General features: G+C 38.0%; 1 protein-coding gene and 1 long non-coding RNA gene across 5 annotated transcripts; one reads left to right on the top strand and one right to left on the bottom strand.

The window, feature by feature from the left end:
- Positions 1-68,970: 68,970 nt before the first annotated feature.
- LOC130459857 (uncharacterized) lies at positions 68,971-73,071 on the top strand. Its single transcript, XR_008919560.1, has 4 exons — positions 68,971-70,101; positions 70,237-70,293; positions 70,388-70,485; positions 72,874-73,071. It is a non-coding gene; the product is annotated as an uncharacterized lncRNA (long non-coding RNA).
- A 3,180-nt stretch (positions 73,072-76,251) lies between these two features.
- LOC110797112 (anaphase-promoting complex subunit 6) lies at positions 76,252-114,054 on the bottom strand. Of its 4 annotated transcripts, XM_056843609.1 has the most exons (18): positions 113,676-113,814; positions 110,935-111,153; positions 110,689-110,836; positions 109,758-109,892; positions 105,912-105,985; positions 105,030-105,069; positions 104,655-104,700; positions 100,320-100,399; positions 99,833-100,014; positions 99,597-99,722; positions 95,321-95,395; positions 93,565-93,690; positions 88,123-88,216; positions 85,244-85,326; positions 81,916-82,029; positions 77,366-77,465; positions 76,844-76,879; positions 76,252-76,601 (listed from the first exon to the last, which is right to left on the bottom strand). In XM_056843609.1, exons 4-18 carry the CDS (start codon positions 109,857-109,859, stop codon positions 76,494-76,496), a joined length of 1,386 nt encoding a protein of 461 aa, XP_056699587.1. In that variant the 5' UTR covers positions 109,860-109,892; positions 110,689-110,836; positions 110,935-111,153; positions 113,676-113,814; the 3' UTR covers positions 76,252-76,493. The 4 variants fall into 4 exon arrangements, with proteins under 4 accessions (XP_056699587.1, XP_021857896.1, XP_021857897.1 ...); XM_022002204.2 differs by lacking the exons at positions 110,689-110,836; positions 110,935-111,153 and having other exon boundaries at positions 113,676-114,054; XM_022002205.2 differs by lacking the exons at positions 110,689-110,836; positions 110,935-111,153 and having other exon boundaries at positions 88,123-88,192; positions 113,676-114,052.
- Positions 114,055-144,179: the final 30,125 nt, after the last annotated feature.

Here is a 144,179-nt window from a genome sequence, read left to right as displayed (position 1 = left end):
TCTGCAGAAAACGTTCATCAACTCAGATGCTTTTACAATCATCAGTGAGTTGAAGAACATGTTCCAAGATCTGGCTCGAGTCGAAAGATTCGAGACTCATAGGCAAATTCTTGAGACCAAGCTTAAGAAAGGCGAGCCCGTAAGTCCACATGTTCTCAAAATGATTGGACTCATTGAGAATATGAGTCGGCTTGATCAGCAATTTTCTCAGGAAATGGCTATAGACACCATCCTCCATTCTCTTCATAGCGGGTATGATCAGTTCAAACTGAACTACAGTATGAATAGTCTGGACAAAACGCTCACTGAGCTTCACGGTATGCTGAAGACCGCTGAAAAGACGCTCAAAAGTGATAAGCAGGATGTGCTTATGGTGCATGGGGGCAAGTTCAAGAAATCTGGAAAGAAGAGGAATGCTAAGAAAGGTGGCAACAAGGCCAGCCCAACTAAGCAAACTGGCGCCAAATCTGTAAAGAGGAAGGTCAGTCAACCAACTTCTGAATCCGAATGCTTCTACTGCAAGAAGAAGGGGTATTGGAAGAGAGATTGCTTGAAGCTAAAGGAAGATCAGAAGAACGGAACAGTCGTTCCATCTTCAGGTATTTTCGTTATAGACTGTATACTTGCTAATTCAACTTCTTGGGTATTAGATACAGGTTGTGGCTCACACTTATGTTCCAATCCACAGGGACTAAGAAGAAGTAGAAAGTTAAGCAAGGGTGAAGTCGACCTACGAGTGGGAAATGGAGCACGGATTGCTGCATTAGCTGTAGGAACTTATTATTTGTCGTTGCCCTCCGGGCTAGTTTTGGAACTGGAAGAGTGTTTCCATGTTCCAAGTCTTACTAAAAACATAATTTCAGTTTCTTGCTTAGATGCTAAGGGATTTTCCTTTTTAATAAAAGACAATAGTTGTTTGTTTTATTTTAAAGAGATGTTTTATGGATCTGCTAGATTAGTCAATGGACTTTATTTATTAGATCACGACAAACAAGTATATAACATAAATACCAAAAAGGCCAAAAAGGATGATTCAGATCTCACCTATCTGTGGCATTGTCGATTAGGCCATATAAACTTGAAACGCTTAGAAAGACTTCAAAAGGAAGGAATTCTAGAACCATTTGACTTTGAGGATTATGGTAAATGCGAATCATGTTTACTTGGCAAAATGACAAAGAAACCTTTCTCTAAAGTTGGAGAAAGAGCAAATGAACTATTGGGTTTAATCCATACAGATGTATGTGGACCAATGAGTACAAATGTTAGAGGTGGTTTCAGCTACTTTATCACTTTCACTGATGACTTCAGTAGATATGGTTATGTCTACCTAATGAAGCATAAGTTTGAATCCTTTGACAAATTCAAGGAATTTCATAGTGAAGTAGAGAATCAATTAGGCAAGAAGATTAAGGCACTGCGATCTGATAGAGGCGGTGAATATCTGAGCTATGAATTTGATGACCATCTGAAAGAATGTGGAATTCTATCAGAATTGACTCCTCCTGGAACACCACAATGGAACGGTGTGTCGGAACGGAGGAACAGAACCTTGCTAGACATGGTCCGGTCAATGATGGGTCAGGCCAAACTTCCATTAGAATTTTGGGGACATGCACTAAATGCAGCTGCACTCACTATAAATAGAGCTCCGTCTAAAGCTGTCGAAAAGACTCCATACGAATTATGGTTTGGAAAGCCTCCAAATGTATCTTTTCTTAAGATTTGGGTATGTGAAGTATACGTCAAACGATTAATTTCAGACAAACTTCATCCAAAATCTGACAAATGTATCCTTGTGGGCTATCCAAAGGAAACAAAGGGGTATTACTTCTACAATACATCTGAGAACAAGGTGTTTGTTGCTCGAGATGGTGTCTTTTTGGAGAAAGATCACATTTCCAAAATGACAAGTGGGAGAAAAGTAGACCTCGAAGAAATTCGAGTCGAACAACAAACTCTAGAGAATGCTCAAGATGACATTCAGGATGAAACTCATAGATCTTTAGAAGAATCTGGTGAGAATCATGGTCAATCTAGAAATGTTACCCCGCGTAGATCGCAAAGATATAGATCTCAACCGGAAAGGTACTTAGGTAGTTTGACGAACGAGAGCTATGACGTTCTATTACTTGAAAGTGATGAACCTGCGACTTACAAACAAGCTTTGACGAGCCCTAGCTCCAAGCAATGGCAAGAAGCCATGCAATCTGAATTAGACTCCATGTCTGAAAACCAAGTATGGGATTTGGTCGATTTGCCAGATGGCTACCAAGCCATTGGAAGCAAATGGGTTTTCAAACTGAAAAAGGACAAGGATGGGAAACTTGAAGTTTTCAAAGCTAGATTGGTTGCAAAAGGTTACAGGCAAGTCCACGGTGTGGATTACGATGAAACCTTTTCACCAGTTGCAATGCTAAAGTCTATTCGGATAATGTTAGCAATCGCTGCATATTACGATTACGAAATATGGCAGATGGATGTCAAAACTGCTTTCTTAAACGGTGTTTTAACAGAAACTGTGTTTATGACACAGCCTGAAGGTTTTGAGGATCCAAAGAATGCTAAAAAGGTATGCAAGCTAAAGAAGTCAATCTACGGATTGAAGCAGGCATCCAGGAGCTGGAATATACGTTTTGATGAAGCAGTCAGTGACTTTGGTTTCATCAAGAACGCAGACGAATCTTGTGTATACAAGAAGGTCAGTGGGAGCAAAATTGCTTTCCTAGTATTATATGTCGACGACATATTACTTATCGGAAATGACATTCCTATGTTGAACTCTGTCAAGATTTGGCTTGGGAAATGTTTTTCGATGAAAGATCTAGGAGAAGCACAGTACATATTGGGCATCAAGATTTACAGAGATAGATCTAAAAGGATGATTGGACTTAGTCAAAGCACTTATATCAATAAAGTGCTTGATAGGTTCAAGATGGCAGACTCCAAGCGAGGCTACCTACCCATGTCTCATGGAATAACTCTAAGCAAGACTCAGTGCCCAAAAACACTTGATGAGCGTAGACGAATAAATGGGATTCCATATGCATCATTGATTGGTTCAATAATGTATGCTATGATATGTACACGCCCGGATGTTGCGTACGCACTCAGTGCTACGAGCAGATACCAGTCAGACCCAGGAGAGGCGCATTGGACTGCTGCCAAGAATATTCTGAAGTACCTGAAAAGGCACAAAGATGACTTACTGGTCTATGGTGGAGATGATGAATTAATTGTTAAAGGCTATACGGACGCAAGTTTCCAAACCGACAAAGATGATTTCAGATCACAGTCTGGGTTTGTCTTCTGCCTCAACGGGGGTGCAGTAAGCTGGAAAAGTGCTAAGCAAAGCACCATTGCGGATTCTACAACTGAAGCGGAGTACATTGCTGCACATGAAGCAGCAAAGGAAGCTATATGGCTAAGGAAGTTCATAGGTGAACTTGGTGTAGTCCCCTCCATTAAAGGACCAATAGCCCTGTATTGTGATAATAACGGAGCTATTGCACAGGCAAAGGAGCCTAGACACCACCAGAGAGTCAAGGATGTACTTCGTAGATTTCACCTTCTATGAGAGTTCGTTGAAAGAAAAGAAGTCGAGATAAACAAGATTGGAACTAATGACAACATATCAGATCCATTGACTAAACCTCTGCCGCAGGCGAAGCACAACTTGCACACTGCAGCTATGGGAATCAAGCATATTGGAGAATGGCTTTGATATCCCTGTTTAATGTTTTAAAGTTTTAGAGTTTAAATCTTTGTAAAACATTGTTGGTTAATCATTCACAATAAATGAAAAGAATTCATTTTTCCATTTAATTTGTGGTTTATTAAATGATGAGTCCCTTCAATTTGACGATATATTCAAGATAGACTGTCAGGACCAGTCCTGTGACTAAGAAATGTCTATCAAGTGAACTTGAATGTCAAAGGTTGAAAATGGTCCCTAGTCGGAGTTTCCTTTAAATTGGACGCATAGAAAACGTTAGACGATTAGAATGCAAGATGACTAGTAGTTCTGTTTCTTGAACTATGTGGACATGGCAATGTCATAATCATTTGCATAGATACTTACTTTGGGAAGACTAGTATCGGAAAAGACCTATGAAACTTTACTATAAGAGATGAAAATCTGTCATAAGTAAATTTCATTAAAATTATTAGACACTAAATCCTCAATACCTGAGTGATTTGAGATTACTTGTTTGAGAACTGGTTGCTTTGACGTTGACCAACCGTCGCACCGTAAAAGGAGGCTATAAAGGCAACGCTCAGGTAATCACCTATCAAACGAAGTCTAATCTCAAGATTGCAAGATTGGGATTGTCCTCCCATAAATCGGGATGAGATGCTTAAAAGTTGTACAAGACCACTCGGAGAGCTAGAAACTGTGAAATGCATGGCCGTGCTCGGATGAATCATAGGCTATGATTATCTGTTTATTTGATCAGTTGAACTCTGAAACCGAGGAACACCTCTGGACATAATAAGGATGACAACTCTTACCTTATGTTCAAGAGCAAGCATCGAGCGACAAAGGAATTAGGAAATGCACACTTGTCCCTAAGGACAAGTGGGAGACTGAAGGAAATAATGCCCTTGGTCCAAGTATGCATTCTATGTTAAAGTCTAATAAATGCGGTTCAGTATTAATTAACAAGTTAATAATTCAGTGAGATCAAGTGAGCTGAATGCCTAGCTAGAGGCCGCTTCAGTTCAAGTGGAATTAATGATATTAATCCACAGCTTACTCTTGACTGAACCCGTAGGGACACACAAACAGTACGTAAACGGATCAAGTATTTAATGGCATTAAATACTCCATCTATGGATATTCGGAATCGACGGATCTTGGTTTCAGTGGGAGCTGAGATCGTCACAGGCAAGAAATGAATGCTCCGGAAACGATGATATTGCCGGAAACGGAAATATGGATCGTATCGGAAATATAAATATTATCCAAGTCGTAGATGTTGCCGGAAACGGAAACATGGTACGTATCGGAAAATATTATCGGAAATGGAAATATTGCCGGAATCGGAAATATTGCCGGAAACGGAAATATTGTCAGAATCGGAAATATTATCGGAATCGGAAAATAAATTCCGGAAACGGAAATATTAAATATTTGTTCGAAACGGAAATTAATTCCGGAATCGGAAATATTAAATATTGTTCGTATCGGAAATAAATTCCGGAATCAGGAATTTAATCGGAAGCGCGTCGTACGAATTAGCATCGGACGAGACTTGCTAGACGAAGGCCTAGCACGAAGCCAGGCCTACGCTCAGCAAGCCCAAGCGCCCAAAAACACGCTGCCAAGCCACGCCCGGTCCAGCGCAAGGCCAGGCCCAGCAATGGCCTTGGCGCACGCGCGGGGCTGCGACGAGTGGGCTGGCGCTGTGCGTGGGCCGCAAGGCCTGCGTGCGGTGCTAGCGTATCACTCGAAGTGTGTTACTCGAGTCCTAAGGCTACCGGGATTTGTCATATGATTAAATCTAATCCTAAAAGATTTAGTTTATTTAATTAGAGTCCTAGTAGGATTATAATTAAATAAATTAGTATCCTAATAGGATTCCAAATCCTTTTCCATAACTCTATAAATAGGTGCCTAGGGTCACATATTTACATCGAGTATTCAAGTATTCAAAGTGATTTTTGAGAGCAAAAATTCAGTCACCCAATTGCCTATAAGTGCCGAAAATTCTAAGTACCTTAAGGGCGATCCTAGTTGGTCAAGCTTAAGGCGGATCCGGACGTGCTGTGGACTATCTACGGAGGGACGACACTTGGAGTCCTAAAGACTTGTTCTTGTTCGGTTCGGGCGCAGCTAGGGAAGGCACGCAACAAAGAGTATGCATCTAAACTATGCTAAATGATTATGTGTAAATAATATGCTTTCCTGGCTTTATGGTTTTTCCGCATGATTTATGAATTGTCATATGTATCATAACATAACAGAGACTTTGTACAGCGTAGTCTGGGAATATTGTTTTAACTTTGCATACTTTTTTTTAAGATATATTTTTTTTCTTTTGAGCCACCAAGCATTCGTGCTTGACGGTCATTTCTTGTCAAAGAGGTTCCTACGCATTTTGTAACGTCTTTGATCGTGTTTGGGATCGTGCTCGTAAGTGCGAGCGATCTTTGTAGTGGTGTGCTACTCTTAACAAAGCCGTGAGGTGTGACTTTCAGTAAAGAAATCGGAAATTCTCGAGTCGAGTGGATACGGCAGGGCCCTATAGAAGTCAGAGCTGTTTTTTGGGCCTGGGCTCATTTTCGGCGCCCAGGCCAGGGCGTCAGAAAAAATTAACGCCCAGGTGGGGCGTTGAAAATGTTGTTTGGGTCGGTCTTTTGATGACAAAGTTGGCCTCTTTTTTTTTCGTTTATTTCACTTGGAAGTTCTATGTATTCTCTTTTCTTTTGTTTTTTTCTTTATTTTAGAACGTGATGATTTTCTCGAGAAGCCGTAGCCGATTGGTGGACTACGGTGCCTGTCTCTTTCGGGCGATTATTTTAAGGAACTGTTACTCTTAAGGCGTACAGTTATTGCGATAGTTGGGCGAGTCTATATGGCCCGAGGAACATACCTTGAGGCGTAAGACTTTGACCGCTCTTGTTGTTGTATATTTTTCCTTCTGAACGCGTTCGTGAATGTTCGATACTTAGAATGATGATATGTATGTGCGAACGAGCGTTCATAGAATGGTCGTTGTGTGCGGTCCATTAATCAGTTTGCTTGAATCATTTTTTTTGAGCAATGACTGATTTTGAATAGTTTGCTTAGAAGCTCGATTGGGTTCAGGCCCATTCATGAAGTGGGCTCAAGCATCGTGCCCTTCTTGATCGTTCAAACATTTGCTTCGAGTTTATTTATTTTGCTATGGTCGTTTCGTAGCTTGGAGCCCCCAAGTATGCATGTTGGGATGCTTCCTTTTGGCGTACGAGTTTTGAAGGTTCTTTCGAAAAAGATGCCTTGGGGTTCCTGCTCGTGTGGGTACGAGCTATCCCTTCTGTGGTAGGTAATGTTTTGCTACCTTTAATCCTTAATGTAGAAGTCGTGTGGCTTGCATTTTGAATTTGGGCGATAAGTAGTCTTTGCCTCTTTTACACATGCTCTTTGGTCGTGCCCGCATTAGTGCAATATGCCTTACTCTCCTTTTTTAAACTTGTACCGTGGGATGGTTGAACTTATGATGCGACGTAGGCTTGTGTGGCCTAACCGCATGTATTAGAACATTTCTCCAGGTGTTGGGATATCATTATTATTTTTTGCATTGGAGTACTTCATCACGCCTCGTTCAGGTGCTCGAACAAGTGTAGCACCTCTTGCGTGGGTTTGCACGGCTTATTACTTCGTTCGATGCGAGGATTCATAGGTGTTTCTTTCTTATTTTTATATCTGGGCAAAATATGGCTAGCAGAAAGATTCAGCGCCCAGGCTGGGGCGTTAAAGATATAGGCGCCCAGCTCTGGGCGTTTGAAAATGATTTCTGGGCAGAATTTTGACAGTTTTTTTTTTATTTTGTTTTCTTTCGCTTTTGCTTTGGAACGATGTAGACTGTGTAACGGGCGCTTTATAGGGCGAGCGTTATGTGCAGTGGTTTGATCGGAGTTTTGGTGACTCGCGATTTTCAGTTACCCTTGTTAGTGGGGCGACTTTATATACTCTAAGTAGTGCTTAGAATTTGGGAGGGGTTATACCCATTCTAAGGTTCGTTTTACACGATTAAAGCTTAGGATTGAGCCCCTATGACATATGTATAGCATTAGCGTCGAGAATTTGCGATGAAATCGTCATTTCGAGCATTTTTAGAGTGTTTTTCTCAAGCCCCCAATTGTAGCTACGGGATTGGCTTGGTGCTATGATGCTTGGCATACGTTTTCATGCATTCATGGTGACACGGATCATGAATAGTTTGAACCAGACTCGTTTCGTGCAAGGTATGTTCGAGCAGTGATCTGCTACTTCTCTTGTAAATGTCGTATTGTGCGACATTGCCATGGTCAAGGTAGCCACATGTTGAAGTGTGCCTTGACCAAAAGCTAGGTGCCTTTCTTTACCCATAATCATATTTAGAAATGTTTTGACTCACTTGCAATATCGAGACAAACTCATACTTAGCTTAAACCAACGACACTTTATTATGTTTGAAGAAGTCTTTGAAAATTATTTGAAATCCGAGTCCTACTGTGTACAATCCGAGGTGTCCTAAGTAAGTTGACTTATAGAAGGGTTCGTACAGGATTATATGAGTGAATCAAAATACTGTTACGATTTTGGAATGCTGTCTAAGGATTTGCTGGAAGCCAGGGTGCAGGTGTCAAGATATTACTTGTGCCCGTTTGGCATATGCTTTTAGGCTTTTAGGGCCATCTTTTCCAGAATTGCGGGAATATAAACCGTTTTCAAATTGACTTAGATTTACTTGGTGTATGTCTACACAAAAGGTCAAGGTATACTTAGTTCTTTCCCTAGCTCTTTCATTTCAATTTTTAGCCCCCAGTTGCTGTTATGTCTTCCTATTAATAATGCTTTCAGATTTCGATTTTAGATGCCCGTGTCACATGTCTGAGTAGGGTGAGCCTCGGTTAAGTGCCAAGTCCTATTGACAATGTCTTATTTTTTCCAAAGGGGATTATCAAGCATTTGAATTACCATGAACGGGTGCTCTGAGTTCGAAGGAACGATGGGGTGATGCCGTAGAATAATCCTCTTTATTGCAAGCTTACTGCCTTTACTACTTGTCGGCGACTATGACTGTGTCTAGGGGTGAAAGAAGGTCTTTAAGCGAACGACTATGTCTACTGGTGAAAGAAGGTCTTTAAGTGAGTTAGTTCGCTTCAGGGAGGGTCAAGTCGGGTATTTTAGAGGTCATGGACACTTGCGCTAGCCCCCATTCAATTGAGGCAAAGCGGTCTTTTGAGTCTTGGCTAAGTGCCTAGGAGTGTGAGTGCTCCTTCTGGCAAGGGTACGTGCCCTTTATTTTTTTTCGATGTGTGCTCATTTTGGCATCTTGACGACTTGGATTCTTTCTTTGACTTAAATTTTTCTTTCGACTTGGATTGCAAGTAATTAAATTTCAATAAGGGACTCTATTTCTTATTCTTGTTATTCTATAGGCTCTAACATTTTTGCAAATTGGTTGGACCGAATCATGGATTGCCTACGTATCCGCCTTAAATAGTTTTAATTTGGAATCAGGTCTTGCGTAGCTCTTAGCCTAAAAAATGGTTTCTTAGAATGCCGATTTTAAACAAGTATGTTCTGAGGTGGAAACATATTATTTGAAACGGTAGAATAAGTGAAGTTTATTATTATTTTAATCTACTGCTTTGCCGTAAGCCAAAAATTTGTTTTATTATTTTTTTTTGAGTACATGTATTTTTTTGGTGATACGTATATCTGAATACGTGTTGTACCCCTCCAAGTGTTCGTTATTTTTCCGTGTATGTGCGGATAAAATGACGTGCACTTCTGGACAAAATTTCGCGAGCAGAGAGATTCGGCGCCCAGACTGGGGCGTTAAAGATTTCGGCGCCCAGCTGTGGGAGCTGAAAATTATTTCTGGGCGGATCTTTTTTTGGTGCGCTAAATGCTTCTTTCTTTTTAGACTAACTTTAGAGGCGCTTTGCAAAGTTTCCCTCTTTTTTTTATTATTCACATTTTATTTATTAATTTTTTTTTTTACGTTGAGCGTAGAATGTACTTTTCATTTGTCTCTTTTTTATTTGTGACTCAAGACGGCTTGAAAGATGGGTTGAATGAGATAGGATAAGTTGTATAGGTATTAGTCGAGCATGAGGATTACATCAACCAAGGCCAATGAATAGCATGGGGACGGCTCAAGTGTGTATAAACAGGATGTATCCACACAAGTTATATGGTCATTATGCTAATGGTGATGCAAGAGCAGGTTTGGGCTTTGGAAATAATGGGTACGACGCACGTGTCAATGGCCGTGCGTGGTTTGCGGTTGACAACAAGTTCAAGAACAAGAGTCGAGGTAATGGTTTCTTGGGTTATGGCGATGAGAACATGGATGGGTTAAATGAGCTGAACAGGGGCCCCAGAGCGAAGGCGTCTAAGAACATAAGGACTGGAAAGGGTAGACATCGTAGAACTTTATGTAGCTTTTGTGGCATGATTTGGATTGGTTGACTCAGTTCTTTTCCTTCGTTCACCTTGGTAAATTCCGCACCTTGGAAGGTACGGGCTAAGTATTTCATGGCTCGCTCTTTTCGCTCTCCCTTTTCTCTTTCTTTTTAAGTATTTCATGGCTTGCTCTTTTCGCTCTCTCTTTTCTCTTTCTATTTTTTTCTTTTTGCTTGGGATTTCTCCCCAACATGAATCCTTCAAAAAAAATTTATTTGGGCTAAGAGGTAGATGGTTGTGGTCTTTGAGTCACGAGGCGAGACTGAGTGAGCCTCGTTTGGTAGGCCTATAGTGGACCTTTAACTTTAGCAGGCCTAGGGTGGAACTTTAGCTTTAGTAGGCCTAGGGTGGACTTTTAAATTGTCTTACTTTGCAAGCGTATTTAGTCGTGTGCAAATAGCGTAGATTCAAAATGTTGTTTTTACCTTATTGAAATTTAACGAAAGAATTACATCGAAAATAATTTTTTACAGTTTTCGGGATTTAATTGGAAGTTGTGATTTAGACTCAAACTTTCATTAATCTTTCTGATTATAACCCGTGCATGAATATAAGGAGGTGGCCTAGACTCAAAATAATGACGTGGCGTAAGCCTATAATACTTGACTAAGCGATTCTCAGACATAGGCTAATTGGACCATAACTTTCGTTGGTTGACACTTTAGATTTTAACCCTTGGGTGTTCATTTGTCATGCGCCATTTTTCTTAATGTTGGCAAAGTAGTTAGTTGGGGAGATCGAATTTTTATTTTTGCAAGACTAGAATCATTAGTGCGGCTTCTCTCTTAGTGTGTATTGCTTTACCCCAATGGTAGCCTTATGGTATGCCGATTTGGGTATTTTCATGGTTGGTCATGTTGCATTCATGGAAAATCTTTTAGTCCATACTTAGTAGTATTTCAAGGAGCGAGTGACTCGAGAGGACTATGATAGTCGTGACCCAATGTGATTATAAGCCTTGAGGCCATTAATTCTTTCTTTGCCAATGGTATTGACACCTTAGGTTCACTTTGGGGGTTGTGCGACTATGGGGGAATGATTTTCAGAATGTGACCGTTTCCATTTTGCGAATACATAACATATTATTTTTATGGGTGAGAGAGAGTATTGAGGCCGTAGACTCTTAGCAAGGGATGACAATTACATATGGGTGCTTATTGATTTAAATGTTAGGAAGGGAGACTCAATATGGTTTAACCTTTTAACTTGCAGAACGACACCAAGCATTAGGACCGATTCTATGGATAAGACAACCAAGACTTAGGATTTAGATTGTACTTTGGCATAGCCTAGTCTAGACTCGGATTTACTTTTTATTCGAACATTATTTTTCCTTAAAGACTTCATTTGAACATTATTCTTGAATACTTTGCCCATGTGACATTCATAATTATTAGCATGTTCGGTTTTGATGCCGAGCATTGTCGTCGTAGCAGGCCTAACAACGACGCAAAGAGTTATGCTTTTTTATGAGTCGCTTTTAGAACCGAGTGCTTTTCTTACGCCCTCGCAGCAATTTTTTTTACGGACGGTTTTTTTGCTACGTGTTTTCTTTTTCGCGGGCACCGAGGCTGCTACGCCTGACCAGAAGGCCAAACAGCAACTTCAGCGCCCAGCGTCGGGCGTGAGAAATTCTGGCGCCCAGCCAGGGGCGTTGAAAATGCGTCCCTGGCTGGTTCTCGTTTTCTGTTTGCTTCTACTTTTGTTTATGCGACTTCGATTTTCCGTGCTTGCCTAATAACGTACTTTACGCGTTGAGCAGCGTTTGTGGGATTCGTTACAGGCCATCCCGAGCGTCGCTTATTTTTGTGAAGATCGTTCGGGCTTGCGGAACACGTATTTCGGTATAATTCTTTGGCAAATTGGTTTATGAATGTTTGGGCAATTTTTAAGGTTGTTGGTTTTTCTAGGATAGTTTGTCACACACAATCATATATTTCGCTACACATAACTAACATTCCATCATGAGGCCATAATAATATGTCATGTAGTTTATGATAGGCTTTTATGGGTAGTTATTTGCGCCTGGCTTGGTACCGCTTCTATCGCAGATCCACCACATGCCCCGGTCGGGGCAGTGCTTTCAACAGACGAATTTCGTCCCAGAAGGCCAACCCGCAAGTGCAAGCCAAGGGGGCGTGCAGGCGAGAGGGACCTAGTGGGCGAGCGATTAGGTTTGGGACGGGTGTACTACTAGCGAAAGTGCCGAGTGGACAACATTCAAAGCGTATGCACCCCCCGGTTGGCGATGGGTATCCTTAGTCCCAACTCCCGAGATGAAACACCAAGGGAGCCAAGATTCGTTATGCGGTTCTGTCCGTTCACATTAATATGCTGATTTTCAGGTCGTCCCAACTTGATGGGGAAATAAACGCGGGGTAGGATCGTTTCACCCTTCGGCTATTTTGATTACCTACAAGCACGAGTATTTCCTTCACTATCCCTAGTGGAGTCGCCACTGTGAGGGGGTCGAAAAAGCACGAGGCTAATGCGTGACCTCGTCCCTCGTGGGTGTGACGCTTCTTTTTGTCAAATCAAGTGTAATTGGATTTCCTAGTAATATAGGAGTCGCCATTCAGTTTTTAACGACAATGAGAAAAACTGACAAAACCCGGTTATCGTGACATAAAGGGAGTGCAATTATGTTTGACCACGACGGCCGTAGGTTCCCTTGTGATCCCTGGTGGTGGGGATCGCTCAACGTACACCCGCAAGGTAGAGATTGAGGGTTCGGGGGACTGTAACTACCGAGAGGAGTACTCGCTCTTCGATAACTCCAGAGGCAGGATATCCTTACTAGCTCAGCATAAACAATTGAAGGGACATGCGTTAACTATTAAACTAATCTGAGTTGATTTTAACAATATGCAACATATAGTACTAGATCGAGCGCGATTATCTGATTTAGATTGTTTTAAGGGACCTAGCATGATAATCCAATTTCCCTAAAATATCATATTTATTAAGCGTGATCGAACAATCGGATTTTAGTTAGTTTAACAGTTCATAAAAGGGCGAGGAAAGCAATTAAACCATGGAAAAGGGACACATTACGACGCACCCTTGAGAGGTGCGTCACGGTTCTCAGAAAACTAACCACTTTGACTTTGCTATTTCTCCTTTTATTTAACGAATCTCAAATTATTGGACGGGATACGTTCTGTTCGATTTATGGATCGATTGCGACAGAACGCGTGATCGGTTTTGCAGCGTGAGGCTTAGGCTTAGGGGTTTAGAGTCAATACTCAGAATAATAATTGTGTTGTGTTATTGTTGTGTGTTTCACGTCGAACTTAGGCTATATTTATAGAAAAGAGTTCGTGGAAAGATAGAATTGTAGAACTCTAATCCACGAGGAATTAGGAAAGAATACGTCCCAGGTAATTTCAGCGCCCAGGGCTGGGCGTCAAAGATTTCGGCGCCCAGCTCTGGGCGTTGTAAATAGGATCCATGCAATTTCAGCGCCCAGGGCTGGGCGTTGAAAGTGATGTTTGGGCCGTTTCTTTGTCAGATTCGGACTCTTAGAATCCGGAGTGTATGAGATTTTAATCGAGTCTTTTAGTGCGTATTAATTTTATGATGGAATGCATATGGGCCCGTTACGAACTCTAGGCTCGTTAGGATTTTAATTAATACGTAACTCTTATTTTCAAATCGTATTAGGAATAGGATTCTCTCGCAAGTTTTATCTCATTTAGGATTTATGTTGGAGTGCAACACCTAATTCTGACAGGTTTCTATCTTTTATGACTTGCCACTTTTAACAACTACCCGTTACGGCAGTTACTATTTTAGCGGGTTTCCATAAATAGCAGGTTTCTATAAATAGCAGTTTTCGGGTGAAATGAAAAGGGGAATTGAGATTCGTTATTTTATAGGAGATGCGTTGTCAAGTGGAGATTTATGTTCTCATCATCGAACCTTCCCTTTCGGGAATGGGGACAAAAGTAGGTGTCTACAGAATGCACACTTGTCTGAATGACAAGTGGGAGACTGAAGGAAATATGTCCTTCACCCAAGGTGCATTAGTCTAATACCAAGGTTCAAATTAATTAGGAACAAGTGATTCAGTGAGATCAAGTGATCGGAACAGCCAGCTGGAGCAATGCTTCCGATCAGTGAGTTCTAATATATATTAGGCTCACAGCTTACTTTTGACTGAACCAATAAGGTCACACCAATGGCATGTAACAGATCACCGGATTAAATGAATCGGAAATTCATTTAATATCTTTTCGGGAATTAGTTCGGAAAAACATAATATACGATACGACCTTGCATCGGATTCGTATATCGTATCGGGAATATTCGTAAGCTGGGGAAAACGAATAATCATATCGCATGATGGTGATTCGTCGTGTACGATATGATGAATAATAGCCGTAAGTCATTAGTCGCGAATACGAGCCGCAACGGAGTTGTCGGCCCATCGAGCCAAGCGTGCATGCGTGTAAGGCCCAACGAGCCAGCGAGCTCGCGTGCAAGCAAGTAAGCCCGTGGCACAAGCTAAGAGTGTGCGCGCACAAAGGGAAGCAGCGCAGCGAGTATAGCAAGCAAAGGCCCGCGGCCCATTGCTGCTGCTCGGCTGCTGTGGGCTTCGGCCTGCGGTGGGCTTGCGTGTGAGTGTGTGCATGCGTGTGGCCGGTCAAGGCCTTGTTTCTTGGCCGGTTACACAAATATAACCTTAGGGTTATATTCCACACTTACTAATAAAATTTTTCAACCCTTAACCTAATTCTGAAATTATGTTGTTTCAGTTTTGCTCTCTACACAAAACTGTTCTTCCCAAAAACCAAACACTCTTGAATAGTGTCTAAGCTAAGATTGTCAAAACGGATCTGAACGTGTCTGTGAACCAAAAAGGGGAACGAAAATTGGAGTTCTTTGTTCGTGTTCGTTGATACTAAACTCGGGAAAACACGCTTCGAATGTAAGTTTGCTTAATTTGTGCTTTATACATGTTTCCTGGCTTTGGGGATGTTCCGCACATGTTATATGTTTTTAACTATATTCCCCTACACTATTGGGACTCCCCCTCCTATTGATACCAGTATACCACCAGACAGACTATAACACCCCAAGCTCTAAATCACTTATTAAGGAATACTTAGCAGCGGAATTAACCTAATTCGGTCGGGACATTACCTGCCGTAACTCCCTCTTGGGAATTACAAGGCAACCATCAATCATAAGCTATTAAACTCCAAAATTAACACAATAAATCCTTTATAACTCCTTAACAAAAGTACGTAACTTAATCAAGAATCTTCACTTAAACTTTACAACTTAACATTAACTAAGGTGAACGTTGTAATAGTGAAATCCTCGCCACTACTCGTTCCCGTGGTCCCCAGCAGTACCTAAAACGGGGAAAAAAAAACGGTGAGCCGAAGACTCAGTAACGAGTTACCCTAGCATCGTAACATCATTTCAATTCATTTTATTTAATAACACAGGGAGAATAGAATATAGTAAAACATTTAATAAATCATCATTTCAAAAGCATCATATCGAAAACATCATTTCAGGAACATCATTTCAGGAACATCATTCTTTAACCTTTTTCCTTTTTAATAGTATTATTCTGGTCGTCAGGACTTTACAGGAAAACATGGTAGGACGTCTCCTACGAATAAGGGAAGCCAGTGCTTCATAACAGGGGGAGTCAGTACTCCATAACAGGGGAAGCCAGTGCTTCTTATCAGGGGGAACCTTGGTTCCATATCAGGGGAAGCCAGTGCTTCATATCAGGGGGAACCTTGGTTCCATATCGGGGGAAGCCAGTGCTTCTTATCAGGGGGAGCCTGGGCTCCATATCGGGGAACTTGACCAGTTCTTACACTTTCATTTATCATGTTTACATTTCTTTTAGTTGAACATTAATCAGGAAAATCTCATTCAATCAGGATAGTTCAATAAAACCATTAAATCTCGTTATTTCATAAATTCATTATTTCAAGAATAATAACTCGTTAAATCGATACTTTGCATAAAGCTGCATTATCATAAAACAATTCAATCAAATCATCTTGTAATCCCGCAAATCATAAAACATCATTATAAAACATCAATCATTCATAACATCATTCATAAATACATTTCGAAGGGAATGCGGGTACTAGCAATAACCGTTACCTCACTTTCGCGATTTGCTAAGCCTTTTTCCTTGGTTCGTTCTTCCTGAGCTCCGAGTCTGATTTCTTTCAAAGTATTAAATTATTAAATTAGTATTAAAACGATAACTACTTTAAAACTAATTATTTTTATAATTATTTTTTTTTTTTTTTAGTTTATAAATTCATAAAATAACTTAAATAAAGTATTATTAAATTCCATTAAATCAATACATGAAATATTTTCATAAATCGATAAAATACTTAAAAATCAATAATATTTTTCATAAATCAACACATGAAATATTTATCAAATTTTAAGTCAAAGTAGTTTCTAAATCATTTATTTAAATTATAACAATGCTAAAAGAAGTAGTAATTTATTTAGGGCTTAAATTGCATGGCAAAACTTACTTAGAGGTGTTTGGGCCTAAGAGTTTTGGGCTTAGCTTGAGCAACAAAAAGGAACATAGTTCCAATACTGAAAATTGTTCTCTCTTTTTTTTTTTTGAAACTGATACGAAGAAAAGGGGAGGCAAAGGAACAGGGGAGGCACGAGGAAGCACGAAGGGGAGGAAAGAGAGAAGGGAGGAGGGTGGCTCGGTGGCTCCGTGCTGCCGACTGGAGGCTTCGCAGCGCAGCAGCACAGTGGTGCTGTACGTGCGGCGGTGATTTGCGGGTGGGGGAAAGGAGTTGGGCACGGTTGAGAGAGGAAGGCAAGGGAGATGCGAGGAGGAAAGAGGGGAGGTAGTGATCGGGATATGGGAGGCGATTCGCAGCGCGGAACCATGCCAGAGAGAGGCGACGGTGGCGGTGATTCACGGCGGCAGAATTAACGAAGGGGAGGGGAAAGGCGGGAGCAGAGGAGAGGAAACAGGGTAGTATGAGGGGCGGGTTTTCGGGTCGGTTCTGGTAGGAGATGGAGGCGGTGATGGGTTTTGGAGTTGGTGCAGGTGGCTGGGAATGATGGTGGCAGTAGGTGGTGGTGGAAGATGGTGGTTGCAGTGGTTGTTGATGGTGGTGATGGTTCGAAACAGAGAGGAGAATTAGAATTGAAAATTGGTTTTGATTTTCTGATGTTGAATTCCAATTGGTACTATGACTGATTTGTATAGTCAAGAAGAGTGAATGGGAAGGAAAAGTCCTTGGTCTCCAAGGCATGAATGTAGACAGAATTCAAGGAAAGGAGTGGGAACATACGTGGAGAGGAGGAAGAAGAAGAGAAATGGAATTTTTCTCTTTCAAGGACATTTTTGTAATTTCACAAGATTAGGCCAAAATTCTGAAAATTGGTTTCTGTTTTTAGGAAATTAATTAGAATAGAAATGTTTAATTAAAACTAAGTTTCGAGATAATCTTTTATAAAAATATCGTTAACGAAAAATAAATTTAGTTTTCGAATAGAATAAGAACGTTTCGAAATTATTAAAAATCCGAAATAATTAACGAAATAACTAAAATAAATAGCTTAAGCTCGTAACTTTGAAATTAAATCATGGAATCTGAAAAATTATAATTCGTGTAATAATATTAAAAATTCAAGTGAAGTTAACTTCGTTAATTAAAATAAAGTTCAAAATTAGGATTAAAAACGATTTTAAGCTAAGTACAAATCATTAAGCATAATTAATCGAGTTTTAAAAATTCGGGGTATTACACAGACCCCTTACCTACACAAGATTACACCATGAACACCCCCTTCCTCCCGAAAACCTTGGATGTACGTATTCCCTTGGAGTACACAACATTCCTGGATTATCAATCCGAGGGCCCGACAATGGTGATAGCACATCCTCTGCTGCACAAACTAGAACTCAATTTGAGTTCTCTCCTGCCTCCAGTGCACACCGCCAAAGTTCTAACATCCAACATCCCATGGAACTGGTGCATCCAATGAGAGCATTGTGCGAAGCCTTTCTGAGCATCAAGCCCAACGTCCCTCTGAACGTTTATGATCGATACCCAACCTTTAGTATGTTTAATATGTCAATAAAAATCATGTTGTGGAACGTACAAGGAGCAAGCAAGCCTACATTCCTGACTACTCCCAGGGAAATTGTTAGAATCAATACACCTATGGTACTAGGACTTGTTGAGACTCACATAAGTGGTGAGAAAGCACCGAAATTTTGTGATCACATTGGATTCTCAGGGCAAACTAGAGTTGAGGAGCAGGGGTTTAGTGGTGGTATTTGGCTATTTTGGAAACAAGAGGAAGTTTCTGTGGATGTAATTGAAGCTCCTGGCCAACATATTACAGTGACAATTTCTAAACATGGAGACACTCCTTGGTTATTTTCGGCCATTTACGCCAGTCCTGACTCGACTATTCGTAGGGAGTTGTGGAGGGAGTTGGAACATATAAAGAGAAAATTTCTGGCCCATGGCTTTTGGCTGGTGACTTTAATGAAACATCAAACATGAGTGAGAGACAAGGGGTGGGTGGTTCTGAGATTCAACGACGGTGCTTGAGCTTCAATAATTGGATTAACAATAACAATCTCATTGACTTGGGAGTTTCTAGACCTAGTCATACGTGGAGTAGAGGAGACACAGAGGCCACTTTTAAATCAGCTCGGTTGGACCGTTTTCTAGCCACTGATGATTGGAGGCTTAAATTCACAGAGGGAGCAGTTAAACATTTACCTAAAGCAAGTTCTGACAACTAACCTATTTTGCTTAGTACTTGTAGCATTGCCCCTATCCCAGCTGTTTTAAAACCTTTCAGGTTTCAAGAATCTTGGTTAACTCATGAAAAATTCAAATAGTTTATGTATGATAATTGGAATAACACTGCCTGTCCTGTGACTAAGAAATGTCTATCAAGTGAACTTGAATGTCAAAGGATGAAAATGGTCCCTAGTCGGAGTTTTCTATAAAATTGGACGCATAGAAAACGTTAGACGATTAGAATGCAAGATGACTAGTAGTTCTGTTTCTTGAACTATGTGGACATGGCAATTTCATAATCATTTGCATAGATACTTACTTTGGGAAGACTAGTATCGGACAAGACCTATGAAACTTTACTGTAAGAGATGAAAATCTGTCATAAGTAAATTTCATTAAAATTATTAGACACTAAATCCTCAATACCTGAGTGATTTGAGATTACTTGTTTGAGAACTGGTTGCTTTGACGTTGACCAACCGTCGCACCGTAAAAGGAGGCTATAAAGGCAACGCTCAGGTAATCACCTATCAAACGAAGTCTAATCTCAAGATTGCAAGATTGGGATTGTCCTCCCATAAATCGGGATGAGATGCTTAAAAGTTGTACAAAGCCACTCGGAGAGCTAGCTTATGTTCAAGAGCAAGCATCGAGCGACAAAGGAATTAGGAAATGCACACTTGTCCCTAAGGACAAGTGGGAGACTGAAGGAAATAATGCCCTTGGTCCAAGTATGCATTCTATGTTAAAGTCTAATAAATGCGGTTCAGTATTAATTAACAAGTTAATAATTCAGTGAGATCAAGTGAGCTGAATGCCTAGCTAGAGGCCGCTTCAGTTCAAGTGGAATTAATGATATTAATCCATAGCTTACTCTTAACTGAACCCGTAGGGTCACACAAATAGTACGTAAACGGATCAAGTATTTAATGGCATTAAATACTCCATCTATGGATATTCGGAATCGACGGATCTTGGTTTCAGTGGGAGCTGAGATCGTCACAGGCAAGAAATGAATGCTCCGGAAACGATGATATTGCCGGAAGCGGAAATATGGATCGTATCGGAAATATAAATATTATCCAAGTCATAGATGTTGCCGGAAACGGAAACATGGTACGTATCGGAAAATATTATCGGAAATGGAAATATTGCCGGAATCGGAAATATTGCCGGAAACGGAAATATTGTCAGAATCGGAAATATTATCGGAATCGGAAAATAAATTCCGGAAACGGAAATATTAAATATTTGTTCGAAACGGAAATTAATTCCGGAATCGGAAATATTAAATATTGTTCGTATCGGAAATAAATTCCGGAATCGGGAATTTAATCGGAAGCGCGTCGTACGAATTAGCATCGGACGAGACTTGCTAGACGAAGGCCCAGCACGAAGCCAGGCCTACGCTCAGCAAGCCCAAGCGCCCAAAAACACGCTGCCAAGCCACGCCCGGTCCAGCGCAAGGCCAGGCCCAGCAATGGCCTTGGCGCGCGCGCGGGGCTGCGACGAGTGGGCTGGCGCTGTGCGTGGGCCGCAAGGCCTGCGTGCGGTGCTAGCGTATCACTCGAAGTGTGTTACTCGAATCCTAAGGCTACCGAGATTTGTCATATGATTAAATCTAATCCTAAAAGATTTAGTTTATTTAATTAGAGTCCTAGTAGGATTATAATTAAATAAATTAGTATCCTAATTGGATTCCAAATCCTTTTCCATAACTCTATAAATAGGTGCCTAGGGTCACATATTTACATCGAGTATTCAAGTATTCAAAGTGATTTTTGAGAGCAAAAATTCAGTCACACAATTGCCTATAAGTGCCGAAATTTCTAAGTACCTTAAGGGCGATCCTAGTTGGTCAAGCTTAAGGCGGATCCGGACGTGCTGTGGACTATCTACGGGGGGACGACACTTGGAGTCCTAAAGACTTGTTCTTGTTCTTGTTCTTGTTCGGTTCGGGCGCAGCTAGGGAAGGCACGCAACAAAGAGTATGCATCTAAACTATGCTAAATGATTATGTGTAAATAATATGCTTTCCTGGCTTTATGGTTTTTCCGCATGATTTATGAATTGTCATATGTATCATAACTTAACAGTGGTATCACGAGCCTCTTATTATTTTCATAATCTAAATTGCATGAACATGGTTAAATATTACAAATTTGCAAGAATTAAAAGGGGTGATTAATTTTCGTAATTGTTAATTAATTGCAAATTGCGTTTATTTAATTATACGTACGCAGTTTTTCGGCAGTTTCTTCGTTACTCATCCAAATCGAGTGATTTTTGTGTCAATTCCGCATGTAAAAGGCATTCTAAAATTTTGACAAAATTAATATTTTTCGGCCGAACGCAGAATTCTAAAATTCGAAGCCTAACTATGACTTTTCATAGGTTTTAGTTTTTCGAATGCAAAATTTCGTAAATTTAAGATGTTAAATTAAATATTTGCGATTCTTGTTGATAAATCTTGAATTTTTTATTGACCTACTGTATATGTTTAACAAGTTTGAATGCCTAGCCTTGTTAATTATGCAATCTAATTTGTAATTATGATTAATTTGTTGAAAATTGGAATAATTTAGAATTAATTTGATTTTCATAATTAGTTATAATTTAATTAGATACCTATGATTAAAAACCACCATAAAAATTGTAAATTTATGTTAAATTTTAAATTTTTATGACCTAGACTTGAATCCATGTTAATCGGAAATCAATTGAATAATAAATTTTCGATTTTTCGCCCTAAAATTATGAAATTAATAGTATTTATTAATTTGTCATTAATTTTGAATATAAATTTTAAATTTTTATGCGATTCGCTCATATAACTTGCACGCACAAAGCAATGGACGCTACGTGTTACCTTTTAAGGGGTGTTGTATAGTGCGGGCATGTGACGACGAGCAAGGGAGCTCGTCGCCCATGCGGTACGAATGCAATGAGCAAGGCCATGCTGCACGAGCACAAGGCAGCAGCCCTGCCTTGTGTCGTGGGCTGTGTGCAATGGGCGAATGGGCGAGGGCGAGAGCAAGGCACGAGCAGTCGCGTGTGGGCAGCAAGCGAGCTGCGCCACAGCGCGCACTGCCTAGCGCAAGCGTGCGGAGCCTCGCGCGCAGCGAGCGTAAGCTCGCGTGCCACGAGTGCTGCGCCAAGCATCGATCGCTCGCGCGCAGCGAGCGCTGTTGTGCATGCGACGAGCGCTGCGCCCACCGATGGCGTGCGAGTGCTTGTTGTGCGTGCGACGAGCACTGCGCCCAGCGATGGCGTGCGGGTGCGTGTTGCGACGTGCGACGAGCGATGCGCCCAGCGATGGGTTGCGGCAGCATGCTCGTGCGTCGAGCGCTGGCGCGCGCAGCGAGCACCATGCGTGATGCCTTGCGATGGGGAGCAGCAGCGATGCGACGCAGCGCATGGGCTGCGCGCACATGGCCAGCGATGGCTGTGTGCGTGTGGCCCATGGGCATGCATTGCGTGGGGTTGTTGCGTTGCGATTAGATCGTTTTGAAATTTTAATTTGAGATTTTCAGTTTACGTAATTTTAATTAATTCTAAAATTAATAATTTAAATTATTTTCTTGGATTTTAATTTTGAATATTGTAATTATAATAAATTTTATTTATTCTAATTATTTTACTAAAATTAAAATCATGAATTAATTTAAATACGACTGAAATTAAATTAAATTTTGGATTCAATTATAAATTTATATGAGCATTAAATTTTAATTAAATTTGTATGTTTCCGGTTAGACTAGAAATACATTTTTATGTTTAAAATTAGTAAAGCATATGAATTTATTGGTTTAAGTGGGAGCCCTTTTTATTCATAAACTCTTGATTAGGTCTACAAATCCTTAAGGTTAAAACAACTTGATTAGAATTAATAAGGACTGAATAATTTGTAGATTATTGGTGCCCTTGATTAATTGCTGCAAATGTTTATATGATGCATAATGTGTTTTACTAACCAGCTATGTGGGCCATTCATGATAATGAATGGGTGAATGGTATATATTGTATATGTACTGTTTTGCAGGTTATGAAGTGACTAGTATGGCCCAAATAGGATAGAAAATATGGTCTGCGTACCATTAATTTGAATGTAATTGGTCCAAAGTACCAAAGTTGTTTTTTTTTAATTCAAATATGGTCTGCGTACCATCAAATAGTTGTAATTAGTTTTAATTATAACTTATCCTATTTGAAGAAAATGGTGCCTCCCACGGAAATTTTCAAGACGGACTTTGAAGTTAAAGCTTCAAGATGAAGTCGGGCCATACTAGATCACATTTATCTTATGCATGTTTTAAGTTATTTATTGCTTTTAAATATGTCTTAAAATGCATGAGATCAAAGCTTGATTATGTTGCATGATTAAGGATTTTAGTTCACATAAAACCTAACCAACATAGTAAGAGCCTTAAGTTCCAAACTTAAAAATTGAGTTAAAAGGTGCCATGCCAAAATATACACTTGCTTGGATATCCTTTACATCAATCTAGTAATAGTTTTCGCTCAGCGAGGTGTTACTTATTGGTGCTAAAGGGGCAAGGTACACAAATAATTGTGAGTACATGTTAGTTTTGGTGAAACTCAACGATATAAGTAAGGAGTCCTTTTATGTCGTGGCAAAATCGATAGGTTTACCTAATAGGTTCTTAGACGTGCCTATCAACCAAAAATAGTTTCTAGACTATTAGCAAAAGGCTTTTGCTTACCTAAGATGTTTTAGAATTAAGTCGACAAACTGTGCTTAATTCTTCAATGGTTTTAGGGTCTTGGAATCATTTTATTCACACCTGCCGGAACACATAATTCGAATAAAATGCTAATAACTTGTTTAAATTGCATGATTGCTTTTCTAGTTATTACTCATGATAAATGTTTAGACTTTGCATGCTTCAATGTATGTTTTAATTATTGTTTATAATTAAATATCTTGCACTGTAGTAAATCCTTTTAGAAAGGTAACAGTAAATTTCCTCGATTGGTAGTGAATCCAAGAACGATTCACGGAAATGAGAGAAAATGAGCAATTTAAATGTACGTTTCTTTTAGCGACTTTTATGGTTGTTTTCGAATATCAAAATCGAATGGCAAACCAATTGGTGCTTGTGAATTCAAAATACACTGTAGTTTTGAGATCATAAAGCATTGAGCTTAAACACTCTGCTTTACCAATGGTTAACAACCTAAAATCTTTTTTCCATTTAATTCTCGAATGAGTCTAGTCCCTAGATATTCAAATAGATCGATGCTTATAGAACTTTAGAAGCTTCTGGTAAGATCATCTAGTTGAAACAAAATATTCAACATAAATTAAAATGGTAAAGAACCTTGTTAGTGACATTGGACATGTCTAACAAAGTATAAAAGTCAACACTAAAGAATTCAATTCTTAAGACTATAAGAAAGGGTACAAGAAAAAGGAAAACGAGGAACAAATGAAAGGAATTTACGATTCCGTTTCTACCTATAAGTTTATGTTTAAAGAGAAGTGACCTAGCAATCAAACTTCCTTGGTATCATATACCGCTTGAGGTTCTTACTTCGGTAATAACTCAAACAATGGAAGCTAGGATACACTAATGGCCTACAAGTTGGAAATGAAGCATGGCAATGCTACATTAGTTGTAGGGTCATCTAGTTTGTTTTAAGTCCTTTCAAAGGCTGGAACTTAATGGCTATTTTGTTCCATAATCAGCATACCTAAATTTCTGTTTTCAAACACAGGAAGACTCACATTCAAGAAAAACAAAAACAATGTTTGTTTGTTTATTTGAATGAAATGGTCAATTACGGGTTGAGTCAATATGCTTGATTAAAACAAACAACTCTTTAACAATAAAAACTTTACTATGTTCAAATCAACCCCTTGATTTGAGTTCCACTAATCTTTGGCATTGTTGCTTAGACCATATCAACAAGTTAACATTCAAAAGCTCTATTTTGATGGACTTTTGAAAGTTCATTGATTTCTAGATCAATTTAAGACGACTAGTCTTACTTGTTGAAAGTAACAAAAGATATGAACTATTGTTAGAACGCCTAGACAATAGAGTTCAAAGCTAAAGAAAGGTTTTATGACTTTATTATTTCACATGGATTTGAGTGAATATAGGTTTATTTACTCAATGTGATATAAGTTTGAATCTGTTTGGCTAGTTCAAAGATTCAAAAGTATAAATCCCACTTGGTAAGAAATCATAAAGATCTAGGTTAGATCATGTTAATGATTACTTAAATCAAGAATGATCATCAACGATTGTGTAGTAAAATTCACAATCTAGCTCCATAAGATATGGCATATCTAAGTTGGAATGATCGAAGTCGATTAGTACTTGATTCGATCAATGATGGATCATAAAGACTTTTCCTTTAATTTCTAAAACAAAATGCTCAACTACCACCAAACTAAACTAAATTCGTCAAAGCTATAGAAAAGTAATTTCAGAATATCTTTTCGATAATATATATCTAGAGAGTTGCTAAACTCAGTGGGAGCTTAGTGTTTGTTATTCAACAAACTAAGGCCCAAGTATAGATATATGTTTCATTGTGATTTATTCAAATGAGACACAAGGGTATTGTTTCTACCACGAATTTTTGAGAACATAATGTTTGTTTGCTCGAAATAATGTCCTTTTGGGATTCGTTTCCAAAATGACAAGTGGGAGAAAATAGACCTCGAAAGTCTTCGAGGCAAACAACAAACATAAAATGGAGATTCCGGAGGCTTTTCGAAGTTCTTTAGAAAATCCGAACACTTATTCTTTGAGGACTTTAGAAGTGGCTTTAAAGAATAGACATCTCTTAGAAGACTTTACAAGTGCTTCAAGGAGAACAAAATATTCAAAGGACTTTCAAGTGGCTATTGATATTCTATTGTTTGATGTTCTATACCCAAGTAGGCATAGAGTTCAAGTCACTGGAACTATGAGATTCTTCTATTAGATAGTAAAGAAACATAGAGTTCTGGTCAAAGAAACTGTGAGATTCTTCTATTAGATAGTGAAGAAACCTACAACTTGCAGTCAAACTATTATCATGTAGATTAATGAGTTTGTGACTTGTAAGAAAGCTATGACGAAACCTAGATTCCCTAAAATGGTTAGAGGCCATATATAGACTCAAATGTTTTAAATGGCTAGAGGCCATAAAACATACTCAATGTTTTGATGACAAAATTAAAATTTTGTTGATTTGCAAGAATATTTTCACACCTATTGGTTGCAAGTTTTTTTTAAGTATAAAAACTATCAAACATGGAATTGTGTTCACACACAAAGCTAGATTAGTTGCTAAAGGTTACAAGCAAATTCACGATGTGGATTGTGTTGAAACCTCATGCAAAATCGTAATGCTTAAGTCTATAATTCAAGCAATGATTGCATATTGGTACATATGGCAATTGGATGACAAAACATCTTCCTCAGTCAAATGTTGGAAGAAACTATGTACATGGTATGTCATAGGATTTGTGGATCCAAATAAATGCTTGAAAAGAAAAGCTAGTTTATAAAATCTAAGTATAGATTTAAGTAAGCAATTGGGAATTAGAAATGTATTTTAGTGAAGCTAATAAGTATTTTAGTTTCATAAAATGTACATGATTCTTATAGATATATAAGAAGTTTAGTGGGAGTACATAAAACTTAATTGGTCCTATGTGTATCACACACATATCTCTCTATTGTAAAATAACATTCAAATGCTAATGACTTAGATTTGAGATTATTCATCAATGATGGACCATGGCGAAACTTAGTACATACTGGGTATTAAGATCTATTTACAAAGATCTTATGATATTGTTTTGGATTAAGTAATGGCATTTACTAAATCAAACACGAAAGTCTCCATTGGAGATATTCGACCCATGTGAATAAATCTAAGTAAAGGATGTTTGAACTATGTATAAGCATTTACTAAGTTAAACATCAAAGAGTCTAAATGAGATGCTTAACCTATATTATATATGTCAAAGAATTTAGCTGAATTTAGTATCTACTGAAACTAGATAAGCTAAAGTTACATGAATAGAATTCAATTGGGAATTATTCTGCAAAAGAATTTATCATGTATATAATATAATATGAGGATCGCCAAAAACGTATCGTATGACTTTAGGCATGACGAACATATACCAATCTCTATTGATCTAAGTGAAGATCAACTAGATTGAGATCAAGAATACTTATGGTACTTGAAAAGGTACATAGGAATAGTTCTTGATTCAAGGAAATAAAGATATGCTAAATATTGATGCTACACGCATAAACACTGGCAAAGGACCAAGCAAGACCCTTTGGAGTTAACCATTGACAAGGACGACCTAAAGAGCATCGTGTTTTGAAATGGCAACATGGATTGGAGACCATGAGTTGTTGCGTGGGAAATTAAAATAATAATTTCTATGTTCTAAGATATAGTTGGAGAGTCTTCCACATATCTATGAACTGCTTGGATAGGTAAATCCAAACAAAGCATCACTAGCAACCTATACAGTTGAAGTAAAAGTAATTATTGCCTAAGAAGCAATAAAATAGGGTTGTTTAAAGTTCTTCACTGAACTTGGGTAGATCACCTATCTGCTGGCTTGATGGTTCTTCATTGAAAAATGCGTAGAACCACTCTTGAAGCAAGAAAAACCTCTGCTAACTTGATGGTTCTTCATTGCAAAATGAGTAAAACCACCATCAAAGTAAGAAAGACTAGATCACATAATAAACAAACTCGAAAAGATCTTATCATCATATCTCGAAGAACATCCGATGAAAAGGATATTAAGATTGGAAAAGCATGATAATTAAACCTATGCAACAAGTGAGAAGCAACACTCACGTTGTAGCACTGGAAATCAAGCATAGCTTTGAATTCCATGAACTGTTTTAAAGATGGGTTTGAGGCCAATGGTTGTAAAACAATGGGGTTAAACATTTATCATATATGAAATGTATTTTCATATTCCATTTAATCTTGGTTTAGTATTAAATGATGAGTCCCTTCAATTTGACGATATATTCAAGATAGACTGTCAGGACCAGTCCTGTGACTAAGAAATGTCTATCAAGTGAACTTGAATGTCAAAGGATGAAAATGGTCCCTAGTCGGAGTTTTCTATAAAATTGGACGCATAGAAAACGTTAGACGATTAGAATGCAAGATGACTAGTAGTTCTGTTTCTTGAACTATGTGGACATGGCAATGTCATAATCATTTGCATAGATACTTACTTTGGGAAGACTAGTATCGGACAAGACCTATGAAACTTTACTGTAAGAGATGAAAATCTGTCATAAGTAAATTTCATTAAAATTATTAGACACTAAATCCTCAATACCTGAGTGATTTGAGATTACTTGTTTGAGAACTGGTTGCTTTGACGTTGACCAACCGTCCCACCGTAAAAGGAGGCCATAAAGGCAACGCTCAGGTAATCACCTATCAAACGAAGTCTAATCTCAAGATTGCAAGATTGGGATTGTCCTCCCATAAATCGGGATGAGATGCTTAAAAGTTGTACAAAGCCACTCGGAGAGCTAGCTTATGTTCAAGAGAAAGCATCGAGCGACAAAGGAATTAGGAAATGCACACTTGTCCCTAAGGACAAGTGGGAGACTGAAGGAAATAATGCCCTTGGTCCAAGTATGCATTCTATGTTAAAGTCTAATAAATGCGGTTCAGTATTAATTAACAAGTTAATAATTCAGTGAGATCAAGTGAGCTGAATGCCTAGCTAGAGGCCGCTTCAGTTCAAGTGGAATTAATGATATTAATCCACAGCTTACTCTTGACTGAACCCGTAGGGTCACACAAATAGTACGTAAACGGATCAAGTATTTAATGGCATTAAATACTCCATCTATGGATATTCGAAATCGACGGATCTTGGTTTCAGTGGGAGCTGAGATCGTCACAGGCAAGAAATGAATGCTCCGGAAACGATGATATTGCCGGAAGCGGAAATATGGATCGTATCGGAAATATAAATATTATCCAAGTCATAGATGTTGCCGGAAACGGAAACATGGTACGTATCGGAAAATATTATCGGAAATGGAAATATTGCCGGAATCGGAAATATTGCCGGAAACGGAAATATTGTCAGAATCGGAAATATTATCGGAATCGGAAAATAAATTCCGGAAACGGAAATATTAAATATTTGTTCGAAACGGAAATTAATTCCGGAATCGGAAATATTAAATATTGTTCGTATCGGAAATAAATTCCGGAATCGGGAATTTAATCGGAAGCGCGTCGTACGAATTAGCATCGGACGAGACTTGCTAGACGAAGGCCCAGCACGAAGCCAGGCCTACGCTCAGCAAGCCCAAGCGCCCAAAAACACGCTGCCAAGCCACGCCCGGTCCAGCGCAAGGCCAGGCCCAGCAATGGCCTTGGCGCGCGCGCGGGGCTGCGACGAGTGGGCTGGCGCTGTCCGTGGGCCGCAAGGCCTGCGTGCGGTGCTAGCGTATCAATCGAAGTGTGTTACTCGAATCCTAAGGCTACCGGGATTTGTCATATGATTAAATCTAATCCTAAAAGATTTAGTTTATTTAATTAGAGTCCTAGTAGGATTATAATTAAATAAATTAGTATCCTAATAGGATTCCAAATCCTTTTCCATAACTCTATAAATAGGTGCCTAGGGTCACATATTTACATCGAGTATTCAAGTATTCAAAGTAATTTTTGAGAGCTCGGTCACACAATTGCCTATAAGTGCCGAAAATTCTAAGTACCTTAAGGGCGATCCTAGTTGGTCAAGCTTAAGGCGGATCCGGACGTGCTGTGGACTATCTACGGAGGGACGACACTTGGAGTCCTAAAGACTTGTTCTTGTTCGGTTCGGGCGCAGCTAGGGAAGGCACGCAACAAAGAGTATGCATCTAAACTATGCTAAATGATTATGTGTAAATAATATGCTTTCCTGGCTTTATGGTTTTTCCGCATGATTTATGAATTGTCATATGTATCATAACCCAACAGATAGTACTATAACAAGAGGAGATTCTCTGGTTCCAAAAGTCAAGACTTGAAGATGAAGTCGGGCCATACTAGATCACATTTATCTTATGCATGCTTTAAGTTATTTATTGCTTTAAATATGTCTTAAATATGCATGAGATCAAAGCTTGATTATGTTGCATGATTAAGGATTTTAGTTCACTTAAAATCTAACCAACATAGTAAGAGCCTTAAGTTCCAAACTTAAAAATTGAGTTAAAAGGTGCCATGCCAAAATATACACTTGCTTGGATATCCTTTACATCAATCTAGTAATAGTTTTCGCTCAACGAGGTGTTACTTATTGGTCCTAAAGGGGCAGGGTACACAAATAATTGTGAGTACATGTTAGTTTTGGTGAAACTCAACGATATAAGTAAGGAGTCCTTTTATGTCGTGGCAAAATCGATAGGTTTACCTAATAAGTTCTTAGACGTACCTATCAACCAAGAATAGTTTCTAGACTATTAGCAAAAGGCTTTTGCTTACCTAAGATGTTTTAGGATTAAGTCGACAAACTGTGCTTAATTCTTCAATGATTTTAGGATCTTGGAATCATTTTATTCACACCTGCCGGAACAATAAATTCAAATAAAATGCTAATAACTTGTTGAAATTGCATGATTGCTTTAATTTTCAAGTTATTATTCATGATAAATGTTTAGACTTTGCATGCTTCAATGTATGTTTTAATTATTGTTTATAATTGAATATCTTGCACTGCAATAAATCCTTTTAGAAAGGTAACAGTAAATTTCCTCGATTGGTAGTGAATCCAAGAACGATTCACGGAAATGAGAGAAAGTGAGCAATTTAAAATGTACGTTTCTTATATCGACTTTATGGTTGTTTTCGAGTATCAAAGTCGAATGGCAAACCGATTGGTGCTTGTGAATTCAAAATACAATGTAGTTTTGAGATCATAAAGCATTGAGTTTAAACGCTCAGCTTTACCAATGGTTAACAACCTAAAATCCTTTTTCCATTTAATTCTCGAATGAGTCTAGTTCCTAGACATTCGAATAGATCGATGCTTAGAGAAATTTAGAAGCTTCTGGTAAGATCATCTAGTTGAAACAGAATATTCAACATAAATGGTAAGAACTTTGATAAAATAACATTGGACATGTCTAACAAAGTATAAAAGTCAACACTAGAGAATTCAATTCTTAAGACTATAAGAAAGGGTACAAGAAATAGGAAAACAAAGGAACATATGAAAGGAATTTACAATTCCGTTTCTACCTATAAGTTTATGTTTAAAAGAGCAGTGACCTAGCAATCAAACTTCCTTGGTATCATATACCACTTGAGGTTCTTACTTCGGTAATAACTCAAATAATGGAAGCTAGGATACACTAATGACCTACAAGTGGGAAATGAAGCATGACAATGCTACATTAATTGTAGGGTCATCTAGTTTGTTTTAAGTCCTTTCAAAGGCTAGAACTTAATGGTTATTTTGTTCCATAATCAGCATACCTAAATTTCTGCTTCAAACACAGAAAGACTCACATTCAGAAGAACGAAAACAATTCTTGTTTGTTTGTTTATTTGAATGAAATGGTCATTTACGGGTTGAGTCAATATGCTTGATTAAAACAAACAACTCTTTAACAATAAAACTTTACTAGGTTCAAATCAACCCCTTGATTTGAGTTCCACTAATCTTTGGCATTGTTGCTTAGACCATATCAACAAGTTAACATTCAAAAGCTCTATTTTAATGGACTTTTGAAAATTGATTGATTTCTAGATCAATTCAAGACAAGCTAATCTTTCTTGTTGAAAGTAACAAAAGATATGAACTATTGTTAGAACGCCTAGACAATAGAGTTCAAAGCTAAAGAAATATTTTATGACTTTATTATTTCACATGGATTTGATTGAATATAGGTTTATTTACTCAATGTGATATAAGTTAAATCTGTTTGGCTAGTTCAAAGATTCAGAAGTATAAAATCCACTTGGCAAGAAATCATAAAGATCTAGGTTAGATCATGTTGATGATTACTTGAGACCAAATATGATCATCAATGATTGTGTGTTGTAATTTCACAATCTAGGTCCATAAGATATGGCATATCTTAGTTGGAATAATCGAAGTCAATTAGTACTTGATTCGATTAATGATGAATCATAAAGACTTTTCCTATAATTTCTAAAACAAAATGCTCAACTACCACCAAACTAAACCAAATTCGTCAAAGCTATTGAAAAGTAATTTCAGAATAACTTTTCATAAAATATATCTAGAGAGTTGCAAAACTCAGTGGGAGCTTAGTGTTTGTCATTCGACAAACTAAGGCCCAAGTATAGATATATGTTTCATTGTGATTTATTCAAATGAGACACAAGGGTATTGTTTCTACCACGAATCTTTGAGAACATAATGTTTGTTTGCTCGAAATGATGTCCTTTTGGAGATTCGTTTCCAAAATGACAAGTGGGAGAAAATAGACCTCGAAAGTCTTCGAGGCGAACAACAAACATAAACGGACAATCTGGAGGCTTTTCGAAGTTCTTTAGAAAATCCGAACACGTATTCTTTAAGGACTTTAGAAGTGGCTTTTAAAGAATAGACATCTCTTAGAAGACTTTACAAGTGCTTCAAGGAGAATAGAATATTCAAAGGACTCTCAAAGTGCCTGTTGATATTCTATTGTTTGATGTTCTATACCCAAGTAGGCATAGAGTTCAAGTCACTGGAACTATGAGATTCTTCTATTAGATAGTAAAGAAACATAGAGTTCTGGTCAATGAAACTATGAGATTCTTCTATTAGATAGTGAAAAAACCTACACCTTGCAGTCAAACTATTATCATGTAGATTAATGAGTTTGTGACTTGTAAGAAAGCTATGACGAAACCTAGATTCCCTAAAACGGTTAGAGGCCATATATAGACTCAAATGTTTTAAATGGTTAGAGGCCATAAAACATACTCAATGTTTTGATGACAAAATTGAAATTTTGTTGATTTGCAAGAATAGGTTCACACCTATTAGTTGCAAGTTTGTTTTAAGGATAAAAACCATCAAACATGAAATTGTGTTCACACACAAAGCGAGATTAGTTGCTAAAGGTTACAAGCAAATTCATGGTGTGAATTGTGTTGAAACCTCATGCATAATCGTAATGCTCAAGTCTATAATTCAAGCAATGATTGCATATTGGTACATATAGCAATTGGATGACAAAACGTATTCCTCAATCAAATGTTGGAATAAACTATGTACATGGTATGTCATAGGATTTGTGGATCCAAATAAATGCTTGAAAGAGAAAGCTAGCTTATAAAATCTAAGTACAGATTTAAGCAAGCAATTGGGAATTGGAATTATATTTTAATGAAGCTAATAAGTATTTTAGTTTCATAAAATATACATGATTCTTATAGATATATAAGAAGTTTAGTGGGAGTACAAAAAAACTTAATTGGTCCTATGTGTATCACACACATATCTCTCCATTGTAAAATAACATTCAAATGCTAATGACTTAGATTTGAGATTATTCATCAATGATGGACCATGGCGAAACTTAGTACATACTGGGTATTAAGATCTATTTACAAAGATCTTATGATATTGTTTTGGATTAAGTAATGGCATTTACTAAATCAAACACGAAAGTCTCCATTGGAGATATTCGACCCATGTGAATAAATCTAAGTAAAGGATATTTGAACTATGTATAAGCATTTACTAAGTTAAACATCAAAGAGTCTAAATGAGATTCTTAACCTATATTATATGTCAAAGAATTTAGCTGAATTTAGTATCTACTGAAACTAGATAAGCTAAAGTTACATGAATAGAATTCAATTGGGAATTATTCTGCAAAAGAATTTATCATGTATATAATATAATATGAGGATCGCCAAAAACGTATCGTATGACTTTAGGCATGACGAACATATACCAATCTCTATTGATCTAAGTGAAGATCAACTAGATTGAGATCAAGAATACTTATGGTACTTGAAAAGGTACATAGGAATAGTTCTTGATTCAAGGAAATAAAGATATGCTAAATATTGATGCTACACGCATAAACACTGGCAAAGGATCAAGGTAGACCCTTTGGAGTTAACCATTGATAAGGACGAGCTATAGAGCATCGTGTTTTGAAATGGCAACATGGATTGGAGACCATGAGTTGTTGCGTGGGATATTAAAATATTAATTTCTATGTTCTAAGATACAGCTGGAAAGTATTCCACATATCTGTGAACTGCTTGGATAAGTAATTCCAAACAAAGCATCACTAGCAACCTATAAAGTTGAAGTAAAAGTACTTATTGCCTAAGAAGCAATAAAACAGGGTTGTTTATGTTAAAGAGTTCTTCACTGAACTTGGGTAGATCACATGTTTGCTGGCTTGATGGTTCTTCATTGAAAAAATGCGTAGAACCACTCTTGAAGCAAGAAAAGACTAGATCACAAAATAAACATACTCAAAAGATCTTATCATCTATCTCGAAGAACATTCGATGAAAAGGATATTAAGATTGGCAAAGCATGATAACTAAACCTATGCAACAAGTGAGAAGCAACACTCACATTGTAGCACAAGAAATCAAGCATAGCTTTGAATTCCATGAACTGTTTTAAAGATGGGTTTGAGGCCCATGGTTGTAAAACAATGGGTTTGAACATTTATCATATATGAAATGTATTTTCATATTCCATTTAATCTTGGTTTAGTATTAAATGATGAGTCCCTTCAATTTGACGATATATTCAAGATAGACTGTCAGGACCAGTCCTGTGACTAAGAAATGTCTATCAAGTGAACTTGAATGTCAAAGGTTGAAAATGGTCCCTAGTCGGAGTTTTCTATAAAATTGGACGCATAGAAAACGTTAGACGATTAGAATGCAAGATGACTAGTAGTTTTGTTTCTTGAACTATGTGGACATGGCAATGTCATAATCATTTGCATAGATACTTACTTTGGGAAGACTAGTATCGGATAAGACCTATGAAACTTTACTGTAAGAGATGAAAATCTGTCATAAGTAAATTTCATTAAAATTATTAGACACTAAATCCTCAATACCTGAGTGATTTGAGATTACTTGTTTGAGAACTGGTTGCTTTGACGTTGACCAACCGTCGCACCGTAAAAGGAGGCTATAAAGGCAACGCTTAGGTAATCACCTATCAAACGAAGTCTAATCTCAAGATCGCAAGATTGGGATTGTCCTCCCATAAATCGGGATGAGATGCTTAAAAGTTGTACAAGGCCACTCGGAGAGCTAGAAACTGTGAAATGCATGGCCGTGCTCGGATGAATCATAGGCTATGATTATCTGTTTATTTGATCAGTTGAACTCTGAAACCGAGAAACACCTCTGGACATAATAAGGATGACAACTCTTACCTTATGTTCAAGAGCAAGCATCGAGCGACAAAGGAATTAGGAAATGCACACTTGTCCCTAAGGACAAGTGGGAGACTGAAGGAAATAATGCCCTTGGTCCAAGTATGCATTCTATGTAAAGTCTAATAAGTGCGGTTCAGTATTAATTAACAAGTTAATAATTCAGTGAGATCAAGTGAGCTGAATGCCTAGCTAGAGGCCGCTTCAGTTCAAGTGGAATTAATGATATTAATCCACAGCTTACTCTTGACTGAACCCGTAGGGTCACACCAATAGTACGTAAACGGATCAAGTATTTAATGGCATTAAATACTCTATCTATGGATATTCGGAATCGACGGATCTTGGTTTCAGTGGGAGCTGAGATCGTCACAGGCAAGAAATGAATACTCCGGAAACGATGATATTGCCGGAAACGGAAATATGGATCGTATCGGAAATATAAATATTAACCAAGTCGTAGATGTTGCCGGAAACGGAAACATGGTACGTATCGGAAAATATTATCGGAAATGGAAATATTGCCGGAATCAGAAATATTGCCGGAAACGGAAATATTGTCAGAATCGGAAATATTATGGGAATCGGAAAATAATTCCGGAAACGGAAATATTAAATATTTGTTCGAAACGGAAATTAATTCCGGAATCGGAAATATTAAATATGGTTCGTATCGGAAATGAATTCCGGAACCGGGAATTTAATCGGAAGCGTATCGTACGAATAAGCATCGGACGAGGCCTGCCGAACGAGGGCCCAGCACGAAGCCAGGCCATCGCCCAGCAAGCCAAGCGCGCCACACGAACAGCCAAGGCCACGCCAGGCCCAGCGCAAGGCCAGGCCCAGCAGGCCATGGCAGCGCGCGCAGCGCGCGCAGCAATGGGCTGCGAGCATTGCTGCAGCTCGCGTGGGCTTGTAGCTTGCGTGGGCCGAGCGGCCGTGTGGGCTATGCGCGGGCATGGCCTACACGCTTGCGGGTCATGCTCGTGTAGAGTTTGTGTTCACATACGAAACCTAAAGAGTATAGGATTTGTTTAATGATTAAAGTTCCTAAACCTAAAAGATAAATTAATTAAATAAGAATTCTACTAGGATTCTAATTTTATTAATTCGTATCCTAGTAGGATTCGATTTCTTATTCCATGGTCTATAAATATGAGTTAAGGGCTCATAATTTATATCGAGTATTCAAGTATTCAAAGTGATTTTTGAGAGCAAAAATTCAGTCATATAATTGCCTACAATAGCCGAAAATTCTAAGTACCTTAAGGGCGATCCTAGTTGGTCAAGCTTAAGGCGGATCCGGACGTGCTGTGGACTATCTACGGAGGGACGACACTTGGAGTCCTAAAGACTTGTTCTTGTTCAGTTCGGGCGCAGCTAGGGAGGGCACGCAACAAAGTGTATGCATCTAAACTATGCTAAATGATTATGTGTAAATAATATGCTTTCCTGGCTTTATGGTTTTTCCGCATGATTTATGTTTTGTCATATGAATCATAACCTAACACCTTCGACCCAATATTTGCTTTTGACAGGAGGGTCACGGGTGGGGCCTATAGGTCTCAACTTTCCTTGATTGGTTAGTCTTTCGAAGGCTTGTACCAAAGTCGACCCGAGTGGGGCAAACTTTCGGTCTCGGACCCATCTTCCAAGGCTTCTTCGGGCGGGAGTCTCTTCTACAGCATGGACTTCTTGGGCTTGGGATGTGTTACCCCAATTATAGGTGTTGTTTTTATATGTGGGTTTGCTTTGTATGGTTTTGGCGAGGTCGTCCTCGATCTTTATTCCCACATCATAAACTCTTTTGAAAGTATCAAGTCCCAGGTACCTAAGGTGTTGTCTGTAAGCCGGGTCCAGGTTGTCAATGAATTTTTGGACCAATTCTGTTTCGGGAGGCCTATTGATTAGCTGGGCCGCCTGGTCCCTCCATCTAGCAAAGTAGGTCGTGAAACCCTCATTTTTCTTTTGGAAGAGAACTTCCAGCTCGCGTATGGTGACTTGGAAATCCATGTTCGACGAGTATTGCTTGATGAAGACATTGACAAAGTCTTCCCAAGTGGGGAAGAGCTTAGAGTCCTGGTGATAGTACCATTTGAGCGGCACAGGTTCCAAGGACAAAGGAAAGGCAGGTAAGTACATGGACTTATCCACGCCTTTCACGTTCATGGCATTCACAAAGCTCAGTAGATGATCACGGGGGTTGTCCGTGGCCTTGAACTTTGGTAAGTCAGATGAACTTAACTTTTCTGGTAGTTTGCCAGGAAAAGGTTCAGGATCGAGGGAGAAGTATTTGCTCCCCATGGTTTGCTGTAGGACCATTTTTTCAATCCTCTTCTCGTTATCGAGGTCATTTTTGGCTTGCGCAGCCGCTAAAGCTTCATTTTCCATTTTCAATTGGCCCATAAGTTGGGTCATTTGGACCATCTGGTCTCGCAAATCTTCCATGGACATGTTTGAAGGTGCGAATCGAGGTTGGGGAAGCGGAGATCCTTGAAATGAGGGACGACGGACGGAGCTTGGAGTCACTAAACCTGATGTTGGTGATGTATCTTCGAGACGCACTAACCGTTGATTCCCTAATCGGCACCAAGTGGCAGGACCAGTCCTAGGCATAAGATAAGCTAAAGTTTAGGTTCCCAAAGTTTCAAGCATTACTTAGTCTAGACTTCGACTCTCTCTATTGGTTTTTCACTCTTTCTTTTGTTGGTAAACTTTTTGGTTTTTTTTTTTTTTGGTCATTCTTTAGATTTTCGAAACACTTGCCCGTGTGACATTCATAGTTGTTAGCATGTTCGGTTTTTTGTGCCGAGCATTGTCGTCGTAGGAGGCCTAACAACGACGCAAAGAGTTATTAATTTTTTATTTTATTTTTTTTACGAGTCGCTTTTTAAATCGAGTGCTTTTCTTACGCCCTCGTAGCAATTCTTTTTACGAACATTTTTTGTCCTACGTATTTTTCTTTCGCGCGGGCACCGAGGCAGCTGCGCCTGACCAGAAGGCTAAGCAGCAACTTCAGCGCCCAGGGTCGGGCGTGAGAAATTCTGGCGCCCAGCCAGGGGCGCTGAAAATGCGTCCCTGACTGGTGCTCAATTTCTGTTTGCGTATATTTTTGTTTATGCGACTTCGATTTGTGTGCTTTCCTAATAACGTCCTTTACGTGTTGTGCAGCGTTTGTGGGATTCGTTACAGGCCATCCCGAGCGTCGCTTATTTGTGTGGCGATCATTCGGGCTTGCGGAACACGTATTTCGGTATAACTCTTTGGAAAATTAGTCTATGAATGTTTGGGCAATTTTTAAGTTCGTTGGTTTTCTAGGATAGTTTGTCACACACAATCACATATTTCGCTACACATAACTAACATTCATCATGAGGCGATAATAACATGTCATGTAGTTTATGATAGGCTTCTATGGGTAGTTATTTGCGCCTGGCTTGGTACCGCTTCTATCGTAGATCCAACACATGCCCCGGTCGAGGTAGTGTCTTCAACAGACGAATTTCGCTCAAGAGGCCAACCCGCAAGTGCAAGCCAAGGGGGCATGCAGGTAAGAGGGACCTAATGAGCGAGCGATTGGGTTCGGGATAGGTGTACTACCTGCACAAGTACTAAGTGGGCAACATGCGTGGCGTATGCATCCCCCTATTGGCGGAAAAAGGTATCCTTAGTCCCAACTCCCGAGGGAGTCGAGATTCGTTATGCGGTTCTGCCCGTTCACATTAATATGCTGATTTTCAGGTAGTCCCAACTTGATGGGGAAATAAACGCGGGGTAGGATCGTTTCACCCTTAGGCTATTTTGATTACCTACAAGCACGAGTATTTACTTCACTATCCCCAGTGGAGTCGCCACTGTGAGGGGGTCGAAAAAGCACGAGGCTAATGCGTGACCTCGTCCCTCGTGGGTGTGACGATTCTTTTATTCAATCAAGTGTAATTGGATTTCCTGTGAGTATACACCCAATTGACTAGTAATATAGGAGTCGCCATTCAGTTTTCAACAACAATGAGAAAAACTGACAAAACCCGATTATCGTGACATAAAGGGAGTGCAATTATGTTTGACCACGACGGCCGTAGGTTCCCTTGTGATCCCTGGTGTGGGGATCTCTCAACATACACCCGCAAGGTAGAGATTGAGGGTTCGGGGGACTGTAACTACCGAGAGGAGTACTTCGCTCGTCGATAACTCCAGAGGCAGGATATCCTTACTAGCTCAGCATAAATAATTGAAGGGACATGCGTTAACTATTAAACTAATCTGAGTTGATTTTAGCAATATGCAACATATAATACTAGATCGATCGTGATTATCTGATTTAAATAGTATTAAGGGACCTAGCATGATAATCCAATTTCCCAAAAATATTATATTTGTTAGGCGTGATAGAACAATCAGATTTAGTTAGTTTAACAGTTCATAAAAAGGGCGAGGAAAGCAATTAAATCATCGAAAAGGGACACATTACGACGCACCCTTGAGAGGTGCGTCACGGTTCTCAGAAAACTAACCACTTTGACTTTGCTATTTCTCCTTTTTATTTAACGAATCTCAAATTATGGGACAGGATACGTTCTGTTCGATTTATGGATCGATTGCGACAGAACGCGTGAACAATTTCGCAGCGTGAGGTTTAGGCTAAGGGTTGGAGTCAATACTCAGAATATGAATTGTGTGTTGTGTGTCATTTTCACGTCGAATTTAGGGCTGTATTTATAGGGAAGAGTTCGTGGAAAGATAGAATTGCAGAGTTCTAATCCACAAAGAATTAGGAAAAAACACGTACCCAGGTATTTTCAGCGCCCAGAGTCAGGCGTTGAAAATAGGGTCTGGGCTGTTTTCTTAGTCAGATTCGGATTCCTGAAATCCGTAGTGTTTGAGACTTAATCGAGTCTTTTAGTGCGTATCAATTTCATGACGGAATGCGTCTGGGCCCGTTACGAACTCTAGGCTCGTTAGGATTTTAATTAATACGTAACTCTTATTTCTGAATCATATTAGGAATAGGATTCTTGCAGTTTTCTATATCATTTAGGATTTACGTTGGAGTGCAACACCTAATTCTGACAGGTTTCTATCTTTTATGACTTGCCACTTTTAGAAGCTACCCTTTACGGCAGTTACTATTTTTAGCAGGTTTCCATAAATAGCAGGTATCGGGTGAAATGAAAAGGGGAATTGAGATTCGTTTACTTTATAGGAGATGCGTTGTCAAGTGGAGATTTATGTCTTCATCATCGAACCTTTCCCTTTCGGGAATGGGGACAAAAGTAAGTGTCTACACCCACCCTTATGCAGCATGAGTTTCACTCCGAGTAGGGGTATTCAACAAGGAGACCCCTTGTCCCCGTACTTGTACATGATTTGTTTGCAACGTCTAGCACACCTCATTGATAATTCTATCCATATTGGGGCTTGGAACCCTGTGAGATCTAGCCGTAATGGGCCTGCTATTTCGAACCTTGCTTTTGCCTATGACCTCATTCTCTTTGCTGAGGCGACAGTAGATCAAGCTCACATTGTCTCTGCTTGCCTTGAACAGTTTTGTGATGCCTCTAGTAGTAAGGTGGGTTGCTTTAAATCAAGGGGTTTTTTCTCTAAAAATACCCATGAGGAAATTGGAGAATTTATTTGTAATACTCTGAAAATTGAGGCTACTGATGACCTTGGATCCTATTTAGGAGTACAGCCTATTAATGGTTGATCTTCTAAAAAAGAGTATCAATTCTTAGTTGACCGTATTAACTGAAAATTAGCGGGATGGAAAGCCAAAATGATCTCTATAGCTGGTAGAGTTACGTTGGTCCAATCATGCCTTAGCTCAAGGCCATATTATGCAATGCAAACCACCAAATTACCTCGGTTGACTTGTGATGAAATTGACCGTATTTCAAGACGGTTTTTGTGGGGTGGCTCAGAGGAGAAACGTAAGGTTCACCTTGTAGCATGGGAAACAGTCACAAAACCAAAGAACAGTGGAGGGTTGGGCTTACGATCGATGAGGCAAGCCAACGCAGCCTTCCTCACTAAGCTTGGATGCGGGTGTTGGAAGAACCAGAAGCTTTATGGTCGAGGGTGCTACGGAGTAAATATTGTGAGGGCAGATGCGATGTAGAGATGTTTAAACCAATGTATGACTCGTCTAATGCCTGGAGAGGTATCACAAACAACTTTGATGTGTTAAAAAAAGGTATTGGGATGGTTGTAGGTAACGGGTGTGCAACTAACTTTTGGAAGCACCCATGGGCTACGTCCAAGCCACTTATTTCTCTTGTTAATTCACCTCCCCCAACTGGTAGTGTTCACCTGCTTGTAAAAGATGTGTGGGACAGCAACACGGGATGGAAGAGCGAACTATTCGCGGACTATCTACCCCCAAATATACTCCAGGTTATTGCTTCCTTTGAACTCCAGGATGATCCCGAAGCTATAGACAAGATTTTATGGAATGGTGAAGCTGCAGGGGGCTTCTCTATAAAGTCATATTTGTAATTGATTAAAGGATATGAATTAGATAATAATCACCCAATATGGAAACGAACATGGAAACTTCCTGTTCCACAGCGTATCAGATTTTTCCTATGGATTGTCATACGAAACAGATTGATGACAAACTCGAATAGGTATCTTCGCTCACTCACTGATGATCCGCGGTGCTATACGTGTGGAGCTACTGAAGAGAGCCTGGAACATGTTTTTCGTAGATGTCCTGCAACAGCTCTAATATGGAAGAAATTCCCGTGGCTTACAGAACATGAGTTGTTTATTAAGCCATTTGATTCATGGCTTGAATTTAATCTGAGAGAATGTAATCAGACTTGGATGGAGGACTGGGCTTTGTTTTTCCACCATGATATGGTGGATTTGGAGGTGGCGAGACAATAGATGTTTTGGTAGAGCGGAGGAGACTCCAGTTGATTAAATGAGCTTCATTTTAGCTCAAGTTGGTTTAATTAAGAGGGCAATGATGCGGGAAGATTTCTTACTAGGGAAGAGGAAGCGGAATACGGAGGAGATTTTTGTGCGTTGGGCCTTCCCTAGAGAAGGTTGGGTGATGCTAAACACGGATGGAGCCTCGAAAGGCAATCTAGGAAAAGCAGGTTGTGGTGGTGTGATTAGGGGACATAGAGGAGAGTTGTTTGAAGTATTTGCTGCTGATTGTGGGATTTGTTCGAATGCTGAGGCAGAATTGTTGGGCGTGCTTCGAGGGCTAGCCATTGCTTAGAATGGTGGCCATAAGTTTATTCAGCTCACGGTGGATTCAGAGATAGTGGTGAAGCTCTTAACATGGGCTACTATTTCTAATTCTCCTTTTTATCATTTGGTTCGGAAATGCAGGAGCATGGTTACTAGACATGGCTGGGTTGTGACTGTTCGACATAGCTACCGTGAAGCTAATTGTGCAGCGGATTGGCTAGCAAATCATTTTTGAGGCGATCATATTGGTCTTCGTGCTATTTTATTGGAGGACTTGGGAGGAGTTATAATAGCAAGAATGGTGCCTACCCCTGCGGCATAAGATCAGTTGCTCTTGCCTTTGTAGTTTTTTTACTGGTTTTTAGTTCTTTATTTGTTTCCTGCTGTAGCTTTTCGTATTTTCTAGTTTACTAGTTTATTACTTTCTTCAAGGGATTTTTCCCTCCTTCACACCAAAAAAAATAAAAATTGGTTATACAATGTCTCTTCCTTCTCACACCAATACACCATTGCTCCCACCACATTCTCCCTCCCTCTTCCGGAGCTTCCAACAGTCTCCTTCCTCCTCCCCACATCCATCGTCGCCGCCCCTCTCCCCGCAACCATCGTTGCCGCCCCTCTCCCCGCAACCATCATCGCCGCCCTCTTCCCACATCCACTGTAACCGCTCTTACCTCTCCCTTCCTTTGCTTTTTGTTTCACCATATTCATAGAAGGTAGAATTTAATGTTCATAGAAGGTCGAATTTGATGTTTTTAAGGTCAAATTCACCTGGGATTTTCATGGTCAAATTAACCTTTTAAAGACATAATTTCATGGTAGGGAAAAGTTTTGACGTGGTAGTAGTCGTAGTATGGGTGGATTTCGGTCGTAGTAGATCGCTTGGGGAAGGTTTCAAGTGTTTTGGTGGAGATTTTGAGTAAAAGCAGTGTAGTTTTGAGATGATTTCAGATGGTTTGTGAATGTTTAGGGTTGTGTGGGGGGGGGGGGGGGGGCTGCGTTGACTTCTGTGGGAGGTTGACGGTCGGGTTATTTAACGGTGGTGTGTCGACGGTGGCTAAAGTGGTGGGGACATCAGTGGGATATCAGTGGGGGTGGTTCAGATGTTGTTAGGGTGGTGTAGACGGGTGGGTGGTGTTATAAGCTTGGTCAATGGTGGTCAACATTTTTGGGATATTGGAAGAAGAGAATGGAAATACCTAGGGGGGTGGGATCAACTTAGAGGGCTTTTGGGTAAAGTAAAAAGAAAAGAGGGTAAATGAAATGACAAATGATGCTCAACAAACAACAACAAAATGGGATCATGTCAGTTCATCCCCTTACCCTTATGAATATCCCCAAAAAAATGCCCCTAAGCATGGGAGAGATTTTTTAATATACAAAAAAAATCAATTAATCTACTCACATGTGAGTTATCATATATTGGAGAAAGAGGAGAAAAAGTACTAACTTATAAAATTGAGGAGATATTTCTACTGTTGCAAAATAGTTTTAGTGTGAAACTTTAGTTGGGCTTATAAGAGTGTGTTCTCTTTGCTGAATGAAACCTGAACTTGGACTAACTAAACCGTTTGTATGTTTTTCAATCAAACTCTACATATATATACTCACCAAATCTTTTTTGTGGACTTACACTACAAGAAATTGTACCATTAACGACGGAAAATCCCGCCACGAAAGGCCAATAATCGTTGATTAACGACAGGATTTCCTGTCGCGAATCCGTCATAAAAGGGGACCGTCGTTAATGGAAAATCCCGTCGATAACCCGTCATAAAAAACATTTGCGACGACGGTTGTTCCCGTCTTTACTTGATTCTTATCCCCGTCGCAAAAGGCTTTTAGGATGAGATTTTTAACCCGTCGTTATTAGGTTGTCATTAATAATACAAATTCTTGTAGTGTTAAGTTGTCCTTCCCACCTTTTAAACTAACCAGGCTCACCTGGAAGTTAACAAGCCTAAAAATATTGTGTTTTGTTTACTGACATTAGTTAATTTATTTTAATGTTTATGGTTTTAAAAAAATCATTTTGCTTAAACTATATCTAAAGTTTTGAGCCCATCAGATAAAATAAAGTGAAAAGTAACATCGTGAGATTTTTTTTTTTGTATTAATGTGAGAAAGAAACAAATTATTTTGTCTTGAATAGAAAAGTTAACGTTGAAAGTTAAAAGTTTTATCCAATAAAAATCAAGAACATAATGTTTCTCCATTGCTTACGAGTATTTTTTAAAAAAAACACAAACATAATTGACTAACCCAAAAAAATTGAAAATAAATATTCCTTTCTTAATAAATGGGTTGGTCAGGCTTGCTCGCAACACATATTATCTCGTCCATGTTCGTTCGTTAATATAACGGGTCGAGTTTAGCCCGTCTATAATTTTATTTTTTTATTTTCCAAAATCGTTGTCCAAACCCGCTATTTATACCGGTTGAAAGGACCGGGCTTAGCGGGTCGTCCTGAGCATGAACAACCCTAAGTTTCTAATACATTCTTCTTTCACCACATTTTGTAAATTATACATGAGAAAAAATATAATAACATGAGATCTTATTAGAATAGTCTCGTTATAAATGTTAAAATATATCAACTTTTTTTAATTTTCTAAAACACAATTTAAGATTATGTATACTAATATATTAAAAGGCGTTTATGAAAATGTATATGTGTCACGTATATCTCCTTCTTATTACGCCACGTCACCACTAATAAGCACAAAGGCATGTTATTGACAACCAAAAAAACATGTAGTAAAGATCGAACATCAAACCTCATGGATTAAAGTTTCACTTCCTACCATCTTAACTAGCTACAACATATGTTATATTTTTCCATATAAATGTACAATACAATATTTTTAAACTAGGCACATTTTTACAAAAAATAAACCTCACTAAAACTAAAATCCGGAGCAACGCCCGGGCCACACACTAGTTAAATATCAAACTACGTACATATTGGCAAATTAAACGTAAAATAGCAAATGATGCAAAAAATAAAGAACAAATGTATAATTTTATTCTAACATGATCCAATTGTTGTAAGTTGTTGTTTATTTAACAAGTTTTTTTTTTTTTTTTGACATTTATTTAACAAGTTATGTAATACGTTATTTTATTTGATAATGGAGAAAAGTCTAAAAAGATACTGCGAGTACTTGTTTTGATGTTAAATCTTATTTTTCTTGTTCTTATCTTATTTTAAGTGAAATTTTAAGCATACTTTTACTAAAATAGGAGATTTTAGGTGAAAAGAACATGACTTTATTTTCAGCCTCCACTAGTCTGTTGAAGCCTTACGTATCTCTAGTATTTTATAAAATGACTTTTTGTTGAGAAAAGTAGCAATTAAAAAGAAAAGGGGTGTAAGACAAATAGATAAGAAGTTACCATTGACAAAAAGCTTGAAGTAGTGAGGGCTAATAGTTTTAAAGTCCTGTAAGCGTGTTTTATGAGAAAGCTCCATCTCCCATGACTTGATTGCATTTTGAACAGTCTCTTCCAGTGATCCTTTTGGCCAATCCTGAATTCACAACTAAATAAATAAACTGTATATATCTAAATATATTCTTTTAACATTCATTATTTAAAGCCTCTGATTTCCTTTACCTTAGTTTTTCCTTGTTCAAAGAGCTTGTTAACCTTGTCAAATATCGGTGGACCGCCATGTCTCCAATGGATGTCCTTATTTTCTAGTTAACTAATTGGATCATAGAATGTATATGCTACAACTGATTCTTATCGCTGCCTCAAATGTCCAAATAATAGCCATCATGTCATATGTCTTAATATTAATGGCGATTGTCCTTACGTTTAACCGTTAACTTGCAACAAACAATGAAACAAAGATAGCCGCTATGCTTTGCCCATTTATAGACTTTCGTCCATTTTACGTTCTATAAATTACAGCTGTCTCATTTTAAGTTCCTCAGCCTTACGTTTTAGTTGTCACAACCTAATTTGCAATTTCGCCCTCACTTAAATCACAATTTATCTATACCTAGTCTATAAAAACATAAACCAATAATACCACGTGTCATTCTCTACTTTCATCTTGAAAACAAAGCTCTTGTTTCTCAAGAGTTATATGTTCATTTCCCCGTTAATTATTGCTCAATACATTTGAGGTAGGCTAATTATACCCCCTAATTTATCTTCCTCAACGCAACAATTAATTAATAGTATTGTTCATCTTCCTCAACGCAACAGTTAGTATTGTTCATCTTCCTCAACAATTAAGTCTCATGATTCTCTCCCTTTCGTAATTGCTCAGTTTCAATTAATAAATATGTAACTCCGATATCATTACTCCTTAATTATGATATCTATAATATTATTAAAACTCCAAGACAAGACATGCCATACCGCTATGTGTCGCATTTACTTAACATGATATGGCACCACATACGTGAATACGTGGCGGTGTGCTTTGAGCCTTTTAGTTGAATTCCAATTATACACATTCACTTAAAAAAATGTCTCTAACAAGATTCAAACCCATGATCTCTCATTATTAATGTGAAAGAATTACCATCTAAGCTACATATTTATTATGTTGATTTTATCATCTTTATCTTTAATATATTGCATTTCAAAGTTACAAAACAAAGACTAAAATGAATCTAAACATTTGGTAAACTATATACAAACCAAACAATAAAATTAATTTTTATTTATAACAAAACTATTATATCTCCATTATATCTAAATTGTTAATAATTCAATAATTATGTATGTTCCAAATATTAATATCATATTACCAACAATGACCAATGATCCCGGGCATCGCCTGCGCCAATAACACTAGTTAAGTTTAAATATCATCACCTCTGAGTAAAATTTGTAATTGGCAGAAGAAAGTAGCTATTCCTTTATATACCACCAAGATTTTCATTGCATTAAAAAAGAGAAATAGGATAATCTCCTTCATTAGTTGTATGTATGTTTATTTGTTTTGTTTATAGCTCTAAATTTACAAGGTGATCTATATCTTTAATTTTATTTTTTAGGGGTTATTGTTTCCCCACTTTGTTTTTGTATATAAAAAACGTACAACTTTGGCTTTAGACCTTTTCGGGATTAAGGGTTCGGGTCTTGATATATCATTTTGTTGAATGACTTCTTTGTGACTCTGTGTTCCATCATTTTACTGGTTTTATTATTATCTATAATCTACATAACTTTTGTTATAGGCACAACTACAGTCAGGTCCATTGTTGTGGCAAATCTCTGAGGAATAGTTAAGTTTTATGTACTTTGTATGTTGTACATTTGTGCACATGTATTCAAAAGATTGTTCTAAAATCATCTACAAGTACTTCAACTAGGAATTGAAGCGCAATAGAAGTCCCAAAGCTTGCGGCTTGCCTTGGCTTTCACATCAATACCTAGTCAATACCTAACATAACCATCACCATTTCATTGACACATAAGCAATACTATTTTGATGACACATGTTTCAATCTTTATTAATCTTTATATTTACTTTTTGTTATAAAAAAATAATGGCCATTCATTATTCTACTTTATTGTCATTAGTTATTACGTAGTATACTACTAATCTTCGTCTCTTTAATTTACTAGAATTGTCCTGCATCCACCCCATATTTATAGTATTGTTTGACTAAAAACACGGCTTTTAAGAAAAGTGTAATATAGTACACGAAAATTTAGAATATAGTACATTGATAATTGATTTGTATGAGAATGTGAAATATAATACATGGAAAAAGGAATATAATATATGGAGAAGTTGTGCTGGATTTTCAGTGCATTTTTAATTAATATAGTATATGGGAAAGTGGAAAACTTAATGGCCATAAATAGAAACATGATTATAATTTTAGGACGCTTAAAATAGAATCAGAACTACAAAAACGAGCGGATGGATTACCCAAAAGTAGGATCGATACTCAACTTGATTATGTTTGAACTACCGTCCCCTACTTCATCTTCCCCATTCTTCACCTTCCCATTAACTCTCCAAGCTTAATTATTTTCAATGTCATTCTAATTCAATCCTCAAATCTTCTCCCCTTCTCATGTAGCATTAATTCAAAATTTAACCTCACTAATAGACTTTTTGACTGATCCATTTTGAAACGGTAGGAGATTATAGGTTGCTTTAATTCAACATTTCTATTGTTTATTTTCATGCATGCAATTCAAGATGTAATACCCCGCCCCCCCCCCCCCCCCCCCCCATCTCTCTCTAAGCACGTTGTTCTTGATTTTTCTTAAGCACATTGGAAGTATGTTGTTTATTTTTCTTGCTTAATTAGTTGCAATTCATTTTGCAAAAAAGGATAATCTTATAATGTATGGTTTCCATGCAAATGATTAAAGGTGGGTAAATCGTCATCGACATTTTGAGACTTTTAGGTGGGTTTAATTTGTATATTTTTGTTGTTAGGGGAACTTACTGAAGGAAATATGTCCTTCACCCAAGGTGCATTAAGTCTAATACCAAGGTTCAGATTAATTGCGAACAATTAATTCAGTGAGATCAAGTGATCGGAACAGCTAGCTGGAGCAATGCTTCCGATCAGTGAGTTCTAATGAATATTAAACTCACAGCTTACTCTTGACTGAACCTACAAGGTCACACCAATGACACGTAACAGATCACCGGATTAAATGAATTGAAAATTCATTTAATAGCTTTTCGGGAATTAGTTGGAAAACGTATTATACGATACGACCTTGCATCGGAATCGTATATCGTATCGCGAATATTCGTAAGCTAGGCGAAACGAATAAATCGTATCGTACGACGGTGATTCGTCGTATACGAAACGATAAATAATATATCGGAAATATATTTAATCGCGGATACAAAGAGCGGCCCACGAGCCGAGTGCACGAAGCACTCAAGGTCCATGGGCGCGCCGGGCAAGCAAGCAGGCCACGACACAGTAGCAGCAGCGCTGGCCCATGGCCGAGCAGCTGTGTGTGTGTGCGTGCGGGCCAAGGCCACGACACAGCAGCAGCAGCGCTGGCCCATGGCCGAGCAGCTGCGTGCGTGTGCGCGCGGGCCAACGCCACGACACAGCAGCAGCAGCGCGGCCCACGGCCCAGCTCGCTGTGCGTGCTCGTGTGTTCTTGCGCGGGCTTGCTGGCCGGCCTTGCCTTATGGCTTGGTCGGTTAGTAAGGTTATGTTAATAACCTTCTAACCCCTTTTCCAACATAACACAATTCAGACACACAACCCTATGAGAAAACAGAGAACCCTAATTCTCTTTGTGCCTCCAAAGTGTGTTCATCCGAAAAAGCAAATCTCTTGATCGATTGTCTAAGCTACGATAATCAAGACGGATCTGATCGTGTCGGTGAACCAAGTAGAGGAACGACAAGTGGAGTTCTAAGTTCGTGTTCGTTGAAAATTTGTGGAAAACACGCTTCAAACGTAAGTCTGCTTAATCTGTGCTTTATACATGTTTCCTGGCTTTGGGGATTGTTTCCGCACATGTTATTATGTTTAACTGTATTCCCCAACAGTGGTATCAGAGCCTTGTGTATTCAAAGCATGTTTTAGCATGATTTATTTGTTTTTTCATCTGTCGAAATTTTGGAATTTTTTGTTGAATTTTCGGAATTTTAACGAATTATTGGATGAATTGCGTAATAATCTCTTCCGAAATCAAAAATATTCGTTTTTTAGAATTTTAAAACCCTAATCTGATTGAAAACGAATTTCTAAGATCAACTCATGAGAACGGAATTGCAAAAACAGGCCTCGAAGTGTCGTTTTTTGGGAGTTTTTGTTAATTCTTTAATAAAAATTAAAAGTGTCGAACAGTAATTCAATTAAAAGGTCAACCTAAACTACTTGGAATTGCTTAAAATTTTGACAGAATGTTGCTGAGTATATTTTTTATCTATGGTAAAAGTTTCAGATTTTTCCAATAAGTATAAACCCTAATTTTGCCTTTCCCCAATTCGTAAAATTTGGAACCCTAATTGAATTTTAATTAATTTTGGTTTAATAATTCGGTTAATTGGGAAAGGGGATATAATTTCATGGGTCAGTAGCTAATTTTAAAAATTATTGGATTAAAATTTTGAATGGTTTCGTTAATTTTAATCGCACTTAAACCTAATTATTAAAAATCTGAAATTTAAATGTTAATGAACGATTTAAAGTTTCGGATTTTATTATTTAAAAAGTTCAAATTTTTTAATATTGATACGTTCGTTCTTAAAAATTTGAATAATGTTACCCTTGATTTAATAATTCTACGAAATTGGATTGTCGTTGAAGTTTATTAAATCGTTAAAAATCGTTATTTTTCGAAAATAAAAATCGTAACTTTTTGAAAAATAATATTAATGCAAGTTCGTGAAATTAAATTTATTTTTAATTGAGTTGGTCCGTAGCACGAACCAAAGGCACGAACACGTGTGTGTGGTTGGCGCGTGGCTCGACGAGCCATGCGAGCTACCATGCGCAATCGAGTCGCAGCGACACGGGCAGCAGCATGCACGCTGCGTGCCGCGCGCGCTGGGAGAGAGGTCAGGGGTTTGTGCTGCGCGCATAGCAGGGCGCAAGCCTTGCAATGGTGCAGCGATGCGCTGTGACGAGTCGAGCAAGGCATGCAGGGGCAGCAGCGATGCTGCGGGTACGCGTGCACTGGCGTGCGATGGCTGCGGGCTATGCTCGCATGCCTCGTAAGCCATGCGATGGCTGCGATGGCTGCGGGCTATGCTCGTGTGCCTCGTAGGCCACGCAATGCTAACGGGCTGGGCGCAAGCCTAGCCCAAGTAAGCACATGACATTTTTTTTGTTGGGCTTGACTTATTTGCATTAATTTGGGCTAACGGGATATTTAATTTTATATTTTATTTGCTTGGGTCGGGCCGTGAGTTTTAATTTAATATTTCACAATTAATTATCCGGAATAATTATTGGTTTGAGTGGGAGCCACTAAAATGAAATTGAAATGAAATAATTAATTTTAATTATTTTCGTAGGTCGCATTATTTTAATTAAATTCAATTTTAATTAGAATAAAGTCTAAGGATTAATAATTTGGAAATTGATTAATCTTTTAGGACGCATTTATGTGAACGTGAATTTTAATTAATTCACGTAAATACTTGTATATTTACATGGGCCATTCGTTTTAGCATACGAATGGGTGAATGCATAGAATATATATATTTTATGTAATGTAGGTACTCCAAGTGACTAGTATGGCCATCTAGGATAGTTAAATACGTTATGTGTACCGTTCTATCTTTGAATGTATAGTTTTAAATATGGTCTGCGTACCATGGAAATTTTGATATAATTTTATTATTTTCAAGTATTTCTAAGTTTAGAACTTTAAGTTAGCATTTGAACGAAGATTCAAGACGATGCCAAGCTAACAAGGAGGTGATGAAGATTGGATGCTTCAAGACAAGATGTTTCGGGCCATACTAGATCACCATTTATTTATGCAATTTAATATATATATATATATATATATATATATATATATATATATATATATATATATATATATATATATATATATATATATATATATATTATGCGTGAATGTATGAATGTATGTATGCTTTGCATGAATAGGTTGTTTCATATGACTCGATTAGATTAAGTTCACTAAATAATCGAACCAACATAGAAACAACTAGGTCCAAAGTAATATTGAGTTTAAAAATTGCCTTCCAAATCAAGCACTTACAAAAATCTAAGAATCTAAGGTAGTAGGTTTACGCTAAAGCGATGTGCTATTTTAGTTGACTTAGGTGGTAAGGCGTCCTAAAGGAGCACGTTGATTGTGGTTTCAACTCAAACAACAATGGCATTATGTTGTGGCAATGGGATAAATTATGGTATTAATTTATTAACCAAGAGTAATTTGGAGATTACTAGCAATAGGTTTTGCTTACCTAAAATCTTAAACTACTTAAGACATGCTAAAGCTGCTTAAGGATTTAGGACTTTTGGGGTCTTGGAATCATTTCATTCATTTTGGACCATGTTTTTGCTTTTTGCATGAATGAAATGTTTAATAGCTTTAATGATTGCATGAATGCTTTTATTTCAAGTTATTAAGGTATGATAAATGTTTTCTTTGCTAGTTCATTTTGTAGAATCGTAAATCTTGAACTTTATTGTGTTCGGACAATAGAATTGCGATATTTCCTCGATCGATTGGTAACTATTTTGAGAGCGATTCTCAAAGAAAAGAAGAGTGAGAGCGTATCTTGAATGCTATTTTCTTATAGTGATCTTCATAGTTGTTTTCAAACTAGAATTTGAATGGTAGACCAATTGGACCTCATATATTCAGAATACTGGGTTGTTTTGAAATAATGAAGTATTGAGTTAAAGACTCATGTATAACCAATGGTTAACAACCAATTTTCTTTTGATTCGATAATGAACTAGACTCATTGGATGCGGTCATTCAAAGTGAATAAAAGAAAGGGACTTTGTACGCATAACAAAGTAAGAGGATCAAGCAAAGAGTAAAATCTTTAGGACTATAAGAAAACGTGCTAGAAAGGATAGGAAAGGGGAACAAAAGAAATGAATTCAAGATTCAATTTCTACCTTGAAGTTTATGTTAAAGAGAAACGACTTAGCAAATAAACTCCTATGGTATTAGATTACCGCTTGAGGTTCTAACTCTTGTTAAGAACTCAAATTCTGGGAGCTAAGTCTGGTTACTTGACCTACAAGTGGAAATTAAGCAAAGTTTTGCTACATTAATTGTAGGGTCATCATGTTTGTTTTAAAGTCCTTCTAAAGGCTGGAACTTAATGGTATTATGTTCCATTAATCATCATAATCAATTTCTGTTTGGACAACGGAAAGACTCACATTCAAAGTAAACAAAAACATTCGTTGAGTGTTTATTTGAATGAAATGGTCACTTAAGGGTTGAGTCATATGATTGATTAATAAACAAACGAATCTCTTCACACTCAAACTTCAAAAGGTTCAAATCAAACATTTAGATTTGTGTTCCACATATCTTTGGCCATGTCATACGACCATATCAACAAGTCAATGTTCTAAGATTCCATGGCATGGATTTCTAAAAGTTGGTTAATTTAAGACACGTGGGTCTTGCTTGTTGAACATGACATAGAAATGGACTATTGTTAGAAGTTTCTAGACAATGAAGTTCATGGGCCAAAGATGGATTTTATGACTTACCTATTTCACAAGAATTTGAGAAAATATGGCTATATTTACTCAATGTGAAATATGTGAAATGCTTCAATGCGATTCACAAAAGGGTATAAAATCAACTTGGCAAGAATTTTGGAACATCTAGGCTGGGTCAAGGTGATGTATGCATGAGCCAAGAAAGATTATCTAGATTGTTTATATGGCATTATAACAATCGAAGCTCCATAAGAATATGGTATGTCCCAATGGAGAAATCGGAATCTATTCGATTAACGATAATCACGACTATTTTCCTATATAGTTTCTAAATGATACTCTCAAGTGACTTTCACACTAAACAAGGTTGTCAAAGCTAAGATAAGATGTCATAAGGATTGAACTTCGGTTTAGTACATCTTTTCAGCATATATATCTAGGGTTGTCAAACCCAGTGGGAGTTAGTGTTTACATCAAACAAACTCAAGTATAGATATATGTTTCTTTATGAGCGACTCATAGAAACAAAAGGTATTGATTCTACCACAAATCTGAGAACATATGGTTGTTGCTCTAGATAATGTCTTTTAGTAAACCATTATATTTCCAAAAAGGCAAGTGGGAGAAAAATGACCTCGAATGGACTTCGAGTCAAGCAACAAACAAATATAGGATACTTAGGAGTCTTTGGAAAAGCTCCTTACTTAGAAGCCTTTGGAAGAGTTTCAGGAAGACTTTGGAAGTGCTTCAAGAGAATCCTAAAACTCAAAGGACTTGAGTAATGTCTTTATAGATACTAACGTTTGATGTTCAATACCTAGGTAAATCGTATAAGGAATAGAATTAAACCAAGATAGATACATAGATATCTTGAGGAATGAAAACTATGAAGACTTTGGAAAATGCTTCAAGAACATACGACTTACAGGTTAGCTACGATGAATTAAAATTCCCAAGTATGGTTTGAGGCCATCAGAAACATAAGTATGGTTCGAGGCCATACAAAATGGTTTGAGGCCATTTTATCCGAAATATCTTCATCTTAGAGAATCAAATCTATGATTTGGTTGATTTGCATAAAGGGTTCACTCCCATTAGTTGCAAACATGTTTTCTAAACATAGAACGTTGATTTGCATAAAGGGTTCTTTCCCATTGGTTGCAAACATGTTTTCTAAACATACAACGTTGTTTTGCATAAAGGGTTTACTCCCATTGGTTGCAAATATGTTTTCAAAACATACAGAGATGATATTGTATACACATACAAAAGAGAAGCTAGATTGGTGGTTAAAGATTGTAAACAACTTCACGGCGTTGATAATGTTGAAATCTTTTTCACCAAGTCGGAATGCTTGAACTATTTTGGATAAATCTAGCAATCATTGCATATGGCAATATGGCAATTGGAAAACGAAACACCTTACTCAATTGGACTTGTAGAAAGGAATTGTGTACATCACACAATGTAAAAGTTTTGGATGCTAGATAAAAGAGGAAGCTTAAGAAATCTATTCTTAGATTAAAGCATGCAAGTGGGAATTGGACCATATTTGTCTAAACGGCTATTGAGCAATCATAGCTTTATGAAAATATGGATCATCTTATAGATGAGGAGTTTAGTGGGAGCTAAGTCAAGTTTATTGGTTCTATATATGAGATACAAATCTCTCTATTGAAAATGACATTCAAATTCTAAATGGTTAGATTTGAAGTATTTGTCAATATTAGAACCATAGCGAAACTTAGAACATACTGGGTTAAAGATCTATTGGATAGGATCTAAAGCGTTGTTTGAATTCTGTAAAAGTAATTACTAAATCAAACACAATGGAGAGACTCAAAAGAGACTCTCAACCCATATGAGCAAGTCTAAGTTATGAATGCTTTAACTAAGTATAAAGGTAGGATGTTATCACTAGAGTTAAGCATGAAGGACCTTGAAGAGGTGCCTTCACCTTATGTCACATGGCAATGCCAAGATTTTAGCAAAGATTCAGTATCTCTTGAAACAGAATAAAGCTAAAAGTTACATGGATAGATTTTAAAATGCGAATGGTTTTTACATTGCAATCAATCATGTATGATGTGATATATAGATCGCCAAGAAAACTCGTGAACATTGGATCGTGACGAGTTTATACCAATCTCTATTGATCTGGATCAGAGATCATTGGAACAGTATCAAGAACATCCAATACATTTGGATATGTAGGATGAGCACTTGATAAGAGGAAGTGAAGATAACTAAAGGTTTGATGCTACATGCATTTGCCTAAGCAAAAGTTGAATCTTGTTGTTAGGAAAACCACAAACATACACGGGAAATTAGGCGTCGTGATTAAAAGGTGGTAACATAAGTTCTAAACCATATGTGATGCATGGGAAACTGAATCAATGATTAGTTTCCAAGTTCTCAGTTGAAAAATGTATCTCCCACATCTATGTGAACTGGTTGGACCAATCCAAAAGGAAGCATCATTTGAAATTCTACATGATTGAAATGAATTCATTGTTGCCTAAGAAGCAATGAAAGGGAATTGTTTTTAGTGGGAGTTCTTCAATGAACTCAGGTTGATAACAAGTCTGCTACCTGGATGATTTTCTATTTTAGATATGATTATCATTCTAAACAGCAACGAAAGACTAGATAATCCTAGAAACATATTCAAAGATCTTTTCATCTTACATCGAAAGGCTTTCGATAGAAAAGATGATAGGGATAGCAAAGTATGATAAACTTGATAGGTTATGATACATATGACAAAACATAAATCATGCGGAAAAACCATAAAGCCAGGAAAGCATATTATTTACACATAATCATTTAGCATAGTTTAGATGCATACACTTTGTTGCGTGCCCTCCCTAGCTGCGCCCGAACCGAACAAGAACAAGTCTTTAGGACTCCAAGTGTCGTCCCTCCGTAGATAGTCCACAGCACGTCCGGATCCGCCTTAAGCTTGACCAACTAGAATCGCCCTTAAGGTTGCTTAGGAATTTCGGCTAATATGGTGCAAGTGTATGGCTGATTTTTCTTCAAAATCTTACCTTTAGAATACTTCAATTGTCTCTTTAAATTATGACCCTAGCCACCTATTTATAGAGGTATGGAAAAGGAACTGGAATCCTATTAGGATACGAATTAATTAAACTAGAATCCTAGTAGAACTATGATTAATTAATTTGTCCTTTTAGGATTAGGAATTTAATCATATATCGAAACCTAATAGCTTTAGGATTCGTATAGCACACAAACACACACACGCACGCACAGCAGCCCACGAGGGGCGCCATGCGCACGCGCGCAGCCCGCGAGCTCGCAGCCCATGCCAAGAGGCCCACACGCTGCCGCAGCCTTGGCGCGCGCTGGGCCTGCCTTGCGGTGGGCTTGGCGCAGCCTTGGCTGGTGCGTTGTGGCGCGCTGGCTTGCTGGGCGATGGCCCGGCTTCGTGCTGGGCCTTCGTCCTGCAGGCCTCGTCCGATGCTAATTCGTACGATACGCTTCCGATTAATTTCTCGATTCCGGAATTCATTTCCGATACGAACAATATTTAATATTTCCGATTCCGGAATTAATTTCCGTTTCGAAAAAATATTTAATATTTCCGTTTCCGGAATTATTTTCCGATTCCGATAATATTTCCGATTCAGACAATATTTCCGTTTCCGGCAATATTTCCGATTCTGGCAATATTTCCATTTCCATCAATATTTTCCGATACGTACCATGTTTCCGTTTCCGGCAACATCTAAGACTTGGATAATATTTATATTTCCGATACGATCCATATTTCCGTTTCCGGCAATATCATCGTTTCCGGAGTATTCATTTCTTGCTTGTGACGATCTCAGCTCCCACTGAAACCAAGATCCGTCGATTCCGAATATCCATAGATGGAGTATTTAATGCCTTTAAATACTTGATCCGTTTACGTACTATTTGTGTGACCCTACGGGTTCAGTCAAGAGTAAGCTGTGGATTAATATCATTAATTCCACTTGAACTGAAGCGGCCTCTAGCTAGGCATTCAGCTCACTTGATCTCACTGAATTATTAACTTGTTAATTAATACTGAACCGCATTTATTAGACTTAATATTATATGCATACTTGGACCAAGGGCACTATTTCCTTCAGTCTCCCACTTGTCCTTAGGGACAAGTGTGCATTACCTAATTCCTTTGTCGCTCGATGCTTGCTCTTGAACATAAGGTAAGAGTTGTCATCCTTATTATGTCCAGAGGTGTTTCTCGGTTTCAGAGTTCAACTGATCAAATAAACAGATAATCATAGCCTATGATTCATCCGAGCACGGCCATGCATTTCACAGTTTCTAGCTCTCCGAGTGGCCTTGTACAACTTTTAAGTATCTCATCCCGATTTATGGGAGGACAATCCCAATCTTGCGATCTTAAGATTAGACTTCGTTTGATAGGTGATTACCTGAGCGTTGCCTTTATAGCCTCCTTTTACGGTGCGACGGTTGGTCAACGTCAAAGTAACCAGTTCTCAAACAAGTACTCTCAAATCACTCAGGTATTGAGGATTTAGTGTCGAATAATTTTAATGAAATTTACTTATGACAGATTTTCATCTCTTACAGTAAAGTTTCATAGGTCTGTCCGATACTAGTCTTCCCAAAGTAAGTATCTATGCAAATGATTATGACATTGCCATGTCCACATAGTTCAAGAAACAGAACTACTAGTCATCTTGCATTTCAGTCGTCTAACGTTTTCTATGCGTCCAATTTTATAGAAAACTCCGTCCCGGGACCATTTTCAACCTTTGACATTCAAGTTCACTTGATAGACATTTCTTAGTCACAGGACTGGTCCTGACAGTCTATCTTGAATATATCGTCAAATTGAAGGGACTCATCATTTAATAAACCAAAAATTAAATGGAAAAATGAATTCTATTCATTTATTGTGAATGATTAACCAATAATGTTTTACAAAGTATTAAACTCTAAAACTTTAAAACATTAAATAAGGACTTCAAAGCCATTCTCCAATATGCTTGATTCCCACAGCTGTAGTGTGCGAGTTGTGCCTCGCCTGCGGCAGAGGTTTAGTCAATGGATCTGATATGTTGTCATCAGTTCCAATCTTGCTTATCTCGACTTCTTTTCTTTCAACGAACTCTCGTAGAAGGTGAAATCTACGAAGTACATGCTTGACTCTTTGGTGGTGTCTAGGCTCCTCTGCCTATGCAATAGCTCCGTTATTATCACAATATAGGGCTATTGGTCCTTTAATGGAGGGGACTACACCAAGTTCACCTATGAACTTCCTTAGCCATATAGCTTCCTTTGCTGCTTCATGTGCAGCAATGTACTCCGCTTCAGTTGTAGAATCCGCAATGGTGCTTTGCTTAGCACTTTTCCAGCTTACTGCACCTCCGTTGAGGCAGAAGACAAACCCAGACTGTGATCTGAAATCATCTTTGTTGGTTTGGAAACTTGCGTCCGTATAGCCTTTAACAATTAATTCATCATCTCCACCATAAACCAGGAAGTCATCTTTGTGCCTTTTCAGGTACTTCATAATGTTCTTGGCAGCAGTCCAATGTGCCTCTCCTGGGTCTGACTGGTATCTGCTCGTAGCACTGAGTGCGTACGCAACATCCGGGCGTGTAAATATTATAGCATACATAATTGAACCAATCAATGATGCATATGGAATCCCATTCATTCGTCTACGCTCATCAAGTGTTTTTGGGCACTGAGTCTTGCTTAGAGTCATTCCATGAGACATGGGTAGGTAGCCTCGCTTGGAGTCTGCCATCTTGAACCTATCAAGCACCTTATTGATATAAGTGCTTTGACTAAGTCCAATCATCTTTTTAGATCTATCTCTGTAAATCTTGATGCCCAATATGTACTGTGCTTCTCCTAGATCCTTCATCGAAAAACATTTCCCAAGCCAAATCTTGACAGAGTTTAACATAGGAATGTCATTTCCGATAAGTAATATGTCATCGACATATAATACTAGGAAAGCAATTTTGCTCCCACTGACCTTCTTGTATACACAAGATTCGTCTGCGTTCTTGATGAAACCAAAGTCACTGACTGCTTCATCAAAACGTATATTCCAGCTCCTTGATGCCTGCTTCAATCCGTAGATTGATTTCTTTAGCTTGCATACCTTTTTAGCATTTTTTGGATCCTCAAAACCTTCAGGTTGTGTCATAAACACAGTTTCTGGTAAAACGCCGTTTAAGAAAGCGGTTTTGACATGCATCTGCCATATTTCGTAATCGTAATATGCAGCGATTGCTAACATTATCCGAATAGACTTTAGCATTGCAACTGGTGAAAAGGTTTCATCGTAATCCACACTGTGGACTTGCCTGTAACCTTTTGCAACCAATCTAGCTTTAAAAACTTCAAGTTTCCCGTCCTTGTCCTTTTTCAGTTTGAAAACCCATTTGCTTCCAATGGCTTGGTAGCCATCTGGCAAATCGACCAAATCCCATACTTGGTTTTCTGACATGGAGTCTAATTCAGATTGCATGGCTTATTGCCATTGCTTGGAGCTAGGGCTCGTCATAGCTTGTTTGTAAGTCGCAGGTTCATCACTTTCAAGTAATAGAACGTCATAGCTCTCGTTCGTCAAAATACCTAAGTACCTTTTCGGTTGAGATCTATATCTCTGCGATCTACGCGGGGTTACATCTCTAGGTTGACCATGATTCTCACCAGATACTTCTAAAGATCTCTGAGTTTCATCCTGAATTTCATCTTGAGCATTCTCTAGAGTTTGTTGTTCGACTCGAATTTCTTCGAGGTCTACTTTTCTCCCACTTGTCATTTTGGCAATGTGATTCTTCTCCAAAAAGACACCATCTCGAGCAACAAACACCTTGTTCTCAGATGTATTGTAGAAGTAATACCCCTTTGTTTCCTTTGGATAGCCCACAAGGATACATTTGTCAGATTTCGGATGAAGTTTGTCTGAAATTAATCGTTTGACGTATACTTCACATCCCCAAATCTTAAGAAAATACACTTTTGGAGGCTTTCCAAACCATAACTCATATGGAGTCTTTTCGATAGCTTTAGACGGAGCTCTATTTATAGTGAGTGCAGCTGTATTTAGTGTATGTCCCAAAAATTCTAATGGAAGTTCGGCCTGACCCATCATTGACCTAACCATGTCTAGCAAGGTTCTGTTCCTCCGTTCCGACACACCGTTCCATTGTGGTGTTCCAGGAGGAGTCAATTCTGATAGAATTCCACATTCTTTCAGATGGTCATCAAATTCATAGCTCAGATATTCACCGCCTCTATCAGACCCCAGTGCTTTAATCTTCTTGCCTAATTGATTCTCTACTTCACTCTGAAATTCCTTGAATTTGTCAAAGGATTCAGACTTATGCTTCATTAGGTAGACATAACCATATCTACTGAAATCATCAGTGAAAGTGATAAAGTAGCTGAAACCACCCCTAGCATTTGTACTCATTGGTCCACATACATCTGTATGGATTAAATCCAATAGTTCAGTTCCTCTTTCTCCAACTTTAGAAAAAGGTTGCTTTGTCATTTTGCCAAGTAAACATGATTCGCACTTACCATAATCCTCTAAGTCAAATGGTTCTAGAATTCCTTCCTTTTGAAGTCTTTCCATGCGTTTCAAGTTAATATGGCCTAATCGACAATGCCACAGATAGGTGAGATCTGAATCATCCTTTTTGGCCTTTTTGGTATTTATGTTATAAACTTGTTTGTCGTGATCTAATAAATATAGTCCATTGACTAATCTAGCAGATCCATAAAACATCTCTTTAAAATAAAACGAACAACTATTGTCTTTTATTAAAAAGGAAAATCCCTTAGCATCTAAGCAAGAAACAGAAATGATGTTTTTAGTAAGACTTGGAACATGGAAACACTCTTCCAGTTCCAAAACTAGACCAGAGGGCAACGACAAATAATAAGTTCCTACAGCTAATGCAGCAATCCGTGCTCCATTTCCCACTCGTAGGTTGACTTCACCCTTGCGTAACTTTCTACTTTTTCTTAGTCCCTGTAAATTGGAACATAAGTGTGAGCCACAACCTGTATCCAATACCCAAGAAGTTCTCTCTTCCAATGCCCCTTCTTCTTGCAGTAGAAGCATTCGGATTCAGAAGTGGGTTGACTGACCTTCCTCTTTTCAGACTTGGCGCCAGTTTGCTTAGTTGGGCTGGCCTTGTTGCCACCTTTCTTAGCATTCCTCTTCTTTCCAGATTTCTTGAACTTGCCCCCACGCACCATAAGCACATCCTGCTTATCACTTTTGAGCGTCTTTTCAGCGGTCTTCAGCATACCGTGAAGCTCAGTGAGCGTTTTGTCCAGACTATTCATACTGTAGTTCAGTTTGAACTGATCATACCCGTTATGAAGAGAATGGAGGATGGTGTCTACAGCCCTTTCCCGAGAGAATTGCTGATCCAGCCGACTCATATTCTCAATGAGCCCAATTATTTTGAGAACATGTGGACTTACGGGCTCGCCTTTCTTAAGCTTGGTCTCAAGAATTTGCCTATGAGTCTCGAATCTTTCGACTCGAGCCAGATCTTGGAACATGTTCTTCAACTCACTGATGATTGTGAAAGCATCTGAGTTGATGAACGTTTTCTGCAGATCTGCACTCATGGTGGCGAGCATTAGACATTTCACATCATTGTTGGCATCAATCCAACGATTGAGGGCTGCCTGAGTGACCCCGTCGCCTGCGGCTTCGGGCATCGCATCTTCCAGGACATACTCCTTTTCTTCCTGCATAAGAACTATTTGCAAGTTCCTTTGCCAGTCAAGGAAGTTTTTCCCGCTCAACTTCTCCTTTTCGAGAATTGATCGAATGTTGAATGAATTGTTGTTTGCTATAATTAAAACTACAATTGAAAAGAATAAACAAATAAATAACCATTCACAGTTTCTCTTAATAAACTTAAATTCTAGCATACATGCATAATTCAATGTTCATTAAGCATTTTATTCAAGTTATGTGTTCCGGCAGGTGTGAATAAAATGATTCCAAGATCCTAAAATCCATTGAAGACTTTAGGTAAAATCTTTTAGGTAAGCAAAAGCCTTTTGCTAATAGTCTAAAAACTACTCTTGGTTGATAGGTACGTCTAAGAACTTATTAGGTAAACCTATCGAAATTTCCACGACATAAAAGGACTCCTTACTTATATCGTTGAGTTTCACCAAAACTAACATGTACTCACAATTATTTGTGTACCTTACCCCTTTAGTATCGATAAGTAACACCTCGCTATGGCGGAAAACTATTACTAAGATCGATGTAAAGGATATCCAAGTAAGTGTTATTTTGGCATGGCACCTTTTAACTCAATTTTTAAGTTTGGAACTTAAGGCTCTTACTATGTTGGTTAGATTTTAAGTGAACTAAAATCCTTAATCATGCAACATAATCAAGCCACAATCTCATGCATAATTAAGACATATTTAATGGAATAAATAACTTAAAGCATGCATAAGATAAATGTGATCTAGTATGGCCCGACTTCATCTTGAAGCTTCAACTTCAAAGTCCGTCTCGAAAATGGAAACTTCGTCTTGAATTTCACCGTGGGAGGCGCCATTTTCTTCAAATAGGATAAGCTATAATAAAACTAATTACAACTATTTGATGGTACGCAGACCATATTTGAATTGAAAAACAAATTTGGTACTTTAGACCAATTACATTCAAATTAATGGTACGCAAACCATATTTTCTATCCTATTTGGGCCATACTAGTCACTTCATAACCTGCAAAACAGTAAATATACAATATATACCATTCATCCATTCATTATCATGAATGGCCCACATAATTGGTTAGTTAAAACACATTGTATGCATCTTATAAACATTTGCAGCAATTAATCAAGGGCACCAATAATCTACCAATTATTCAGTCCTTATTAATTCTAATCAAGTTGTTTAACCTTAAAGGATTTATAGACCTAATCAAGAGTTTATGACTAAAAGGGGCTCCCAATTAAACCAATAAATTCATATGCTTTACTAGTTTTAAACATAAAAATGTATTTCTAGTCTAACCGGAAACATACAAATTTAATTAAAATTTAAAGCTCATATAAATTTATAATTGAATCCACTTATTTAATTTATTTTCAGTCGAATTTAAATTAATTCAAGGTTTTTAATTTTAGTAAACTAATTAGAATAAATATAATTTATAATAAATATAATATTCAAAATTAAAATCCAAGAAAACAATTTAAATTATTAATTTTAAAATTAATTAATTACATGAACTGAAAACCTCAAATTAAAATTTAAAACTCGACAATCGTAACATGACGAGCACTTGGGCTTGCGCCCAAGCCCCGTCGATTGCTCGGCCTGTCGCTGGCCCATGGCACATCGTAGCAGCAGCCACGCGCAAACGCAGCAAGCCAAGCCACGCTTGTGCGCAGCCTGCCTGCCCATTGCATCGCAACAGCTACGATGGTGCTCGCTCGCTCGCGCAAGCAAGCGCTCGAAGCCACGCGTGTTGGTGCGCGGAGCAGCGATCGCTGGGCGACCAGCTCTCGCCCTCGCGCGCGCGCGCCTCTGCTCGTGCCATGCCATCGCTGCTCGCCCACATGCGCGCAGCACTCGACACAAGGCAGGGCTGCTGTCTTATGCTTGTGCGCCACTCGCCTTGCTCGCTGCATTTGTACCGCATGGGCGACGAGCTCCCTTGCTCGTCGTCGCATGCCCGCACTATACAACACCCCTTAAGGGTAACACATAGCGTCCATTGCTTTGTGCGTGCAAGTTTTATGAGCGAATTGCATAAAAATTTAAAATTTTTAATTCAAAATTAATGACAAATTAATAAAACATATTAATTTCATAATTTTAGGGCGAAAAATCAAAAATTTATTAATCAATTAATTTCCGATTAATCATGGATTCAAATCTAGGTCATAAAAATTTAAAATTTAACACAAATTAACAATTTTTATGGTGGTTTTTAATCATAGGTATCTAATTAAATTATTAATTAATTATGAAAATCAAATCAATTCTAAATTATTCGAATTTCAACAAATTAATCATAATTACAAATTAGATTGCATAATTAACAAGGCTAGGCATTCAAACTTGTTAAACATATACAGTAGGTCAATCAAAAATTCAAGATTTATCAACAAGAATCACAAATATTTAATTTAACATCTTAAATTTACAAACTTTTGCGTTCGAAAAACTAAAACCTCCGAAAAGTCATAGTTAGGCTTCGAATTTGGGAATTCTGGGTTTCGGCGAAAAATAATACTTTTGTCAAAATTTTAGAATGCCTTTTACATGCGGAATTGACACAAAAATCACTCGATTTGGATGAGTAACGAAGAAACTGCCGAAAAACTGCGTACATATAATTAAATAAACGCAATTTGCAATTAATTAACAATTACGAAAATTAATCACCCCTTTTAATTCCTTGCAAATTTGTAATATTTAACCATGTTTATGCAATTTAGATTATGAAAATAATAAGAGGCTCTGATACCACTGATAGGTTATGATACATATGACAAAACATAAATCATGCGAAAAAACCATAAAGCCAGGAAAGCATATTATTTACACATAATCATTTAGCATAGTTTAGATGCATACACTTTGTTGCGTGCCCTCCCTAGCTGCGCCCGAACCGAACAAGAACAAGTCTTTAGGACTCCAAGTGTCGTCCCTCCGTAGATAGTCCACAGCACGTCCGGATCCGCCTTAAGCTTGACCAACTAGAATCGCCCTTAAGGTTGCTTAGGAATTTCGGCTAATATGGTGCAAGTGTATGGCTAATTTTTCTTCAAAATCTTACCTTTAAAATACTTCAATTGTCTCTTTAAATTATGACCCTAGCCACCTATTTATAGAGGTATGGAAAAGGAACTGGAATCCTATTAGGATACAAATTAATTAAACTAGAATCCTAGTAGAACTCTGATTAATTAATTTATCCTTTTAGGATTAGGAATTTAATCATATATCGAAACCTAATAGCTTTAGGATTCGTATAGCACACAAACACACACACGCACGCACAGCAGCCCACGAGGGGCGCCATGCGCGCGCGCGCAGCCCGCGAGCTCGCAGCCCATGCCACGAGGCCCACACGCTGCCGCAACCTTGGCGCGCGCTGGGCCTGCCTTGCGGTGGGCTTGGCGCAGCCTTGGCTGGTGCGTTATGGCGCGCTGGCTTGCTGGGCGATGGCCCGGCTTCGTGCTAGGCCTTCGTCCGGCAGGCCTCGTCCGATGCTAATTCGTACGATACGCTTCTGATTAATTTCCCGATTCCGGAATTCATTTCCGATACGAACAATATTGAATATTTCCGATTCCGGAATTAATTTCCGTTTCGAACAAATATTTAATATTTCCGTTTCCGGAATTATTTTCCGATTCCGATAATATTTCCGATTCAGACAATATTTCCGTTTCCGGCAATATTTCCGATTCTGGCAATATTTCCATTTCCATCAATAGTTTCCGATACGTACCATGTTTCCGTTTCCGGCAACATCTACGACTTGGATAATATTTATATTTCCGATACGATCCATATTTCCGTTTCCGGCAATATCATCGTTTCCGGAGTATTCATTTCTTGCTTGTGACGATCTCAGCTCCCACTGAAACCAAGATCCGTCGATTCCGAATATCCATAGATGGAGTATTTAATGCCTTTAAATACTTGATCCGTTTACGTACTATTTGTGTGACCCTACGGGTTCAGTCAAGAGTAAGCTGTGGATTAATATCATTAATTCCACTTGAACTGAAGCGGCCTCTAGCTAGGCATTCAGCTCACTTGATCTCACTGAATTATTGACTTGTTAATTAATATTGAACCGCATTTATTAGACTTAATATTATATGCATACTTGGACCAAGGGCACTATTTCCTTCAAAACTAAACCTCTGCATTGAATGATACACAACATTCATATGCAGATATGGAATCAAGTTTGAGTTCCATGAATGTTTTAAGTATTGGGTGAAAGGCCTATATCTGTAAAACATTAAATGCTTGATTTTGGGTTAGAGGCCCACAAATTGGTAAGCATTTGGTTTAAACATTTATCATTTATGAAATTATATTTCATAGTTCATTTAATCTTGGTTTATATTAAATGATAAGTCCATGTGATTCAAATCATTCAAATGGGGAGTCAAGATGGATTCTTCGACAAACACTAGAGGAAAAATCTTCATGTGCTTCCCATCAAGTGCGGCTCATTTAGTAAATTGGCAGCACTTGAGATCACTAAAAAAATAAAAAATACAATTTCACAAGTGCGGGCTCATTTTAGAAAATTCGCAGCACTTGAGTTCAAGTGCGGGGTCATGTACAAATGAGCAGCACAAAAGATTTCCTGAAAGCTAAGGTTTCATTTTGTTTCGTTTCCCGCTTTCCTCCTTCCTCCTTCCCCTTCTCGTTCTCTGTTGCTGTTCACCCACCGCCGAACACACCCAACGACTTGTCGCGCCACCGCTGGTGTCCCCCCACCGACGAACTCTTCCTCTTCCAGCCGCGTCGACGCTGTTGTTCCCCCACCGCCAAATTCAGATTTCATTTTCCCTAGTTAAACCCTAAATCCCCAAATTTGTTGTTCTTCAATCTGAAAAAATGGAAGCAGCTAAACCAGTGTGTGGAAAAGAGGCATTGGATCTTCTCAATTGCGTGGTTGATTCTTATTACGATCAGGAGAAATGCCTTCATCTTTTGCAATCTCTTCGGCAATGTGTCCTTTCCAAGGTTCTCTCTTTCTCTCTTTTGTTTTCTATTTCAGAAAATCTCAAATTTTAATTGTTCATTTGTTGAATTTAATTTTTTTTTTCAAGTAATTTTCTGCTAAAACGTGATTATTTTTGCATCATAAGATTTATGTGGTGATATTGACTAAGTTAGAACTACAATTGTGGTATCCAATTTTTGTTTCCAGCCTAAAATTTATGAAATTCAGACGTGTTTGTATATTCTGATGTGGTTTTGTACATATATGAATGCCACTCACAAAGACATGTCTCCAAAGAACAAGTACCTGTTGCCTAGGGCTAAGATGTTGAATGGTGATCTTGCTAGGATTATCAATTATGATGAGATTCAGTCTGTGGTTAGGCCTATTAAGAAGGACTATGTTAGGGCTCCATTGAAGAAGAACCCATTGAAGAATTTGAATGTGATGTTGAAGTTGAACCCATATGCTAAAACCGCTAAGAGGATGGCTATGTTGGTCGAGAAGGAGAGGGCTGCTTCCAAGGAGAGCAAGATCCAGAAGAAAAGGAAGGTTCTGTCAAAGGTATATTTCTCTATTCACCTCTTTAATTTTTGTCAATGTTATTTAGAATGAACTATATTTGATAAAGGTACTTGTTTGTGTTATTACTTATTTGTTATGATAGTATGTGATGCTTTCTTGATGATATTCTTACTGTAGGAATTTCAATGAGTTTTATTTCAATTTGTGATGAAATTGCTAGATGTTTCAATGAAATTGTTACATATTTCAATGAACTAGAGGCGTTTACTCTTTCTTTTTTTTTCAAACCCTAAATTCCACATGGGCTAAACTGGACAAATGGACTATTTGATGTTGAATTGTAACAAGTTTAAACATGGAAGGCAGCAAAACTGATTCACCTACATTATAATTCCTAAAAAAAAGCTCTGAAATCACAATATAAAGGTTTTGTTCCTTATTGAAGTATCAAGCTCACATTAACCAGCCAGGGAAAGGCTCATGTGAGCTAAGTCGATTTACAGCTTCATGAAAAGCCATGTAATGTGCCAAGCAATACATGCTCACAGTTTCATTGTTGATGATAGTCTTGCTGTAGATATTTTAACGAGTTTTACTTCAATTTGTAATGGAAATTGTTAGATATTTCAATGAATTAGAGGCGTGTACCCTAAACTTTAATGCTTGCTATTCCCTTGGTTAACACTTGTAAACTCTGTGTATGATAGTTGCCTCCTATATTTTCCGGTATGATGAGTTTGTTTGTGGTGAATTGTGCTAATGTGGAAGTATTTCCGGTTTGTTTTTGTATATTTGTCAATGGTTGAACTCAATTCTTATTTTTATGGAACTCGGTGTTGAGAAAAAAGTACCACTTTCTTAACTCAATGTGTTCCCAAATCCAATCCCGATAAGTGATAATCAGTGATCCTCAGAAATAGGGCATCAGTCTGTACTTTAAAGTCCAAACCTTCTACTGTAAGGTGATTATCCATCTCCTCTGAGAACGGTTCTTATAGGAGTGGAAAAGTCACTCTCTAACTCTATACTTTTTCAACACCTTTTAACATCAAGCATCAACTACCTTGAAGAACATTTTATAATTAATGTCACATCCATGGGCCAATCAGACATCATCTTCTATCTCATACTTATTCTCTCCTTCGTGGCCAAGAGTAAATTCTTCAGTTTCACCGTTTTCCTCAAAAGCTTTTCATCCACATTCCACCAAAGCCTCACTCTTCAGAAGCCTTATCAAACGACCCGTAAATTGCATCAAGCTTGTGGAAAGCACCCTTGGTCCAGATTACAAACCTACCCAAATGACCTCCGGGGGCAAGCTTCAACAAGTTGAGCCTATCAACATGGCAGATTTCGACACCGGGAAGGTTCCTGAATGCCTTCACAAGCTTAGCACCCTCAGTCGCGTAGACGATTGTTCCATAAGTTAACATTTACTTTTAAAAACCCATGCTGGGAAAACTTTGAGCTTCTTGGTTTAAAAGTTGATCTTTATTTCTTAGAGTATCCTATTAGATGGATGGAGCTTTGTAACTTTCAAGTTTTTTTTCCCCGTAACTACAATGTTTGGTAGCTAGTACAAAAAAGTTCAGTTCGCAATTGTTGTTCTGATCTAGTGAATTGAGTTTGTGAAATGAAAGATCAGATCAGAAGCATCAGATCAGAAGCATTCTTGTGAACTGATCTGCTTCGGATCTGATCTTTCATTTCACAAACTCTGTTGCTGCTTCTGATCTGTTCTTTCATTTCTGTTGCGAGAAGATCAAAACACTCACAACTGATATGCTGCTTCTTGTGCTGAACTATAGACTATTACATACTGATAATTTCTTGTACTGATCTGCTGTGCTGATCAGTTCACCAGATCAGAACAGCAGTTGTGAACTGATCTGCTGTGAACTGATGCTGCAGATTTGTTGTGAACTGATGTTGCAGATTTGTTGCGTGCAGATCACAAGCAGCAGCAGATCAGAACATCAGTTGTGAAACTGATCTGCTGCTGCTTCTAATCTGATGCTGCAGATCTGTTGCGAGTAGATCAGAAGCAGCAGCAATTAGATCAGAAGTTGTGAATCTGATCTGCTACTTCCAATCTGTTGTTCGAGCCAAAAGTTGTTGCGCACTGTAGTAGAGGTAAACTTTGGATTCTCACTCTACTAATATCTTTCTCGTTATTTAATTTAGTTATTTAATTTGTTCAACATATCAATTTTTAATTTATATGCAAACATGATATTGCAACTAAAAGCTCTTATTGCGGAGGTGTAGTGTGTTGAAGAAATCAAATGGAAGTAGATCAAGACCCCCTCTATGGAATCAGTGAAGGTAAATGATTTCAATTATTATACATTTTCATTAGTGGTTTATTAGCTCAAAAACTTACCTTTGTCTTACATGCATTTATTTGTGTGATTCCAAGTGTGCACAACAAACAGGAAATACGGAGTGCGGCTACTACGTGATGAAGTACATGTACGATATAGTTAAAGTTGTACGGATGTCAAGGATCTCGAAGAGGTACGATCCTTAAATAAGCCATTTTAGCCAATATTTGAAATATAATTAACTAACGAGCCTTAAATGTGCATAGGTTAACTAATATGTGCATAAATTGACCTAAATGGGTGATAATGAGTCTTTGAAACATAAAAATAAGTGTATTGAACATGAAAAAGCTTTAAAATAGTTTTTTTAGTTCATTAGTTGAAAGTTGGGGCCGAAATTAGCCATTTTAGTCAAAATGTGACCGATAATGAACTAACGAGGCTTAAATGTGCATAACTTCACCAAAATGGGTGAGAATGAGTCTTTGAAACATAAAACTAAGTGTATCAAACATGGAAAGACTTTAAAATACTCATTTAAGTTCATTAGTTGAAAGATGGGACCGAAATAAGCCATTTTAGTCAAAATGTGACCGATACTGATCGAACGAGTCTTAAATGTGCATAACTTCACCAAAATGGGTGAGAATGAGTCTTTGAAACATAAAAATAAGTGTATCAAACATGTAAAGACTTTAAAATACTTATTTAAGTTCATTAGTTGAAAGTTGGGACCGAAATTAGCCATTTTAGTCAAAATGTGACCAATAATGAACTAACGAGGCTTAAATGTGCATAACTTCACCAAAATGGGTGAGAATTAGTCTTTGAAACATAAAACTAAGTGTATTAAACATTAAAAGACTTTAAAATACTTATTTAAGTTTATTAGTTAAATGTTGGAACCAAAATTAGCCATTTTAGTCAAAACGTGACCGATAATGAACTAACGAGGCTTAAATGTGCAAAACTTCACCAAAATGGTGAGAATGAGGCTTTGAAACATATAAATAAGTGTATTAAACATGCAAAGACTTTAAAATACTCATTTAAGTTCATTAGTGGAAAGTTGGGACCGAAATTAGCCATTTTAGTAAAAATGTGTCCGATAATGATCAAACGAGTCTTAAATGTGCATAACTTCACAAAAATGGGTGAGAATGAGTCTTTGAAACTTAAAAATAAGTGTATTGAATATGGACAAGATTTAAAATACTTATTTTAGTTCATTAGTTGAAAGTTAGGGCCAAAATTAGCCATTTTAGTCAAAATGTGACCGATAATGAACTAACGAGGCTTAAATGTGCATAACTTCACCAAAATGGTGAGAATGAGTCTTTTAAACATTAAAATAAGTGTATCAAACATGGAAATACTTTAAAATACTCATTTAAGTTCATTAGTTGAAAGTTGGAACCGAAATTAGCCATTTTAGTCAAAATGTGTCCGATAATGATCAAACGAGTCTTAAATGTGCATAACTTCACCAAAATGGGTGAGAATGAGTCTTTGAAACATAACAATAAATGTATAGAGCATGGAAAAACTTTAAAATACTTATTTTAGTTCATTAGGTTAAAGTTGGGGCCGAAATTAGCCATTTTAGTCAAAATGTCACCGATAATGAACTAACGAGGCTTTAATGTGTATAACTTCACCAAAATGGGTGAGAATGAGTCTTTGAAACATAAAACTAAGTGTATAAAACATGGAAAGACTTTAAAATACTCATTTAAGTTCATTAGTTGATAATTGGGACCGAAATAAGCAATTTTAGTCAAAATATGACCGATAATGATCAAACGAGTCTTAAATGTGCATAACTTTACCAAAATGGGTGACAATGAGTCTTTGAAACATAAAAATAAGTGTATCAAACATGTAAATACTTTAAACTACTTATTTAAATTCATTAATTGAAAGTTGGGACCGAAATTAGCCATTTTAGTCAAAATGTGACCGATAATGAACTAACGAGGCTTAAATGTGCATAACTTTACCAAAATGGGTGTGAATGAGTCTTTGAAACATAAAACTAAGTGTATTAAACATGTAAAGACTTTAAAATACTCATTTAAGTTCATTAGTTGAAAGTTGGGACCGAAATTAGCCACTTTAGTCAAAATGTGGCCGATAATGAACTAACGAGGCTTAAATGTGCATAACTTCACCTAAATGGGTGAGATTGAGTCTTTGAAACATAAAAATAAGTGTATTAAACATGTAAATACTTTAAAATACTCATTTAAGTTCATTAATTGAAAGTTGGGACCGAAATTAGCCATTTTAGTCAAAATGTGACCGATAATGAACTAACGAGGCTTAAATGTGCATAACTTCACCAAAATGGGTGAGAATGAGTCTTTGAAACATAAAACTAAGTGTATTAAACATGGAAGGACTTTAAAATACTCATTTAAGTTCATTAGATGAATGTTGTGAATGAAATTAACCAATTTTATTATTATACGGTTCATTATTTCTTTGTTATGAACAAATTAAGTCTTAATTTATTGTATGATTCAATATTTATAATATAACTAAAGTGTATATGTATTTTTTGATGGTCGATCTTTTTAAGGTATTCAGTAACCCGAGGGAGCGGCCTTTCACCTTTGAGAAGATATATGAAGTTCGAGAAATGTTAGCAATCTTCATTATCAGTGATTGTCTTTGATATTTTCTTGTACTGAATCTTAAATTATGGATGCTAGTTTTTCATATGATTTTAATGTAATCGACTTTTATATTTACAATTATATAATATTTAATTTAATTATCTATATAATTGGATACCATTTATGTGACATATGGAGGTTAATCAGTGGCGTGGTCCAATTGTAATATGTAGCAGGGAAATCGGTTATACAACAAATCTAGATCAAGTGCGGCTCATTTATAGGCCAAGTGCTGCTCATTTATAAATCAAGTGCGGCTCATTTTTATGCTTGTGCTGCCCAGTTCTATTTCAAGTGCGGGCTCATTTTCAAAATTGGCAGCACCAAATATGTCAAGTGCGGGCTCATATTCTAAAATTGGCGGCATAAAATATGTCAAGTGCGGGCTCATTTTCCGAATTGGCAGCACTTGAAACATCAAGTGCTGCCAATATTTTGGCAGCACTTGAGAAACATCAAGTGCGGGCAGGCCATGTGCTGCACATGTAAAAGCCCGCACTTGAGGTTTTTTCCTCTAGTGAAAGAAACACCCATAAGTGAACTTGAATATTGAAGTCACAAAGGATCCCTAATCCAGGTCATTGAAAGGTGGACGACCAATGACTAATGAAGATTAGATTGCAAGTAGATTACTTAGTTCTGTTTCTTGAACTAGAGTGACTGGATGTCAGAATCTTTTGCATAGATACTTATTGGATCTTGTATCGGATTGACCATGAGAACACTTTAAGAGATTAAAGTCATGTCATAGGTAGTTCTCATTAATGGTGATTAGAAACCATTCCTCAGAACATGAGCGATTATGTCTGCTCGTTTGAGAATTAGTTCGCTTTGATACTAGCTAAACGTCGCACCGTAAAAGGAGGCTATAAAAGTAGTTATTGGGCGTACTATGAACCAAAGTGAGTGTTCATAGATTGCAAGAATGGATTGTCCTCCTATCTTTGATAGGATATGGTGTTGTTGTGTAACAAGGCCTCTCGGAGAGTTAGACACTGTGAAATGTATGGCCGTGCTCAAAATGGTTAAGGCTTAACCTTCTGCAAAAGTTTAACAGTTCAGCTCTGTAATCCGAGAAACACTTCTGGACCTAATAAGGATGGCTTGGATCTTACCTTATGTTCAGTAAGTAACACTAAGTGACAAAGGAATGCACACTTGTCTGAATGACAAGTGGGAGACTGAAGGAAATATGTCCTTCACCCAAGGTGCATTAATTCTAATACCAAGGTTCAGATTAGTTGCGAACAATTAATTCAGTGAGATCAAGTGATCGGAACAGCTAGCTGGAGCAATGCTTCCGATCAGTGAGTTCTAATGAATATTAAACTCACAGCTTACTCTTGACTGAACCTACAAGGTCACACCAATGACACGTAACAGATCACCGGATTAAATGAATCGGAAATTGATTTAATAGCTTTTCGGGAATTAGTTGGAAAACATATTATACGATACGACCTTGCATCGGATTCGTATATCGTATCGCGAATATTCGTAAGCTAGGCGAAACGAATAAATCGTATCGTACGACAGTGATTCGTCGTATACGAAACGATAAATAATATATCCGAAATATATTTAATCGCGGATACGAAGAGCGGCCCACGAGCCGAGTGCACGAAGCACTCAAGGCCCATGGGCGCGCCGGGCAAGCAAGCAGGCCACGACACAGCAGCAGCAGCGCTGGCCCATGGCCGAGCAGCTGCGTGCGTGTGCGCGCGGGACAAGGCCACGACACAGCAGCAGCAGCGCTGGCCCATGATCGAGCAGCTGCGTGTGTGTGCGCGCAGGCCAAGGCCACGACACAGCAGCAGCAGCGCGGCCCACGGCCCAACTCGCTGTGCTTGCTCGTGTGTTCTTGCGCGGGCTTGCTGGCCGGCCTTGCCTTATGGCTTGGTCGGTTAGTAAGGTTATGTTAATAACCTTCTAACCCCTTTTCCAACATAACACAATTTAGACACACAACCCTAGGAGAAAACAGAGAACCCTAATTCTCTCTGTGCCTCCAAAGTGTGTTCATCCGAAAAAGCAAATCTCTTGATCGATTGTCTAAGCTACGATAATCAAGACGGATCTGATCGTGTCGGTGAACCAAGTAGAGGAACGACAAGTGGAGTTCTAAGTTCGTGTTCGTTGATAATTTGTGGAAAACACGCTTCAAACGTAAGTCTGCTTAATCTGTGCTTTATACATGTTTCCTGGCTTTGGGGATTGTTTCCGCACATGTTATTATGTTTAACTGTATTCCCCAACACTTACAATTAGTTTTAGTTCTCCTATAAGAAAAGTTTTGTCAGTATAGTTTAATATTTAGACTTTGTTAAGTTTTTCCATTAATTGGATAACATGAGTATAGTCGTAAATTGTAACAGTTGCGAATTTGTTTGGTCCTTGTACAAATGATATGTTATTGGTGGTAATAAGTGATTTAAAGTGGATCTATATTTTCAGGGAAGATACATGAGCAGAAAAATATAATGATTAAAAAGACAAGACTTCATATGTTAAAGTTTTAATTATTGTCATTTGGTTCAAGCACCTTCTAACACCTACTTAATAACAACATAATTTCTAAATTTCATTACCCGACCAACATATAACCAGCCCGTTCGTCGAACGGGCCCAAAAACTAGTTGTTAACAATTCATATTCTTGCTGCTTTAAATCGATTCCAAGGCGAAGCAAGCACTACAAATTATGCATCAATTAGAGATGGATTTTGAGACGGATACAATAAACGTCTCAAACTTGAGACGGATTACTAAAATTTCGTCTCTAAATTAAAACCGAGATGGAATTGTATATGGAATTTCAAAAATTCCGTCTCAAATTTGTACTCTGTAATGGATTTGTAAAAATTCCATCTCAATTTTTTTTAAGACGCCCTTTCTATCTCGAATTTGTCTCTTTTAAGACGGATTTAGAATATATAGGGACGAAATTCTCCGTCTCTATATAATGATTATTTTGTAGTGAAGACTATGGCAATAATGTCCGATGGTTTAAATCGGAAATGACTGCTTCAAGAACTTCTTTTAGTTCAAAGTATTTGTATTTTTCTTTCCAAATGACTTAATCTAATACAGTAACTCTTTATTATTAAAAAATATTTGCTTTATCCAGTGTAAATTTTTAACAAAAGTTTTAGATGTGTAATCAACAAAATTTCAAGGCCAAATCCCATAATTCACCTTCCATCACTCCTGCAGTTATCTATCACTCACATAGTCACATCTAACAATAATATCATCTTCTATCTACCACAGACAACTAATCGATTTAGGCCACTTAAAATATTTCAAGTTTTCAACTATTTCAACAATAACGACCCGTCCCCCGGGCATCGACCGGGCCAAAAACTAGTTGAACGTTTAAAAATAACCAACACATCCATGTGTCATCTTTACACGTCTAGTCATATAAATGAACCGCACCATATTGATACATTTCTTGTACTACGTACATAAGAATGAGTAATTTCTAAAATTACACCAATTTGCAACTGAAAGGAAGCTCTGCACTAGGATAACAATCCTGGAATAGAGTCTGGATCACAATGGCTCTCTTCTGCAAGTGCTAGAGTTAGCATCTCTGTGCAAAATTGATCGTCCGTCTTTATCCATAACGCCTGCTCAGGAAATATGAAAACATTTGTGAATTTTTTTACCAAAAATAAAAGACAAGAAGTTCATATTGAAATTTTGTTGTTTTGATATTGAACAACCCAATATTATTTGAGCTCCCCAAATCTACAAGGGTCACATTAGTTTGCTGCAATCATCATCATTATCACTACCCCATTGCCTCAAAGAGGCTCCCGCAAGTTTGCCGCAATAACTTAGAAAAAAGACAACCATAGAATACACATACCTTGTGATAATTTGTAATTGCAGAATTATAATTTCCCTGCATTAATCATTGAAAAGAACAGGTTGTTAAACCAAAATGTCCATACTGTCATTTATAGGATGCCATGAGGTCCAATTCTGATGACTGGAGTTAAAAACTGAGAGAAAAGCAGCCTTATAATCATTCTCAACCGTATTCTAAGCTTACATTAAATATTTATCTTTCTTCTTCGTAAAAAAAATTAAATACCCAGAAGACGAAAAAACATGTGCAGTGTCACAGACTCACAGTAATTGTATGCTCATTCTAAGGCCAATAATTCTTGAGTATTCCTATACTGCCAATTCAAGTAGACATCTTGGGCCCGTACTTTATTTTCCTTGGTTAGCCAAGACAATTAGCTAATCTTCTTAAAATAAAAAGCTTCAGATATCACACTAAAGGAATTGGAAATTGAAGGATGTCTCAGTGCAGAATGATATAACATTCCATTGGCTTGCTCATAATGAATCCATACTAATAAAGGTGAGAAGTTGTACATACCTGCAAATGGTAAGTGTAAGCAAGACCCGCATAAGTACTTAAACTCTTGGTAGATAAAGTAAGTGCTTTCTCATAGTATTTTATAGCCTCACGATACATCCTGAAAAACAATGATTGATTTATGAAGCCATATATCTTTTCGATGATCAATTAGGAACACTACTAGGTGTGCATGATGACATAACATAGCATCAAACACAAATCAAATTGCAGTAAAACTAATAGAAATTTGAACTTGCTAAATACATGGAATTTAGACAGCACTGGGAAAACTAGCCTGCACAATGGCCTGATGAGCCCAAATGACCATCTGTTGCTTTTGTTCAACTCTTGACAACACTTACGGCCCGTTTGGTAACCGGTAATAATGATAGGAATGGAATAAATCTAAATGTTATTTGGCAAGAAAAATAACATTATAATGTCTGTGGTAATGAAACTTTATCTCAAACTTGGTGTTTTTCTTCATAAATTTGCATTCCCATCTAATACCACCCCAAAATGGTAATGGATGATAATGAAAATTATGAAGAAACAAATAGATAATTTTGGGTAAACTAGCATTACCGTGGAAAAGAATTTTGATTTTCATTACAAATTTCCATATAAATTCATTCCCATTGACAACATTTATGAACGGCTACCAAACATGCCGTTAGATGTTTGAATGTAGCGCATATACTCTCCAACCAGACAACTTTTTTCAGCTAGTGATGAGAGAAAAATGAAGATAAACTCCAAAGTGTAAATGTTTTTTGGTTAATGACTCTTTCAGCAAAGGTAAAAATCTGCATGCTTGTAGCAATTCTGCGCACAACCCTTTTTGATAAGGAATGGTAAATTTATTACCACCCAAAAACCCAGATATAGTAAAATAAATATAACTTAACCGACCTAAATACAGAAAATACAGATAATCAGCATAAAAAATCAGGAATAATCAAAGAACAATTCCAAAGCATTCTTCCCCTATCTTATTTTGCAACAAGTAGCCATGAATCATGATGTAGATAGTTTCCAAGATAATTCAGAACAAAATATCAACACTCAGTCAGTTCCCAAACTGCAAATAGTAACCGTGAATCTAGATCATAGATAAAAAATGCGGTATCGGTCACGGTCGCGGGATCGGTCGCGGAGTCTCGGTCGCGGAAATGATGCGTTTGCTGCGGACCGTGTCGCGGTTGTCGCGTAGGAATTGGAAATTTGAAATAGAAGTCCCATGTCAGCCCCACTCTACCTACCCTAGTCCCCTCCCCTAAACCGTACACATGACCTAAAATGAATTTCTTTGTCTACCTTCTCTTTTCTCTCTTGTTTTAGATTTGAAAATGGAGTTCTCTACTATATTTCAGTGGAGTTTCTCCATTTCTTTCCTTTTTCCCTTTCTTTTTGTCGAAAACATGGGGAATTCGGCTAAAAACCGAGTAGATGTGAGGTTAATAACGTTTAACGCGGACAAAATTCGTTCGAATCGGTTGAACCGGCCGAGATATCGCCGTTTTTAAAAACACCTTTGCAACTCGGGATATCTCGTATCGCCAGCCTCCAAAACCTTGTTAACTCGGGCGATACGAGTTAACTCGGGCTAGTTTTTACACCATGATCTAGATATAACAATCTAATTTGTGACTTACCCAGTGTGTTTGATCTTGAACCTAAGAGGTGTGGCTCGGGTGGGAAAATGGTTCGTTAGTTTCCTTTATACCCAGGTCAATATGGCATCGGGACAGGGAGGCGTCTGTGTTTTATCTTGAACCTAAGAGGTGTGGCTCGGGTGGGAAAATGGTTTGGCGGTTTCCTTTATACCCAAGTCAATACGGCATCGGGACTGGGATGCATCTGTGTTTTATCTTGAACCTAAGAGGTGTGGCTTGGGTGGGAAAATGGTTTGGCGGTTTCCTTTATACCCAAGTCAATATGGCATCGAGACTGGGAGGCGTCTGTGACTTGCGCTTGCCTGTAGAAATTTAATTCGCAAGTATTTTCTCTTCTTCTCATTTGCCAGGTCCAAGATTGAGAATGGCGGTCAGATCAGATTTTGAGTAACTGTTTTGAGTCCCAAACCCCTCGATTGAATAGTATGTCCGCTATACATGATGCACCTATTTTAACATTTCATGCTAGCAAATAGCAATATTTAAAATCTTCATTGACGGAGGCATCCCAATTAGTCCACGACAGGGAGATTGAGGATCCCATCTTGAATTCCGAGGTTCTGTCCTCAGTTATTAGAGGAAGAAAATACTAGGTGGTGGGTAGGGGATTCTTTGGGTAGCTTTTCTTGTAAGTCTTTTTTTTGGTTTTCTTATTTTTTTCACCAAAGTATTCCTTTTCCTTGTTGACAGATTTATTGGAAGCCTGGGGTTCCTATATGGGTGAGAGTTTGGTGTGGACCTATTGCGTTGAGAAGAGTCAACACTAATGATATTCTCCAAAGGAGCAACCAAGGATGGTTATACTGCTGGATAGGGTGTATGTTGGGTCATGGCAGTAGTGTCTTGCTCACATGTCTTCCTTCATTGTGGGACGGTGAAAAATATTTGAGAAGGCTTTTTAATGTCTACAGGGATTATCAGATTTTCCCGGGAACAGTATTGGATGACTGCAAATTCCTTTACTAGGCTCTGAAAAGGCAAAGGAGAAAAAGATGTGGAGTAATGCTTTTATGGTTTAAGGAAAGTGGTCTAGTTGTAGAATTTACAAAAGTCCCCATGTGAAAACAGGGGAAAGTAAGAGAGAATGAAATTGGATTGAGGACCCATCAGGACCGATCAACCTAACTCCGTCATCACAAGGACAGTAATGTCATTTCAAGGGGGAATTGCCACAAAGAAAGGGAATCTGGAATGACTATTTCCAAACATCCCAAAAAGGAATGTGGAACAACTAAAAATAACCGGAGGATGCAAAAAAATATGTGAAGAAAAGAATCGAGGGCTCTGATGATCATCATGATGCTTATAGGAAATGCATCAGCAAGTTAGCTGCAGAGCCAAACCTGGGAAGCTTTCCCAAAAAGTTGACTTAACAGAAAGATCAGGGATATACAAGGACCCCAACTGACCCCATATAATATTAGCAACTCTCTGTTTTGTAATGTCAAGGAGGAAGTTCCTATAAAGACAGCTGAGCTTGAAATCGGAAACCCCCAATTATAGCAAAAAGAATTCATGGTTGTCTCCAATGTCAAACACCTTGGTGATCCTAGCAGCCTACCTCAGTGGACACAATTGCAACTCTTCTACAAAGCAAATGAGTGTGCATAAAGGAACAAATGCTGAAGCTGGGTCACTGATGTTCTGGGATGCATTTCCTCACACCTTTTTAGAGGAAAGACTGTGAGAAACGACACATTGGGTCAAGCCGCAGGCTGTCAACTGGCTGCGTTAGGTATGAGTCAAGATAGTAACATTAGCTTTTTGATAAAGATCACATCAAATCTACCAACATCAAGTCTACCGACAGCCACAACGAGACAACAAGAGTACGGGACAAATTAAGGTAAGCTAGGATAGGTATACAAATATGTAAAAACCCATAAATTTCAATTTTTGTATTAGTTATCCATCGGAACAATCAAATCCATTGACATTATCCAAGTCAATGTAGCAACCTTAAGAAGTCCACAAAATTTATTCAGGCGCTGCCTAGAAAATAAAAAATGAGAAGAATCCTACACCTGAAACTTTTGACCCAGAATACTTAAATTTGACAATTTTACCCCACCAGCTGGGTGCGAGGCACAGAGCTTGGCTAAAAGAATATTGCAATTCAGTAAATCAAGGGGGTCAATGCTAGGGGTGTTTTGCCAACAATACATAAATTATACTCCCTCCGTCCCAGATTAGTTGTTACACTTTCCTTTTTCTTCCGTCCCAGATTAGTCGTTACACTTCTAAATTAGGAATGACCGCACAATTATTATATTGTCTCTCTCTTCCTACTAAATTTTTTTTGTCCCCACACCCTCTCTCATTCAATTAAAAAATACTCCACTAACTCCTATCACATCTACTTTTTCAATAAAATAACAATTGATAATCAAACAACAACTTATCACCTAAAACTTTGTGCAAAGATAAATGTAACAACTAATTTTGGACGGAGGGAGTAGTCAACAAATAGGAAATCTTTGAATAACTCCTGAGAAGTTTGCTTCTCCTACGACCAAAATTACCCTGTGAAAATTGTCGGATGCTGCAATGGCATAAAATGCAGTAAGTTTAAGTTATTTTAACGGATTGCAAGGAGTACTCACCTCCTTTATTTGTCACTTAATGCCCTTTAAACAAGCATAAAGGTTACGGCAACAAACACCTTGGACTATGCCGGTAACAAGGAATAAAAAAGCTAACATTCTTGTTCTGAAGATATAAGGAATGATCCAGACCAACAGAAAAAAATACAGGACAAATGGGCATAAATAAGTAGATGAATTGACATCAACAAAAAGTAAAGTAGAAAAAGACCAAATTTCCCAAGAATATTCACAAACATTGAGACTCATCCTTGCATCACAAGTAAAAGGATTTCAAGAAGGAACATACTTTAATTTCCTATATGCATGCGCAAGATTGACAATAGTGGGTTCCCAGGTTGCGTTCATAGATGTTGGGATACTTGCCAATGTTTTCTCAAACCACCGAACTGCTTTCTTGTACCTGAAATCACATGGAGACAGCAATTAAAGAATTGGCTATTATCAATCATTATTTCTTCACCACCCCAATCACGTCAATAGGCATCGTCACATGTTGCGCGTGCTTTAAACGAATCACATACAGACATTTTCACATCAGCAATGGAAGCATTAAAACCATCAACGATGATATGGGAGCATACCCATGAACAAACTTGGAACTTATGCTCAAAGTCAAGAATACGGATGTCCAATCCTTAGTATGAAGAAAAACCAGATACTGTCATAGAGGGACTTGATTCAAGATATAAGGGAACTGAGTTCAAACATACTGAACAGTACTACAGGATTATTATTTATTACTCACTCCATCCCAATTTAATCGTTGCAATTTCCAATTTCGTCCGTCCCAATTTAATTGCCATGCTTCCTTTTATGGCATGGACCCGCTAATATTTTATTACTTTTCTCTTCCCACTACCAAAAATTACAGCCCTACATCCTCTCACATTCTATTAAAAAAATTGTCCCTCTATCTCCCATCTTATCTACTTTCCTATTAAACTATACTTCCTCCCGTTTTTTTACTTGCACCATTTAAGTTGGGCACAAATATTAAGAAAAATTGTAAATATGATAACAAACAAAAGAGATGGAAAAGGTTAGGTAGCAATGGTAAATGTGAAACGTGAGTAAGGGTAAAGTGGATATTTAGTGTGTGAACACACTAAAAAGCATGTGAAAACATACCATAAAAGGAAATAATGCAAGTAATATGCAACTTCAATAAAAGGAAAATGGTGCAACTGTCAAGTAAAAAAAATGGAGGAAGTAATAGATAAGCTTATAATAACTTATCACATAAAACTCCGGGAAAAGTCTATTGTGACGTTTAAATTTGGACGAAGGTAGTAATAATATACTGTTGTATTCATTTTCCAACTTCATTCTAACTTTGTTTCATAAAGAAAGAAAAACAAATATTTCCATGTTATAACATGTTACAAAATAGCAGTCCTTATTTAAATACATCAGGAACACTAGACTTTACATACACATACACAAACAAAAGGAAAAAAAAAGGCGAAGGTAACAACAATAGCAAGAAAATAAAATAAAAATCTCTACCCCTCCCTACCCCCCTTCATCAAGAAATAACATTAGATTCTGCGTATTTCTGCCAATTGCCACCTGAAGTCAACTGGCCAACAAGCATGCTATCTTACAATTTGGATGGCCACATCAAGGAGAATGAACACTCTAATTAATTGTTTAGGGTCAGTTAATAATCCAAACCATAGATCTCAACTCCGACATCTAGTATTGCAACTAGATGCTCGAGTCAACACATGATACAGCCAAGTAGAAGTATCGAAGCCTGACTGAGCCATGGTTCACTTAGAATTCAACAGCACAAGAAGGGAAATGGTTTCATGGTGAAAATATTTGGGGGGTCCGGCTTGGCACCTTTGGTTTTGGAAGTTCAGGCATGTTTTAGGATTTTCCTTTGCTAGTATTGCTACAATTATAGTAGTTTCCGACTTCCTTTTCAGCAGGAATAAAGTCTGATTTGAATAATGTTAGTATACTCTTATGTTATTCCAGTTTCCTTATCTTGTTATGGCCACCAAATTTTCGTTAGGACTCATGACTGGCTTTTATGTACTAATTTTTTTCTGATTACATTAGTACTATATAAGAACCTAATAGTAACGAGACATTTCAATTGTCAAGTTAATGAATTTCACCCCTTACGAGCTCAATCAGGAGATAGCTCTTTCTAGTCATTCACTTTGTAGATGATTCGCCTTCAAACAAAATTGGTGCCTTAGGTCTTCATGACTTACATCTTTAGAATTAAGTGATGGGCCATACTATCAAACTATTATTTGTTGTCCATTAATTATTTCCAAACATCCATCTTTCACAAACTTTTCCCTCAGCTGGCTCCTTAAGTAAGTATTGCAGTTCATATGTATCATAAACAAATCAGAAGCATAACTGCATAACGGTAACATGTTGCCTATTTGTACATGATCAAGACTGACAATAACCAACGGCAACAAAGAGGAAGGAAAGTTCTGCACTAAGGAAGGCTATTGCACATATATGACCTTCACCATAATGAAGCTTTCTCAATCCCTAAATCACGATATTGAATTCTATATGGCATTGGTTTAAAGGTAACTGTTAAAAGCAATAATGAAAGTGGAGGGAGCTAAACTACGCTGTAAGACAACTAATTTAGACCAACTAATACCAACCAACTAAAAAGAGATATCAAAGAAAATACTGTTCCTGTATGCCTATATAATTAATGGACCTTACCAGTACTACAATATCCTAATCATTATGATGCACCTTTATTAGACAAGAGCAAAATCTACTTGCCTAATTAGAGTGATCAAATAAATTCGGAGACAGCTCAACCACCGTTCACTATACAAGTCTCAGTATTTACGAATCAGCAAGTAGACAGCTGATCTAATAATTACTACATTTCACACTGTAATTTAACAACAATAAATGTCCGAAAGAAAAGGGAAGTACCAAAACATGACACTTGTAAAGGGTAGGGGTGAGCAAAAAGATAAGGTACTGGAACCTGCGGTTCTGGAACCTGTACGAGTAACTAAATTGGGAACCTGTTGCAACAGGTTCCGGTTTTCAATTTTTCGGAACTATACATCTAGTATGGAGTACCCAAAATAAGGAAACGGGCCATATAAAAAATGTTTCATACGGCAAAATATAAAATAATCCAAGCTAATTTTTGGAAAATAAAAATAGAGAATCACTATTTGAACCCAAACAATAAAACAATCAAAGCTCAAACCATAAAGTAGATTTTTTCAACAAATTAGCAACAATTTATTTAAATTTATAAAATGACAGGTACCCTAAACCGAAACCTATTGCAATAGGTTTCGATTCCGGTTCTCATTTTCAGGAACCTACTGCATCAGGTTCCGGTTCCGGTTCCTGTTCTCATTTTCAGGAACCTAATGCATCAGGTTCCGGTTCCCATTTTAAGCAGGGACAGGTTCCGGTTCCCGAAATTTTGATAGGGTACCTGTTGTGTTCATCCCTAGTAAAGGGGGGTATAACTTACTGGGAAATGATTTTGGGACACCAAAAATTGATTTTGTCACACCATTGTGAGACACATTTTTCCGTGCCTTATTCACAAGGTGGTGTGCCAAAATTAATTTTTGGTGAGCCAAATACTAACTTACTCCTTCATGTGATATGAAACAACGCCCAATTCGTTATAGACAAGAGGATCTGAAGAGCAAATTGTTTTGGCCTGCAAGAAAAACTGTAAGAAACTCAAATCAGTTTTAGATCTGTGGATTACAAAGAAAAAAACAATCCATGCAAATTTTTATAAACAAAAAGGACAACTGTCAAACAGAGCTGACAAAAAACAGCGGAATAAGAGTGCATCATTCAACAATAAAACGGGCACGGAAGAAAACATCTAACAAATTATACATATTCATTAGGAAGAAGTGGACTTTTCGGAACAGAAACTCCCTTGATAAAGGAAGAAGAAAGAAGATATCCTAACCAGATCCCTTCATTACCAGAACTTTATATAACTTGTAGAGTTCAAAATTCAAGCTAAATATGCAACATTGATCTAAGGAAACATACACAATCAGAAACTAAGTCCCGACCATGATCCATATAACACGTTACATCAAGTAAGGAGCATAGAACAATTAGGGGATGTTTGGTTCACGGATTCTAGGTATGAGGTATGGGTTTAGAATGTCTAAACCCATACCATGTGTTTGGTTGAAAATATTAAGAGTTTTAAACCCATACCCCAAACCCCCAAGGTATGGGGTTTAGAAACCTAGGGGGGGAGGCGGGTTTGGCTCATACCTTTACTCCAGGTATAAAATAAGAGGAAAAAAGTTCATCTCTAAATTGAACGAAAAATATGGTATTAAGAATCAAGTTCCAGACCCATACCACCTTGATATCATTCTTGATTCCGACCCCATCTCCTTAGCTCACACGGACCCCCTTGTCAGAGTATCAATATTCTAAATGAAGGAATAAAAAGCATTTATGCTTTAAAAAAAACATCAAAGCTTCCAGGTTTAAGGAACTACGAGCGGAAATTATTGAAGATTTTCACAAAGAAGATGTAAAACGAATAATTCGCACCCTACAAAATCAATTTAGAAATGATAGACAATTTTTTTAATAGAGTGTTCCTGTATCATCCAAAAAGTAATTGAACACAAATTAAAATTGAATCAACGCATTCATTTGTCTTTCTCCTTCTAATGCAAACTGGTTGGCAATACAGTTGGATTCTATTCTGATCTAAAGATTATTTGTGGGCTAATTCCTAATAGCGCACAATCTTTCTCACTTTCTGAGCTTCCTTTTTTGGTATATGACAACATGCTAATCAGAACCTTTCTACACGAGCTGGAGATTCTTTATAGAATAAAAGGCCTTCGGAATAATTTGCATACTGATGTGTACTATTCAGTGGTGGCAGTAAATATATGGTGGTCAGTAAGAGCTAAGAATTACTTACGCTCCATATTAGTCACAACATTTTGACTTCTACAATATCTCGTGTATTACTTTGATAATTGATTTCGTTGTACAAATTATGAAAAGTTAATCTGTTGATCTTGAAAGTACACATTTAGACGAATCTAACAAGAATATAACACATTGTGTATTGTTGGAATTCTCTTTGCTTAGAAAACACTTGAATGCTTGAAATAAAAAAGGTGATATAGCAGAATTGAACCATAGAAACAAATTGAGCAAGCCGAATGCCAACACTTGAACCACTCTCTTGAATAAAACAGTTAGATAGCAGAATTAATGACTTTCTAAGCAAACAACTGTTTAAAAAGATGTGCCTCACAAGGAGACATGCCGACATGGGGTCATGACCCTTTTTATGAGGTGCACCTTAGCAAGCAGAACTAATGACTTCCTAAGAAAAGTTAACAAACAAATTTTAACCAAAGAGAAGCACAGCTAAGACCCAAAGATAAACAAGGGGACAACATTACTGACCCAGATAATGTTACGTATTTTAATACAGTTGGTTATAAATCTTTCCCTTATTCTCACCCAGCGTTACCTGGTTCGCGCCAAACCCCCAGCGAACCGCGAACCGATTCACCCGTACCGATTCGCGGTTCGCCGGCGATCCAATTCGCGATGTTTCGCGAACCAAACCAAAACCCTAGTTTTAACGATTGAAGGTCCGGGAAGGAGATGGAAGATATAATATGTTGGGCCTTTTGTTTAAGAAGGACATACGCGTTGATTGCAACCGTCAATTGATGTTTTTCTTGTTCTTTCATCTTGCTGAATCTAAAAACACCATGGCTGCAAGTTGCGACCTGCTCCATGGTGAAGGTGAAGATGATGGGTTGTTTTTATTTTTTTTTACTTTGTCATGTACTTTTTGTTTTGTTTGTTTTATTTTTTACTTTAAGTCTGCACTATTTGCTGCTTGCTGCTGCACATGGGTGTGTTATATTTTTGTTTTTAATTTTTACTTTGTTTTGTACTTTTTGTTTTATTTGTTTTATTATTTACTTTTTGTCTGCACTATTGCTGCATTGATCATGGTTTATAATATTTGATCTTTGTCTTCACTTTTTGAATTAATGTGCATAAGATGATCTGACAGTTCATCATGCTTTTATTACTAAAATTCTCAAAATCGTACTCCGCATTTTATAGTTTAGGCCTCAATTCGAATGACGATGTCATATTAACAATGACACTTTTTTTAATACACAAAATAATTCCAAACCCTTCTCACGAACCAAAAATCAGCCACCTGCGAACCGCGAACCCAAACCCGTAACGAAGCGAACCACGAATAAGGTAACTCTGCTCTCACCTATAATGTTGCTTTATCTTAAGCCAAACTTATGTAACTGGAGTTTAGTTCTCCCAACAACTTCCCTCAAGATTATCATGAAAAACACTGGTAATAATTTTACAACAAGAGACATAAAACTAAAACACTAACCCGTAACATAAGACAAGAGTACTAATGCACCGCCTGAAATCAAATCAAAAACTAATTCTAATGCCTATATATATGGTGGCTAACCTGCTCCGCGAGTTTGAAGCTGTGTGTTCGCATATATTCCATGCCAATGTACAAGGTTGGTAAATGACACCTGGAAGAAGAGAAGATCAGGAACCTGTAAAAGGGTAACTTATAGTGATAAAATGACTTCAAAGCATCTAACATAACCAAAGATAAATATGCTAGTTTTATAGTTCCAAAGATATATCACTGACATGATGGGAAACGGATTACATTCTACATCTAAAGTAAGAGTAACAAAGGCGGTTGATTACGTGTAAAGGAAAGTACAAAGCCCTAAAGTCTTTGTATAAGAGGCGAGGCCAGCTAAGGCATTAAGAAATCATAAGAACCACACTAACTAGTTGGGAGTACATTATAACCATCCTATGCAATGGGTGAATGACATCCTTTGGTGACAAAACTGAATAACATTGTCACCGTTCAAATCAAACTAAATTAAAATCTACATGGGTATGCAATGTTCTTGCAAAACTCAACCTGAAACAGAGAGATAACACGGCCAAATAGAAGAGAAAGGCGGAAGCTTTTAATTGATGAACTTAAGGTACGGTTACACAACTAAGTAGCTTGAAGCTACAAATCTCCAAGGCTGTAACTTTAGGTTACAAATCTCCTACACTCCACAAATTACACAACCCTTTTCTCTTTCCTCTCAACTGCTATTTATGCACTCTTGCTTTCTGTCTAGTACAAAGCTCTAATTAATGATGTCTTGCACTTCCTTGTCTTCTTGCTGGCCAACGGCTCATCTCACAGATCCCCTGCTATTCGGGAGTTACTGTTGTTGTGGGTGGGTGCTTCTGCTTGTTTTGCGGCTCCTGTAAACCAGAACTGCAGAACGGGTGTGTCAGAGGTAGGGTGGTGGTCCATTACAACACCCCACCCACAACGAATCACCATGTCCTCAAGGTGGAAGTCCGTGAAGCGTTTTGCAACAAGGAACTTCCTCCCCGGTGGCTTCCTAGAAAGGCAGCCCCTTCCACTTAATCAATATTGCAGTCACCACGTTCAACAACTCTTGATCACCAATTGTATAGGAATAATGGGGGATGCTATCTGATCACCAATTTCCCTTTTCAGTTGGGACATGGATATGTAAAATACAGGATGTATCTTGTGAGTAGATGGTAATTTCAATTTGTAAGCTACCTCACCTGTTCTTTGGATTACCTTGTAAGGTTCATAAAAACAAGCACTAGTTTCTCAAAGGTTCTCTTAGCCAAAGAACGTTGGCGGTATGGTTTTAACTTTAAATATACCTTGTTGCATACTTCAAAGCTCGCTTCCCTCCTCTTGTTACCTGCCTTTAACTTCATAATCTGTTGGGATCGGAATAAATTTACCTTGAGCTGATCCAAAATTCCGTCGGCTTCTGTAACAATTCATCTAAGTTGTCCACATTCGTGTGACTCGAACCCATGTGTAGTAACTTAGGAGGGTCTCTTCCATACCCAACCTTGAAAGGAGTCATAGCCTTGAGGGATATTTTTGAACGGGCGAGAGATGGGTCTCCTCTGAATGTCACGGTGACTCCCTCCTATTGATATTTCATCAATTGCGTTTTCCAGTTCGTCATCACGGGACCCAATTTCTCCAACCACTGTATACCAAGGATCACATCCGAATTCCCGAACTCTAAAGGCAGAAAGTGTTCCTGTATTTCAATCTCCTCATTCAATTTCAATTTCACCCCCTTGCACACCCCTTCTCCCCTCATTGCCTACCCACTGCCAAAGGAGACACCAAACCCCACACACTCTGTTATCGGAACCTTAAGTTCCTTTAGTGTTCGGAGGGATATGAAGTTATGTGTGGCTCCCGGATCGATCATGACTATCACTTCCCCTTCCCCAAATTACCCACCAATTTGAGCGTTTTTGAATTGGTGAAGCCAACAATGCAATTGATTGAAACATTGGGACTTACCTCATTCTCTGGTACTTCTAGCGCATAAAGTTCGCGGCCCTCTTCTTCCTTTTCACTCGCTTCTTCTTCCACTAGTAAAACACTAAGTTCCTTTTTCTTGCACCTCAACGTTCGTCACATCGGAAGCATAGACCACGAGCCTTTCTATCCTGCAATTCTCGCTAGGTAAGGCGCTTCACTTCGTCGGAAACTTGTGTCTGTGATGATGAAGATCGCGGGGGGACCGCTGGCCGTTGAGCGATAAAAGTCTTGATTGGGCTCCAGTAATGCTTGTGTTGGGTGATTATTAGTAACTGGGCTACTGCTAAAATATGAGAATTGTCCATGTTTAACCCAATCCCACTTCTTCATACACGGTTTCGTTCCTCCACCCGAGCGGCAAGATCCATGGTTTCATCTAAAGTATACGGATTCAAGACCCGAATTTCAGCCTTTATCTCTTCCTTGAGCCCGTTAACAAATTTCCCCATCATGACACTTTCTGGTACATTATCAAGCGGTAAGACATGTTCTATGAAGTGTCGTTGATAGTCTTCCGCGGTGGTGGTCTGGCGGTGGCCAACCACTGTTCGTGCAAGGAACCGACATTAGTGGGGCGGTATTTAGCTAGAACTCTCGCCTTCATCTCTGCCAAAGATCTTATAGGATTTCGGCGTGACTCGAAGGTGTACCAACAAAGAGCGTCGTCTTCCATGGATACGACCGCAACATCCATTTTCTCATTCTCAGACAGGCGATAACTCAAAGTACTTCTCTCCTCGAAGTATCCACCCATCCAGATCTATACCCTCGAACAACGGCATCTCCAATTTTCTGTTCTTCAAGTGCCCCCCGCGATGTTTGCCATCTCTTCGTCCTCTCTCAAATACTATGTCTTCCTTAGAATTGCCATACCTTCCGTTGTGGTTGTTGGAACGTTCCTCTTCATCATCACTCAAAATCTGTTGTGACATGGCAGGGGTTTTCTTGGTCGCAATTAACAAATTTATTTTCTGGAATTTATCTTAGTTCCTTTTCATCATTGCCATGTGTGTGTTCTGTTCTCTCCCCTCCAAGCGTGTGGTGGCTGCCTCCACAGCTTCTTGGTTTTTCTAGGTATCTTTTGCACTCTTGGCCACAAAGTTTTCAGCCAAAGTCTATTGAAAAGACGCCATCCCCACAGCAAGGAGTTGTTGAACGGTGTCCTCCAAACCTTGAATCTTTGTGAATTCGAGTTCACCATTGTTGTTGTTCTTCCCTGGGAAAGTAGTTGCTCTATACCAAGTGCAATGTACTTGCAAAACTCAACCTGAAACAGAGAGATAACACAGCAAAATAGAAGATAATGGTGGAAGCTTTTAATTGATGAACTTAAGGTACGGTTACCCAACTAAGTAGCTAGAGGCTACAAATCTCCAAGGCCGTAACTTTAGGTTACAAATCTCTTATACTCCACAAATTACACAACCCTTCTCTCTTTCCTCTCTACTGCTATTTATGCACTCTTGCTTTCTGTCTAGTACAAAGCTCTAATTAATGTTAACGACTCATCTCACCAACCCCTTGCTATTCTTGAGTTGATGTTGTTGTGGGTGGGTGCTTCTGCTTGTTTTGCGCCTCCTATAAACCAGAACTGCAGAACTGATAATGTGGAGAGTAGTTTAGGAAATAGCTTTATAAGTCAGTGGGGGTATCTGGGGAATAAGTTAGGGGGTAGTTAGGGAAGTAAAACTATATATATAGAGGTTATTTGACAGGGAATGCCGGAATGACATGTTGAATGTTGTGGAGTAATTTGGTTGAGCTTTTAAAATCTCATCGGGAGAGAAATCAAGCCTCTCGAATGCTTGAATATCGATAACTTCTTGTACTTTCAGTTTATTAATCAAATCTCCATCAATCTCTTGCCTTTTGGTCTGTTATCTATGTTAATTCATAGCAAATGGTATCAGAGCAGTACAATCCCGGGAGATTAAGTTGTTTTGATTTCGTGATGATCGAGAGTGGAAATTTGAGATACGAGTCTAGCAGTTTTAATGGTGGTCTGTCTCGAGGAATATTTGAGCAAGGTGGCGCCAGAGGCTGTGGTTCTAGTGGTGGGCCACGTAGGTTCGCTAGCGAAGTTTTCAGGTGCGGTTGCGCTGGAGGTGGACGATCTGTAGACTATGTTGGTTCTTGTAGTGACTTACCAGTGATTAAGTGATTCAAACAGGCCTAAGGGTGGAACCACTGCTTGTGGTGGCCTGAATAGGGATGGAGAAGGACTCGCGAAGGGTGGATCATCGGCAAGTGGATCGAGGGGTGGACCTGGGTATTCATCAAGTGCAGTTACCGGCAATAGTTCAACCTTCGTCGTCGGCAAAGAAATTGTTGGTGAAGTAAGGTGGCACTCATGGTGGGCCACTCCACATATTTTTCCAGAAGTGGGCAAGGGATTGTTAGGTCACCTGACGACAATTGCTAGGTTATTTGGAGGAGATGACCTGGATACCCACCCAACTATGCTTAGAGGAGTAAAGCAAAGTTTTGGGTTGACGTATCTAAAAGTCTTTAAATGGGGATAGCTCCTTTTTTGGGCTTATTCTGTTTAGGCCCAAGTATTTACAACCCTTTTATTTTACCTACTTTTCCTTTCCTTTCAGTCCACAAGCTAATAGCCCACTTAAAAGGAATCAGCTAGCGCCCAATTCTGACCAATTAAATTGTAAACCTAAACAGTTCCCCACCCCTCCATGTTTAAGTCCTACGCGTTTCTCAAACACACCAGCTCTCAACACCAAACTCTTCACATATATGACATCATCTCCTGGTAATTGTGGTAAGTCCCAGTACTTTTTTCCAATAATCAAGCAATTTGGGAAATGTCAACACGTCAGTACGTCACTGATAAGGAACTTCAAGGCAAGATAAAACAAGGCCTGGTTTTTGAGTATCATGACAGATGGGACACAGATCATTGTTGCTGCCAGCGTCGAGAAGTGAGAGTCGGCTACTATCCACCTTGAGGACAAGGTGGAAGTTTGGGGGGTCGGTAATGCAATGAACTGATAATGTGGAGAGGGGTAGTTCAGGAAATAGCTTTTTAAGTTAGTAGGGGTATCTGGGGAATAAGTTAGGGGGTAGTTAGGGAAGTAAAACTATATTTATAGAGGTTATTTGACAGGGAATGATATGTTAAATATTGTGGAGTAATTTGGTTGAGCTTTTAAGAGCTCATTGGGAGAGAAATCAAGCCTCTCGAATGCTTGAATATCGGTTACGTCTTGTACTTTCAGTTTATTAATCAAATCTTCATTAATCTCTTGCCTTTTGGTCTGTTATCTATGCTAATACATAGCAGGGTACTTATAATTGTAAAAGTTGTAACATGTCAAAAAAAAAAAAAAAATCAGTCCACAATTAGCGTATGGGCGTCACATCACATCACATCACCCCAATACAAGCTCTATAATAGCAGCATAGCAGAAAGAACACATGAGAAAGTATCATAATAATTCCAAAAAAATAAGACTAGTAAAAGCCTATAAATATTACCCGGGAAACAAACGTGCAGCAGTGCGGTAAGCCAACATTGCTTGATCACCTTCTTCTAGTGCAGCATATGCGTTCCCTTGACCAATCCAAGAAGATAAAAATGTTCCTTCCAGACTTGTTGCCTTGCTGTAGAAAGGGAAAATATAGAAGGTAGAAGATTTTGTTTCGGTGGTCTGACAGTATGCAAAATAAAGTTATAAGAATAGGTTCCATAAAAAGTTATTTGTGGCAGCGAGGTAAACATTCCCTATTTCCAATTACTGATTTACATAATATGGCTTGAATGCAGGAAATAAACATTAATAAGTTCTAAAAATCAAAGGCATGAGAAGTTAACTGGCTCTCAAATTTAGCAGAAACTGTTGTAATGAAAGGTAAACCCACATAAGTCCCTAACAGATTGGCCAAGGAAGATGTATTAATCTCCTAGAAAAAGGCATGCTACTATAAAAACAAGAAAAAGAATGCATACGGTATCTAATTAACACTTCATCTTTCCCAATAACATGACCCTCTACCTGTAAGAAGACAAGCTTGCTTTGCATACAGTATCTAATTAACACTTTATCTTTCCCATTAACATGAGCCTCCACCTATAAGTAGACAAGCTTGCTTTTCCAGACAATTAATCTGGTATGGCACATAAACCAAGCATGCAAGTGAGTAAAGCACATGTTTATTGTACCCAAGTTCAACACTTCCTCTACAGAAACAGAAACAGGATAATCGAAAACATTAAGTTTAAATGTCAAGCTCAGCACAAGGAACAAGCAGTCACAACAAGCATTTTGTAGGTACTAAAGTGAGCAACAACATTCTTTAAATATAGGACATTTGATGATATTATCACTGTTTTCCCCTAGTTACTTTGGTCTAATTTACTCCCCTTTCATTAGTTACCCAGTTAATCCCTCCCCCCCCCCCCCCCCCCCCTAATTTGTGTTTGAATGGCTGGTGATGATCAGTCAAACCTATATTTAATCAGTTTTTCTTGATGCCTTTAGAAATTACGGCTGCAGGGGCCACCGGTTCCCTTAATCCGTAATTCGAAAATACCCGCTAGAGCTGGTGTAACAGGGAAACCACCGCTTTTCCCAACTGCTGCTTATTGTATGTTACCATTATTATGACAGGTAGTTAGTACATGTCTGGAAAGCTTAACAAAATCAAGCATAATTAAAAGTAGGCCATCAAAATCAAACATACTATCAAAATTAATAGGTAAGACAAATTGCCAATAAAAATTAACACAATCAAATGCATGTGTGCTATTGACATTTATATAAATGCATCAGAAAGTATCCCCATATGAAAGAGACACAACCAAACTTCCACCAAATATCTCCACTAACTGATAGAAGATAAATGCCCTTGGCACACAATCCGAAAGTATAGACCGTCTCAGAAAGATGACAAGGAAAACTAATGTAACTGTAACCTAATAAGAACCAAGAAAAAACATGTCTGTACATCTCAAGAAAAGGATAGAGGGAAGAAAAAGCACTAAACAAAACTTTGAGAAACTGGACTTGTCATTTGAGCAAGAAATACAGAGCAGAGATGAATGCAAGGAGTGACTGACTAATATGTCAAAACAAATTAAAGACTAATCCCACCACTAATCAATTTTCAATCCTTTTGTCACCAACTCCTCCACATAATTTCTGTATGTATTCATCCTTATGTTCACATTGTATTCAATGAGTATAAACAATTCATAATTTAATGTTCAAAAGATTGCCCAAACAAGTGATACCTGAAATAGCGGCGTGATTGGTCATATTTTCTGATGCAATAATAGTAGCATCCTACAGCAAACCATGACAGAGGCCTGCAGAAAAGAGACAGACCAAAATAGGAATTAAAAAGGAGTTGGCCAACAGAATGGATCCCAGCGCCGCATATGAGCTACCTTTTATAACAAATGCCAAAAGAAATTAAGACATTGTTCATTACAGAAATTCTGATTAACAAGAAAAAGTCCGAATTTTATGAGAAAATAATTAAAGCAAAGATTCTAAAGAATGACGACCATTGAGGTGCAGCAATTGTGCAATTTCCTTAGGATTAAGAAACTGTTATTATGCAGGAGGAACCCTTCAGCTTTGACCATATCACAAGCCAGGAAACGTTTATGAGATCCCCTCATACTTTTGGGTTATGTAGGAGGAGCCTCTCATCTTTGAGCATATCACAGGACAAAAATTGTGTATAGGATCCTCTCACTCTTCAGTGATTATGAAAGATAAACCCTTTTGTTTGGAACAAATCAGCAGGTGGGAAATGTTTGATGACCATTACTTTACCAGCAGAATAAAATGAATCACACAAAATAAAAACAAAAGGTTTTGCAAGCAGTCAATCACAAGGTGTACAATAAATTTATTATACACCAAGATAACTTTTAGCCAGTTTTTTTTAACTTTTACCTAAATTTTTTTTAACTTTTAATATTTTTTGATTAACTTTTATATTATAAAAAAAGGTTGATAGATAAACATTTTAAAGGATTAAATGATCAATTTTATACATTATTAGTGATTTTGAAGATATAATTTTTATTAAAATGAAAACTTTTACTAAAAGATAGATAACCTTTACATATATAACTATATAAGGGTAACTTTTAAGCATTTTGAGTGAACTTTCACTCCGGCGTAAATAAGAATTTGTGAAATAAAAAAGGAGTTACAAATCAAGAAACAACGCTACCATAGTATTAGTACTTCTTGTGCAATAAAAACAAAAGAATAGATGAAGAGAAATGGTGAAATGAAATCATAGACAGAGCCGAGCAAAGTTAATTAGCAACAACATAAATCACTGGTAAGTTCTTATAGAAATTGATGTTCAGATAAAACAAATACACATACTAAAAAAGATTACAAGCATCCATGCATATAAAAGTTAAGCAACTTCATCCGTGAAAATTTTGGCATAGCAGTTTAGGTCGCCTCTTCTTTCGCCAATAATGTATGCATGCGTCTACGATTCTAACATAGGCAACCAATTTCCAAACAAGTATAGGATCTAAAACATGGAATTAAAACTCGGTCATTCCGTTACGTAACGGCCGTTCTGTAACCTATTTTGGATTTGCCGTTACGCGAAAACCCGTTACGTTACGGTTTGACAAAAATCACGTCTTTCTCCCCGCGGCGTCTGTTACGTAACGGTGACTCGCCGCGTTAGACGTTTTTTTCTCGTTACACCGTTCTTTTACATAAATTGACCAAAAATATTTTTGTAATTAGTTATGTAGTTTATGAAACATGATATTTCTAGCGCTTATTTGTTCACAGAATATAATAGTCGCTCATATTAGGATAGATTTGGTTAATAGTCTTGATATAATACTTTTTAGACTAAAAATGTAATAATAAGGCTTAGACATGCTAACGTGGTTTTTTTCAAAAAATTCACACCGCGTTAGCCGCGATCCGTTCTATTCTTCCGTTACAAGCGGTTTCCGCGACAACGCGACCATTACCGCGAACGCGACCGCATCCGCGTTTTTTTTCTATGATCTAAAATTAAATTAGCGCTGGCTTAAACCTGTTGCATGCAAAACATGCATAGAAGGCTAAGTTCCGCTCACAGAAGACTGAAAGATGAAGCAGAACCCCAAACCCCCCACCCCCACCTACCTCCCAAACTCAACTTGGCAATCTTTACTGAAACGTTCTACCTGGTCACGTACCCAATTACATGAAACAAAACAAACATCGCTACAAGCACTAAAGCAACATTCAATACTACCTCCGTTCTTTTTTAGTTGACACGTTTTTTTATCACGTTTTCCAGACCTGGTTATTGGACGGGTCGGGGCGGGTCAGGGCGAGTCATTAGCGGGTCGGGTCATTTGCGGGTCATATAAAAATACATGCGGGTCAAGGTCATGAGGGTCAGGGTCGGATCAGGGTCATAGCCAAAAGCTAATAGGGTCTATAGCGGGTCAGGGTCATAACCACAAGTTACCAGTTGTAAGTTTGTAACTTCTCCTCCAACAAGTTGCTGGTCTCTGTGACAAAAAATGTAATCCCAGTAAATGTATTTCAAAGCAAATATCTACTACGAAGTACATATTTTAGGTATTTATAAAAAAACTAAGAATCCATAAATAAATTTATAAAAACATAAAATGTTAGAATAATACTCTGTATTCTGTACTAGCTAACCAATTGAGAACAGATACTACTGTGAGTTTTGTCAAATGACTCAAATTACTTATACTAGTTACATCTTTAATCATATTAAAAGAACTACCGTTGCAGTTTCATTGATGTCCTTAGAAGTGATCCTTGTCTCTAAACATTAACAGTAGCAAATCACAAGAAAATTTAAAAACCAGCAAAACAAATACAACCCGCAAATAAATCAAACACCCAAGTCCCAGTTACATGCTTCCCTATTGCATTGATCGATGTAGATTTCCCGGCATTTTGAGCCCCTGTTGCCCACACATTTCCCCTTGGCCCAACCAATTTCGTCACATCCTCAATCAAATTCTTCAAACCCCAATCTCTCACTGCACTAACTATATGCACGCTGGACAAAGTAAAACCAGTAATTTTAGCAAATCCAAATCCAACCTAATTATTTTAGCGCGATTTAACCTAATTATATCTCCTTAATACAAATAAAATCAGTAATTATTTGTAATTATATGCTTGAAATATCCAAATCCAAATCCAGGCCCGGCCCAATCAAATTAGAGGCCCTGTGCCAAAATTTTCAATATTATAAAAGTGGGCCCCTAGAATTTTTGGTACATTTTATTATTTATTTATTTTTGAGGGAATATTTTTGTATATTTTATACTTCACATCTGATAACTTTATTCATGAAGAAAATTAAATAAATACTCCACTTGCACAGTCTTGCGTGTGGACATGTAAAGAGAAAGTACAATGAAAAAAAGTAGATAGGGCCCCACTTGCAGAGTTACAGATTTTACTGTTAACTAGGATGTTGTTCTTTTTACAGTTAAGCTAGGCTGTTGACCAGTAAAGCATAGGAAATAATTTTTTTTATATACTTCGTATATTTTTTATGCAAGCTACGTTATTAGTTTATTACACAATATTGGACCTTTTGAACTTGGGGGCCTGTTCCGTGTCCCACTTTGGGCTGGTTCAGGGCCGGGCCTGTCCAAATCCAAGCCTCGACCTAACAAAATAAACCCAGTAGTTTTAGCAACCTTTGAATAATCAAGCCCAGAAAATCAATGGAAGTACCATCTAAAAAGAGAGAAAATTTACTGAAAATCGATAGTAGAAGAAGAACAACGGGATACCAATCAAGCGAGATTAACCGGAAAAAACATACTTTGTTGAGAAAATTTCGCCATGGAAGCAGATGAATGAATCGGTGAGGAATGAGGAGAGAGCAATTTTCGCGTATGGAGGAGGAGGAGAGAGAGAAAAAACGTTGGGCTTGATATTCAAAATTTAATTTGTTGACTACTTTTTGGGAAACTTTTTTAATTTAATTTCTATGATTTTTTTAGGCAACATGGGTATTTTTCTTGACCCATATATTTTTTGTGTAAAGTTATTGGGCTTTTAAGAAAACCCTATAAAAGTCCTATAAGAAAATGCCCTATAAGGGCCCTGTCCAATAATAAGGTAAAGGGTCAAGACCATTTTAAAATTGACCCGACCCTTATACCCATTGGACTACCCTGTCCAATAACCAGGTCTATTGCCAACGTAAAACTTCAATCATTAATATCCTTAATTATCAATGAGTAAAATTAGACAAAGTTGATATTATAAAACTATACAATGAGAAGATTCTAACAAAATATCACATGTCTTAAGTGTAAACACAATTGTCAAAGCAAATTATGTGAGTAGTGTCAAAAGTCAAAACGTGTTAACTAAAACAGAATGGAGAAAGTATGAAGAAGCAAACATTCAGAGGCGTACTATGAGCAGAGAACAATTCCATAAAAAAGAAGACAGTATATGTAGTCAAAGAGTAGAAACAATACCCCAAAAAAACCATCAGGGAAAAGAAGAAATTCTCACTTTTGAGGATAATCTTTGACCAAATTGCAAGCCATAATATAGAGCTCATTCGACTGACCAAGTTCCATGGCAGCAGCTAGATGCACCAAAGTACACTTGAGATGGAAAGGATCTTTTTCAAGCAATCTGAATGGATATAAATATAAGAATAAATTCAGCAATTTGACCGGGGATAATATAATCTAAATAGAGTTGACGTTAAAGGAGGACGTCATCAAATGCATTTACAAACTCACAGTGAAGTTAGTTCGAAACATTTCTGATATTCACCACATTGATGGTAATATTCGGCTTTACAGGCCAACAGGTCTGTGTTATTCTTCAAAGTTCCTGTGAAGGGTGAATCCGATGGAGTACTGCTGGCATTTTCTTTCTCAAGGTCATTAAACTTGGCTTCGACAACATTCTCTTTATCTTGCTAAACACATAAGTAAGAATAAAAGCTAATCAAGAACATGAAAAAATATCATACAGTTTTAGTAATCAATTAATCAATATGACAAATTTGACCTACATTCTTCTTTCACATATATTATTCACGCATTTACTGATGCCTAGATTCAACATGCATTGTTCTTTGAAAAGCAATATGGATAAATATTTTCCATTCCTTTAAAGATTATTTTATTTAAAATCATACTAAAGAAAAAGGAGGCAACAGACCAGATATTTCCATTAACAATATGTTTCATATTTAGCGGTACAATAAGAACGGTTACTTACTTTCTTTATTAGGCAAGTATAAAATGAAGAAAGCCACCCATCTTCATGACAAAATTGCAGTGATGAAAGAAGCGAAGATTCTGAAAAAAGAAAGAAACATTTTGACATAAGACATCAGGAAATGCAAACATGTCTTCACTGAGATATTGATATTACATAGAATTATCAAAATGTTTCCATGACAGGGCAAGATGATATTTGAGAATTGCTAAAAGTCACTAAAGAATCCAGAATTCACTCCTTTTTTTTCTTATAAAGAACACATCTTTTATGAATCAGCAACTAGCAGAAAGTACGAGAACAGGGGACAAGCTCTCCTTGTAACAGCAAAAAAAAACAGATTACATATTTGTCCGATTTCTTTGAATTCCCTCCATTGAGTACTTCTAAATTCCCTGGCTGCCTTAACCCATAAAGAAGGTGAATAAGTGGCTGTTTGGCCAAGCTTCTAGAGCAGCTTCTCAAAGTGAAAAATAGAAACGTGGCCAACATGGGTTTTGGGAGAAGTAGAAATTGATTCCCAAGAAGCCCAAAGCAGTTTCTATAGGCCCCAAAAATAGAACCTCCAAATACAAGCTTCTCAATTATAGTTTCTCGGGGAGCACTTGCTTCCACTTCATGAAAATTGCAGTGGACCATATTACCCATATTATAAGAATGAGTTACTCAAATATCCACCTAAAAAACCAGTTACTACTCCCACCGTCAGGTCCGTCACTTTCCTTTACTCCTCTCTCCACAGCACAAAGTCTGCAAATCAACAATAATGGCCCAACTCCATTCCCCTCCCCCTCTCCTCAAATCTCATACTCTTTCTCTCAATCAAGTTTCAAAACTCATCATCTGAATTAAAAATAAAATATAAAAAACTGGAACATCTCCATTGGCCTAACCAGAGGCGGAGACAGGAGGCGGCCCCAACAATGTTTTAAAAAAACTTATATATAGAAATAAATACTAAACTAAATGCTGCTTGCCTCAGTGGCTATTTCTGGTTTAATAACTCATGTACACTCTTTGGTCAAGGGTTTCGAATCCTTTATACTATACACTTTCTTTTTGGTTTCATTTTCTTTTTAGTTTCATTTTCCCTTACCCCCAACATTAAATTCCTGGCTCCGCCATTGGGCATAACCCTGACGCAACGATCACCTCCCCTCTTTGGTTCACCGGTGAACTGCACCATGGAAGAGATATGACTGTGGTCCGAGCAATTTTGGGTGGTGATTTATCCTTTTATTTTTCAGTTTCTTATTTATTTTATTCTTTTTGGATATTTTTGGTATTCAATTCAATTGGGTTGATATTAAAAACTCTAATTTGAGTTCTTCTAAGTTCCAAGAATGAAGTTAGGGAATGAAGTTTATTTATAAAAGAAATTGAAGTTGTAAAATGTATGGTAGGGGTTAGAGATCTTAGAATTTCGCAGGTTGGTAGTGATAAGACTGCCTGGAAAACGGGTCGTTTGGATCGGATTCGGATCGGGTTATTTTTCTTTCGGGTCGGTTCGGGTATGGGTCAGGTCCATTCGGGTTTTGGGTAACTTGGGTTTCGGGTGATGATCGGATTCGGATTAGGTTATTTATCTTTAGATTTGGTGGTCACTATCATAACATTATCAAAGCTTTTTCCTATAATACAAAAGAGTACAAATTAAAAGAAAGAAAATAATAATAATATGAAAAGCTAAAATAAACTTGTATTTAAAACTAATTGGTAAATTCGAGTTGCTCTTCGGTTCTTATCGGTTCGGGTTGTTTTAAATTTTTACAGTTATTTTCGGTTCGGGTTAGTTCGATTTCGGGTGATGATCGGTTTGGGTACTTCAGTTCGGGTCGTTCGGGCATCGGATTATTTCACGCCAAATCACTTCCTGTTCTTTGGTTTTCGGGTTAATTTTGGATCATAATTTCGGATCAGTTTCGGGTTAGAGATTGGATCAATCGGGTCGGTTTTTCTGATCCGGGTCAGTTTTGCTAGGTCTGAGGCTATGGTGAAAATTAAACACTCTCGAAAAAATTGAAAAATGTGGAACAGTAAATGGGCCAAACAATTTAAGTTTCTAAAAAGTAACACACTCATAATTTCTCGAGAAACGGTTTCTGAAAAACTACTCCCAAGAAATAGAAATTGTTTCTTAGAATCTTGGCCAAACAGGCCCCAAGTTGTCCTATCCCACAACAAATTAGCACTCAAAGTGGTTCCTTTGAAATTTTTATTCCAACCACAAACACCACAGAACGCCATAAAAGCATTTCGCCACAAAATCTTCTTTTCCTTTACCCTTTCAAAGCCCACAAATCATACTTAAAGCAGATCCAAAACAGTATGTGACTATGTGGGATATAACCCACCCCATTAACAGAAAAAAGCCTCCTCCAAATATTACTCGCTATCTCACAATGAAGGAAGATGTGTTAGCATGACTCACTATTGGTACATAACAACATGTACACATCCGGAAAAATAGCGATATCTGGTCTTCTTCTTTGGAGCATATCATTAATATTGATTGTCCATTTGTCCCTAATGCAAGTATCAAACTAATGCTCTTACAGAGTTACAGTCTCACCTTAAGATGGACATTGGCCTACCAAATCAATCGATGGACCTGGAACAAAAAGACTTGCAAGAAAGATGCCTGTTGTATACCCAAAGGAATTCTTAGAATTCAAAATCCACTCCTCACTGAATATTACTTAATGACTATTGATGATGTACACAAGCCCTAACCTTGTTAAAGGAAACAAAGTGATCTAAGATAGTCGGGTTCAACATCATTTAACAACAAAATTTCCTACAGGAAAATCAAATATTGATATACCTAACTATGGATGTTGCACCAAAAACATACCCAACTAGGGAAATACAGATAAACAAAAATATACTCAACCATTTAGAATATTTGTGTACTGAATCAAGCCCCAAGCCATATTAAATTTGTAGAAGGTAGTGAGGACATATTATATGATTTGTATCTATTCTTGGTATAATTTAATGTCTAAGCCTGACTTCGTAGCTGGAGATTTCACATCCAATGTCAAATAAAGCACTTTTTTCAAATATTTAATAGTATGGTACATTGTTGTTGTATACTTCTTATTTCCTTGGTATATTTTTGTTGGGTAAACCCATACATGAGTAGTGATGTGAATCAAGTATGTCACTATTTATGAATTGTTTTCTTGGGGACAATGTGATTTTACTTCACTCTTAAAGTACAGGTTTTACATGTTGATTTTTTATTTTAGTTGTTCAAGGGGTCTTTTAGATTCCACGTTGTTTAGTTTACTCCTTTGGTTAAAAGTAGGGGCAAATGAATTCCAGTTGTTGAGTTTAGTTCCAAGTTGTACTTAGGCGTCACGTAGTAAGAGAGTATATTCGTGGCAAGTAGGGGTAGTCAATTGGAGTGTTCGAATTCATGCACATGCTTTTCTCTACAAGCCATGTCTGATTTCTCACAAGATTCTTTCTTTTTATTTTATCTAGTTAGTTTCCAGGTTTCAGTAGGATAGGTTTCAGGAAAGTTTAAGAGTTAGTTTCTATTTCTCACTAGAAGAGCCAAGGAAGATTACTAATTGTTGTTGTAGGTAAGGGGTATCAATTATCAAATAACCATTTTAGGAAGCTCCAATAGTGAGTTGAGATTACTCAAGTCTTTGCTTGTGAATTTTGGATGTCTACCAAATCAAACACTTGAAAGCTTTGTGTTTTCATCCTGTTAATCTAAGTTGACAAGATAACCTTTAGACGTTCAAGTTTAAGATTTTATCCTTTAGTTGGTCATCGTTTCAAGAATTTCAACTAAAAAACCAAGGTATAACACTAAAACTACAAGAAACCATCCAAGAACCTACCTCTTCACAAGAACTTGCAAAATTTTGAAAACCATCACAAGTTCACCAGAATATGATTAAACCCTTATCAGGTATATCAAAGTTCAATTTCTTTTTCTTTGTGGCTCCTAAATAAAGAGGTAAGAAAGTCTATGTTACATGGACGGTTCATTTTACCTCAATTAATTGTGTCGATTCCTCAAAACTTAGGCATGGTTGTGGGCACTTCGACATGACTCCTAAATAAAGAGTAAGAAAATCTATGTTACATGGACTTTTCATTTTACCTCAAATACCCGTGTCGAATCCTCGACACTCAGACATAGTTGTGGGCACTTGACATTTCATTTTGGACCAAAATCATGCAACTTTTTCACAGAACAGTTATGTCGGACACTGTGTCCGATAAGGGTATCCAAGTCCGAGCAACATAGAAGAAAATTGTCTTCAAACTATAAACAAGAAAAGCATCCTTCAACAATGACGAGATTTTTCTAACCTTCATTGCATGTAAGCATATGGTTTTCAATGAGATGCTCCAAAGCCTAGATAAAAAGAAAAGAAAAAATTAAAATTGTAAGATCGTGTACAATCGGTGATTTTATCCATGAAATTTATGCAATAAATTCAACAACAATAAAAAAAAAATAGATAAGACTATCAATAATCTAAGGTAAAAATAGATAGGGCTAAGTAGTGGAAAGCATTAAGCAATTCATCCATTTTGCATATATCACAAGAAACCAAATAAGGCCAGTATTTAATAGTTTTCTCAAATGCCAAGATTTCACACACCGAAATATACATATATGAGAAGTATTAAGAGGCAATCAAGGAAAGTTTATTGGAACAAGTGACAATCTCAAAAGCATACCTCATAACACAAAGGATCGGCTTTGACTGCAGCTATATACCTGAAAAAGATTGTATTGACAGTTTTGTCGGTCAAACAAAGACTTATCAAATATATAAACTGCATTGTGAGACTAATTAATAATTTCTAAATTAACTAACACCAAGGAAAAGTTTTGCAACAAATTGTAGAGCAATGAATTTTGTTGTTTTTCTCAATTGCTTTATTACATTAGGATCCAAAGAAGAAAGCTAAGTTGATTAAGTTCTCATTTTTATTGATAAAAACTAGGGTTGAGCAAAATTTCGGGGGAAACGCAATTTCGAATAACAAAATTAGAAACCGGTTAGGTACCCAATTACCCGCCTAGAACTAATACATTTTATTTTAAATTACATATTATGATAAATGTATTTAGCTAGTTAAGCCCAAAAATGATCACAACAGCCAAAATAAAGTTAAATTGCCTAAAACTTTATAAACACACACACAAAAAAAAACCAATTAATTTGAAGCCCCAAAGCGGAAAAAGGCCCAAAAAAGGAATTACATTGTGTTTCTAGTGGTCCTAACCGATTGCTATTCTAAATACTAAAAATTTGATCGGGTACCCGGTTATGCGGTTATGCTTATCCCTAATTAAAACTTTATAAGACTACAACCATGCAATAAAAGAAAGCACTAAGTAAAAAATCAGAATCAAACATTCATCTCAAATGATCTTATCTTTCTAATTAATGATCATCAAGATTGACACAACAATCATTTTAAAGACAAAAATATTAACATGGCTAGACCAAACAACTCAACATTGAATTACTCGAACGATAATGAGTTTACCTAGATATTCAAAGACAAGGCATTTTGATTTTTGATAAAAGCAAACACAAAATAAGGACTCACCACTGGCGTGCTTGGGCACGATTTTCCAGAGCTTCGTATGCTCTACCTCTGAGGAAACATATAGCCGCAGATATCTACACAAATATTTACATTGTCAATTCTACTTAGCCAGGACCTGATGTTTCAAACCAGAGTGGACTCAATACTCTTTTGTAAAGCGTGCTACCCGAAAAACTAAGCATGTTTGGGTATATTGATGGTTGGTAGTTTACTTTTCATTGCACACTTGTTGAGCTCGAGCTTCTAGTGAGTTTGCACTTTGCTACTCGAGCTCTTTTTTAAATTAAGCACATGAGTTTGAGCTTGTTCACTAGCATACCAAATCCCAAAACTACTTGCGTCGACAGATATTTGAGAAAATATCCATAAACACAACTAACTTTCTTTTGAACTAACCGAAAAAAGTTCTAAAGATAGTCGGCAATAGGCGGGCACAAAACCACCTCCTGCACAAATAAAAAAAATTTAAATAAAAAATTGCCTAAATGGGAAATGGAAAATAAAATCTGCAGATGATAGAAATTTCTTAGATAATACTTCCTCCGTCTTTTAATACTCGCAACGTTTGGACTTTTTCCACTATTCATGTAATCTATTTTGACTATTCTTAGTGCTTTTTATATAAGATAAAACATAGTCATGTGAGATCTTGTTAGATTCGTCTCAATGTGTATTTTCAAAATATCAACTTTTTATAATTTTTGCATAAAGAGAATTTAAGATATAAATGATCAAAGTTATGCATTGGCATGCGTGAAACTAACAAACGTTGCGAGTATTAAAAGACGGAGGAAGTATATGTTTAAAACCATGTCATGTGAAGTTTACAACATCAAGCATATGGAATTCTAACAAGTGAATCCACCAAACAGTAATTTTGAGGATCAATATCCCATTTTCTATAAGGACCTGCTTTATAGCTTTTTCTAAATCTAGATATCAGACGAAGGTTCGAATGAATAAGCACTAACTTATCTGTACTTGAGTAATTGGTCTACTCCATTTTCATTTTCCAGACTATAAACAAGCCAATAAGTACTCCAAGTTCTCTTTGCCAAAGAGTTGCGCTAAAACCTTCTTATATGCCTCTGCCAAACTGGAGTTTGACACCCAACACCTCCGTCCAATAGCATCATTGTGCGTTTTGTGACAGCACCAGTTTAAGATTTAAGCATTGAATAAGCTCCCTTCTTCAATTCAAAGTCAACAATGCCAATTTAAATGGCATTTGCAACCGTGGTGAGAGAAGTAATTAACTTGAAAACTTCATGCTAAAGCTTTCAATTATTTGAGAAGTCCTCAATGGCATGAAATGGTTCATGCAATCCAAAACACTTAAGTGATATAAATACCCTTCATTTGAGGACTTCTTGATGAATGTAAGAGTAGCATAGAGCAATATCCACTGACAAGCCTTTCTCAAGCAAAGGTTACTTGTAAGTTGTAACCCTTAGGTACTTTGTTTATTGTTTGCACCATTTCATGCCATCAAGGACTTCTCAAACAATTGAAAGCAGCAGCACAAAGACAAAACTTTCTTTCTCTCACCATAGTTCAGAATTATATTTGAAAAGGTGTTTGTTGATTTTCAATTGAAGAAGGGAATTTGTAGATGCCAAATGTTGTCACAATGGATGCTGACGGGGGATGTTGAGTCAAACTCCAGATTTAGCACAGATAAATAAGGAAGTTTAACACACCCATAAACAACTACTCGGGGAAGAGAGCTTGGAGCACAGATAAATAAGGAACTTTAACACACCCATAAACAGTTACTTAGTAATTTACTCTAATCTTTGTCTCATATCTAGATTTATTGGTAACTACAAAGCAGCTCCTAAAAGAAATATTAAAAAATGGGATGTTTATCCTAAAAATTATGTTGGACGATTATCTTATAAAATTAAAAGAACATGAGATGGGTTGGACTCGATTCTGATTGTGAAGATTACAATACAGAAGAGAAGATGATGAAGCAAAACACTTCCAGAAGGGCAAGACTGGAAAAAAAAAATACAAAAAGGAAGGAGAAACAAAAAGGGAAGTAGAAGCAGAAACTACGTCCGCAAGTATATTTAGCTTTTTTTTTGTTTGCCTTCTATTTACTTGTTGCAATAAGTTTTATTTTCCATGACATTTATGTCAGTAAGTTATATTTTCTGTTGAACTCAAATTATGTCAATAGTAAGTAATTAAGCATCCTTTCATTGAGTTATCTCTACCCATTTATTGGGTTTTATCTCTCTTGTGAGAGTTTGGGGCTATAATTTTAATTTCGCAGGAAAAGTTGATTTATTAATGAAGATTTGTGTGGCGTTACAACGGATGTCAGTCCTACGTCTACAATCAATTGAGTCGAATTTAATTCAATCTCAAAGCTACAACAGATCGAAAGACCCCCTTGTTGAAGGTTGTATCAAACAGTGATGTGAAAGAGGGTATTCATCATTGTCAGATCTCATCTACAACGATCGGGGTTTTGCCGGATTAGAATTTCTTTGTTTTTATTTCTATTGCAGATGTCGTATGACTTTTTATTAATGAATTAATTTTACCTTAAAAAAAAAAGCATCCTTTCATTAGTTTCTAGCTTTCAGTTGTCTAAATTTAATTTTCAGCTTTGTTAAACATTAAAACGTTATTTAATCAAATAACCTTTCATTAAATTTTTAACCAAGTTACTAAAATTGTAATATCAGAACAGATTACAAAAATTCTATCAGCAAATTGTGACATGTTCCGGAAATTTGTGATTTGTTCCAGTTATCTTCACAATCAGATTACAAAAATTCTATTAACAAATTGTGATTTGTTCCAGTTATACACTATCACGTGATATGTTCCAGAAATTTGTACCAAACAACCCCCCCCCCCCCCAAGGAACCAAAATCCACCAACCAGCAAATTGTGTTACTGACTTAGCGTATCCAGTCCACGTACTGAAGTGTTCTGCAAACTAGGAAACAATGGTATAGCTGAACAACAAATCTAAACTTAGAGGAACCCTGCAAATCTGGTTACAATTTTTTTTTAAATTCATAGGGGAACTAAAAGATACCCAATATTTGTACACTAGGTGCTCATATCGCTGGTGTTGTCCAACAAACACTAAAGTCACGGCTCCACGCATCCATGACTCGTTACTTAATTCCCTTGGTGGCTCATAAAGGATCGTTTTTCTCCTGCCTAGATTAATAATCCACCTCAATAAAGCAGCAACACTTTAGTTCCCAATTATTATGTCACCATTATGGCAGTATAGCTTTACACAACAGCTCTCTACATTCATGCAACTTAGAAGAGCTTATTTCCCAAACTACAAGGCAGAGTCACCGGAGAAACTAGTGGTTTAGAGGCTAAATAAGGCACTTTCTACTCCAATGTGCCTCTTGTGATTTGTTAATGTAGACAAGCGAAATAATTAGTATTAGGATTGCTTGCTGGATTACATTGTAGGAGCAGTTTGGGACTCCTTTGGATCATTTGCACATTCATTATACACGTTGCAGAAGGTGTATGGAGCAAAGAATTTTGAGGAAGTTTCTTTGCTACTTTTTGTATGGTTTTCTTGGGGATGAATGATGGAGTTTTGTGGGATAGGTTCCTGGTAGAGAATCTTCATGGAAGAGAATTTTTCTATTAGAATCTCTCTGAGAGCATGCTGATGGGGCTCCTGCCAAGGAACATCAATTTTAATATGTGATTAAGGCCTTTTATTCTTGTCTCATGATTTCATTGTTTAAGTTCATCTTATCCAACATTTCGATCCTGGAAAATTTTCAATTATTATAGTGCATAACTAATTAGGAACAAACAAGCCACTAACACCAAAAAGAGAAAACTCACATTGATTTCATGATCTTGTGCATCCTTGTCGAGATACATAACATTGCTGTCTTTTATGTCGCTAACATTACCATGCTCGTCAACTTTAGCATCTCCAAGCATTTGTAAGCATTGATCCCACTCTTTTAACTCCTCCTGCATTACACAGGAAAGGTTGTATAATTACCAAGAAATTCTACTGTCTTAATCTTCTTCCAAAAAGTAGAAATAACTAAAACAATACACTAATGGGTCACATTGCCAGGATTCATAGTATAGATATCTAGGGAGATTATTAAAGAAGAAATAGCAGACAGACTCACAACAAAGCAAAAAATAAAATGCTAGTAGTCCACTACAGTTGTTAAAATATGAAACCAGTTAATATACACTGTCTTGTGCAAGGTAATCCAAAAATGAGATGAGTAAATAAGAACAAGTCTGATTTTTCAGTTGTGATATCCTGAACTGGAAAATAAGCAAGACACATTTTATGTTAACAGATTAGGAGTCTGTAAGTCTATAAATGAAGAAGGAAATTTAGTGAAACACTACCTTTAAGTTTGGTGGTTTTGTGAATTGCTACCTTTTAAAAAGGAAATTATATTTTACTACCTTATAAGTTTGGTTTGTTTGACTAACACTACCATTTGCCGTTTTTTGTTAATGTTTTACGTCTTTGGACTCCACTACAACGGTTATTTAATATGGCAAATGCACAAAATGACAAATGAACAGAGATATTTAAAAGAATAGAAGAAATACACGACGGAAAACATTAACGAAAAACGTCAAATGGTAGTGTTAGTCAAACAAACCAAACTTATAAGGTAGTTAAATTAAAAAAAGTTTTTATAAGGTAGCAATTCACAAAACCACCAAACTTAAAGGTAGTGTTTCACAAAATTTCCAATGAAGAATAAAAAAACTTTCAGAAAACTTTCATACTCACAGGAGCAAACAGAAGTCCCACCCGTCAATCCAGATAGACAGATGCTTCTCAATTCTCAGGTCTAACAAAAGAAAGGTCCCCCTTCCCGTCCCCCTTAGCCACCTACCTACTCGTGCTTGTAGCTTGATTGGATCGTATCTGCAAACTCCTTAAATTCCGAGGTATCAGCTATATTTAGATAGTTTATGTCCTTAAACATTTGTCAGCATATGCTTAACATACTATCATGCACCCCTAGCCACCTACCTACTCGTGCTTGTAGCTTGATTGGATCGTATCTGCAAACTCCTTAAATTCCGAGGTATCAGCTATATTTAGATAGTTTATGTCCTTAAACATTTGTCAGCATATGCTTAACATACTATCATGCATCAGTCAGCCAAATAGGATTAAGCTTATAGTCTTATACTACATGTGCCATACAGAATAAGCAGAGCCTTCAGAGCCTTCAGCATCTCCTTTCATCTGTTACACAGAAAAGTCTCAAGTTAAACCAAAAAAGGTCATACATTTACCGGAACAGACAACATTCTTCCCTTTATATATCATGCCAATCAATCTGGATTCCCATAAACCCATAAATACATCCTTCACAAATCACACCTAACTTTCATTCCTCTGCACACCATCTAGTTTTCTCAAAGAACCATCTTACAGATCACCACTGAAAGCGTATTATTTTCAGGACAATGGCATGCCCTTTGCCACATTCCATCCCAGGAAAACTTATGAACATTTTACCAATTAAGACATTCCAGTACGAAAATCACTTCCCTAATATATTAATATTATGTACATACCATTAGGTATCCCCCATGATCCTAACTTTAGCAGCTCTAACAATAACTATTTACTAAATATAACTATCCTTTCCACTTTCCTTACAATAAGTCAATTTTCTGTTTAAAGATAGGAAAATTTAATAGGATTAAACCAAACTTTAACGGGTAATTCAAGAATAATCCCAACTAACAATTATATGATAATAATCCCAGGTTGGTGGTTTTCCTAAAACAGCTATTTCTACTTCACCTCCCAACCCCCAAAATCAGGCCTTTGTTAACCCTTCTCAGGCATCCATGAGACCATGACCCACTAGTAAACAACTTTTAGACCTAAAAACAAGTTACCTTGAGATCATTTCAAAAAGGTAAACCCCCAAGATGGGATTATTCTGAGTTGGGAATACCGGAATACCCTAAGAAGGCCAGTGAAAGATGGAAATATTCCTGCTTCTTTTTTCTTAAAACTATGAATGTTATCGTAATCCTTGGCTTGTATCGATAATATCTATACTAATATATTAAAAGGCGTTTATAAGAACGTATATGTTCCACGTAGATCCCTTCTTATTACGCCACATCACCACTAATAAGTATTATGACATGTCATTGACAACCAAAAAACATATAGCAAGAATCGAACACTAGACCTATTGAATTAGAAGTTACACTTCTTACCAGCTTAACTAGCCACAATGATGTTATATTTTTCCATTATAAATATAAAATATAAATGAATAACAATGAATTAAAGAAAAAAAAACAAAAGGGCCGGGAATTAATTACTTAACTTGTAAATGTACAATTCTTCTCTTTTCATCTTAAGCTTAAAAAAATAAAAAAACTTAGTGTAATGGAGTGTAATTATGAGTGTGAAAGAGGGAAACATTAACAGAGGTATAATAATCAACTAATCATGAAGAAGAGGACTCGACTTTGTTTTGATATTCGGATACGGGAAGGAAGTTTGTTGACTGGCCACTGATCTTGCGTGGAAATCCAATAACGGCACCACCTATATAAACACATATTTACAAAAAGTAAATCCCACTATGAGTGAAACCCAGAGCAACGCCCGGGCAACACACTAGTTATTAAAACTCCAAGGCGTACCACCATGTGTCATTGTGTCCCATACGTGGCAACGTGCTTTTAGCTAATTTCAATCATCCATTCACTTAAAAAAATGTTTTTAACAATATTTGAACCCATGACCTCTTATTAGTAATGTGAAAGAATTACCATCTAAACTACATAACTTTTATGTTAATAATATCATCCCTATCTTTAATATATTACATTTCAATACTACAAAACAAAGACTAAATCTAAATAATGCGTAAAATATATGTACACCTAATAAGTTTTTATTTATCACAAAACTATTATATCTCCAGCTCATTTATAATTTTAATATTTATCATATCACTTACAACAACCAATAATCTGGGGCATCATCCGGGCCAATAACTAGTTTATTCTCTATTCTATCAATAAGCTCATCAAAGTAAGCAACTTTCTCAAAATGAGAAAATTGAGTAGTTAATATTCAAGAAAAAAAATTAACGATATTAATAAACATGCTACACGTAATTGAATTTCAGAATGTATAATTTCCAGAAAATGCAAGGCTCATACTTTCCCATCATCCGTAGAAGAAAGACCATGGACGAGTAATAGAAAAACTTATTCAATTACGGATTATAACGCACTAAAAATCAAATCTATCATTGAACAATCTGTTAGCTAGTTAAACTGAAAGCAATTGCAGATTCACAAAAACTAATTGTCCCAAAATGCAACCACAAATTCTGATTCATTGACACAATCTACCACAATTAGCTCCATTATAAAGTTACCCCAAACTCAGCATGAAATTAACAAAAACACCAAATATCCATATCCAACGAATTTGAACAGTCAATACACCACAAATTCTTATGACTACCTATTGTAACAAACTAAATCAAACATCTCCTACTCTCCAATTCATCACTGCATACTAAAATAAAAATTACTGAGTAATACAGTTCCATGTTTGAAGCATAAAATTGCATCTTCATTCATCAACGTTCAATGATACAGAAAATTGTCACTAAACTATCAGCTTTTAATTCCAGATAATAATGCACTACAATCAAATATCCCAATAAACAATCCACCAAAATGCACTAAAAAGCAAAGCGAAAAGACAAAAGTACGAACGAGGCATTTGGCGGCGAGGTAGCGAAATCGGAGGTCGCGGAGGACGACGTGAGAGGCGTTGAGTAGGTGGAAAGCGCGGCGGAAATGGCGGCCTAGAAAGAGCGCTTGAGCTTGCATATAAATATCGGCGGGATCCGAGGTAAAGGCGGCGACTTTATCGGCGAAGAAAATGGCGGAGGAGTAGAGATGCTTGCTAACGCAGTCTCTCACTACTCCTCTCAATTTCTCTATTTCTTCTTCCCTCATTCTTGTTTCTGTGTTAAAGAGAGGAGAGGAGAGGAAAAGGAAGACGAAGAAATCGGGGTTTTTGATTGAGTTTTTTCACTTTTTTGTGTTGCTGAAGGGGAAATAGCGGGAGAGAAAAGGTTTTAGTTTCGGTTTTGATTTTCCAACTAGATTTTGAGCCCTTTCATAGAACGGGCGGTTGTATAAAGGTTGTTCAGCTGTCTTTTAAAGTTTTAATTAATGAGAACTTGTGATTTTTGGTAATATATGAATTAAATAGATGTGTAATTTGAAGTAAGGTTGGCAATTGATCGGAGGTAGATCGAGTCGATGGAGATTCATCCGCCTCCATCCGTCAACTTTTCATCCATCATCCAACCCATCCGTCACTCCATTTACCCTCCATCCACATCCGACTCATCCATCATGCATCCGCGGATGAATAAGGTGGATCGGATGATTAGCCGGTGTAATTAAAATTATCGTCAAGTTTATTTATAATATCAATCAACATAAAGTAATATGTGTTAATATAGTGGACAATGAATTATAATTTTGATACATTTACATTATAAAATAACCGAAAATGCTAATAATAAAAAAAATTAGGTAATACATACAGGATTATATTAATAATTAAGTAATTGAAGTAAACAAAATTAATAATTTTAAAGGATGGATGGATGGATCAGATGATGGATCGGGTGACGGGTTGGATGAAGCTCCACCCGAATCCGACCAGACCCATCACCCGATCCACGCGCCACCCGTTTAACAACAGTGTTTTATCGCGTTTCAACCATAAATTCGGTTCGGGCTGTTCGAATATCCGTCGGACTTTGATGAAATTGTCACCCCTAATTTGATGGTTGAAAAAATATAAAAATTATATGTTGATTTGATATTGAATGTTAAAGGGGTGAAGTGGAAGAGGTTAATGTATATTGGAATATTAGTAATTGATGTTGAATAAGGAAGATGAAGTGGAAGAAGAGTTAATGTTGTAAAACATAGAAACAATAAAATTAAAAAAAAATAAACTAATAATGAATTGATGAATGAAATGAGAGATGACACATGGCTTCTAATAATCTATGGTGACACATGACTTCCAATAATCTATGGTTATCCTTTTTAAATACTAGGTATATATTACTGAATTATACACCTGAGAGTACCGTCCAAATGTTAGGCAATATACGCAGCAAATAACAAATAAAACGCGCGCGACATAAGTATGTTGGATAACATAAAATAACATGTGACACGACCGGAATAACATACGAAATGAAAAAATTAACATAGTATAACTGCCAAAATTATAAGTATAAGTAGCCTTAAAATGAATATAAGTAGCCTTAAAATGAAGAAAAATTACAGTTACGCTTCATTTCCATTTCGAAGCTTTCTCTCTCCACTCCACTTTCTCTCTGCATTTTTTCACTCCAAAACTGTCACAAAACCGTCATTTTTGAAAATTTGTAAGCTTTCTCTCTCCTCTCCATTTACATTTCTTAAAACTCTTATCTCCATTTACATTTCTCTTCGCAATTGTTGAAGATTTCTGAAATAAAATGGAAGAAAAGCAGCCTGGAAAACATCCAGGAAACAAGAAATTGAATTCAAAAGTACAAGGCGAGTAACACTAATTTCTTCCTAATTTTTTTTCATAATTTTGAATTTTTTCACTTCTAAACCCTAATTTTTGTTCAATTGAACAATTGCAGTGCTGGAGAAATTGAGGACAATCAGACACTTGAGTCCTTGATGATTAACAAAAAAGAGGATAAGTGAGTTCGAAAAAGGAAATGGAAACCACCATGAATCCAGAGTTGGTAAACGACATAAACAACACAATAACAACACAATATGTTACTTCACACTTTGTAATTCCGTTAATTATAAGCTAATTAGATTTCATAATTTTGTTAATTCTTTATCTCTAATAATTAGTTCGTAATTTCCGTTAATTCATAAATCTATGTTTAAATGTTTGTGTTATTTATGTTACATTTTTATGTTATTTATGTTACCTTTTATGTTATTTATGTAGAAATGTATGTTATTTAGATTAAAATACATGTTAACATGTTATTTCACGATTCATGCTTATGTTGTGTTATTCTAGTAAACGATTGTGTTATTTCTGCTAAACTTTATGTTAGTTATGTAGAACTTTATGTTATTAAGATTATAATACATGTTAACATGTTTTAGGGTACGTCATGCTTATGTTGTGTTATATATCTTTGTATCTTTGTTATTTATGTAGATGTTTATGTTATTTATTTAACAATGCATGCTATTTTTTTTTTTTACAATGCATATTTATTTTACTTGGTATTTTGAATATGTTATTCCAGTTCAAACTTGTGCTACATCTGTTATATTGTATGTTATTCATATTAGAGTGAAAATTATTTAAATCATTGCTTATGTTATTTTATGTTTTATGTAAAACAAAGTCGGAACAAAATTTGAAGAAGATGCAATACCTTCAGCAATATGAACCGCAATTGGAGCGAAATTATCATCATAACATCATATTGTTTATAATCATCATAAAAAGAAATAGAATGGTCGTCATAAAAAAAAAATCAGATTCAAGAATTGCCATTATGAAAAAACATAGAGATAGAAAAAATTAACAGAAAAGAGCGCCAATAATTGATTGATTATAGAGACAAGAGGAGAGAAGCAAATTTGATTGAGAGAATCACAAGAACAAAGGAAAAGAGAAGCTGGCGAAAACAGGGGTAAGTGTTGCGTTCAATTGCTCGGTTTTTTCGGGAGTTTTGCATTTTTATTTTTTATTTTTAAATTAAAAAAAGGGGTAAAACTACGTCGTTTGGTACCGAGAGTACCGCCCTACTGGTAATCTCGAGGGTGTAGGGGAATACAGTTAAATACATATTAACATGTGCGTAGCAATCCTCAAAGCCAGGAAGCATATTTAAAGTACAGATTAAGCAAACTTACATTCAAAGCGTGTTTTCCCTAGTTTATCGATTCACGAACACGAACAAAGAACTCCAATTGTCGTTCCTCTATTTGGTTCACAGACACGTTCAGATCCGTCTTGAGATTCGTAGCTTAGACAATGCTCAAGAGTTTTTAGTTTTTGGGAAGAACAGTATGAACGGAGACAAAACTGAACTTACGTAGTTTTAGAATAGTCTAGGGTTGGAAAAACATAAGTGTGTGTTGGTGTGTTATAACCCTAAGGTTATAACATGACCGGCCAAGGCACAAGGCCTCAACCGGCCACACACACGCACCACAAGCCCACGAGCACCACGCGGGCATCGCAGCCGTGGGCCTTGGGCCTCGCTGCTTTGCCTGCTGCCTTGCTTCTCTCCGCGCGCGCACACGGCCGAGCCTTACGGGCTGGCTCCTCGCTGCAGGCGAGCTGCTGGCTCGTTGGCCCTTGCGCGCATGCGCGCTTGGCTTGATGGGCCGGCAGCCTCGTCTCGGCTCGTATTCGCGACCAACGCTTTACGGCTATTGTTTATCTTATCGTACTTGACGAATCACCGTCGTACGATACGATTATTCGTTTCGCTTAGCTTACGAATATTCGCGATACGATATATGATTCCGATCCAACGTCATATCGTATATTTATGTTTTTCCAAACTAATTCCCGAAAAGCTATTAAATGAATTTCCGATTCATTTAATCCGGTGATCTTTTACATGCCATTGGTGTGACCTTATAGGTTCAGTCAAGAGTAAGCTGTGAGCCTAATATATATTAGAACTCACTGATCAAAAGAATTGCTCCAACTAGCTGTTCCGATCACTTGATCTCACTGAATTAATTGTTCGTAATTAATATGAACCTTGGTATTAGACTAATACACCTTGGGTGAAGGACACATTTCCTTCAGTCTCCCACTTGTCATTCGGACAAGTGTGCATTCACATTCCTTTGTCGCTTAGTGTTACTTGCTGAACATAAGGTAAGATCCAAGCCATCCTTATTAGGTCCAGACGTGTTTCTCGGATTACTGAGTTCAACTGTTAAACTTTTACATAAGGTTAAGCCTTAACCATTCTGAGCACGGCTGTGAGGGGGTCGAAAAAGCACGAGGCTAATGCGTGACCTCGTCCCTCGTGGGTGTGACGATTCTTTTTATTCAATCAAGTGTAATTGGATTTCCTGTGAGTTTACACCCAATTGACTAGTAATATAGGAGTCGCCATTCAGTTTTTAACAACAATGAGAAAAACTAACAAAACCCGGTTATCGTGACATAAAGGGAGTGCAATTATGTTTGACCACGACGGCCGTAGGTTCCCTTGTGATCCCTGGTGTGGGGATCTCTTAACATACACCCGCAAGGTAGAGATTGAGGGTTCGGGGGACTGTAACTACCGAGAGGAGTACTTCGCTCGTCGATAACTCCAGAGGCAGGATATCCTTACTAGCTCAGCATAAATAATTGAAGGGACATGCGTTAACTATTAAACTAATCTGAGTTGATTTTAATAATATGCAACATATAATACTAGATCGAGCGCGATTATCTGATTTAGATTGCTTTAAGGGACCTAGCATGATAATCCAATTTCCCAACATATTATCTTTATTAGGCGTGATAGAACAATCAGATTTAGTTAGTTTAACAGTTCATAAAAATGGCGAGGAAAGAAATTAAATCATCGAAAAGGGACACATTACGACGCACCCTTGAGAGGTGCGTCACGGTTCTCAGAAAACTAACCACTTTGACTTTGCTATTTCTCCTTTTTATTTAACGAATCTCAATTATGGGACAGGATACGTTCTGTTCAATTTATGGATCGATTGCGACAGAATGCGTGAACAATTTCGCAGCGTGAGGCTTAGGCTAGGGGTTGGAGTCAATACTCAGAATATGAATTGTGTGTTGTCCTTTCACGTCGAATTTGGGGCTGTATTTATAGGGAAGAGTTCGTGGAAAGATAGATTTACAGAGTTCTAATCCACAAAGAATTAGGAAAAAACACGTACCCAGGTATTTTCAGCAGAGCCAGGCGTTGAAAATAGGGTCTGGGCTGTTTTCTTAGTCAGATTCGGATTCCTGAAATCCGTAGTGTTTGAGACTTAATCGAGTCTTTTAGTGCGTATCAATTTCATGACGGAATGCGTCTAGGCCCGTTACGAACTCTAGGCTCGTTAGGATTTTAATTAATACGTAACTCTTATTTCCGAATCATATTAGGAATAGGATTCTCGCCGTTTTCTATCTCTTTTAGGATTTATGTTGGAGTGCAACACCTAATTCTGACATGTTTCTATCTTTTATGACTTGCCACTTTTAGAAGCTACCCTTTACGGCAGTTACTATTTTTAGCAGGTTTCCATAAATAGCAGGTTTCGGGTGAAACGAGAAGGGTGATTGAGATTCGTTATTTTATAGGAGATGCGTTGTCAAGTGGAGATTTATGTTCTCATCATCGAACCTTCCCTTTCGGGAATGGGGACAAAAGTAGGTGTCTACAGTTAGCCCCCACTTTGACTGAGTCTTGGAGTAAGACGATGGTCAAAGTATTAGACGGAGTGCGTCATATAAGCCAGGGTGACCTGTTTTTTGCGAGGGTCTCACGAGCCCCCGAGTGATAACATTTGACTTAAGGGTCATCACTTGAAGTGTCGACATATCCCTCACGTGTCATTGGGATTTGTCAACTGATAGTATAGAAACTTCCTCACTTTGTCATTGGAAGGATCTAAAGGTGCGTAGAAACTCCCTCACTTTGTCATTGGGAGTAGCTACAGATGTTTTCGAAATCAAAGCTGTAAAGTGTAATTGGGTCTGGCCAAGCCCAATCACGAGGTAAAAATGTTTTTAAAGATTCTCATTTTCAGGGCTAGCTAAACGAGAAAACCCCCTTGTTTTTATAGGACGTAAAACGAAGGAAAATCCAGCACATCGCTCTTTTTTGGAAAAAAGGAAAACCAATCCTTTAATTTTTGGAAAAAGGGAAAACCAGAAAAAGTTATCGCTGCAGCGACTAAGGACCTGCGCGGTTAGTGACGCAGACCCCGCCGGCTAAAGATGGCGAGCCTGTTCGCTAAGGGTGGACACCCCGTCCGATAGAAGTGGACGAATCTGTTTTTGAAATTTGAAAATAAGGACCTACGCGGCTTGTGACGTAGACCCCGCCGGCTAAAGATGGCGAACCTGCCCGCTAAGGGTGGACACCCCGTCCGATAGAAGTGGACGAATCTATTTTGAAATTTGTTTGTGCTTTTTGAAAATAAGGACCTACGCGGTTTATGACGTAGACCCCGCCGACTAAAGATGGCGAGCCTGTCCGCTAAGGGTGGACACCCCGTCCGATAGAAGTGGACGAGTCTGTTTTGAAGTTCGTTTGTTTTTTTTGAAAATAAGGACCTACGCGGTTTGTGACGTAGACCCCGCCGGCTGAAGATGGCGAGCCTATTTTGAATTTGAAGACTTTATTTTTCGAAAACTGAGGACCTGCGCGGCTCGTGACGCAGACCCCGCCCGCTGAAGGTGGGCGAGCCCTGTCCGCTAAGGGTGGACGCCCCGCTCGCTGGAGGTGAGCGAACCTGAATTCGTCTTTTCGATTTTGGATTTGCGTGTCGCGATCTTGCCCGATTGAGGTGGGCAAGTCCCTATTTCATTTTTTTTCTTGTGATTTCTTTTGAGAATTTCTTTTTATTCATTCTTATAGGAGCGAATTCTTCCGAGGGATGCTCGGATTTAGTTGCAACCTGAATGTGGGTTGACGATGTGTTTAGATGGACATAGTCTCGTGGTCATCACCTTTTCATGGTTTTGAGCTAGTCTTTTCGGCTCAATTTTGCCACTACCTGGGTCCTTGATTAGGGGACTATGTATAAGTATCAACGGCGACCTTTGTCTTGAGGTCGTAAACTGGTTTTATTTTTTTGAGACATCCAAACACGGGACTTCGTACAACGTAGTCTAGGAATATTGTTTTAACTTTGCATATATATTTTCTTTTGAGCCCCCAAGCATTCGTGCTTGACGGTCATTTCTTGTCAAAGGGGTTCCTTGGGGATACGCAATTTGTGACGTCCTTGATCATGTTTGGGATTGTACTCGTAAATGCGAGCGATCTTTGTAGTGGTGTGCTACTCTTGACAAAGTCGTGAGGTGCGACTTTCAGTAAGGAAATCAGCAATTTTCGAGTCGAATGGATGCGGCAGGGCCCAATAGAAGTTAGGGCCTTTTTTGAGCCTGGTTTCATTTTCGGCGCCCAGGCCTAGGCGTTGAAATAATTCACGCCCAGGTGGGGCGTTGAAAGTGTTGTTTGGGCTGGTCTTTTGATGACACAGTTGGCCTCTTGTTCATTCGTTTATTTCACTTGGAAGTTCTATATATTCTCTTCTCTTTTGTTTTTTTCTTTATTTTTAGAACGTGATGATTTTTTTTGAGAAGCCGTAGCCGATTGGTGGACTACGGTGCTTGTCGCTTTGGGGCGATTATTTTAAGGAACTGTTGCTCTTAAGGCGTACAGTTATTGCGATAGTTGGGCGAGTCTATATGGCCCGAGGAACATACCTTGAGGCGTAAGACTTTGACCGCTCTTGTTGTTGTATATTTTTCCTTTTGAACGCGTTCGTGACATGTATGTGCGAACGAGTGTTCATAGAATGGCCGTGGTGTGCGGTCCATTAATCAGTTTGCTTGGATTGTTTCATTTTTTTTTAGTAACGACTGATTTTGAATAGTTTGCTTAGAAGCTTGATAGGGTTCAGGCCCATTCATGAAGTGGGCTCAAGCATCGTGCCCTTCTTGATCGTTCAAACATTTGCTTCGAGTTTTTTATTTTGCTATGGTCGTTTCGTAGCTTGGAGCCCCCAAGTATGCATGTTGGGATGCTTCCCTTTGGCGTACGATTTTTGTAGGTTCTTTCGAGACAGATGCCCTGGGGTTCCGCTCGTGTAGGTGCGAGCTATCCCTTTCGTGGTAGGTAATATTTTGCTACTTTCAATCCTTAAGGTAGAAGTCGTGTGGCTTGCATTTTGAATTTGGGCGATAAGTAGTCTTTGCCTCTTTCACACGTGTTCTTGGTCGTGCCCGCATTAGCGCAATATGCCTTATTCTCTTTTTTTAGACTTGTACCGTGGGCCGGGTGAACTTATGGTGCGACGTAGGCTTGTGTGGCCTAACCGCATGTATTAGAACATTTCTCCAGGTGTTGGGATATCATTATTATTTTTTAAATTGGAGTACTTCATCATGCCTCGTTCAGGTGTTCGAACAAGTGTAGCACCTTCTGCGTGGGTTTGGACGGCTTATTACTTCGTTCGATGCGAGGATTCATAGGTGTTTCTTTCTTATTTTTATATCTGGGCAAAACTTGGCTAGCAGAAAGATTCAGCGCCCAGGCTGGGGCGTTAAAGATACCGGCGCCCAGCTCTGGGCGTTGAAAATGATTTCTGGGTATATTTTGACAGTTCTTATCCTTGATTTTTTCTCTTTCGCTTTCGCTTTGGAACGAGGTAGACTGTGTAACGGGCGCTTGTAGGGCGAGCGTTATGTGCAGTACTTTGATCGGAGTTTTGGTGACTCGCGATTTACAGTTACCCTTGATAGTGTTAGGTTATGATACATATGACAATTCATAAATCATGCGGAAAAACCATAAAGCCAGGAAAGCATATTATTTACACATAATCATTTAGCATAGTTTAGATGCATACTCTTTGTTGCGTGTCTTCCCTAGCTGCGCCCGAACCGAACAAGAACAAGTCTTTAGGACTCCAAGTGTCGTCCCTCCGTAGATAGTCCACAGCACGTCCGGATCCGCCTTAAGCTTGACCAACTAGGATCGCCCTTAAGGTACTACTTATTTTCGGCTAAATGGGCAAGAGTTATGGCTGATTTTTCTGCTTAAAAATCCTAGCTTTGAATACTTGAAAACTTGTATATAAATAATGACCCTAGGCCCTTATTTATAGAGGTATGGGAAAGGAATTGTAATCCTACTAGGATGTGGATTTGTTAATTAGAACTTTATTAGGACTCTAAATAGCAAAGCAATTCTAATAAGATTAGGATTTTAATCTTCGCACGAATCCTAATAGAATTAGGATTTCCCGCACACGCATCGTACGAGCCGTGCACCCGCGCAGGCTTTGCGGCCCACGACAAGCGCACAGCCCATGTGCGGTGCTGCGTGCGCGCGCGCCCTTGGCTGGGCCTGGCCTTGCGCTGGGCCTGGCGTGGCCTTGGCTGTTCGTGTGGCGCGCTTGGCTTGCTGGGCGATGGCCTGGCTTCGTGCTGGGCCCTCGTCCGGCAGGCCTCGTCCGATGCTTATTCGTACGATACGCTTCCGATTAAATTCCCGGTTCCGGAATTCATTTCCGATACGAACAATATTTAATATTTCCGATTCCGGAATTAATTTCCGTTTCGAACAAATATTTAATATTTCCGTTTCCGGAATTATTTTCCGATTCCGATAATATTTCCGATTCTGACAATATTTCCGTTTCCGGCAATATTTCCGATTCCGGCAATATTTCTATTTCCGATAATATTTTCCGATACGTACCATGTTTCCGTTTCCGGCAACATCTACGATTTGGATAATATTTATATTTCCGATACGATCCATATTTCCGTTTCCGGCAATATCATCGTTTCCGGAGTATTCATTTCTTGCTTGTGACGATCTCAGCTCCCACTGAAACCAAGATCCGTCGATTCCGAATATCCATAGATAGAGTATTTAATGCCATTAAATACTTGATCCGTTTACGTACTATTTGTGTGACCCTACGGGTTCAGTCAAGAGTAAGCTGTGGATTAATATCATTAATTCCACTTGAACTGAAGCGGCCTCTAGCTAGGCATTCAACTCACTTGATCTCACTGAATTATTAACTTGTTAATTAATACTGAACCACACTTATTAGACTTAACATAGAATGCATACTTGGACCAAGGGCATTATTTCCTTCAGTCTCCCGCTTGTCCTTAGGGACAAGTGTGCATTTCCCAATTCCTTTGTCGCTCGATGCTTGCTCTTGAACATAAGGTAAGAGTTGTCATCCTTATTATGTCCAGAGGTGTTCCTCGGTTTCAGAGTTCAACTGATCAAATAAACAGATAATCATAGCCTATGATTCATCCGAGCACGGCCATGCATTTCACAGTTTCTAGCTCTCCGAGTGGCCTTGTACAACTTTTAAGCATCTCATCCCTATTTATGGGAGGACAATCCCAATCTTGCGATCTTGAGATTAGACTTCGTTTGATAGGTGATTACCAGAGCGTTGCCTTTATAGCCTCCTTTTACGGTGCGACGGTTGGTCAACGTCAAAGCAACCAGTTCTCAAACAAGTAATCTCAAATCACTCAGGTATTGAGGATTTAGTGTCTAATAATTTTAATGAAATTTACTTATGACAGATTTTCATCTCTTACAGTAATGTTTCATAGGTCTTGTCCGATACTAGTCTTCCCAAAGTAAGTATCTATGCAAATGATTATGACATTGCCATGTCCACATAGTTCAAGAAACAGAACTACTAGTCATCTTGCATTCTAATCGTCTAACGTTTTCTATGCGTCCAATTTTATAGAAAACTCCGACTAGGGACCATTTTCAACCTTTGACATTCAAGTTCACTTGATAGACATTTCTTAGTCACAGGACTGGTCCTGACAGTCTATCTTGAATATATCGTCAAATTGAAGGGACTCATCATTTAATAAACCACTAATTAAATGGAAAAATGAATTCTTTTCATTTGTTGTGAATGATTAACCAATAATGTTTTACAAAGATTTAAACTCTAAAATTTTAAAACATTAAACAGGGACATCAAAGCCATTCTCCAATATGCTTGATTCCCATAGCTGCAGTGTGCGAGTTGTGCTTCGCCTGCGGCAGAGGTTTAGTTAATGGATCTGATATGTTGTCATCAGTTCCAATCTTGTTTATCTCGACTTCTTTTCTTTCAACGAACTCTCGTAGAAGGTGAAATCTACGAAGTACATGCTTGACTCTCTGGTGGTGTCTAGGCTCCTTTGCCTGTGCAATAGCTCCGTTATTATCACAATACAGGGCTATTGGTCCTTTAATGGAGGGGACTACACCAAGTTCACCTATGAACTTCCTTAGCCATATAGCTTCCTTTGCTGCTTCATGTGCAGCAATGTACTCCGCTTCAGTTGTAGAATCCGCAATGGTGCTTTGCTTAGCACTTTTCCAGCTTACTGCACCTCCGTTGAGGCAGAAGACAAACCCAGACTGTGATCTGAAATCATCTTTGTCGGTTTGGAAACTTGCGTCCGTATAGCCTTTAACAATTAATTCATCATCTCCACCATAGACCAGGAAGTCATCTTTGTGCCTTTTCAGGTACTTCAGAATATTCTTGGCAGCAGTCCAATGCGCCTCTCCTGGGTCTGACTGGTATCTGCTCGTAGCACTGAGTGCGTACGCAACATCCGGGCATGTACATATCATAGCATACATTATTGAACCAATCAATGATGCATATGGAATCCCATTCATTCGTCTACGCTCATCAAGTGTTTTTGGGCACCGAGTCTTGCTTAGAGTTATTCCATGAGACATGGGTAGGTAGCCTCGCTTGGAGTCCGCCATCTTGAACCTATCAAGCACCTTATTGATATAAGTGCTTTGACTAAGTCCAATCATCTTTTTAGATCTATCTCTGTAAATCTTGATGCCCAATATGTACTGTGCTTCTCCTAGATCTTTCATCGAAAAACATTTGCCAAGCCAAATCTTGACAGAGTTCAACATAGGAATGTCATTTCCGTTAAGTAATATGTCGTCGACATATAATACTAGGAAAGCAATTTTGCTCCCACTGACCTTCTTGTATACACAAGATTCGTCTGCGTTCTTGATGAAACCAAAGTCACTTACTGCTTCATCAAAACGTATATTCCAGCTCCTGGATGCCTGCTTCAATTCGTAGATTGACTTCTTTAGCTTGCATACCATTTTAGCATTCTTTGGATCCTCAAAACCTTCAGGCTGTGTCATAAACACAGTTTCTGTTAAAACGCCGTTTAAGAAAGCAGTTTTGACATCCATCTGCCATATTTCGTAATCGTAATATGCAGCGATTGCTAACATTATCCGAATAGACTTTAGCATTGCAACTGGTGAAAAGGTTTCATCGTAATCCACACCGTGGACTTGCCTGTAACCTTTTGCAACCAATCTAGCTTTGAAAACTTCAAGTCTCCCATCCTTGTCCTTTTTCAGTTTGAAAACCCATTTGCTTCCAATGGCTTGGTAGCCATCTGGAAAATCGACCAAATCCCATACTTGGTTTTCAGACATGGAGTCTAATTCAGATTGCATGGCTTCCTGCCATTGCTTGGAGCTAGGGCTCGTCATAGCTTGTTTGTAAGTCGCAGGTTCATCACTTTCAAGTAATAGAACGTCATAGCTCTCGTTCGTCAAAATACCTAAGTACCTTTCCGGTTGAGATCTATATCTTTGCGATCTACGCGGGGTAACATTTCTAGATTGACCATGATTCTCACCAGATTCTTCTAAAGATCTCTGAGTTTCATCCTGAATGTCATCTTGAGCATTCTCTAGAGTTTGTTGTTCGACTCGAATTTCTTCGAGGTCTACTTTTCTCCCACTTGTCATTTTGGAAATGTGATCTTTCTCCAAAAAGACACCATCTCGAGCAACAAACACCTTGTTCTCAGATGTATTGTAGAAGTAATACCCCTTTGTTTCCTTTGGATAGCCCACAAGGATACATTTGTCAGATTTTGGATGAAGTTTGTCTGAATTTAATCGTTTGACGTATACTTCACATCCCCAAATCTTCAGAAAAGACACATTTGGAGGCTTTCCAAACCATAATTCATATGGAGTCTTTTCGACAGCTTTAGACGGAGCTCTATTAATAGTGAGTGCAGCTGTATTTAGTGCATGTCCCCAAAATTCTAATGGAAGTTTGGCCTGACCCATCATTGACCTGACCATGTCTAGCAAGGTTCTGTTCCTCCGTTCCGACACACCGTTCCATTGTTGTGTTCCAGGAGGAGTCAATTCTGATAGAATTCCACATTCTTTCAGATGGTCATCAAATTCATAGCTCAGATATTCACCGCCTCTGTCAGACCGCAGTGCCTTAATCTTCTTGCCTAATTGATTCTCTACTTCACTCTGAAATTCCTTGAATTTGTCAAAGGATTCAGACTTATGCTTCATTAGGTAGACATAACCATATCTACTGAAGTCATCAGTGAAAGTGATAAAGTAGCTGAAACCACCTCTAGCATTTGTACTCATTGGTCCACATACATCTGTATGGATTAAACCCAATAGTTCATTTGCTCTTTCTCCAACTTTAGAGAAAGGTTGCTTTGTCATTTTGCCAAGTAAACATGATTCGCATTTACCATAATCCTATAAGTCAAATGGTTCTAGAATTCCTTCCTTTTGAAGTCTTTCTAAGCGTTTCAAGTTTATATGGCCTAATCGACAATGCCACAGATAGGTGAGATCTGAATCATCCTTTTTGGCCTTTTTGGTATTTATGTTATATACTTGTTTGTCGTGATCTAATAAATAAAGTCCATTGACTAATCTAGCAGATCCATAAAACATCTCTTTAAAATAAAACGAACAACTATTGTCTTTTATTAAAAAGGAAAATCCCTTAGCATCTAAGCAAGAAACTGAAATGATGTTTTTAGTAAGACTTGGAACATGGAAACATTCTTCCAGTTCCAAAACTAGCCCGGAGGGCAACGACAAATAGTAAGTTCCTACAGCTAATGCAGCAATCCGTGCTCCATTTCCCACTCGTAGGTCGACTTCACCCTTGCTTAACTTTCTACTTCTTCTTAGTCCCTGTGGATTGGAACATAAGTGTGAGGCACAACCTGTATCTAATACCCAAGAAGTTGAATTAGCAAGTATACAGTCTATAATGAAAATACCTGAAGATGGAACGACTGTTCCGTTCTTCTGATCTTCCTTTAGCTTCAAGCAATCTCTCTTCCAATGCCCCTTCTTCTTGCAGTAGAAGCATTCGGATTCAGAAGTGGGTTGACTGACATTCCTCTTTACAGATTTGGCGCCATTTTGCTTAGTTGGGCTGGCCTTGTTGCCACCTTTCTTAGCATTCCTCTTCTTTCCAGATTTCTTGAACTTGCCCCCACGCACCATAAGCACATCCTGCTTATCACTTTTGAGCGTCTTTTCAGCGGTCTTCAGCATACCGTGAAGCTCAGTGAGCATTTTGTCCAGACTATTCATACTGTAGTTCAGCTTGAACTGATCATACCCGCTATGAAGAGAATGGAGGATGGTGTCTATAGCCATTTCCTGAGAAAATTGCTGATCCAGCCGACTCATATTCTCAATGAGTCTAATCATTTTGAGAACATGTGGACTTACGGGCTCGCCTTTCTTAAGCTTGGTCTCAAGAATTTGCCTATGAGTCTCGAATCTTTCGACTCGAGCCAGATCTTGGAACATGTTCTTCAACTCACTGATGATTGTGAAAGCATCTGAGTTGATGAACGTTTTCTGCAGATCTACACTCATGGTTGCGAGCATTAGACATTTCACATCCTTGTTGGCATCAATCCAACGATTGAGGGCTGCCTGAGTGACTCCGTCGCCTGCGGCTTCGGGCATCGCCTCTTCTAGGACATACTCCTTTTCTTCCTGCATAAGAACTATTTGCAAGTTCCTTTGCCAGTCAAGGAAGTTTTTCCCGTTCAACTTCTCCTTTTCGAGAATTGATCGAATGTTGAATGAATTGTTGTTTGCCATATTTAAAACTACAATTGAAAAGAATAAACAAATAAATAACCATCCACAGTTTCTCTTAATAAACTTAAATTCTAGCATTCATGCATAATTCAATGTTCATTAAGCATTTTATTCAAGTTATGTGTTCCGGCAGGTGTGAATAAAATGATTCCAAGATCCTAAAATCATTGAAGAACTAAGCACAGTTTGTCGATTTAATCCTAAAACATCTTAGGTAAGAAAAAGCCTTTTGCTAATAGTCTAGAAACTATTCTTGGTTGATAGGTACGTCTAAGAACTTATTAGGTAAACCTATCGATTTTGCCACGACATAAAAGGACTCCTTACTTATATCGTTGAGTTTCACCAAAACTAACATGTACACACAATTATTTGTGTACCTTGCCCCTTTAGGACCAATAAGTAACACCTCGCTGAGCGAAAACTATTACTAGATTGATGTAAAGGATATCCAAGCAAGTGTATATTTTGGCATGGCACCTTTTAACTCAATTTTTTAAGTTTGGAACTTAAGGCTCTTACTATGTTGGTTAGATTTTAAGTGAACTAAAATCCTTAATCATGCAACATAATCAAGATTTTGATCTCATGCATTTTAAGACATATTTAAAAGCAATAAATAACTTAAAACATGCATAAGATAAATGTGATCTAGTATGGCCCGACTTCATCTTGAAGCTTTAACTTCAAAGTCCGTCTTGAAAATCTCCGTGGGAGGCACCATTTTCTTCAAATAGGATAAGCTATAATTAAAACTAATTACAACTATTTGATGGTACGCAGACCATATTTGAATTGAAAAACAACTTTGGTACTTTAGACCAATTACATTCAAATTAATGGTACGCAGACCATATTTTCTATCCTATTTGGGCCATACTAGTCACTTCATAACCTGCAAAACAGTACATATACAATACATACCATTCATCCATTCATTATCATGAATGGCCCACATAGCTGGTTAGTAAAATACATCATGCATCACATAAACATTTGCAGCAATTAATCAAGGGCACCAATAATCTACAAATTATTCAGTCCTTATTAATTCTAATCAAGTTGTTTTAACCTTAAGGATTTGTAGACCTAATCAAGAGTTTATGACTAAAAAGGGCTCCCACTTAAACCAATAAATTCATATGCTTTACTAATTTTAAACATAAAAATGTATTTCTAGTCTAACCGGAAACATACAAATTTAATTAAAATTTAAATCTCATATAAATTTATAATTGAATCCAAAAAGTTTAATTTAATTTCAGTCGTATTTAAATTAATTCATGATTTTAATTTTAGTAAAATAATTAGAATAAATAAAATTTATTATAATTACAATATTCAAAATTAAAATCCAAGAAAATAATTTAAATTATTAATTTTAAAATTAATTAAAACTACGTAAACTGAAAATTTCAAATTAAAATTTCAAAACGATCTAATCGTAACGCAACAACCCCACGCAACGCACGCCCATGGGCCACACGCACACAACCATCGCTGGCCATGTGCGCGCAGCCCATGCGCAGCCTCGCATTGCTGCTGCTCACCATCGCAAGGCATCACGCGAGCTGCCAGCTCGCTGCGCGCGCCAGCGCTTGACGCATGAGCATGCTGCCGCAGCCCATCGCTGGGCGCAGCGCTCGTCGCACGTCGCAATAGCGAGCTGCTTGCCATCGCTGGGCGCAGCGCTCGTCGCACGTCGCAACAAGCACTCGCACGCCATCGCTGGGCGCAGCGCTCATCGCACGCACAACAAGCACTCGCACGCCATCGCTGGGCGCAGCGCTCGTCGCACGTCGCAACAAGTACTCGCACGCCATCGCTGGGCGCAGCGCTCGTCGCACGCACAATAGCGCTCGCTGCGCGCGAGCGATCGATGCTTGGGGCGTAGCACTAGTGGAACGCGAGCTTGCGCTCGCTGCGCGCGAGGCTCCGCACGCTTGCGCGAGGCAGTGCGCGCTGTGGCGCAGCTCGCTTGCTGCCCACACGCGACTGCTCGTGCCTTGCTCTCGCCCTCGCCCATTCGCCCATTGCACACAGCCCACGACACAAGGCAGGGCCGCTGCCTTGTGCTCGTGCACCATGGCCTTGCTCATTGCTTTCGTACCGCATGGGCGACGAGCTCCCTTGCTCGTCGTCACATGCCCGCACTATACAACACCCCTTAAGGGTAACACGTAGCGTCCATTGCTTTGTGCGTGCAAGTTATATGAGCGAATCGCATAAAAATTTAAAATTTATATTCAAAATTAATGACAAATTAATAAATAATATTAATTTCATAATTTGGGGGCGAAAAATCGAAAATTTATTATTCAATTGATTCCCGATTAACATGGATTCAAGTCTAGGTCATAAAAATTTAAAATTTAACATAAATTTACAATTTTTATGGTGGTTTTTAATCATAGGTATCTAATTAAATTATAACTAATTATGAAAATCAAATTAATTCCAAATTATTCCAATTTTCAACAAATTAATCATAATTACAAATTAGATTGCATAATTAACAAGGCTAGACATTCAAACTTGTTAAACATATACAGTAGGTCAATCAAAAATTCAAGATTTATCAACAAGAATCGCAAATATTTAATTTAACATCTTAAATTTATGAAATTTTGCATTCGAAAAACTAAAACTTTCAAAAAGTCATAGTTAGGCTTCGAATTTGAGAATTCTGGGTTCAGCTGAAAAATATTGTTTTTGTCAAAATTTTAGAATGTCTTTTACATGCGGAATTGACACACAAATCACTCGATTTGGATGAGTAACGAAGAAACTGCCGAAAAACTGCGTACGTATAATTAAATAAACGCAATTTGCAATTAATTAACAATTACGAAAATTAATCACCCCTTTTAATTCTTGCAAATTTGTAATATTTAACCATGTTCATGCAATTTAGATTATGAAAATAATAAGAGGCTCGTGATACCACTGTTAGGTTATGATACATATGACAATTCATAAATCATGCGGAAAAACCATAAAGCCAGGAAAGCATATTATTTACACATAATCATTTAGCATAGTTTAGATGCATACTCTTTGTTGCGTGTCTTCCCTAGCTGCGCCGAACCGAACAAGAACAAGTCTTTAGGACTCCAAGTGTCGTCCCTCCGTAGATAGTCCACAGCACGTCCGGATCCGCCTTAAGCTTGACCAACTAGGATCGCCCTTAAGGTACTACTTATTTTCGGCTAAATGGGCAAGAGTTATGGCTGATTTTTCTGCTTAAAAATCCTAGCTTTGAATACTTGAAAACTTGTATATAAATAATGACCCTAGGCCCTTATTTATAGAGCTATGGAAAAGGAATTGTAATCCTACTAGGATGTGGATTTGTTAATTAGAACTTTATTAGGACTCTAAATAACAAAGCAATTCTAATAAGATTAGGATTTTAATCTTCGCACGAATCCTAATAGAATTAGGATTTCCCGCACACGCATCGTACGAGCCGTGCACCCGCGCAGGCTTTGCGGCCCACGACAAGCGCACAGCCCATGTGCGGTGCTGCGTGCGCGCGCGCCCTTGGCTGGGCCTGGCCTTGCGCTGGGCCTGGTCGAGGCGTGCGTTGCTGCGTGCGGCTCGCTGGGCGATGGCCTGGCTTCGTGCTGGGCCTTCGTCTAGCGGGCCTCGTCCGATGCTAATTCGTACGATACGCTTCCGATTAAATTCCTGATTCCGGAATTCATTTCCGATACGAACAACATTTAATATTTCCGATTCCGGAGTTAATTTCCGTTTCGAACAAATATTTAATATTTCCGTTTCCGGAATTATTTTCCGATTCCGATAATATTTCCGATTCTGACAATATTTCCGTTTCCGGCAATATTTCCGATTCCGGCAATATTTCCATTTCCGATAATATTTTCCGATACGTACCATGTTTCCGTTTCCGGCAACATCTACGACTTGGATAATATTTATATTTCCGATACGATCCATATTTCCGTTTCCGGCAATATCATCGTTTCCGGAGTATTCATTTCTTGCCTGTGACGTTCTCAGCTCCCACTGAAACCAAGATCCGTCGATTCCGAATATCCATAGATGGAGTATTTAATGCCATTAAATACTTGATCCGTTTACGTACTATTTGTGTGACCCTACGGGTTCAGTCAAGAGTAAGCTGTGGATTAATATCATTAATTCCACTTGAACTGAAGCGGCCTCTAGCTAGGCATTCAGCTCACTTGATCTCACTGAATTATTAACTTGTTAATCAATACTGAACCGCATTTATTAGACTTAACATAGAATGCATACTTGGACCAAGGGCATTATTTCCTTCAGTCTCCCACTTGTCCTTAGGGACAAGTGTGCATTTCCTAATTCCTTTGTCGCTCGATGCTTGCTCTTGAACATAAGGTAAGAGTTGTCATCCTTATTATGTCCAGAGGTGTTCCTCGGTTTCAGAGTTCAACTGATCAAATAAACAGATAATCATAGCCTATGATTCATCCGAGCACGGCCATGCATTTCACAGTTTCTAGCTCTCCGAGTGGCCTTGTACAACTTTTAAGCATCTCATCCCTATTTATGGGAGGACAATCCCAATCTTGCGATCTTGAGATTAGACTTCGTTTGATAGGTGATTACCAGAGCGTTGCCTTTATAGCCTCCTTTTACGATGCGACGGTTGGTCAACGTCAAAGCAACCAGTTCCCAAACAAGTAATCTCAAATCACTCAGGTATTGAGGATTTAGTGTCTAATAATTTTAATGAAATTTACTTATGACAGATTTTCATCTCTTACAGTAAAGTTTCATAGGTCTTGTCCGATACTAGTCTTCCCAAAGTAAGTATCTATGGAAATGATTATGACATTGCCATGTCCACATAGTTCAAGAAACAGAACTACTAGTCATCTTGCATTCTAATCGTCTAACGTTTTCTATGCGTCCAATTTTATAGAAAACTCCGACTAGGGACCATTTTCAACCTTTGACATTCAAGTTCACTTGATAGACATTTCTTAGTCAAAGGACTGGTCCTGACAGTCTATCTTGAATATATCGTCAAATTGAAGGGACTCATCATTTAATAAACCACTAATTAAATGGAAAAATGAATTCTTTTCATTTGTTGTGAATGATTAACCAATAATGTTTTACAAAGATTTAAACTCTAAAACTTTAAAACATTAAACAGGGACATCAAAGCCATTCTCCAATATGCTTGATTCCCATAGCTGCAGTGTGCGAGTTGTGCTTCGCCTGCGGCAGAGGTTTAGTTAATGGATCTGATATGTTGTCATCAGTTCCAATCTTGTTTATCTCAACTTCTTTTCTTTCAACGAACTCTCGTAGAAGGTGAAATCTACGAAGTACATGCTTGACTCTCTGGTGGTGTCTAGGCTCCTTTGCCTGTGCAATAGCTCCGTTATTATCACAATACAGGGCTATTGGTCCTTTAATGGAGGGGACTACACCAAGTTCACCTATGAACTTCCTTAGCCATATAGCTTCCTTTGCTGCTTCATGTGCAGCAATGTACTCCGCTTCAGTTGTAGAATCCGCAATGGTGCTTTGCTTAGCACTTTTCCAGCTTACTGCACCTCCGTTGAGGCAGAAGACAAACCCAGACTGTGATCTGAAATCATCTTTGTCGGTTTGGAAACTTGCGTCCGTATAGCCTTTAACAATTAATTCATCATCTCCACCATAGACCAGGAAGTCATCTTTGTGCCTTTTCAGGTACTTCAGAATATTCTTGGCAGCAGTCCAATGCGCCTCTCCTGGGTCTGACTGGTATCTGCTCGTAGCACTGAGTGCGTACGCAACATCCGGGCGTGTACATATCATAGCATACATTATTGAACCAATCAATGATGCATATGGAATCCCATTCATTCGTCTACGCTCATCAAGTGTTTTTGGGCACCGAGTCTTGCTTAGAGTTATTCCATGAGACATGGGTAGGTAGCCTCGCTTGGAGTCCGCCATCTTGAACCTATCAAGCACCTTATTGATATAAGTGCTTTGACTAAGTCCAATCATCTTTTTAGATCTATCTCTGTAAATCTTGATGCCCAATATGTACTGTGCTTCTCCTAGATCTTTCATCGAAAAACATTTGCCAAGCCAAATCTTGACAGAGTTCAACATAGGAATGTCATTTCCGTTACGTAATATGTCGTCGACATATAATACTAGGAAAGCAATTTTGCTCCCACTGACCTTCTTGTATACACAAGATTCGTCTGCGTTCTTGATGAAACCAAAGTCACTTACTGCTTCATCAAAACGTATATTCCAGCTCCTGGATGCCTGCTTCAATCCGTAGATTGACTTCTTTAGCTTGCATACCATTTTAGCATTCTTTGGATCCTCAAAACCTTCAGGCTGTGTCATAAACACAGTTTCTGTTAAAACGCCGTTTAAGAAAGCAGTTTTGACATCCATCTGCCATATTTCGTAATCGTAATATGCAGCGATTGCTAACATTATCCGAATAGACTTTAGCATTGCAACTGGTGAAAAGGTTTCATCGTAATCCACACCGTGGACTTGCCTGTAACCTTTTGCAACCAATCTAGCTTTGAAAACTTCAAGTCTCCCATCCTTGTCCTTTTTCAGTTTGAAAACCCATTTGCTTCCAATGGCTTGGTAGCCATCTGGCAAATCGACCAAATCCCATACTTGGTTTTCAGACATGGAGTCTAATTCAGATTGCATGGCTTCCTGCCATTGCTTGGAGCTAGGGTTCGTCATAGCTTGTTTGTAAGTCGCAGGTTCATCACTTTCAAGTAATAGAACGTCATAGCTCTCGTTCGTCAAAATACCTAAGTACCTTTCCGGTTGAGATCTATATCTTTGCGATCTACGCGGGGTAACATTTCTAGCTAGATTGACCATGATTCTCACCAGATTCTTCTAAAGATCTCTGAGTTTCATCCTGAATGTCATCTTGAGCATTCTCTAGAGTTTGTTGTTCGACTCGAATTTCTTCGAGGTCTACTTTTCTCCCACTTGTCATTTTGGAAATGTGATCTTTCTCCAAAAAGACACCATCTCAAGCAACAAACACCTTGTTCTCAGATGTATTGTAGAAGTAATACCCCTTTGTTTCCTTTGGATAGCCCACAAGGATACATTTGTCAGATTTTGGATGAAGTTTGTCTGAATTTAATCGTTTGACGTATACTTCACATCCCCAAATCTTCAGAAAAGACACATTTGGAGGCTTTCCAAACCATAATTCATATGGAGTCTTTTCGACAGCTTTAGACGGAGCTCTATTTATAGTGAGTGCAGCTGTATTTAGTGCATGTCCCCAAAATTCTAATGGAAGTTTGGCCTGACCCATCATTGACCTGACCATGTCTAGCAAGGTTCTGTTCCTCCGTTCCGACACACCGTTCCATTGTTGTGTTCCAGGAGGAGTCAATTCTGATAGAATTCCACATTCTTTCAGATGGTCATCAAATTCATAGCTCAGATATTCACCGCCTCTGTCAGACCGCAGTGCCTTAATCTTCTTACCTAATTGATTCTCTACTTCACTCTGAAATTCCTTGAATTTGTCAAAGGATTCAGACTTATGCTTCATTAGGTAGACATAACCATATCTACTGAAGTCATCAGTGAAAGTGATAAAGTAGCTGAAACCACCTCTAGCATTTTACTCATTGGTCCACATACATCTGTATGGATTAAACCCAATAGTTCATTTGCTCTTTCTCCAACTTTAGAGAAAGGTTGCTTTGTCATTTTGCCAAGTAAACATGATTCGCATTTACCATAATCCTCTAAGTCAAATGGTTCTAGAATTCCTTCCTTTTGAAGTCTTTCTAAGCGTTTCAAGTTTATATGGCCTAATCGACAATGCCACAGATAGGTGAGATCTGAATCATCCTTTTTGGCCTTTTTGGTATTTATGTTATATACTTGTTTGTCGTGATCTAATAAATAAATTCCATTGACTAATCTAGCAGATCCATAAAACATCTCTTTAAAATAAAACGAACAACTATTGTCTTTTATTAAAAAGGAAAATCCCTTAGCATCTAAGCAAGAAACTGAAATGATGTTTTTAGTAAGACTTGGAACATGGAAACATTCTTCCAGTTCCAAAACTAGCCCGGAGGGCAACGACAAATAGTAAGTTCCTACAGCTAATGCAGCAATCCGTGCTCCATTTCCCACTCGTAGGTCGACTTCACCCTTGCTTAACTTTCTACTTCTTCTTAGTCCCTGTGGATTGGAACATAAGTGTGAGCCACAACCTGTATCTAATACCCAAGAAGTTGAATTAGCAAGTATACAGTCTATAATGAAAATACCTGAAGATGGAACGACTGTTCCGTTCTTCTGATCTTCCTTTAGCTTCAAGCAATCTCTCTTCCAATGCCCCTTCTTCTTGCAGTAGAAGCATTCGGATTCAGAAGTGGGTTGACTGACCTTCCTCTTTACAGATTTGGCGCCATTTTGCTTAGTTGGGCTGGCCTTGTTGCCACCTTTCTTAGCATTCCTCTTCTTTCCAGATTTCTTGAACTTGCCCCCACGCACCATAAGCACATCCTGCTTATCACTTTTGAGCGTCTTTTCAGCGGTCTTCAGCATACCGTGAAGCTCAGTGAGCATTTTGTCCAGACTATTCATACTGTAGTTCAGCTTGAACTGATCATACCCGCTATGAAGAGAATGGAGGATGGTGTCTATAGCCATTTCCTGAGAAAATTGCTGATCCAGCCGACTCATATTCTCAATGAGTCTAATCATTTTGAGAACATGTGGACTTACGGGCTCGCCTTTCTTAAGCTTGGTCTCAAGAATTTGCCTATGAGTCTCGAATCTTTCGACTCGAGCCAGATCTTGGAACATGTTCTTCAACTCACTGATGATTGTGAAAGCATCTGAGTTGATGAACGTTTTCTGCAGATCTACACTCATGGTGGCGAGCATTAGACATTTCACATCCTTGTTGGCATCAATCCAACGATTGAGGGCTGCCTGAGTGACTCCGTCGCCCGCGGCTTCGGGCATCGCCTCTTCTAGGACATACTCCTTTTCTTCCTGCATAAGAACTATTTGCAAGTTCCTTTGCCAGTCAAGGAAGTTTTTCCCGTTCAACTTCTCCTTTTCGAGAATTGATCGAATGTTGAATGAATTGTTGTTTGCCATATTTAAAACTACAATTGAAAAGAATAAACAAATAAATAACCATCCACAGTTTCTCTTAATAAACTTAAATTCTAGCATTCATGCATAATTCAATGTTCATTAAGCATTTTATTCAAGTTATGTGTTCCGGCAGGTGTGAATAAAATGATTCCAAGATCCTAAAATCATTGAAGAACTAAGCACAGTTTGTCGATTTAATCCTAAAACATCTTAGGTAAGAAAAAGCCTTTTGCTAATAGTCTAGAAACTATTCTTGGTTGATAGGTACGTCTAAGAACTTATTAGGTAAACCTATCGATTTTGCCACGACATAAAAGGACTCCTTACTTATATCGTTGAGTTTCACCAAAACTAACATGTACACACAATTATTTGTGTACCTTGCCCCTTTAGGACCAATAAGTAACACCTCGCTGAGCGAAAACTATTACTAGATTGATGTAAAGGATATCCAAGCAAGTGTATATTTTGGCATGGCACCTTTTAACTCAATTTTTTAAGTTTGGAACTTAAGGCTCTTACTATGTTGGTTAGATTTTAAGTGAACTAAAATCCTTAATCATGCAACATAATCAAGATTTTGATCTCATGCATTTTAAGACATATTTAAAAGCAATAAATAACTTAAAACATGCATAAGATAAATGTGATCTAGTATGGCCCGACTTCATCTTGAAGCTTTAACTTCAAAGTCCGTCTTGAAAATCTCCGTGGGAGGCACCATTTTCTTCAAATAGGATAAGCTATAATTAAAACTAATTACAACTATTTGATGGTACGCAGACCATATTTGAATTGAAAAACAACTTTGGTACTTTAGACCAATTACATTCAAATTAATGGTACGCAGACCATATTTTCTATCCTATTTGGGCCATACTAGTCACTTCATAACCTGCAAAACAGTACATATACAATACATACCATTCATCCATTCATTATCATGAATGGCCCACATAGCTGGTTAGTAAAATACATCATGCATCACATAAACATTTGCAGCAATTAATCAAGGGCACCAATAATCTACAAATTATTCAGTCCTTATTAATTCTAATCAAGTTGTTTTAACCTTAAGGATTTGTAGACCTAATCAAGAGTTTATGACTAAAAAGGGCTCCCACTTAAACCAATAAATTCATATGCTTTACTAATTTTAAACATAAAAATGTATTTCTAGTCTAACCGGAAACATACAAATTTAATTAAAATTTAAAGCTCATATAAATTTATAATTGAATCCAAAAAGTTTAATTTAATTTCAGTCGTATTTAAATTAATTCATGATTTTAATTTTAGTAAAATAATTAGAATAAATAAAATTTATTATAATTACAATATTCAAAATTAAAATCCAAGAAAATAATTTAAATTATTAATTTTAAAATTAATTAAAACTACGTAAACTGAAAATTTCAAATTAAAATTTCAAAACGATCTAATCATAACGCAACAACCCCACGCAACGCACGCCCATGGGCCACACGCACACAACCATCGCTGGCCATGTGCGCGCAGCCCATGCGCTGCCTCGCACTGCTGCTGCTCACCATCGCAAGGCATCACGCGAGCTGCCAGCTCGCTGCGCGCGCCAGCGCTTGACGCACGAGCATGCTGCCGCAGCCCATCGCTGGGCGCAGCGCTCGTCGCACGTCGCAATAGCGAGCTGCTTGCCATCGCTGGGCGCAACGCTCGTCGCACGTCGCAACAAGCACTCGCACGCCATCGCTGGGCGCAGCGCTCATCGCACGCACAACAAGCACTCGCACGCCATCGCTGGGCGCAGCGCTCGTCGCACGTCGCAACAAGTACTCGCACGCCATCGCTGGGCACAGCGCTCGTCGCACGCACAATAGCGCTCGCTGCGCGCGAGCGATCGATTCTTGGGGCGTAGCACTCGTGGCACGCGAGCTTGCGCTCGCTGCGCGCGAGGCTCCGCACGCTTGCGCGAGGCAGTGCGCGCTGTGGCGCAGCTCGCTTGCTGCCCACACGCGACTGCTCGTGCCTTGCTCTCGCCCTCGCCCATTCGCCCATTGCACACAGCCCACGACACAAGGCAGGGCCGCTACCTTGTGCTCGTGCACCATGGCCTTGCTCATTGCTTTCGTACCGCATGGGCGACGAGCTCCCTTGCTCGTCGTCACATGCCCGCACTATACAACACCCCTTAAGGGTAACACGTAGCGTCCATTGCTTTGTGTGTGCAAGTTATATGAGCGAATCGCATAAAAATTTAAAATTTATATTCAAAATTAATGACAAATTATTAAATAATATTAATTTCATAATTTTGGGGCGAAAAATCGAAAATTTATTATTCAATTGATTCCCGATTAACATGGATTCAAGTCTAGGTCATAAAAATTTAAAATTTAACATAAATTTACAATTTTTATGGTGGTTTTTAATCGTAGGTATCTAATTAAATTATAACTAATTATGAAAATAAAATTAATTCCAAATTATTCCAATTTTCAACAAATTAATCATAATTACAAATTAGATTGCATAATTAACAAGGCTAGGCATTCAAACTTGTTAAACATATACAGTAGGTCAATCAAAAATTCAAGATTTATCAACAAGAATCGCAAATATTTAATTTAACATCTTAAATTTACGAAATTTTGCATTCGAAAAACTAAAACTTTCAAAAAGTCATAGTTAGGCTTCGAATTTGAGAATTCTGGGTTCGGCTGAATAATATTATTTTTGCCAAAATTTTAGAATGTCTTTTACATGCGGAATTGACACAAAAATCACTCGATTTGGATGAGTAACGAAGAAACTGCCGAAAAACTGCGTACGTATAATTAAATAAACGCAATTTGCAATTAATTAACAATTACGAAAATTAATCACCCCTTTTAATTCTTGCAAATTTGTAATATTTAACCATGTTCATGCAATTTAGATTATGAAAATAATAAGAGGCTCGTGATACCACTGTTAGGTTATGATACATATGACAATTCATAAATCATGCGGAAAAACCATAAAGCCAGGAAAGCATATTATTTACACATAATCATTTAGCATAGTTTAGATGCATACTCTTTGTTGCGTGTCTTCCCTAGCTGCGCCCGAACCGAACAAGAACAAGTCTTTAGGACTCCAAGTGTCGTCCCTCCGTAGATAGTCCACAGCACGTCCGGATCCGCCTTAAGCTTGACCAACTAGGATCGCCCTTAAGGTACTACTTATTTTCGGCTAAATGGGCAAGAGTTATGGCTGATTTTTCTGCTTAAAAATCCTAGCTTTGAATACTTGAAAACTTGTATATAAATAATGACCCTAGGCCCTTATTTATAGAGGTATGGAAAAGGAATTGTAATCCTACTAGGATGTGGATTTGTTAATTAGAACTTTATTAGGACTCTAAATAACAAAGCAATTCTAATAAGATTAGGATTTTAATCTTCGCACGAATCCTAATAGAATTAGGATTTCCCGCACACGCATCGTACGAGCCGTGCACCCGCGCAGGCTTTGCGGCCCACGACAAGCGCACAACCCATGTGCGGTGCTGCGTGCGCGCGCGCCCTTGGCTGGGCCTGGCCTTGCGCTGGGCCTGGTCGAGGCGTGCGTTGCTGCGTGCGGCTCGCTGGGCGATGGCCTGGCTTCGTGCTGGGCCTTCGTCTAGCGGGCCTCATCCGATGCTAATTCGTACGATACGCTTCCGATTAAATTCCTGATTCCGGAATTCATTTCCGATACGAACAAAATTTAATATTTCCGATTCCGGAATTAATTTCCGTTTCGAACAAATATTTAATATTTCTGTTTCCGGAATTATTTTCCGATTCCGATAATATTTCCGATTCTGACAATATTTCCGTTTCCGGCAATATTTCCGATTCCGGCAATATTTCCATTTCCGATAATATTTTCCGATACGTACCATGTTTCCGTTTCCGGCAACATCTACGACTTGGATAATATTTATATTTCCGATACGATCCATATTTCCGTTTCCGGCAATATCATCGTTTCCGGAGTATTCATTTCTTGCCTGTGACGATCTCAGCTCCCACTGAAACCAAGATCCGTCGATTCCGAATATCCATAGATGGAGTATTTAATGCCATTAAATACTTGATCCGTTTACGTACTATTTGTGTGACCCTACGGGTTCAGTCAAGAGTAAGCTGTGGATTAATATCATTAATTCCACTTGAACTGAAGCGGCCTCTAGCTAGGCATTCAGCTCACTTGATCTCACTGAATTATTAACTTGTTAATTAATACTGAACCGCATTTATTAGACTTAACATAGAATGCATACTTGGACCAAGGGCATTATTTCCTTCAGATAGTGGGGTGACTTCATATATTCTAAGTAGTGCTTTAGAATTTGGGAGGGGTTGTAGCCATTCTAAGGTTTGTTTTTCACAATTAATGCTTAGGATTGTGCCCCTATGATGTATGTATAGCATTAGCGTCGAGAATTTGCGATAAAATCGTCATTTCGAGCATTTTTAGAGTGTTTTTCTCAAGCCTCCAACTGTAGCTACGGGATTGGCTTGGTGCTATAATGCCTTGCATACGTTTTTATGCATTCATGGTGACATGGATCATGAATAGTTTGAACCAGACTCGTTTAGTGCGAGGTACGTTCGAGTAGTGGTTTTGCTACTTCTCTTGTAAATGTCGTATTGTGCGACATTGCCATGGTCAAGGTAGTCACATGTTGAAGTGTGCCTTGACCAAAAGTTAGGTGTCTTTCTTTACCCATAACCATATTTAGAAATCTTTTGACTCACTTGCAACATCGAGATAAATGCATACTTAGCTTAAACCAACGACACTTTATTATGTTCGAAGAAGTCTTTTAAAAATCATTTGAAAATTATTTAAAATCCGAGTCCTACTGTGTACGATCCGAGGTGTCCTAAGTAGGTTGACTTATAGAAGGGTTCGTACAGGATTACATGAGTGAATCAAAAATACTGTTACGATTTTTGGAATGCTGTCTAAGGATTTGCTGGAAGCCAGGGTGCAGGCGTCAAGATATACTTGCGCCCGTTTGGCATATGCTTTAGGCTTTTAAGGCCATCTTTTCCAGAATTGCGGGAATATAAACCGTTTTCAAATTGACTTAGATTTACTTGGTGTATGTCTGTACAAAAGGTCAAGGTATACTTAGTTCTTTCCCTAGCTCTTTCATTTCAATTTTTAGCCCCCAGTTGCTGTTATGTCTTCCCATTAATGATGTTTTCAGATTTCGATTTTAGATGCCTGTGTCACATGTCTGAGTAGGGTGAGCCTTGGTTAAGTGCCAAGTCCTATTGACAATGTCTGATTTTTTTTTCAAAGGGGATTCGCAAGCATTTGAATGAATGGGTGCCCTGAGTTCGAAGGAACGATGGGGCGATGCCGTAGAACAATCTTTTTCATTGCAAGCTTATGCCTTTACTACTTGTTGGCGATCATGACTGTGTCTAGTGGTGAAAGAAGGTCTTTAAGCGAACGACTATGTCTAGTGGTAAAAGAAGGTCTTTAAGTGAGTTAGTTCGCTTTAGGAAGGGTCAAGTCGAGTACTTTAGAGGTCATGGACGCTTGCGCTAGCCCCCATTCAATTGAGGCAAAGCGATCTTTTGAGTCTTGGCTAAGTGCCTAGGAGTGTGAGTGCTCCTTCTGGCAAGGGTACGTGCCCTTATTATTTTTCGATGTGTGCTCATTAATTTTGGCATCTTGGTGACTTGGATTCTTCCTTTGACTTAAATTTTTTCTTTCGACTTGGGTTGCAAGTAATTAAATTTCAATAAGGGACTTCTATTTTTATTCTTGTTTCTCTATAGGCTTTAATATTTTTGCAAATTGGTTGGACCGAATCATGGATTGCCTACGTATCCGCCTTAAATAGATTTAATTTGGAATCAGGTCTTGCGTAGTTCTTAGCCTAGAAAATGGTTTCTTAGAATGCCGAATTCGATAAGTATGTTCTAAGGTGGAAACATATTATTTGAAACGGTAGAATAAGTGAAGTTTATTATTATTTTAATCTGCTGCTTTGCCGTAAGCCAAAAATTTGTTTTATATATTTTTTTTGAGTACATGTATTTCTTGGCGGTACGTATATCTGAATACGTGATGTACCCCTCCAAGTGTTCGTTATTTTTCCGTGCATGTGCGGATAAAATGATGAGCACTTCTGGATAAATTTTAGCAAGCAGAGAGATTCAGCGCCCAGGCTGCGGCGCTAAAGATTTCGGCTCCCAGCTATGGGCGCTGAAAATGACTTCTGGGAGGATCTTTTTTTTTTTTTGTGCGCTAAATGCTCCTTTTTCTTTTAGACTAACTTTAGAGGCGCTTTGCAAAGTTCCTTTTTTATTATTTATTACTTTTTTGTACT

Source organism: Spinacia oleracea, chromosome 4 (genome assembly GCF_020520425.1).
Source record: "Spinacia oleracea cultivar Varoflay chromosome 4, BTI_SOV_V1, whole genome shotgun sequence".
NCBI classification, from domain to species: Eukaryota; Viridiplantae; Streptophyta; class Magnoliopsida; order Caryophyllales; family Amaranthaceae; genus Spinacia; species Spinacia oleracea.
This window is presented reverse-complemented; position numbering and strand designations above follow the sequence as displayed.

Excerpts from the sequence above, each read along its gene's own strand:
- LOC110797112 (XM_022002204.2), bottom strand. The coding sequence starts at position 113,921 with ATGAGGGAAGAAGAAATAGAGAAATTGAGAGGAGTAGTGAGAGACTGC. Across the intron at positions 88,217-93,564 it reads GCTGCACGTTTGTTTCCCGG|GTTCCTGATCTTCTCTTCTT; the intron begins GTAATATTTATA and ends ACCCTTTTACAG. Across the intron at positions 82,030-85,243 it reads GTTTCATATCACATGAAGGA|GTACAAGAAAGCAGTTCGGT; the intron begins GTAAGTTAGTAT and ends ATGTGATTTCAG.